We start from the raw sequence: 144,179 nt of genomic DNA, 5'->3' as shown, positions 1-144,179 counted from the left end.
TAGCCTGAGGACAGAAACAAATCAAGGTTGTGACAATCACAGATTTCTTTAAAACTTGTGATTGGATTCATGTACCCTCCAATAATTCCTTTCACTTGAATAAGGCTGAGGAAAGTGACAAAGGACTTGGTCCCAGGGAGGGCTGATAAACATAAAGTCCTTATAACTAAGTCTAGTGAGGGAGACACGGCTTAAAAGGAATTTTGACATGGTTATAACTCTGGAATAAAAACATAAGTTAGCAAAAATTCTGAAAGAGTTATATTACTAATGGTACTGCCAGCCTGGATATAAAAGGTATATGACTATAATAAACAGAAACTGACATTTGGCCTGCCAATTCTGCGGGGAGGGAGCTGGCTGAGAGAGCAGCTTAGCCCCCAAATCTCATAAACCCCAATAGCCTCTTAAGACAGGAGCAAGGAAATAATGAGGGAAAAGATCTTCCCAAATGGTGGTTACAGAACCCATGGAGGAAATGGATCGGGGAGCTATTCTCAGGGAGCCAAACTGGGCCTAATCCTCTACCCCCAAGAACAGGGAGATCTTGCAACATTTGGCCAGCTGGGTTTCCGAATTGCTATGGACCAGTGATTGCTTTGCATCTCTATTTTGCCTTTTCAGATGGTGATGTTGGTTGTGGTTAACTTGCTTTGTCCTGCAACTGTGCACTGTGTGTGTGTGTGTGTGTGTGTGTGTACAGATAAGTTATCTTTTTATTTCATAGATCTCAAAATCAAGAAGAGCCACATTTAGACCTTTGTTTAATTTATTTTTTAATTTTTTATTATGTTCAGTTAGCCAACATATAATACATCATTAGTTTTTGAGGTATTGTTCAGTGATTCACTACTTGTGTATAACACCCAGTGCTCATCACAACATATGCCCTCCTTAATACCCATCACCCAGCTACACCATTCCCCCACCCCTCTCCCTTCTGCAACCCTCAGTTTGTTACCTTGAGTTCATAGTCTCTCATGGTTCTTGTCCCTCTCTGATTTCTCCCCCTTTGGTTTTCCTCCCTTCCCCTATGGTCCTCCTTGTTATTGTTTATGTTCCACATATGAGTGAAATCATATGATAATCATCTTTTTCTGTTTGACTTATTTCACTTGGCATATATCCCTTCTGTTCCATTCATGTCGATGCCACAGCAACTTCTTTCAAGACACGTCTCCAAAGGCAAGGGAAACAAAAGCAAAAATGAACTTTTGGGACTTAATCAAGGCACATTTAGACCTTCTTTAAGTACTACCGTGACATGTTGGATTTGGACCCTGGTGCCATGATTAGAGGCCACTTTTGGATATCTCCCTTTCCTGCAATGGAGGTGGGTACATTTGGTGTGCAAAGAAACAAGTGGACGTGACCAAGAGGACAGACGGAGGTAGATTATATTACTGGTCATCAAATATTCACTCTCCACTTGAGAAGAATGTATTTCCCCATCCTGCTGACCATGGGACTTCCTTTGGCTAACAGAATGTGGAAGTCACCTAGCAACAGATCTGAGATGAAATTTTATGGAGTATTTGAATTCTCATCAGCTCTCTTATGCCCTTACCCTTCACCACACAAGGATCCCAGCCAGGTGGGGGTGTTCCATAGCTGGGCCCTAGGATAATAAGAGATGCAAGGAGCACACCTGGACCTGATCCACAGTCCTGGAGCAGATCCACCTGCATGTAATGTGGAGAAGTAAATATTTGTTGTTAAAAACTACTGGGATTTTTTTTTTTTAAACTACTGGGATTTTGAGGAGGTTTCTTATTCAGGTAATCCTCGTGAAATCTAATACCATGATTTCCAAAATTATTGTTTCCTAGTGTCAGAGCCAGAAGAGAACCTAACTGTCTAATGTTTGGACCAATACTTTAGGCAAACCGCATGTTTGGTAGCCCTAAAGGGTAAATAAAATATATTTGCAGAACCAAGTATTAGAAACTATCGACTAGAGGGCCTAGAAGAAAATCTTAATAAATAAAGAAAATCTTAATAAATAAAACTTCCTCATGCATATTAAGACCGGTTGTATTATTATTTAGTCATATTCACTCTTCCCTCCAACAATTGGCTGAGAGGAGACGAACTGGAAAAGAGATACTTGAGCATGATGCTTAGCTTCCATCTTTTAGACCAGAGGATTTTTATGGTCAGTGGAATCATTTTCACAGAGAAAAGGAACTGAACCAGTATTTTTCTCCAATTTTATATACGTGCTTTTTTTTTCTGAATGACATTAAAAGCGGGGGGGGGAGTCTTTTCCAATTATTATTGAAACCTATACCAATTAATTAGGGACAATCTTTAGAGTTTCTTTGTAAAAATTATGTCTCTTGGACATTCTAACGATCTGCCTCGAAGCTGGAGTCTCTGAAGCAGAGGTGACTGAGTACGTGATTAATGTACTCAGAAGTAGCTAAAATACATGACTTAACTACTCCTTATTTAAATATTATTCCGTCTTTCTCGTCATAGAAAAATGAAACCCGTATTGTTAGGTTGAAGAAGGGAAAGAACATCTCCTGGGCAGCAGAGGAGGCTTTGATGCCTGTGAAACCTCAGTCTGGCCTGGGGGTTATTCATATTTGCTGTTATCGAGTTCATGAAACAGGGCTAAGCGGCAGAGGTAACGATTTGGGATGCTTCCGTCTGGCACTCACATTTCATTTGGGCTTGTTGTAAGACTAGCAGGGTGACAGATCCAAAAACTTTTCGAATCAATGATCTTCCCAACATGATGCTTGCAGCTGTCATACCAACTTCTTGAATAGTTTTGATTAGTTTCTGTTATTTGTCCTTAAGAGCTGCCTGAGATTCTCCTTAGGAGCTTGGGATCAAGGTAAATAGTTTTGCCATCTGATAGTTAAATAGTAAGCAAAGTTTAAAGAGAGATATAGTCGTGGTAGAGGCTAAAAGATTTAGCCCTGGGACAAATGTGTCAGGTTGACTATATTAACATAACTGAAGAAAAGACAGGTCCGGTCAAAGGAGAATTAGTCCTATAAGGTAGTATAAATGGTCAGAAGCAAGTGATGACTGTGCCTGGCTAAACATGGTCCAGGGCCCCCCATGTTCACACTGGAGCTCTGTGTTCTACCACAAAGGCTCAAGGGGAGCAGAGCAATACTCAGCATCCACCTGTTGGATGCTACACAGATACTAGGTACTTCATAGTTGGAATACTAGAGAGTACTACATTCCATTCAGTGAGGTCATATCCTTGAAAAGATGGGTGTTCAGCAGCTTCTGTGATTAGAAGCAAGTACCACATGAAAATCAACATGGAATAGGAAATAAGGGTGTTGTCCAATCTGATTTCAAGGTTTGAAAAGTTTTGTAGTGTCCAACAGGGGCATATGTATCAATAATTGTGGTTATTTAAGAATTAGATATAAATATGTGTTTTTTCAACTCATTTGACTATTTTTAATAAGTGGTTTTAAGTTATTAACAAATGAGTACTTATTAAAATGATTGACCTTGGCTACTTTACAAAAGGAATTGTTTGGTATTTCCTTTGTCCCACAGGTACTGTGGAAAACATTGTGAGGCACTAAGGGTTCTGTGAACTGAGAAAATTTGGAACCCTTTGGTCTGGACTGTATGGAGAGTGGTGGTTCCCTTTGAATATAGAATATACCTGACAGATAGAAGTCTTATTGTGTAGATAAGACCATTCTTTCTTATTTATTTATTTATTTATTATTTTTAGGTAAGTTCTATCCCCAGCATGGGGCTTATATTCATGACCCTGAGATCAAGAGTCACATGCTCTACCAACTGAGCCAGTCAGGCTCTCCCATTCTATTCTCTTTAATGTCGGCACACAACAGATTCATATAACTAACTTCAAGTTCAAGTTCCTTATCACCAAGCACCTTTCAGGTTCACTATCCATTTCCTTTGGAGGAATATTGCTCAGGCTACTTAGTAACTGTACCATTGATTATAAATTAATAAGCAAGTACCTTTGCTATAGTTATATTTCCTTCACAGCTTTTCTAAACAAAGAGAATTAACTTTCTGGGGATATAAGAGCCATACAAATTCTCACTATAAATTTGTACATTCTGATTATACATCAGTCTCAATTTACTCCTGAAAGTCCATGGCTGCTTGGATGATAGATATTTCTGAGCTTAGAAGGCTAAGAATCAGATTCTGGTCCATAGAATTTCAGTATGGTAATAATGCAGTTCTCTTAGGCTTTTTGGAATGTAAGAGACTGGCTTACTTCAGGTACTATCCTTGGATTCTTTTTTTTTTTTTTTTTTTTTTTTTTTTTTCATTTTAACAAAATCTGGAGGCAATCTTCCTGGATTCAAATCTTTTCTCTGCCACTACCAACTTGCGTGACCTGGGGCCAATTACTTAATCTCTATTTCAGTTTTCTCATCTATAAAATGAGGATAATAATAATTATTTTATAATGCAGTTGAGGAGTAAATAAAATAATACATTTTAAGTACTTAGAACATGCCTGGCATATTCTAAACCCTAACTAATATTTCTTCTTATTTTTGTTGTTGTTCTTCTGAATATTATTATTGCTATTTTTGGTCATGTTTGCCTTTTTCTTTCATTTTTCAAGCTTCTACATTTTCATCAAATTTTTCTATGTCCACACCTAACATTCAAATGCAAGTTGGATGTCCCATGAAAGTCCTGACCACAGTCCAAGCCTGTGAGTGTGGAAAGTCAGCAATACCAAACATAACTTTATTTGCTCATCTTTAGTTGCATGGTCCTCTCAATTAGGGAGAGCCATGTGGCCAGTTTTTGTCAATAACATGTGAGTGAGAGTGAAAAGGGGTTTTAAAAGTGATTTTTCATTCTTCTCCCTACTTCAGCAAACAGAAAGAACTTGTGTCTTAAAAAATGCAGAAGTGAGATAGCGGTGCCTCCATTAACCCAGATCCCTTCATAACTCAGTGGAGTAGTATCACCAGGCTATGTACTACCATCAGGAAATAAACATTTTATGTGTTAAGCCACTGAGATTTCCCAGGTTAGCTGTTCTACATCATATCTAAACTCATACAGTGGGTGTAAATGACTTCATAATAATCTACTTCATAATAGTAAGCTAATATCCGGGGAATGTGTTATATTTTAAATACTTGCTGAAAAACCTGTAAGCATAGTATATAGTTCTTTTGACTTGGAGTCTCTAGAACAATCACTGACAGTTTCCAGCTGGGGCTCTGCTCACCTGTATGGTCTACTGATCTGGATGTCCAAGATGGCTCATTCACAAGGCTGGTAGTTGATAATGGCTTTCACTTGGGAGCTGATTTGGGGCTTTTGACCAGAGCACCACACTCTGTGTGGCCTCAGCCTCTCACTTTATGTCTGCTGGGTTCTCAGAGAGACTAAGCTCCCAAGAATGAGCATTTTAAGGGAGCCAGGGATGAAATCACAGTCAGTGTATGATCTAGACTTGGGTATCCCAGAATGTTCCTTCCAGTACATTCTATTAATCAGACAAATAAATCACTGAGGGTAGCCCCATTCAGTTAGAATTTACTTCTCAAAGAGAAGAGTGAGAAAGAATTTGCTTTTGCAGTCATCTTTAATCTATCACACCCCCTCCTCTAAAATGCATATTTCCACTCACCCACGTTAAATTAACACCACATTAAAATTCACTCACACATTAAAATTCTTGCAAGCAGAGCAGTCATGCTTTATCATAATTGAATATCTGTACTAGCTCTTTACTGCTGAGATTTTGCCCATTTTTTTTTTGTTCAGTAGTAATTTAACTGCTGAGTAAATTCACTAATGGCACAGAAAACCTTTGAATTTTTCCCAAAGTCTTCGACAGTGCCTAGATTTTAGATATTTAATAAATCCATTTTGAATAAATGAAGGAGACATATGTATTCTGTATAGAAAGTCAAAGTTAAAAGCTTATCAAATTAACATGTAAAATGTAAATGCATAGCCTATTTTTCTTCCTGTGTGGGTGAAAACTTTTTATTAAGACAGTAAAACAAACAGTTGGAAGCTTCAGGGGTTATTTTCAGTTTTCATATAAAGAGTGATAAATATACTGTGAGTTTGGCCAAAATACATACCGACTTGAGTGAATAGTGTTTCTGACAAAAGGTAGGAAGAACCAAACATTTCAATGTTTAAGAAAAATGCCCTAAGGTAAAAGTCATCTACAGATATATATATATATATATATATATATATATATATATATATATATATATATTTATTTATATATTTATTTATTTTTTCAATAGTGCGGCCAGAAGAAAAGAAAAAGAAGATCTCCTAAGAATTCTTAAGAAAAGCATTACAATTATTGTTATTGAGAGTTTAGGACATTTCCCCCCCACGTTTACTTGGTTTATGAGTATACGGTTTATTCTGAGTTTGCATCAGTTTCAAACTCAGAGGATGTGAAATAGAATTGCCAATATTATGTCTACAAATTCATGGAAACCAAATGAAGCTTGAGTCATATAATTTGTAACAGGACTAAAGGAGAATTGAACTTGCTTCTCCGTCTTTTGTCCCTGCCACCATGATAGAAGCGGCCCGAGAATGAGCAGAAAGAATGTGTACCTTCTAAACTGAAGTCTTGAGCCATTTAGAAATTCTTTCCCTTTGTATTAATTGCATATTTTAGTTTGATGTTACGTTCTAAGTATAGTCTCCTACATGAACCCAAAGACACTCCAAAATAGTCTTTAGAATTCTCTCCAGAAGAGAAAAAAATCTGTTAGAAATGAGCATATAATGAAACATAGAAAAAATTGTTTTAAATTTAAAATGGGAAAAAAAGTAATTCTGTTTGTAAGACCAGAGGCTTACAGTGTGTCTTTTCAACACCTAAGTCAATATCCCTTCCATTGTTATTCGTGAATATCATTATAAAATTCCTTGGCTTCATACTTCACTAGTTTTACTAGTTTTTTTTCCTAGACCTGTGTGAAAAATTAAGTATTTCTCTATTATTTTACTGATTGTTATTTATTTATTATTTATTTTTAAATGTTTTATTTATTTATTTGACAGACAGAGATCACAAGCAGGCAGAGAGGCAGGCAGAGAGAGGAGGAACCAGGCTCCCTGCTGAGTAGAGAGCCCGATGCGGGGCTTGATCCCAGGACCCTGAGATCATGACCTGAGCCAAGGCAGAGGCTTTAACTCACTGAGCCACCCAAGCACCCTGATTGTTATTTATTATTAGAGTTTTCTCCCCTCTTGTGCATTTGTTGAAATAATTCTACTTAAATTTAAATTATAATGATATAAATCAAAATCTACTCAATGTACAAGAAAATTAACTGTTTACTTATAAAATAGTTAAGATACTTACATTTTTTAGAATTCAAAGGAGCTTAACATTTTTTTGAACTACTCAGTGAAAATAGACTTTCAAAATTCAAGAGCAATATTAATTGAAATTCTTATAATAGAAAGAGGGAGAATTTTTAGTACAAATTAAGACTTTTCTGCAGTAGTTTAAATAATTAATGAATTAAAGATATTTTCCTCTGGAAACTAGTCAAGTATAAAACCACATCTAACTTTATAAAGTATCAGTTGATTTCTAAAACTGTAAATATATATAATATTTTAATGTATCACAAAAGGCCTGATTGTAAAGCTGGCAATTGTCTTCAAATGTTGTTAATTTGAAAAACAGAAAATTACATTTATCAACTAATTAATATATAATGAAAATAATAAGACAAGTTTTTATCACCATGCCTAGAAACGGTAATGACAAGGAGGCACAAGGAGGGAGGGTTACATAAGACCACAGAAGACATCCTTTGTGCCCTGTGGTACATGGGTATATGTGAGCGGAAGAACCTGGTATGGGAAGGAGGTAGACAGGAATAATTCTCTGCTATTTTTCAGAAGCCCTATAGGCAGTCTTCTTGTGTCTAATGCATTTGTATTTTTTAAGTGCTTATTGCAGATAACACTCTTGTATATGTCTGAAATAAACCTTGTAGAGTGGTCAATGCAATGATTTAGGAAAGATTACCATAATGACTCTCTGTTTCTAAAATTCTAAAAGGAAAGCAGCATGAAGACAAATTACGCGATATCCAAAATAGTAAATAGATAAAATGTTGTATGTTCTTTAGGCTTATCTTCTTCAAAGTTTTGGGAAATTTATATTGTATAATTGGATATTAAAAGCAAGATCTAAGAATTGATCATTGATAAGGGAATTGCCCAATTACCAGTTTCTATCTATTTTTTTCCCCCAAGGGAAAAAAAATCTGGAGTTTGGATATAGTTAGCTGAATTTGAATAATAAATAGAAAACAAATAAATAAGACCATCTAGCCAAAAGATTAACTACATACAAAATCCAGGCATTTTTAATTATTAGAGTGTTTTTCTCCCTCTACATTACCTTCTTAAAGCCTCTAGTTCCATATCCATGGTGCCATCTTTAGAAACTGAATCTTGTAATAATATAATATCAGCCCTTTAAAAAACCATACTCATGAAAGAACTTTTTTTTTTTTAAGATTTTATTTATTTATTTGACAGACAGAGATCACAAGTAGGCAGAGAGAGAGAAGGAAGCAGGCTCCCTGCTGAGCAGAGAGCCCGATGTGGGGCTCGATCCCAGGACCCTGGGATCATGACCTGAGCCAAAGGCAGAGGCTTTAACCCTCTGAGGTTAACTGTATTGCCTTCAGGCATGATTTTCTATGTATTTGGTTGTTTCAACCAAGATTACTCATGTTTTGTCAACTCTACCACACACACACACACACACACACACACACACACACACTTCCTGACAAGGAGGAGAAAATGCCTTATTATCAGATGTCAATTTATTAAAATACATCATCTTTATATTTTTTCTAGTATTTTCCAAAGGACACAAGAAAAAACATCTTGACTAGAAAAGCATTATAAATGAAAAATATCACAACATTCATCAAACTTTCTTTTTTGTCATGTGCTGGGCATTGGACCTTGATAATGAAGATAAAAAGAGTACTACCAATGGTGAGGCCAAGAAGCAAACATTTTTCTCATAGGATCTGTATACTTATCAAAATTAAAGCAGGCTAATTATATACCCAATGTGATTTCTTTTATACATACAGACGTTAAAGAATAATTCCTGCTATCAGGGAGAGCAGCAGGTGTGCTGAAAATGAGTTGCATGCTTTCTACAACCAGGCTGGTCAACGTACAGTATTTGCAGAGTGGTCTGTGTACCATTTACAACTGAACCACCCAGGCACATCTCAGATCTACAAGTCAAAATCTTCAGGAAGTGGAGCCAGGAATTTTCATTTTTAATATTCATTCTCTGGGGATGCCTGCATGGCTCAGTCAGTTAAATGTCTGCCTTCGGCTCAGGTCATGATCCCAGGGTCTTGGGATCGAGTCCCGCATTGAGTCCCTCATTGGACTCTACATCAGGAGCCTGCTTCTCCCTCTGCCCTCTGCCGGCTACTGCCCCTGCTTGTGCTCTCTCTCTCACTCACTGACAAACAGAGAAATAAAAATCTTCAAAAAAAACCACAAACCATTAAAAAACATTCATGCTCTGGATGGATATAAGACATCATAGGGAAATTTTGAATATAAAGTGTAAATTTCTTCTCCAGCAAAACTTAACTCTTAAAATGAAACTAGAGAATTAATAATACCTTCAATGTTTTGCAGCATACTTAACACATTCAAAATGTCAGGTTGTAATTTTTACCTTTTTTAAATGCACCATTTCAAAGACTAAGTTTAGGATGACAACATTCTCCTCAACCAACCGAAAACTGTGGAAAATATACATTGTTTCCAATTCTTTCAAATAGAAAAAGCTCTAAGATTAGGAGTAGAATACAATGGTCTTAAAATTCTCATTGTGTACAGCATTGAATTCCTTGCTATTTTGATTCCTTAAGCTTCTTTTTTCCTGCAACACCACTATGTCAAGCTTTTGCAGTAAGACACAGAATTGGGGCAAGTATTAATAGACCTATTTAGGTCATAACCCCAGAGTGTCTCAACAATCTATTTAATTTGACTAGGACAACTAACCCAGCTATAATGTTTCAACAAAGTTGAAGAGTCACCAGAACACATTTTAGAGTATCTTGACTCTGGTGTAGGCTGGACTAAATACTCAAAAATGCACTTGGTTATGGCTGCTTTGGTAGATCGTGCATATATTATGTGTCATTCAGAACTTTCTAATAGGACTGTATTTATTGCACTATCTGTCCTGACTAGGGATCCAGGTTTTCTGGTGTTGAGTGCAACTGTCACTAGAATAGTGACACAGAATTGAGAAAAACCTGTGTCTTCAACCCACTACCTCACTACAGATCATAATCAGTATTAAAGTTACAGTCCAACCAGGTAGATTAATATAGAATTATATTAAACTTTTTTTTTTTTTTTTTTTTTTTTTTAGCTAGTGCTAGTTAGAGCTGTTGTATCCTTTGCATGCAGAATTACAGTGGCTAGTATAAATGAATTAGCTAAATAGGCATTAGAACACTGTGAAGATTCAATGGAATGGCTTTGGGCTTAAAGTCTTAGAGATTAGGGAAAATCTTTCACTCTGTTTTGGTGATATATTTACTGGGATCATGTCTAAATCTATCCTTGGAAGAGGTGATTGTAGTACCAGTTCTTAACCTGTGTTTTGTTTATTCAAAAGGTAGATAGGGGACATCCTTTAGAATAGTCATGCCATGCACTAATATCATTGAGCACATTCATTCTTTTGCTTATTTTTTCCAATGACAGTCTTTGATGTTGATCATTTTTGTTGGCTCATTAATTCAATTTTCCTTTGTTCAATAAAATCTCCAAATGCTGATGTTGAATTGCCAGGAATAAAGATACTGATGATAGAAATGGCACCAGAGAAATCATTGCTATTCTTGGCCACAGACATTTCCAGTCTGAACAATAGCTGTTTTCTTCATAGCTTTCATCAATGTCATATTTTAGGCAGGGATTTTGTGAGCTCAACAAATGAATGGAAAAGCCTGCAAAATACATTGCAGAAATATCTCACAGGTAAGCGGGAAATTTGGAATAGATTATCAGAACAGAAAAGTTATAAAGAGATGTCTAGGGCAAAAGACAAAGCAAAATTACTGAAGTGTGCTTTAAAATGTGGTGTTACTTGGTCAGCAGCTTAAGCACTGTTTTCCAAGCTAATTTTGAATCAATTGTTATATGGAGAATAAAAGGAGGGAGATCAGAAGATGAGACTATTTGAAGATTTAAAAACCATTAAGAATGTAAGTTTCACAAGAATAGAAGGATCTTAAGGTATTTCAAACTCAGTGTAATTAAGTTCATATCCTTTTTTAATGATAATTACCTAAATCAAAATTTTCAGATTGCAAATATCCAAAGAGAGCGTCACACCTAGAATTGATGGATATAATGATAATTAAGGAGAATAGAGATAACATGCTTATATTATAGATTTCTTCCTTTCCTGGCTTTTCCATCAAAGCATGAATGAGAGGTAACATATACAAAGGAACCTATATCTAATTGCAAAAAAATAAAATAAAATGCAGGGTAATAAGGAGTTTACTAACAATTACCTAGGACCAAGGGAAATTTCCTAAGTTTATTCAAATCCTTACCTTTTACCTCTCCAGAGACTCTCAAGAGTGATGGTTTCCCCTTCCACAGTCTCTTCCAATCTTTAAAACCTTCCTTTTGTGATACCGTTTCCTCTTGACTCCTTAGTCATCTCTATATAATTTGAATCAAGATAATCCTTCCTAGCGTCTTTCCTTTGGATCACCATTACTATTCCTAGCAATCAGAAGTACAATTAAAAATCATCATTATTGGATAATAATAGTGGTGGTTGGTGGGGGGGAAGTAGAAAGACAGACTGTACTTTCTTTTTTGTCTTAATATATAAATAAAAACTTCCTGACCTAACATCTTTAGTTCTCAAGGCTCTTAAAAAATAGACTGGATTAAAATATGTCCCTTGTTTTCTCACCCGCCTGAGGGACAAAATAATTAGTGTTCTTCCTCTTCAATTTATTATGACACATTTCCTTACACATCGTAAACATTAAACAAATATGCACTGAAATGAATTTCACACTAAGACAAAAATACTAAAGCTGGATATAAAATTTGTGTTTAAAATTTATCTCAATGAAATATCAATGGCATATATGGTATGGTATTCACTGATATGGTATATCAGTGAATTGTACACTTTTGAAATTATAAAATGTGATCTAAAACTCATGTGTTATTATGATTTTATACCTTTTTTCTTTGTGCTATGCAAACTAAATCTTCTACTTTGAATATATCTACTAATAGATTTGATGATACAGAGGATAGTTGGAGTCACTTTTCTACCGAAAACTTTTTGAGAACCAAAGATATAGAGAATGTAAATATGCTAAGATACATGATATATGACATAACTGCATATTTTTATATTGCTGGAATAAATAAAATGTTTCTAGTATAAAATATAAAAACCAATTTAATAAATGTATTGATCTGTGCAGCCTCTTCTCTGAATCTTATGTACAGCCTTTTCCTTGGGAAAAATAAAGTCACATAGATCCTACAGATCCTGCAGTGTAAATCTGTCCTCAATGCCTTGCCTCCTTGTCGTAGGCAGTCGTGTGCTGGAGCCCCCCTCTGGCCCCTGCCAAATGTTAAATAACGTTGGATACTCTGTGAGCCAGTTGTTAAGCATAGACATGAGCAAATATTAATTTATATAAGCTTACAGTTAAATAAATTACATTAAAATTAATGGCAATAAGTAATTAAAAGTCATCACTTTTTAATTATATTACCACTCGTCACAATTACTCTTTCACTCTTCTTTCGAGGTGATTTATGTCTGCTCTATCTGGTGGAAATACCATAGAATTTGGTGATATTGTACATCTCTTTCCAATTGCATAATTAAGGATGTCATCACATCAGACACAGACACAGAGTGGGAATATTTTATGGGACTCAGCTAATGTTATAAATCAGGGATTGTTTCTTCCCTTACAGAGCTGGTTGTTAAACATTTGCTAGCGCACCACTCACTCCAGGGCACCATTTCTGTCAGGTGTGTATAAGAACATGACAAAAGTGATCTGTGTAGAATAAATTGCATCCTCCCCAATCCAGAAATTATTCCTTAAGGCCACAGTTAGGAAAATATTATCATTCAACAGGCTATCTAATTATAATGAAAGAATGGAAATTTCAACATCCCCTATTGATGATGGCTGGGAGCTTTTTCTCCTTGCCGCAGCACGGTACTGACTTCAAATTCTAGTTCATTGCTATTTCACGTTGAGGTTTCTGCCACGTGAGAATCTTCTCACTGAGAAAGCTTGACCTTTCACTGTCAGAGCACGTGAACTTCCTAACAGAAATATACCAAGCCCAAGTCTTGGACAAGTCTCCTGAATATTTAGTATTGATCTTAAATCTTCTCAAATATATCTAAGTGTCAGTATCTTAGAACTGACTTTCAATTTGATCGTTAATGGATCTTGTCATATTTTTTAAATGTCCCCATTAATTGTATACCTTTCCTGTCCGTCTCAACTTTTTTGTTTTTTCGAAGGCAAAGTGAGAAATTCTCTGCTTATTTTATTAAAGAAATCAAGTCCCACTTAGAGAAAGTAGTACCCTAGAAGCATCACATTTATACTTTTTAACAGAGAGTGAAATTATATCATTTGGTAAGTGATCTGGGGTCCTGTTAAATTAATTGATTCAAATTCATGTACAGATTATAATGATATGTATTTTAGATGTGTTTCCCAATCTTTTCTACATATTGTCTCTCTAAAGAGAAAAATAAATAAATGTAAATTCTTCCTAAGAAAAGAAATGAAATACTAAGGAATAAGATTTGTCAGGGAAATTTGAACTTTGGGGGCCACTAACCATCGCCATACATAAATGCTATCTTTGCACCCCCATCCCCCCACCCCAGAACCAATTTTCATCCTGTCGGGGGCAATTCTCACCGGGGAGTGAGAATGCCCATGTACTTCATTCTGAGAGTATACTTCAAAATGCCCATTTGTTTCCAAGTTTAGAATATCTGCCTTTTATTAGAGAAGCTAATTACACAGAAACATCACATACGTGTTTGTCAGATTGGCTTCTTTCAGTTTTCAGACACCAAGTTAGACATCCAGGGATACTGTATGAACTCTAAGGCAATCTAGAGCAGCAGCATTCACTGAGAAAGTCATGGACATATGGGGCAACTTACAGTTAAATTAGCTAAAATAAAAAATTCAGTTTGACTTGTCACATTCTGGGTGCTTACTTGCCTGTTACGTCTTGTGTCTTTTATAACGGCAAGCACAGATGATAGAATATTTTCTTCATTGCAGAAAGTTGTATCGGTAACTCTCCTCTAGAGTTTCCTTCTCAAAGTGTGCTGCATGCACTGGGCACTGCTGTCTGGTTTATTAGAAATGCAGATTCTTGGGCTCCATCCCAGACCTATTGAATCACAATTTGCGTTTTTCACAAGATACCCAGGGTTTCATATGAGGACACACCAGTGCCTCCAAGAGGTCAGGTTTTTTGGTCTGCTTTTAAATTTTGAACTTCCTTGCAAATACATCATATTAAATTGTGCTTAATTTTTGAGATGTACACTATTTTTAAAAAATTCAACACCCAAACAACCATTAAGTCATTATAAATTTATTTTATAGATAAAGATAATTATGACATGTTTATAATTTTCCAAGTTGTATTGTTTAATTAAACAAGTTAATCACTTGTGATAGTTATTTGAATTCACATATCTTTTAAATTCAGAAACCTTCTTTATTTTATTGAGAACTTCTTTTTTTTAAAGATTTTATTTATTTATTTGACAGAGAAAGACACAGCGAGAGGGGGAACACAAGCAGAGGGAGTGGGAGAAGGAGAAGCAGGCTCCCCACCAAGCAAGGAGCCTGAGGTAGAGCTTGATCCCAGGACCCTGAGATCATGATCAGAGGCCAAGGCAGATGCTTAACGACTGAGCCACCCAGGCACCCCTATTGGGACTTTCTGGGAAAAAAAAAAAAAAAGGAATGCAACAAAAGAAAATCACAGGCTAAGTGCTGTTCATCATGATGTGTCTCTTTTTTGAATCACGAAAATACTTTGGTCAACATAAGAGGACCAAACCCTAATAAAGGCAGCTCTCCAGGAGTGGAACTAGATATCCACACATTGTAACTGCAGATTGTGATGGGGTTAATCCAATTTAAAAAATAAAGATAAAAATTAATCTAGCCATTACTGTATATGCCAACCCAAAGATATTTAATATTATTATAAAATTTAAAAAAATAGTTTAGTTCTCAAAGTTTCAGAACCACTCACTGTGGCCTCCTATGAAACTGAGAAAAATCTCACTTCATACATATTGTGTATTTCATCACCTTTTACATTAATAGTAAATTGTTTTATGACAGTGAAATGTATTAACATGTCAAATATAAGAATTATCACTGTGAGTCTTAGGTAGATCATTTGAATATAATTATGTTCTACATATTTGTTCTTGAAGATGAGTATTCATTTCTTTACAAAATGCCAAGATTCTAAGATAAACAGTTCTTGTAAAGATGTATAGGGCTTGGTTCAGGCTCTGAAGATAATTAGAAAGTTTCACAAATGGGCTGGTCCTGAATTCCAACTCTTGAGATAAACCAGGGATCCAAATAAAATAAGCTAATCTGGCTCAAGTCTTATAAAATCATGCCAAAATTCCATCTTTAACTGGTTAAAAATACAATATACTTTGTGGTGGCCAAATAAAAAATAATCACATTATTTTGTGATGAAGACTACGGTCCATGTCTTTCTTTGAAGTGAGATTAAATTTATTTTTCTTCTGGCTCAGCTTCCTCGGTTCCAAGATTGCAATTTGTATACCTGAATTATTAAAGAAATCATTTAAAGTGAAATAAAAATTTTAAACTTTTAAGCTTGTAGACCTTCAAGGAGACCTTTCCTCTCACTCACTTACTCTCACAGAGATCTTTTCCCTCTTGCTATATTTGATACCACTTTCTAAAGCTGAAAGACAGAATATTAAAAAGCATATGTATATGTGATAAGAACTAAATCACCCCTTCCCCACACTGGTTCCCAGTTGGCAAGCTGCATTAACTAAAATTTCACCATTAGAAACCTATGGCTTTATCCTAAATCATATCATCTCCAAACATCAGTTTTTGTGTTGCGAAGTCCTGGGGTAGTTTTCATTTCCATTCTACCGTATGAATTCTTTTATCAGATGGCTTACCTCCAGCTGTGACAGGTTACTTGAGTTTTAAGGACTGTGACTGGGAATATATGGGACAGAAGGATCATACTAGAGCCTAGAGCACTACCTATGGATGACAGGCTTGGCCAGGGTACTAAGGGGACAATCTGAGCTGCCTGGTACTCTGGGATGACTTGGATGAAGAACAATGTATTAGACAGAGAAGGTGAGGAAACAGGTTCAAATTTTATTTATGTCCCATTTTACCCAGAACTATATATGAAGAGACTATTAGCTGAACTAGAGCTTCCTAATTCAGTCAGGAACCCTGCATCTAAAGTCTGTTGCTTGGGAAGCCTAGGTAGCTCAGTCAGTTACGCATCCAAACCTTAGTTTCATCTCAGGTCATGATCTCAGGGTTGTAAGATCGAGCCTTTTGGGATCCCACCTCAGCACAGAATCTGCTTGATATTCTCTGACTCTCCCTCCCTCTCTGTCCCTCTCCCAACTCATGTGCGTGTGCATGCTCTCTCTCTCTCAAATAAAGAAAGAAAAATCTTTAATAAAGAATAAATGAAGTCTGAAGCTTGGTGAATTTTAAAGACTAAGCTTATTAATTAAGCAGATGGAGTTTCAATTCAAAGATTATGCCAAGCAAAGTATACAAGGCAGCAAAGACTTTTCAAATACCAGTAGAGATGATTCAAATAAACACTTTTTTAAAAAAATTTTTGATATTTGTGAGAAAATATTTTTTGGTCTGAACAATCTGCTGGTAATTCTCTCAAATATCCACTTCACTGTCACACAGCTCATGGTCCAAGACAGTAGCTGTATTATAATTCACATACTTCTGTAACATAATAGAATAGTCAATGCTGTCTTACCAGTGAAAGGATCGTAGTAAAACACTTGAATAAAAAAAAATAAATAAAAGAAAAGAATACATTTTAGTAATTGAAAATTATAAATTTATACTATTATAATTTTCCAGCTTGTTTTATACAATTAAACAAGTTAGTCATTTGCCATAATTGTTTATGCTGTAAGGGAAAATGGTTTTTCTAAAATTGTATAAAATAAAATGCATAAATAAATGCACAGAGAATAATATAATCAAATAAACGTATGGAGAGCAGAATTGACAGTGATATAAATTCTAAGAGAACATAAAATTGCCTATAAAAATTATCAACAAAACTACATTTCCAGGAATCACAAAAACTCACCTGGATAAAAATGAACTATATTAAAAAACTAATCATTATACTTAAGATTATATAAAAAGATTCCTACCTGTAAAAACTTGTATTTAAAAAATCTAATACTCTTTGTATATCTTTATGATACTATGCATCAATACAATGAGAACCACCTTTAGCAAAAAGTTAAAAACAACAGTTTTGAAAACACGAAGATTTTTTATAAGTATTTCCGGAGTAATATTATATTCTGTTTATAAATTAACAAAAAATTATAAACACTTATTTTATTCATTCTAGTTACTAAGTCTTCCTAGGAGTTCTTAAAAAATACATGTGCTGCAGGAAGTATATTAAATCATTTTTAATTAGCAGAAGTACTTCTATGCTTATATAAGCATTTTTAAATAGTCATATTTATAGACAACTAAAACTTGGCTAGCTAACTTACACTTCTTGAATTCTAAAACTATATGCTAGGACACATACCAACATTTTAATTTTACATCCCCTCACAATTCCACAAATATCTGACTTAGTTGCACTGCTTAAACATAAACTATAAATATTAACAGTAAATTTTTAAAAACAAAAGTAGTCATTTATATTTTCCATTGAGTACTTATAAAAATATACTGTGCATTTTACACACATTTTGTATAAATATTTTAAAGGTAGTACTTTACACAGAACTACGTGTGATATACTCATGAACAATTAGGGATTTTCAAGGATCTGATTGAACCATATTTCTGTTTTGCACATTGGCTTTAAAGTCTAATTCTGGCATAAGATCTGTTACTTTCCATTATTAGTTATTTAGGTGACGTTTATTTCTTCTAAGGAAGGTAGACATTTAGACATTAAGTCTTCCAATTTTCTCTGTCTCTTTCTAACTCTGATAAAATGATAGAGAATTCTGAATTTAAAAGTACAAAATTCCCAATAACCCTGATAAACAGATGTCAAGCCTTCTCGATGTGGATAACCTTATGTGTCAGGCGTCAGAAGTTTTCAAACAGGAGGATTTAATACGGAGATTTTGCCACTCACGTGTAGTGGCCTATTTAGGAGCAAAGGGAACCAACAAGGACTTAGAGCAGAAAGTAGCTACCACCTTGGGGTTGGGGTGTAAAGGGAAGGGCCGCGAAACTGGAAGCTGGAGGCAGACCCTTGGGCAGCACGTGCTTCCTGACTGCCGCTGAGGCCTCGAAGCCTGAAGAGGGAAGCAGAAGAGGCTGAATGTTGAAACCACCTGCCACTTGCTGGCATGATGGTGACAGGCACTGAAAACAGTAATGAAGAAATCCCTCCTCCCTTCTCCCATCTTCCAACCTCCCTCTAGTTCTTCCTTTTTGGCAAAAACGAATGGAAAGTTGCTGGTGAAGAAGTCTGTGAAGTGTAACCTGTAGAGTTCCAGCTATAACTTTAGAGCCCCTTATAGAAGATGAATTTGGAACTGAGATGCAAAGGATCAAAACCCCACAACTATGAAAGCAATGATCAGCAATGTTTAGTTATTACATTCTTTGGATATCCTATCAAAGTACATTTAGTTCTAAATAGAAATAATGTTTACATCAAATTAACCAATACTGATAAAGTCTTTTTTTTTAATTTATTTATTTGACAGATAGAGATCACAAGTAAGGAGAGAGGCAGGCAGAGAGAGAGGAAGGGGAGCAGGCTCCCTGCTGAGCAGAGAGATCATGAGATCATGACCTGAGCTGAAGACAGAGGCTTTAACTCACTGAGCCACCCAGGTGCCCCCTGATAAAGTCTTTTTTCTGCTACAAAGCTACAACTTTTACACTCTTTGATACTTAAGTTCTTCCTGTATTCATAGACTTACAACATCTACATATTAGTCATATTTAACTCTACATTTCATTCAAAGCTATTGAAATGGCAAATTCAGAATATGGTGGTATGGAGAAGAAAGAACCTTAGATTTTACATCAGAAAAGCTGTTTTTTAATCCAGTTTCAATCATTAATTAATTTTGGACAAATCTCTTAAACTCATATTCCTCATTGTGGGGTTTATTTAATAATATTGAATGTTATTTCAAGATTCATGGATTAGAAAGTATTTGATTCAATGAATTATAGAAGAGCAATGCAATAAATTTTGTTGTTTTCAGAACTGTGTGGTAATATGTTACAGAAGTGACCTCACATAAATTAATGGGGTTATAAAACTATGAAGAAATTATTTGATCCACTTATTTGCTTTCCAATACATAGATGCCTTGGCATATAAAATGAAAAGAAAATATTCTCTTTAGTTATAGCACTTTGTTGAAAGAAGTATAATAGAAATGGGTCTTTGTTTTGTATAAAATTGTTGCATCATTGTTAAAGTTGGAGAAAATACAATCAGATATGCCCAGAATCAGAAAGACATTGTTAGTCATTTTCTAAATTTTGCTTTTCTTCATAAATGTTATGATACTGGGAGGAGTACAAAGTAGTTACTTTGAAAGTCAATAAATAGAAATTCCTAAATAATCAATCTAGCATACATAAAGGAGTTGAGATGTGGAATAACTTAGCATTTAGAAATCTTGCCATTTTGCTGAAATGTCAAAATAAGAATCAAAGTGACATTAGCAAAAATATTGGTTTCTAAAGCACAATAAAATTCAGTAGAAATAAAAAAAAAATGGAAAGGACCGACCAGACAAAAATATAAAAGAAAATCCTGGAGTCTTGATGGTGAACCCAAGCTATTATGATTCTGGAATTTATTAAAAGGAATAATTCATGGGACATTTGGAAGTAATCTTTCTGCTATATTATGTATTCATGAGCTCTTTATTAGGATATTGTGGCTACTTTTTGGTCACTGCACTTTTTAAAAGACATGGACAAACTGGAACAGATCAGTGAAGAATGAGGAAAATGAATAAAGGGATAGAAAATAGTAACCTGAGGAAAGGTTTAAAGGATTATGTCGTTTATAATAGAGAAGAAAAGCCCCCAGGGCAGTCTGATTATTGTAATTAGATACATGAGGTATTTTCACAAGATTATAACTAATTATTATTTTTTTCTTCATGTGAATGTTAGCTAGAACAAAAGAAAGGTATGTAATCAAAGAGCATTTTATTGTATACATATATCCCCCAAATTAAACTTATATTTGTTTGTTTTTCCATTCCTTTGATCTAGTGAGAGAAGTACAAGAAAGTTCCCTTGGTAATCCTTAAGAAGACAAATTTCCTTTGAGATCTGAAAATAGATCCCTCTTTCTTTCTAAGCAAACAGAGTAGCCTCCTTTGTCTAGGAAATGGGCTACCTAGGCATCTTGTGTTTTAGGTGGTGTTGGCTCAGGACATTTAGTCTAGCAATTCTTAAGAAAGCAGGTAGATAAACTGAGAAGAAAAGGCATCTGGGGTCCTTTGAGTTTTGAGAAGTTTAAAGGCAAGGCTCTAGGGATGTTCAAAACTGCAGAAAAATTTCCTGAAAAAATTTTGAAACAGCACTCCCACAGTCTGGGTAATGGCTGAGTATGGCTGAGAAAGATAAGCACAAGCGCCTTGACTATATCAATCAAAACCATGTAGATTCTTGTTCCATAAAATTCTCAGAGAACAGAGTAGAATCCTTTGGAGATTTATGGACTTCATCACCTAGCTGATTGTGGAGGACCAGTTGTCAACGGAGACACCATGTGGCAGGGAGAAGCAACGGCAGTAAGAGAATAATGAGAAACTCAACTTTCCCAGTCAAGTGGGAGGCATTGAATCTCAATGAAGAGAACTGAATTTTCCTCCTAATATGGGTATTTCAGACTGTAATAGAAATATGATTGTGTTTACAGCCTATCCTGGAGAAGGAGCTATGTAGAAAAGCAGCTGTGTTAAGAGAATATTTTTAAAGAAAAAAGAAATAAATAAAAGATATAAAGATAAGTTGAAAACATTGAATTATTTCAAATATTGTTTCCTCAAGAAAATCTTTTTTAATCTGCCTGGATGATATTTCCCATTACCAACTCTCATGGCACCATGAACCTCTACTTAGAAGTCATTAAAATTGAAATCCTGTGTTTATTACTGTATTATAGACAAAATTCGATCTCCCTCTTTAGAATGTATATATTCTACAAGAGCATATCTCACCTTAGTATCTTCAGCACAGGCTCACTTTAGGCTCACAGGATCCCCACTGTATTGTGAACCTCCGTCACAATGGTGCAGAACACATTCTATACATAATCTGACAGATAACATACATTCGATAAACAGGGACTGAATATCATTCTTTAAAAGTCTAGAAGTTAAAATTGGATACATTATTAAAAGAAAAATTCTCCTCACAGTAGAAATCCCAGACCCAGAAAATTTCACTGGTATACCCTTCCAAACATTTATAGAAGTAATGAAAATAATAATTAATACCAGTCAGACATAAATTCTTCCAGGAACTGGAAAAAAAAAAAGACAGGAGAAGAGGGGAGGAATAATTCCTTATACAAATAGCATCCAACCTTTGATTCAAAACCCTGGCAAAGAAATTACAAGAAAGGAGCATTACAGACCAATTGTAAATGTGCATGCAAAAATCTTTAACAAGGGGCACCTGGGTGGATGAGTGGGCTGAGCCTCTGCCTTTGGCTCGGGTCATGATCTCCGGGTCCTGGGATCAAGCCCCACATCAGGTTCTCTGCTCAGCGGGGACTTGCTTCCCACCTCTCTCTGCCTGCCTCCCTGTCTACTTGTGATCTCTCTCTGTCAAATAAATAAATAAAATCTTAAAAAAAATCTTTAACAAAATATTAGCAATTAGAATTTAGTACAGTTGACCCTTGAACAACACAGGTTTGAGCGACACAGATTCACTTATATGCAGATTTTTTTTTCAATTACTACAGTATAGTTTACTTTATTGTAAGAGTAGAGTATATAATACGTATACAAAATATGTGTTAATCAACTATTTATGTTATCTCTAAAGCTCCCCATCAACAGTAGACTATTAGTAGTTAAGTTTTCAGGGAGTCAAAAGTTGTATGTAGATTTCTGACTGTGAAGGCAGGAGATAGGGAGTTGGAGGAAGGGGTTGGTTGGTGGTGGTGCTGCTTGGCTAACCACTACATTATTCATGGGTCATCTGCATATATATATATATATATATATACACACACACACATATATATATCTCCCCCAATACCAAGTGGGTTTTGTCTATTTATAAATTTAGTTTAACATTTTTTAAAGATTTATTTATTTATTTATTTGACAGACAGAGATCACAAGTAGGCAGAGAGGCAGGCAGAGAGGGAGAGGAGGAAGCAGGCTCCCTGCCGAGCAGAGAACCTTGATGCGGGGCTCCATCCCAGGACCCCGAGATCATGACCTGAGCCGAAGGCAGAGGCTTTAACCCACTGAGCCACCCAGGCGCCCCTAGTTTAACATTTCATCAATCTTCTTAATTTACCACACTTAAAAAAAATAGACAGGGAAAGGCAGAAAAATCACATGATTATTTTGATGGAGTTATAAAAATCATTTGACAGAATTTAACACTCATAATAGAAATTCTGAGAATACTAGGAATAGTAGGGGAATACCTTAATCTGTAAGTTATCTATAAGAATAAGTGCAATCATCTTATCCAATGCTGAAATATTGAAAAGATTTCCCTTGAAATTAAGAATGAGACAAGGATGTTCACTATCACTATTTCACTCACTGTTGCACTGGAAGTTCAGTCAGTAAATAGGGCAAAGAAAAGGGGATATAATAACCTGAAAAGACGAAATGAAACGATCACTATCCATAGACATAATAATTGTGTACATAGGAAATACAAAAAGCCTACAATTAGAATTAATGACTGAATTGAGCAAGGGTATCAGATATGTGTCCAATCTATAAAAATTGTGTAGATTCTAGCTACAAGACTACAAGAAAATGAAACAGAAAAAAAAATGTGCCATTATAATAGCATCCACAAGCATCAAATGTCTAGGAATAAATGTATCAAAAGATATTCAAAGCCTCTACACTAGAAACTAAAATTCTTGGGTTAAAGAAGGAGGAGGGGTAGTTTATGTTTATTGGAAGTCACAGTATTGTAAAGATATCAATTTTCCCCCAAGTATGTATCAATTCTATGCAATCACAACCAAAATCCCAGCAGGTTTTTTTTTTTTTTTAAAGATTTTATTTATTTATTTGACAGAGAGATCACAAGTAGGCAGAGAGACAGGCAGAGAAAGAGGGGGAAGCAGGCTCCCCGCTGAGCAGAGAGCCCGATGCGGGGCTCGATCCCAGGACCCTGAGACCATGTCCTGAGCCGAAGGCAGAGGCTTAACCCACTTAGCCACCCAGGTGTCCCGGTTTTTTTTTTTTTTAAATCAAAAGTGATAAGCTTATTTTAAAATGTATATGAAAAGTACTAACAATAACAATATCAAAGGAAAAAAAAAGATGCTAGGTGTTACCAACTACCAAGACCTATTTTAAAGTTACTGTTATTATTAAAACATGACATTTGTGCAAGGACGGAAAAGTTGAATAAAGGAATTGAATAGAAAGCATGGGAACAGTCCCTATATACTGTCCTCTTATGGTGGTAGGTGCTCTGATGTGCAGCTGATATTTTCTTTTTCTTTTTTTTTTTTTTAAATTTTTTTTTTTTAATTTATTTGACAGACAGAGATCACAAGTAGGCAGAGAGGCAGGCAGAGAGAGGGGGGGAAGCAGGCTCCCTGCCGAGCAGAGAGCCTGATGTGGGGCTCGATCCCAGGACCCCGGGATCATGACCTGAGCCGAAGGCAGAGGCTTTAACCCACTGAGCCACCCAGGCACCCCTGATATTTTCTTTAATGAATGAAGGACTTCTTATTTCAGCACCTGATAAGTTTGCTGAAAGATTGTTCTCAACTCTCAGCCCTTTATGGGGATTGTCTTGGCTAAAGGAAACTGTCTCATTGGAGGTTGCATTTATGTCAAGGGTTAGCCAGCTTCCAGTGCCTGACCAGCACAGACACACAAAGACACCCTTTTCCTATATCAAGACAACTCTGAGAGACCATTCTAGCTCCAGAACTTTCCATGGAATCCAGAGGCTCTTGTTGGGACAGCATTATGGAACAACTTCTCTTTCTGTCCAGTCTTCTCTCCTTTCTATCTCATTTACATTTCTGGGTTCCCAAGAGCACTCCTTAATACATGTCTGGCAAGCTAATCTTTATCTCAGAGACTGTTTAACAGAGGAGCCAAATTGCAGCAGTTAGTGCCAGGAATGTTAAAAAAAAAAAAAAAAAGCAGATCCTGATATGCGATTTCAGAGCTGGATCATCTGTTGCCTGACTGGAGGGTGACTGGACTGACACAAAGTCAACCAGGTAGGAGCCCAAATTGTAGCTGCTGGGCCAGATGTGGTTGTCTCTCTAGAGCGGAATAAGAGGAGCATGACTTAATGAATGTGTTCTTTTCCATTCTTACCAGAAAAGAGGATTATAAACAGTATTTACTTGGAATAGAGGAAACATTTATAGACATTTGGAGTTTTGTACCAGGGGTATGTTAACTCTCTTACACTATACCATGATATAGTCCAAGTGGATCTGTACCTATGAACATCCCACAGAACATCACTGGTCTACTGTATCGATGCTGTTATGCTGATTGGACAGAATGAGCCACAAGTGGCTAGTGGATTGAAGGCCTCAAGAAGACCCATGTGGGAAAAATGAAGAAAGGCAAAACCATAGAGGGAGACAAACCATAAGAGACTTTTAATCTCAGGAAACAAACTGAAAGTTGCTGGAGGGGAGGGGGAAGGGGGGTTGGAGTGGCTGGGTGATAGACATTGGGGAGGGTATGTGTTGTGGTAAGTAGTGTGTATTGTGTAAGACTGATGAATCACAGATCTGTATCCCTGAAACAAATAATACATTATATGTTAATAATAAAAATTATACATATATATATATATATATCCATGTGTGTGTATGTATATATGTATATCCATGTGTATGTGTGTATATGTGTATGTGCGTGTGTGTGTATGTGTATATATATATATACACACATATCCATGTGTTCCAAAGGGTGGGAAATAAAACCTGCAAAGATGATTCAGGGACCCATTGCATCAGTAAAAATTCTAGGGGTCCAGTGATCTTTTACTCTCCAAGGTAAAGGGTAGATTACTGTGTTTTGTATCACTAAATAAAAAGGACTGTGGTATGCAGGCTCATTTGTGTTATGGAGGCACCATGTGGCATATCTAGGAATTTTCTCTGATTTCTGTGTCAAGTAACACAAGAGTTGGTCACCTTTGAGTAGGGGACTGAGCAGAAAAGGGCTTCAGAGTCTGGTCTCTAGATAAATTCTAGGGTATTAAAACCGACAGACCCTACGGTATTTAATGTATCAGTAGTAAAAGATGCTCTGAGAAATTTTTGGAAAGTCTCAATGAAAAAATTATAACAGACCCTTAGGGTTTCTAGCAATACCATGTTCTTTTCATTGGATAATTACATGCTTTTTGAAAAGAAGCCTCCTGGTTGAAATCACTGAATTAAAGTTTAAAAGATTAATGAAACAGCATAGAGAGTCCAGAAACAGTTTCATAGATCCAAATTAGCATGGAAAAGATGGACTAAACTTTGAATAATCCACTAAATGTTCAGGTAAAAAAAAAAAAAAATTAAGTAAGAATACTTTTTTCACACCAGCATCAAAGTTAAGTCCATATGGATTAAGACCTAACTGTTACGATAATAACCTTTGGGCTTCTAAACTTCTTGAGGATTTCAGTGACTTTACAGATTAACTTGGAAAGTGTCATCATCTTTATAGTATTGAATAATTCCCATTTAGGAGTATGGTCTGATAATTCATTTATTTTGGTCTTTCTTTACATTCTTCAGTAGAGTTTTAAAGTTTTCTTGATATACATGTTACTTATTTGTTTTTTTGGGTTTTATTCCTAAGTTTTTTGTTTTTCTTATTACTCTTATAAATTAAATCTTTTTAAAATTACATTTTTCTCATTTCTTTTTAAAGATTTTACTTATTTATTTGACAGAGAGAGAGAGAGAGAGATCACAAGCAGGCAGAGAGAGAAGGGGAATCAGGCTCCCTGCTGAGCAGAGAGCCTGATACGGGGCTCGATGATCAGGACCTGAGCCGAAGGCAGAGGCTTAACCCACTGAGCCACCCAGGCACCTCTACATTTTTCTCATTTTATATGTACTGAAAACGTTCTGTCTTTTAGAATACTTTTGTATGTTGTATTTACAATATCTATTATTTGTCACTACAGGTTTTTAAAAAAACCTTGTTGGTATCTTGAGGTTCTCTCCCCAAATGTCACCATTCTTCTTTCCCCAGGTTCTACATAAATAAAAAACTAAATGGATGGGAAATGGAGGCCAAAACGAAAATGTTTAAGCTAGAGAATGTAACTTGATGGGAGAGCCAAATAGGCTTACCGACTGACTCCCACAATTTGGCAAATGTAACCCACCTAGTTACAAGCCCTGATAAACTGTCTGCAATTGATTCTGAACAATAATGGCTTACTCCTACCCTTCCCCTGTTTATATCGCATGTGAGTTTCTGTTGTTTGTTGTTTCTGTTGTTTGTGGACTCTAACCCATGCCAGAAGTAGATTTTGGAAAATATAATCCAGGCTACTCCTCTGAAATATAGAGGGGACCTGAAGAAAGAGTAGCAATGATTTGAGTTGACATTAGACAGGGGACCTAGGGGCAATTCCATCCTGCCACATGCTTTTTTCAAGCACAGCCACTCACAGGAATTTTCTATAACTACTTTCATGCTGCAATGGCAGAGTTGAGTATTTGCAACAGAGAGTCTTGCTGGCAAAGTCTCAAACATTAGTTATCTGGCCCTGTGGAGGAAAAAGTTGGTCAACCTTTGCAATAGAAAATCCGGTATGCTTTTCAGTATATTCTGTGGGTATTGGTCTTTGTGTTTTCTATGTCTTCTTGAGTCAATTTTGGTTACATATCTCCTTGAATACCAGCTATGGCATCTAAATTTATCCTGTATCTTTTTAATTTCTCATAGTAATATGTAATATGTTTCTAATATCTTTTGTTTTGGGACAAAATAAGACTTTGCCAGAAGTTATTTCACTTAGTTGATATAATCTGTTATTTATTTTAATGAATTTTTGCTTTTGTTTTTATATTTTCTTTTATATTTAAAGGAAATAAGCTTGTTCTTTTTATATGACTTCTTGGATCGAATGTCTAATTCATTTTTTTCAAGTGTTCTTGTGTTCTAATAAATACACTTACAAATTTTTGTCTTGGTACTGCTTTGGTCTAAATCCATTACTTCTGAAATACAGAGATTCATGATTAATTTTGAAAGATTATATTTTTAGTTTTGATTTTCTCTTTTACTCAAGTTGTGTATTGAAATGTGTTTTTAATTTTGGAAATTAAGGGCTTTATGTATGTGTGTACGTTTCTAGTCATTTGTAGTTAATTTCTAGTTTATGGCGTTATAGCTTGAAAATGAAGGCTGTGTAGATTTTTTTCCCCTATGAAATTAGTTATTTACTATGGCCTTATAAAGAGTCATTATCTACTACTGTAGATACAAAGAATTTGGGTTTGCATAAGATTAGATGTAAATTTAAAAACTGTAAATTTTTTCTTTATTAGTTATAAAATTCTCTCTAATTAAATCAGTCCTGTTAATTGTGCCATTCAAATTTTATCTTCACATCATGTGGTCCTAAACCAGACAGAGATGGGAAAGGGGAAGGGGAGGGAAGGGAAAGTTGACAGCAGGAAGACAAAATTTAGGGTGGTTTCAGTTACTCTATATTTCAGTCACCACAGACCAATTCAGGTGCAAATAGGATCGTGTATCTTATAAATAAAAGAAACAGAAGAAACAAAAAACTGAACAAACTCTATATCTTTCAGGTTTTTTGGTCCATATGATCTGACAATGTTTGAAAGAGGTATGTCAAAAATCTTCCACCATGATTGTAGAATTGTGTACTTCTCCTTTTATTAGAAAATTTATTATTATTACTATTATAAAGTGTTTATTTGGGGTCTTAGAATTACAATTTGAGATCACAGATTTAGGAAACAACCCAAATTGTGTTCTAGTAGGGAATAAAATTTAAGGGTTTTTAAAGACAAAAGGGAATGCCGCATATGTTGTTTACAAATAATTGTGATTGATATTGGTGGCAGAAATCTATTCTTGGCTAAACAGAATTGGTTGCTAAGGCTGTCACTGAGTAAAAGTCCATTACTGCAGCAAGTTGCAGGTGTTCCTGCAGAGCCCCGGGAATATTTGTGGTTTGGCCTTGTTCAGAAGGTTGTGGTCCACCTTAAAGACTTAACCAAAAAACTACTAGAACTGATAAGTGAATTCAGAAAGGGCTCAGGATACAAAATCAATATACAGAAATCCGTTGCGTTTCTATACACTAATAATGAGCCAGCAGAAAGAAAAAATAAGAAAAACAGTCCCATTTATAATTGCACCAAAAAAAATAAAATACCTAGGAATAAACAAAGAAGTGAAAGACCTGTACTCTGAAAACTGTAAAACACTGATGAAAGGAATTCAAAACAATGCAAAAAAATGAAAAAAAAGGTATTTCCATGTTTATGGGTTAGAAGAACAAATAGTGTTGAAATGTGTATACTACCCAAAGCAATCTACAGATTTAATGCAATCTCTATTAAAATGCAAGCAGTATTTTTCACAGAACTAGAACAAAGAATCCTAAAATTTGTATGGAAGCACAAATGACCTCAAATTGCCAAAGCAATCCTGACAAAGAAAAACAAACCTGGAGGTATCACAATTCCAGGCTTCAAGCTCTATTACAAAGCAGTAGTGACCAAAACAGTATGGTACTGGCACAAAAATAGACACAGACTTCAGTGGAACAGAGCAGAAACCCGACAAATAAACCCGCAATTATATGGTCAATTAGCCTTCTCTCTCTCTCTCTCTCTTTTTTTTTTTTTTTATTTTGACAGAGAGAGAGATAGAATCACAAGTAGGCAGAGCAGCAGGCAGAGAGAGAGAGAGGGAGAAGCAGGCTCCCCGCTGAGCAGAGAGCCCGATGTGGGGCTCGATCCCAGGACCCTGAGATCATGACCTGAGCCAAAGGCAGAGGCTTAACCCACTGAGCCACCCAGGTGCCCCCTCTCTCTCTTTTTTTTACTAGCAGAAATTTTTGTTATAAATGTCTTAACTATAGAATGTGATGAAGGAAAGTTTATGATTGTTCTCATTCTTTAGGTAAGTTGTGTCTAGTCTTCTAATGAGGTTATCAGAAGTGCTCCTCATTTCTGATATTCTTATCTTTTTTTACTTTGTTTCAATTTTTTTATTTTTTATTGTAGTGTAGTTAATACACGATGTTACATTGGTTTTCGGGGAAACAGCATACTAATTTGAGAAGTCGGCTTCTTATGCTATCATCGCCACACGAGTGGCTACCATCTGTCACCATACAATGCTACTGCAAGACCACTGACTGTATTGCCTACATAGTACCTTTCACCCCTGTGACTTATTCCCTGACTGGAAGCCTGTACCTCCCACGCTCCTTCACCCATTTTGCCCATCCCCTCAGAGAGAATTTTCACCTGTCTGTCTGCATTACCCCTCTATTCTTACATGTTGCTGCTTTTCCCATTAGAGCCCTTACCATATCCATCATAGCTATTTTAAATTCCCTGTTGGATAATTCCAACACCTGTATCCTATCTGAGTCTGGTTTCTGATGCTTACTTTGTCTCTTTTGATCGTTTTGTTCTTGTTTTATATTGTGCTTTGTGGTTTTTTCATGAAGGCTGTACACGTTTTATTTGGTAATAGCAACTGAGGTAAATGGTCTTTAGTGTGAAGTTTCATGTTAATCTGGTTAACAGTTGGGCTTTGCTTACTGTTGACTTAGTTATAGATGCCAAAAACTTCCAAAATTTTTCCTGTGTTCCTATTGTTGTCTCCTTTCCTGACCTTGGGCTTTTAAAAGTACTTTTCAGGGAAAGTCTGTTTCTCTCAGCTTTAACACACCATTATTATCCAGGAGACATTAAAGCGTGACAGGAATGGATGAGGGAGGGCATTTTATAATCTCCCAATTAAATCTCAGTATTTCACTGGGGCCTGTGTATCTGGCCCATGACCTTCACAGGTGTTTCTTCTTGTACAGCTTCCCCCATAGGTGGACAGGAAGGCTGCAGGGAGCAGAACAGCTTCTCCCACTGCTCTAGGACAAGGCTCTGATCAAGCCTTTGTCCCTGGAGAGGAGATCTTTGTTACAGAGAAGGCTCTGGGTGTACATCACTAGCGTTACTCCTCCTTCCCCACTCTCTCCAGTCTTCACTGTGACAACCTGTTGGGGACTCTTCAAGGTAAAATCCATGAAATGTGGAACTCTTCAGGATATCCGCCCCCAGGAGTATCTCACTCTCATGTTAGTCCACACTCAGCCTCCAGTAATTTCTCAAAATTACCATTAAAGCTTTCTCCCAGCATATGTCTCCAGGAGTTTCTGTTCCCGGGAGCAGATTTCCTGTGAGAATCTGGATTTTCCTGTTTCTCCAAACTGCAGGGTGGAGGTTAGCAGTACAAACTTAGTTCTCTGAAAGGCCTAAGAAAAATCATTGATTTCCAGTGTATCCAGTTTCCTCTTGTAAGGATAGGAATGGCAACTTCCAAGTTCTTTACATCTGAAATTGGAAATCCTTAATCTAGTCTTTATCGTTATAAATATGCTTGTTTGGGGCCTCATTTAATGCTTTTAGCTTTATATCTTACTCTATCTGATTTTTAAAAGTATCATTTGTTTAGGACATTCTTAGTCATGTCATTAATGTTAACCTTTCTATGTAATTTTATTTTGTGCCTCATAAAAAGCACATAGTTGGATTCGTTTCTTAATCTAACCTGACATTTATCTTTTAATAAGGCAATTCAACCCATTACTCTTGTACTGTCATTGCTTTGTGCTGTGAGGATTCTGACATTTGATTTTCCAAATTGATGATTTGTTTTTAGCAGTCTATTTTTAAATTTCCTTTATTAACTTTTTTAATACAAAAAAATCATGTTATTGTTTTTAACATTGTAAAGCCTCTTTTTTCTTCTCTTCTAATTTCCTTGATATGCTTTCTTATATTATCTTAAGGATTCATTTTTATTTCCTTATGCTTTTCTGGGGGATGTCTTAGCCACGTGCTAAGAATTTAAAAATGAATTCGGTCACAAGTTGGCTAAGAACCCAGGGACTGGCAAGCTGTCCTACCCAGGTTGAGAGCTCTGTTTGGAAGACTCTAGGTTGCTAAGCTCTTATGGAGTGAGAAGTAAGATGCATTTTTCTCATGGCTTCCCATTTCCCTGGCACAGTCCTTTCCTTCAGTGGGATACAATAGGCAAGTGCATTACACTTTTCCCTGTGCAGTCATCACCATGCAGAGAAGAACAGTTCCTCTGTGAAAGCCAGGGCATGGGATGGCGTCACTCCAATTTCCTCATGCAGGTTCTCCTTTCAGACTACATGGTCTCGCATGATAGAAATTGCTCCTTACAGAGTCTCCTTATAAAAGAAAACTGTTTTGAGATTGATTCCCATGTTGGGGCACCTGGGTGGTTCGGTCGGTTATGCATCTGCCTTCAGTTCAAGTCATGATCCTTGAATCCTGGGTGGAGTTCTGCATGGGGGGGGGTCCCTGCTCAGTGGGGAGCCTGCTTTTCCCTCTGCCCTCCCCCCTCCGCCTGTGCTTGCTTTCTCTCTCATGCTCCCCCCCCTCAAATAAATAAAGTCTTAAAAAAAAATACTGATCCCCATGTGAGGTGAATGGGGAGAGGGTGTAACTGTGTGATGGGCATTAAAGAGGGCACTTGATATAATGAGCATTGGGTGTTGTATGCAACTGATGAATCACTAAATTCTATCCCTGAAACTAATAATACACTTTATGTTAACTAAATTGAATTTAAATTAAAAAAAAAAAAGAGAGAGAGATTGATCCCTATGCTTCTCCCTTAGGTATATCCCTTGGCCCAATCCCCCAACACAATTTCTCAATATACACACACACTCACACACTATTACCAAAGAGGTAATTTTTAAAAGAAATTATTTATTAGTACCCTAAGAAGTCCTATTTATAGGATCTCATTAGTTATTATTAACTCTTTCCATCTTCTTGAATAATAATATTAGATAAAGTACCTTTCATATTGGAGACTGTTTAAATACAACAATGTATGGTTGAGGAAGACTGGGGAGTTTTTATATTTTGTTCTTTGTAAGGAAAAGAGAGCCTTACATGTGAACTAGCCAGAGTAAAGAAATATATCTGTATCTATGCAGTTAGAAAAATGCTTCAATTATTATATGTATCTAGCCAAGCTAAAACCCTCACATCAGTCATGCCCTACTTACTCTCAAAATACTACCCTGATAAATTGTGAAAATGAAGAGACCTATTTCTTGAAATGTATTTATGTCTACTTGTCAATGTGGAGATAATAAAGCACATCACTTCAAAAACAATGGAAAAATATTAAATTTACCAAGCTTTATTCACATGTTAACATTCCAGTTTCTTTTGACCTTCTTAAATTTTGGCATACTTCTTCCTTCTCTGCTTTTCTCATCTTCTTCCAGATCAATTCCATTTGGAGCTACAAATTTGTTAAAAGCAACATTTAAGTGTTCATAATGAAATCAGTGAAATTGCACTAAATGCCATCTATTGTAAATTTTAAAATATATTCTTTCACTAACCTAATAAAATCTCTATTGCTTTTAGCTATTCCATCAGTAACACTGAACCTGATTTGGCATCTGTTTGAGATAATTTTGTCTTGGTTTTCAAAAGGAAGGAATTAACTCAGTCAATTGTTCATAGTTTCCCTAGGAATTACACTAACTAAAATAGAATGGCAATATATGAAGAATTATTTTATATGTTCCTATATTTCTTCTCATACACACTAAAACACAAACAAGAACAACAACAAAATCCCCAAAATTTTCTAAGAGGCACAGACACAGGTCTCAATTATCATATTTACCTCTTTTATATTTGTTTTCTTAAATATATCTCCTTTTGTTCTATGTTAGACAAAATTTGATAAACATTTTATCCTTAGGAAAGTCAATTTTGTGATTCATCTGGGAATTTTCCATGATCCATGGACAGATATTATGTTAAATAACTAAGAATTCTGAACTTATTTTTTTATAGATTTCTTAAAAAATTAGGCAGATGAAATCTTGGCCTCAAATCTAATGGAAAAGATTTCCTAGGGATGCTCCAAATCCCAAGTCTCAGAATGAATGACTCTCTTCCTCTTCTTTACATATTCCCTGTAAATGTCTATTGCATGCAAATATGTAACCTTCCTTTTGTGCATCTGCCTTTTGTTTTGGCCTCAGCTTTTAGTGGCTCAGAGATTCCACGGGTTACTAGCACAGCAGTCAAGGTGGACGTTCCTTGAATAACACTGATCTCTGTTAGAGTGGCTGTTCTTGCCAGTTAAATTTTTATTTTTAATTTTTAGATACGAAATTGTTTTGTAAATGGCATTGGGATAGAGCCAGTTATCAACGAAGAATACAGGTTGACTGATTGACACTGAAGTTTTGTACATAATTCACTAGTGGAGACATTTACATTTTTAAAAAATTCCATAAATAACCCCATAAATTAGCTTTACAGCTCTTTAACAAAAATTCCAAAAAGGAATTAATATGCCACAAAATTGAAACAACAATGATATGCTATTTTGAAATCACAATGTTACATCAAAAGCGGTTTTCTTTCAGTGCAAATTCACCATATCGTTTGCTTAAACTATTTTATTGAAACCCTTTAATATTTGGAAACAATTCAAAATCAACACATTCTTTTTTGAATCATACTTCTTCAATGTAAATCTGCTCATATTTCATCTCCTACTTCAGATTTTTAACTCGTTAGCATGGTGCTCAATGTTTTTCATTTCCTGATCTGACTTAACCTCTCTAGTTTTATCTCCTTCCACTTTCCTATCTGTTTCAACCATCCTGTAGTTCTGAGTACCTGTTGGGCTCACACTCCGTTCAAATGTCCATATACATCCTGCTCTGTATGTTTAGAAAAAAATCTCTGCACCAGAAGGTCTTTCATCCAGCAAACTTCTAATTATTTTACAAGGTTCATTGCAAAATCACTTCTTTTGGGAAACCTTCAGGATTCCTCCCATATGAGCTATGTGCTGCCAGCATGCTCTGTATTTACCTGTGTGACAACTCTTAACCACACTGTTTGACAAATATCTGTTTCCCCACTTTGGATCACTTACAGGTACCTATCATTTCTTACCAGTTTTTTTTTTTAAGTTGCCTATAGATGTTTGGCATATGGTAAATATCCCAAACATGTTTTTATTCAAATAAAAATGAATTAAAATGAGCTATATAATATTCCTTCAGCGAATATTAGTAATTTTCTTACTTAGAAAGTACTGTGTAGAGTGCCTGGGTGAGTCAGTCAGTTAAGTATCTGCTTCAGGTTGAGGTCATGATTTCAGGGTCCTGGGTTTGAGCCTGAGTCAGGCTCCCTGCTCAGCGGGGACTCTGCTTCTCCCTTTCCTTTTACCCCTCCCCCTGCTCATGCTTTCTCTCTCTCACACTCCCTCTCTCAAATAAAAATCTTTAAAAAAAATACCGTCTAGTGATGTTGTTCTAGCCCTCCAGCATTTCTATCTTTATAAACTTTTAATAATCAGGTCACTCCTAGGTTTGATTAATTTACAAAGAAAGTGTGGGAAACTGAGTTGAAGTAAATGGAATTAATAAAATAAATTGAACGCAAGAATAAGAAATAAAAATCAAAAGTGCATTAACTATTTTGTCTTGGAATAAAAAGTTTTTACTTTGAATATCAATTTTGACTAATGACAAAGTCCATAAAAGCTTATAGAATTCTCTTCCTATTGGCACTTAATGACATAAATATGATGTTGAAAAATGTCAGACTTTGCGCTCTGCTAATATTTTTGGAGACCATCTCTCTATCCATTTATTTATTTTTACCAATTCTATTTTCCCTTCAGTACTGTGTTTTGGTTTTCCATATATTGTCTTCAAAGTTCTATATAGATAATTTATTATAACTCATTTATACAAAGCAGAATATGAAAATGAAAAGATCTAGGTTTCAGTTCTGGCTCTAGTACATAGAAAAAAATGAGAAAAGATATCTACCTCCAGAGTTAGAAATACTGTACATAAAGCTTCTGGTGAAAGGTAAATGATTTATGCTTGTTTTGGGTCTTTTATCTCATTCCCACATCTTTTTCCAATTAACCTCATTTCAGTTATTGAAGATGACAGACTACAACAAACTATAGACAGACTACAACCTTTCACTATGTTAATTATTGTTTTCTTTTTCAAAGTCTCTCCTCTCTGTACCTACGTTAATTTTATTTCCTTATCTATTTTAATAATTTTTCCATCTTTCCTTTAAGTGGAAGACTCTCTATCAATATACCCGGTCTCCTTCCTCTCCATTTTCCCTCAGTGTGTCAGTTGGTATTGTGCCTTATATTACATTGTCATCCTTGACTTTCTCCTAAGCATAGGTTTTCCATTTCTTACAGCCTGCCAGACATCACTATTTGGTGCCTCAATCTCAGTGCATCTGAAATAGAACATTTCATATTTCTTTCCACAATTGCATTTCTTCTTCTGTTCCATACTTCTAAAATATCCCATGAACTACCTACTTGACCAAGTTCAAAAACCATGAGCTCTACCTGAGTGTTTTTCACTACCTTCACATGGAATCTCATTATAAATAACATGGATCCTTCCTTTGAAATCTCTCTTACATATATTCTCTTCTCTACTTCAGCTTTTTCAAAGTCCTATCACACATCTATCTCTAGGTATTATGTCCAAAGTCCAAAACAGTAGGTCTGAAACTTTTCCCTCTACCTTAACAATAAGAAAATACATTAATAAACAATATCTAAGTAGTCAATAAAGTTGTGAGAGTCTTCACTGTGCTCCTGTTTTATATCTGTGTATAGTGTCACGGGCTAAATTATGCTCCTTCCCAAATGTCTGCATTGAAGTCCCAAGCCCTCATACCTGAGAATGTAACAATATTTGGAGATAAGATCTTTAAAGAGGTGATTAAATTAAAAGGAGATGGTTAGGAAGAAGCTGTAATCCAATAAGACTAGTGTTCTTACAGGAAGAGGGAGGGGGAAAAAAGGCAGGAGTGGGGGGTTGCCTGGCAGATCAGTTGGTAGAGCATGTGACTCTTGATCTCTGGGCTGTGGGTTTGAGCCCCATGTTTGGTATAGAGATTACTTAAAAATCAAAATCGAAGAAGAAGAAGAAGAAGAAGAGGAAGAAGAAGAAGAAGAAGCAGCAGCAGCAGGAGGAGGAGGAGGAGGAGGAGGAGGAGGAGGAGGAGGAGAAGGAAGAAGGAGGAGAGGAGGAGGAAGGGGAGGAAGAGAAGGAAGGAGGAGGAGGAGGAGGAGGAGGAGAGGAGGAGGAAGGGGAGGAAGAGAAGGAAGAGGGAGGGGGCGGAGGAAGAGGAGGAGAGAAGGGACACCAGGGACATGTGTGCATACATTGGGATGACCATATGAAGAGGCAGCAAGTGGGCCAACAAAAGAGACTTTAAAGGAAACCAACTCTGCTGGCACCTTGATCTTGGACTTCCAGCCCCCAGAACTGTGAGAAGATTAATTTCTGTTGTTATTTTGTTATGATGGTCCTAGCAAAGTAATATGATTTTGAACTTGGGTCAAATACTTTCCAATCAATAGGGATTCTAATGTTCTTCCTCTACATAGTAAAGTTGATCATGGAAAGGGAGAGAAAGAAAGTTCTAGCCAAAGAAGAAAGCAAAACTGTAGATGCAGAGCTTCAGAGTCAGAATGCTTTTTATGCACTGCTTTATTTTTATTTGATATTGAAGTTTATTGTGGATTACTTAGCCTTTCTGAAGAAGGTTTCTGTTTTTAAATATCTGAAGGCCTTGGTATGTTTAACAATCGAGTTAGTAGAGAAAGGGAAGGTGAAAGTAAAGAGAGAAGAGAATCGATGTGTTATACTTCCTGCGTATCACACAGGTGATAAAATTCAAAGAACAGGTGAGGGAATTGATCTTGGAGAGGACAAGAAGCATAGAAGAAGAAATGTTTTATCTAACTGAATGGAAGGGAAAAGAAAAGTTCTTATCATAAGCAGGTTTGTTGAATAAACCTTGAGGAATATCCATTCTCATGGCTTCCAATTTCTCGTGAGTTGAGAATAGGGAGGAAGTGGGATGCATGGAGGTTTGAGGAGAATGGAGAATGTATGAAATAACTATGGAAAACAAGATCAAACATAGTAATATTGTTGTACTTTTAAAGGGCCAATCTAGTATAAATGTCCTTTAAGCTACTGTTAATTAATTATTCTGTTCATTCAGTTTTGGAAAATTCAGGTTCTTGGGTTTACCCAGGATTGGAATTTTATCAAAGGGATATAGCAGAAGAAGAAAGGAGCAGTGTAGCTCAGGATATTAATTAAAACGTTATTCCTTGAAACTGACTAACCATAATTTATATTCCTGTTTCGGCCACTGAACTGAAATAAAACAAGCAAAATACACAAAATAACTACATCATTATTCTTATGTTTTTGGTCAACCACATGCTTGGTTCTGCCATCTTCAACCTGTCATGTTCCATTATGCATTCCTCAACATCTAATCATCACCCATCCTGGGAATTTTGCTTCATAGATATCTCTTATAATTTCTGGCTTCTTTTATTTTCCAAGACTTTCTTCATGTTTGGACCCATATTATCTTGTATACTTTTACAACCTCCTCTGTGGTCTTCTTGTTCCTTGTTTTGTCTCTTATCATTGTCTCTAAATGGCTTCAAGTAATCATTTTACAAGACAAATCTGATCCTGTAATTCCCTTTTCTTAAGCCACTTTGCTGCTAATTAAGGAGGGCACATGATGTGATAAGCACTGGGTGTTATATGCAACTGATAAATTATTGAGCACTACATCTGAAACTAATGATGTACTACATGTTGGCTAATTGAATTTAAATGATAAAAATAGGGGCACCTGGGTGGCTCAGTGGGTTAAAGCCTCTGCCTTCGGCTCAGGCCATGATCCCAGGGTCCTGGGATCAAGCCCCACATCGGGCTCTCTGCTCAGCGGGGAGCCTGCTTCCTCCTCTCTCTCTGCCTGCCTCTCTGCCTACTTGTGATCTCTGTCAAATAAATAAATAAAATCTTAAAAAAAATAAAAATAAATGTAAATATAGCCTAGGAAATGAACATCGTTGTATATTTGGCCCTCCATAATCTGGCCCATCCTAATTTCTCTAGCTTTGTTTTCCGTCCCCTGTCTTTTCCTCATGTCATTAACTCTTTATATTCCAGCAAAATAAAACTATAGAAATATGGATATATCATGTAATCTACATCTATGTCTCGCACATGTTTTTCTACTTGTTTTGAATTCCCTTTTCCCTTTGGTCAGTCTGGCATATTGATTTTATAAAACCGAACTCAGGCATCATTTTCATGAAAAATGGCAATCCTTCCTTCATAGCCTTGAGCCAGTTAATAACTCACTCTCAGGAGGCCATGAATGCCTGGTACATGAATTTTTTTGTTGTAATGATAATACTCTTAAGTTACATTCTTGGGAAGCGGTGCATTTAAAAGAGGGAGTAATATTGTGTTTGACTCATTTATATTGATTGATGGACATGATATTCTTTGGTGTGACCACTGTGGACCTGCACCCCATCTTGGTCATTTTTAGTGAAGCTAGAACTTTCTTTTTCTAAGGCTAAAGTCTTGGAATCATTGTGGAACTTTTCCTTCCCTTCTATTGTTACTAAGTTCTCATTTTTCTCTTTGCTAGCCATGCTGCCCTCTATTCTTGCTCTTGGCAAAGACCCTACACCTGAGTGAAGATTTTTTGCTCATTATTATTGACTATCCACTTCATTTACTATTAGCACCCTCAAGATTTAATGCTAGATGTTGAACTCTCTCATGTTGCTTGTAGTTTTTCAAATCTATATTTGCTATGGCTCTCACAGAGGGATAGCCCGTTAAGGAAATTACCATGTTTTATACTTTCTAGAACTATTTGTATAAACTATTGCATAAACTTTCTGAATTAAGAGTTCTCCATTGTCTCTCCAGAATATCTACAAGATTTCATCATTTCTGTTTACTTTCATGTACTTCATTTCATCTAGTCCTTCACCTGAGGCCATGATTACTCTAAAATCCTTTTAGGCACTGTGCCACTAGTCTCTTATTTTAGCTAATAGTCTATTCTTATATAAACACAAAAACCATTGTTTTCACCATCCCTATACTCTATCAGGAGCTTATTCTTATACTGCTTGTTTTGTATTGTTTGTTTTTGTTTTTTTGTTTTTTTTTTTAAAGATTTTATTTATTCATTTGTCAGAGAGTGAGCACAGGCAGACAGAGAGGCAGGCAGAGGCAGAGGGAGAAGCAGACTTCCCGCCGAGCAAGAAGCCCGATGTGGGACTCGATCCCAAGACCCTGGGATCATGACCCGAGCCGAAGGCAGCCGCTTAACCAACTGAGCCACCCAGGCGTCCCTTGTTTTTGTTTTTTATAGAGCAGCCTTTTCTGAATACTATTTCTTGGAACTCTAGGTCTATAGAAATTTAAACTTGTGGCATTAAAAAAAAGAAAAAAAAAAACCTTGGACAAACATGTTACAGAGATATTATGACATTAATGTGTTTCTTTATGACGTAGCAAAACATGGAATATGTTAAAAGACTATAAATCTGAGTAGGTACAATAGACAAAAATTTCCAAGTTTGTTTATTCATTGACTATTTCTATTTTCTCATGAAGCATACTGAAGCCTAATGTTGCACAGAATATACTTTAGGAAATGCCAATTGAGAGATTTTACCCATTTTATTATTACTATTTTTTTAAGATTTCATGTATTCTTTATTTGATAGACAGAGATCACAAGTAGGCAGAGAGAGGAAGGGAAACAGGCTCCCTGCAGAGCAGAGAGCCCAATGTGGGGCTCGATTCCAGGGCCCTGGGATCATGACCTGAGCCCAAGGCAGAGGCTTTAACCCACTGAGCCACCCAGGCGCCCCATATCTATTTTATTCTGATCCCATTTTCCCCTAAGTCAACCCAATGCTTTATTGACTATCCTTTTGGCTTCTCTCTCCCAACCAAGCCAGTCTCAGAACTGGGTCTTTATCTGTCACCCCTCATCCCTTCTGTTGACCCTGCTGCCTTAGAACAAATGTTTTTCTCCTACACCAGTGCTATATATAAATTCTATTGATAAAACAAGTTTTAAAACTTGGGTTTAAACCTTACAATCCACAGCAAACTTAAGTGTGAATAATGACGTGAACTTAATTTCCTTGGTGAGCCTGATTTTAATATTTTACTTTAAACCATAATAATTTGATAAATACCATGGTTTTCTTTATATAACTTACCTTTAGTATTCGTAGGATCATTATGCATTTACTTGCTTATTCTTAAAAGAAACCTGCTAAAATAGAATGTTGGTTCTTATGCATCATCTCTTATGCCATATACATAAATTATAAATGGGGTTTACTGGTGTGGTAAATATGAAACATTTGCCACAAAGGCATAGATTTAGAATCTATGATTTGCATGCTTTGAACTTTCAGTTGCTCTAACTTGATATTAGAAAACCTGGAGGAATAAATTTTTAATAATGATCATACACAGTACTTCCATATTAATTGTTCAACTATGTCTTTAAAAAAAGAGAGACAATAACAAAAAGTCAAACCTGACATTGTTTCAGGTTTTGAAAAAAGAGATTCTTGGATTGCTTTTTAAACTGATGTGACATATTTGCTTTGGATACTGGAGAAGAGGGTCAGTTGTCATAAACATTTAAGAGTTGAATTCCTGGCTGCTGGAGGAAAGCGTGACCTCTCAGATCTGCAGCAATTCTGATAGGCTGATTCAAAGCTTGTCAAAAGAGGCAACTCTAACTTTTCTCAGACTTGGTTAAAACTGCAGGTACTTTTAAAAGAGATCCCATCTGACCGGAAGATCTGTGGGTCTCTTAGTAGTACATTCTTCTGCTGTAATAATTGTTACTATTGCTCCAGAAGAAGGTATGACTTTGAGCAGTCCTGAATGAGCCAACCTATCATGTGCTAACTATAAAATAACTTTGGATGACAGTTATTCTGTAATATCTACCTGGATGCAAAGAGCTTTGGCTAAAATCAATAATTTAGATATAATTGCTATTGGACTAGCCTTGATGACACTAAATAATAGGCTTATTTGTTTTTCCCTAAAGCACATTCTTAAAGTACAGTAACAGTATCATGTTATTTCCATAGAGGTCAGTAATTTTTTGTCTTTTTTCCCCTAAGCATAGGGGTCATATATCTGATTTATCTAAAAACTATATCATATCATGTAGGCATTTTTGCAGTAAATATTCTGACAGAACATTAAAATCTTGATCTATTTTTAGTCCCAGCACATCCATTCGCAGATTGTTTTTCTCCATGGGAGTAAGGGCTGATGATGGATTGATAGATGGTACAGGAGACCTTTAATTGTTCGGAACTGTTCCTCAATTAGATGAAACGGTACAATGCTCAAATTCATAAACAGGAAGATCTTACTCAGAGTTCTTATTTTATCTTCTCAAAATTACATTACAATTAATGTGGTGTTTTGGTTGCATATAAATGTTATTCTAGGTGTCATGGGATATGATTGAATATATAATTTGCAGTCACACACCCACACAAATATTTTAAGGGCCAGTTTCCAGAATTAGACATTCTTAAGCGTATAGTTCTCGCAATCATTTATTAGCAAAGTTATTAGCAAAATCTGTAAGAGCTGTATGATGCCTCTGAATCTCCATCTATAAATTGTAACAAAAATAGTACTGACCGCATAAAGTTGTTGAGGAGATAATGAAGGTAACATGCTTTGCATATATCTGAGAAATAGCACACCTCAATCAATAATGATAATTAGTATTATTGCCATTATGTGAAACAAACAAAAAAAAAATAAGGGAAAAGTGATTCTCACGTTAGTTCATATGTAGGCCTAACCTGGACTTGGAAGTAAGAGCCTGAATCTATACTACAACAGTCTCTTTGACTCCAGCTTCCTAGTCTATAGTCTGTATAAGCCATGTGTATGTCTGAAAACCAAGCTGCTTTAAGTCACCTATATGCAACCAGAATCAAAGTCTTTTTGTTTGCTTGTTTTTTTGGTTTGTTTTTGTTTTAAAGATTTTATTTATTTATTTGACAGAGAGAGTCAGCGAGAGAGGAAACACAAGCAGGGGGAGTGGGAAAGGGAGAAGGAGGCTTCCTGCAGAGCAGGGAGCCCGATGTGGGGCTGGATCGGAGAACCCTGGGATCATGGCCTGAGCCAAAGGCAGAAGCTTAAAGACTGAGCCACCCAGGTGCCCCTCAGAATCAGACTCTTAATGTTTTACAGGATGTTAAAGATGGGACAATCCCATCTCCTCACCTTCCAACTCTATTATACTATATGAGTGAATTTATCTTTGAAGCCTTTGGTTTCTCATCAAAAATACAAGTATGACAATAACTTGCCAAGATATCTTGAAGTTTTTAAAGCATAATTCAATGACATTTCTTGCAATTAATCAATAAAAAGTGGCTATCATTTAAAAGTTAGTTTTAAAATAATTAGGAGATTGGAGAACATTTTAAGGATAATAGACTATTTGAAAAAACATGGAAGTGATCTTGGGCTGTCAAGTATTGTTTTTGTTATTCCAGTACGTTAAAATTGACTGCTCATTGAAATTTCCTAATACAAATTTTGTTCTCTTCTGAAATCGTGAATAGTACTTAAGAGATTCTGAATAACTGACACATTATCCAATTATTCTCTGTTGTAATCTTCCCTTTATATTTTAGTCCCATTATCAATTTTTGAATCATTTTTAAAGATGATGAATTGGGGAAAAACACATCTAAAGTAGCTGGACATGGGGTTACCTGGCTAGCTCAGCGGGTAGAGCCTGCTACTCTTGACCTCAGAGTTGTGAGTTCAAGCCCCACATTGGGTGTGGAGCCTACTTAAAATAAATTGATTAACAAACAAATAAAATAGCTGGACATAGTGGAAGAACTGGATAAAAGCGCCAAAGGGTACAAACTTTCAGTTTTAAGGTAAGTAAGTTCTGGGGATGGAAAGCACAACACGATGTCTATAGTTAACATAGTATATTGTATATTTGAAAGTTAAAAGTTCTCCTCACAAGGAAAAAAAATGTGTGAAGTCTGTGTGGTGATGGATATAGTAATAATCACTTTATATATACAGATATCAAATTATTATGTTATACACCTGAAACTTATACAATATTGTAGGTCAATTGTATCTCAATAAAATGGGGAAAAATAAAGGAGCTGGACATGCTTTTCTTAAAAATCTGTGGTGGTAATAATAGAATTTGGACTGAAGTTATGATGAAAAATCTCATTATGACTTACAATTTGGACTAATGTTAATAAATCAGCATGACCTGCATAGAGAAAAAATAAAAAGGGAATAAATGTACATATTCCAGACTAATGTTTTAAAGCTACTTAAGGCCATAGCAAGAGTGTTAAGTGCTTATGTCATATAAACAAATAATATGGCAAGAAACTTGTCTTTTCTTTTAATGTTTGGCTACTCAATCTAACACAAGATATTTGGGACAGCATTTACATTTGATTTTCAAGTAAAATAGATATTATAAGCCACATAAAGCTGGGTACATAAGAAATAGGGTTCTTATTGGATATGTTGAGCTAGGTTTCCTAAAATGATTCCAGGTAGATGTAAGTAAAGGAACAAACAAGCAGAAAGAAATGTACAACAGGATCTTATTAATAAAAAAAATGTATCATTCCATTAAGCAAATAAAATTCTGTTTAGTTCTTAGAACAATCTGCAACTTATGTACTGTTCTTTTCATTTTACTGATAAGAAAACACAACATTTAAAGAGATTAAGCAACTAGGCCAAGATTCACTCAGTCAACCTTGTTTTAGGTGCTTGGGCAATATCAATTGACAAAAACAGACACAAACCTCTCCCTTCATTAAGCTTACATTTTAGTGTGGAAAGAGAAGCAACACATACATTAATAAGTCATGTAATGTACGAAAAGGCAATAAGTACTATGAAAAAGAAAAAGAAAAGCAGGAAAAACGGGATCAGAAATCCTTGGAGAGGGGACAGTTTTCACTTTAAAAAAATATTAGATAAATGTCCTTGAGAGGGTTACATCTCAGAAACAACTGAAGAAATTAGGGAACTAGACATGATTGTCTGGAGGAAGAGCATTTTAAGCAAAAGAGAACAGCTGTAGCCAACAACCTAAGGTGGGCTCCGTGTGGCATTGACAAGTTGGAGAAGCAGCAAGATCAGTATGCTGGGTTCTGGGTTGAGGAATGACATCATCTGACATATGACTTGTTTTAAACATTTCTGGCTGCTGTGCTGAGAATATTAGAGGATAGGGGAGACCAATGGTGGAGGCAAGGAGAGCAGACAGGAAGCTATTACAATAATCCAACTTAGAGATGAAGGTGACTCAGTCCATGTTTGTTATAGTAAAAATAGTGAGAAACAGTTTCCTCATAGTTTGGATGTGAGAAGGGAGACTAAGAGAGGAATCAAGAACAACTTTAAAGAATTTTTGGCCTAAGCAACTGGAAGGAAGTGGTTGTCATCAATTAAGAAGAAGACTGAGTTGGAGCAGATTTGGGGGAGAAGAACATTAGCTCCATTTTGGATGTGTTGAGTACAAAGTGTTTATTAAATGTGCAAGTTGAGACATTGAGAAGGCAATTGGATATTTGAGTCTAGAGTTCTGGAAAGAAGTCCAGTTTGGAGAAATAAATTTGGGAGTAATCAACAATGATACTGAAAGCTATATACCTGGGTGAAATTACTAAAACAGTGAAGGAAGATTTAAAGAAAAATAGAGAAAGTAGACCAACTCTTGATAGGATTGGGGAAAAACAGATTATTTCATGACATTATTGGGAAGGTTTCCCTTCAACAACATAATACAAAAAAAAAAAAAGCTATGTAAATACAGGTGACTTGATCATCTTCATAGAAAATATTCAAAATTCTGAACTTCATAGCTTCACAAGCCTGGAAGAGGTCTTTCTAGGTCACCAACTGTACTTTCTAAACTTTGGGCAAAAGAAAATGAACCCAAACATATCTAAACAGTTGGACATGCTTTTCTTATAAATAACTAATTCTCCAATAATACATCCATAAATGGCATAATTACAAAATAATACTAGGGGAGGTAAACCAGTCCGTTTTAGGTATTTACACACATAAACTCTTCTAAATGTGTTCCTAAGATTTTTGTAAGCAAAAGGTGGGTATATTTCATTACAGGAATCTGAATATCCTATTATTCCAAACTTTTAGTGATACCTTGATTATGAGAAAACAAAGTTAATGGTTTTCTTTGACTTCTGAACTCCCTTGGTTGCATGAAACTTTTCTTTTATCCTTCTGTAGGGGATGAAAAAAAATTTCCCTTTACCCTTCTGGGTTCTTGGCTAAGAACCACCTCCCCTGTCCTCTCCCTTAATAAAAGATTAACAGGAGAAAAACAAACAAAAGTTTAATAACATGTATACTTCTTATATACTTGGGAGGCATCCAGGAAAACTGAGTAACTCTCTAAAATGGCCCAAGCCATGGTCTTAAATACCATTTACTACTAAAGACAAAAGAAGATATTGGGGGGCAAGAGGTTGTCAGGAAGGCCAGTTATGGAGGTTACCAGGAATAACACAGTAAATAAGGGTATGCTGCTATATAGATTTAAGTCAGTAACTTCTCCATCAACAAGACTTTCTAGAAATTTAGTCACCCTCCTTTTCTCCCTGGTATAGAGAGAGAGGGAGAAAGACAGAGAGAGAGAGAGACAGAGACAGAAACAGAGAAAGAGAAACACCCTTGCAAATGGAGACTTCCCTTATAAATGTGAACTTTTTTTTTACAAAAAGGTAACTTTTTAACCCAGTTTTCAGAGCTTATGTCTGCTGTTTTGTAAAAATAATCAGCTCAAAGTAATCCTTATTCCAAAGACATATATCTTGTGGTAGCAAATTCTGTTCCCGTTCACTTTCTTACATGACTTGTTCGCCAAAACTTATATCTTATTAAACTTATATGATCAATGAAATTCTCCTTTGTATACTTGTAAAATCCAAGATCCTATCCTGATCCAATTTGGAGACTCCAATAGGATAACTATTTATTTATTTTTTTAAGATTTTACTTATTTATTTGACAGACAGAGATCACAAGCAGGCAGAGAGGCAGGCAGAGAGAGACGGAGAATCAGGCTCCCTGCTGAGCAGAGAGCCCAATGCGGGACTTGATCCCAGGACCCTGGGATCATGACCTGAGCTGAAGGCAGAGGCTTTAATCCACTGAGCCACCCAGGCGCCCAAGATAGCTCTTTCAATAATATAATGATCAAATGCTAACCTTAGGCAGCAGAACACTTTGTGAGCTTATAGAACATGGTTATACATAGGAAATATTCCCTTCCTGGCATAGATATGGGTTGAAGTATTTATTAGTGAATACATGTGTAGGTTAAAATGTACAATGCAAAGTGGTGCTCACCTGAGACAATGTTTTTTTTTTTTTTTTTTTTTTTTAAGATTTATTTATTTGAGAGACAGAGAGCACCCACAAAGGGGGAGTAGCAGAGGGGAAGAGTGAGGAGAGAGAATTTCAAGCAGACTCCCTGCTGAGCCCAAAGCCCAACATAGGACTCCATCCCACCAGCATGAGATCATGACCTGAGCCAAAATCGAGTCCCACAATTAACTGACTGAGCCACTCAAGTGCCCCTGAGACAATGCTTTCTTAATAAAAAAAAGTCAATTAGCTCTACCATCAAGAGGTAATGGGAAAGGTTTGCCACCCAAAGGTGCTTTGTCAAATGAAAGGCTTCTTAGAAAACGACCACAACCAACACTTGGCTACCAGAAGGCCAAGGTCATACCTGACTCAAAACTGTAAACATCAGACTGAGTCTCTGGTAAATTCCATTCAAAATATGTAACACTAAATAAATCCCTTAATGTATTTGAACTTCACTTTCTTCATCTGCAAAACGGGAATGACGACATAAAACTTGCCCAGGAATAAACCTTGTGAGGGCCAAAGGAGACAATGCAGGGCAAGGGTTTTGAAACTGTCAAGTGCAGGATTACAGGATTTCAGTGATTTTGACTAATTTACGTTTGCTTAGAAAGGTCAGGCTTTTAGAAATTGTTGGTAAGACTCGGAGATTACGTTAGATGTCAGGAGTCCGATGATTAAATTACAGAAACTGTGTGCTGTGCTGTCCGCCCTGGTCCAAGAAGGTCATCTGCTATTCTGTTTCTGTTACTAGTGATCCAAAGTTGACCCTAAACGAATTCCAGCCTCTTGAAAAGCACCCCCCCCCGTTTCTGTATCAAAACGGTCCTCATCCCCCCCATTCCCCGCGCCCGTCTGTTCTAGTCCCTTGCAGGGGGACTACATTTCACAGAAACCCCTCTAGTGCCCGGAGGGGAAGGTGCTGTGACGTCCTTCCACGCGCGGTCGGAACACCTTTTCCCTCCCCCGGCCCGCCGTCGCGCCAGTCCGCCGTCCCGCCAGCCCTCCGTCCCTGGCTCCCGGCAGCGCGGCCCGCGGACCCGCAGCAGCCGGGAGCGCGGCTGCGGACGCCCGGCGGCGGGGCGCCACGGCGCAGGCTCCGCGGCCCGAGCAGGCGCGTCAGCCGAGCTCGGCGGTGGCGCGGGCGGCGGGGACGCAGCTGCCCCCGCTCTGCGCCCGCCGCACCCCCAGAAGCCACCGCCGTCTGGGCCCCGAGCCGCCGCGTCCTCGCCTGGCGGCTACGGGCGGGGGCGCCTCAGGTAAGTGTCGGGGGCTCTTGGCTGGGGTGGGGGAGGAGGGCAGGAGAGGACCCGCAGTGGGAGGCGGCGGTGGTCTGGGGATGGAAATAAACGCTCTGCGGAAGGACCGGGTCAAGCCTGGGGTGGTGGAGGCGCGCAGAGCACTGCGGCGTGCAGGGGGAGGAGGCGAGTGCTGCCCTGCGTGGGTAAAGGGGCGCGGGGCGCCCGGCAGCCGAGTCAGGGATGCACCGATCAGGTGGCGTCCGCGGATACACTCCGGATGGAAGGATGCTGAGAGCTGGGGGGAACTGGGAGAACACAGGATTTGCGGGGAGGGCTCTTTGCGTTGTTTTGTGAAGCTCCTTCAGTCATTGCAGCTGTCCCCTTTGAAAGGTTGGAGGTGAAGACAGGGAGCATAGGGTTGGATTTCTCTGGACCCTTCAAACCGTTTGGACGGCCCTCCTGTTTTCCTGGGGAAGAATGTGGAGGTGGGAGAAGTACCTGCTGCTGTGGGCAGAGGCGTGTGGAAGCCGATGCCACCGTAGGATGGGGGAAGGGAACGTCCAGTGCTGGAAGTTGACAGAGGAGAACCTTCTGTTGTTGCTCTGGGCATGATAAGCCCCCTCTGTTGTCCTTGGAGAGGGGGCCTGGGAAGAAGCCCTTCTGGCTTGCCATAGGTGCTGTAAAGGATAAATGGAAGAAAATAAGAATTCCTGAAAGAAAGGGAGGTGCAAAATATGACACAGGAGAGGCAAAATTATAAGGGTGAGATAGGAATTAAGTGAATGGTGAGGAGTCTGATAGATCTCTTAGTCTGCAGAAAACAATGATGGAGAAACAATTTATGGTTTGGAAATGAAGGACTGCATAAATATTCCAGTGTTACTAGATGCTTAAAGTTCTCCTAATTCTTCTTTTTTTTTTTCACCTTCATGCATCAGACCAGCAAGAATATAATTATAATTTGAGCATAGAAAGTGTTATTAAAATAGGTCTAAGAAGATTATTTTAAAGAGTCTGACCATACTTGCTAGTTTTTTTTTTCATATTATGTTACCTAGAATGTAGAGTCAAAAATCATCTTTGATGAATCTTAATATCATGAAAGTGGGAAAGCCAACAAAATACCTTAAATCAATATGCACCCTTTTTGGGTGCAAATTTAATGTGTATAAATAAAAACAACGAATTTAAAGTGTGAAATTTTGATGCCAATATTTTTCTTTAATCTCTGTCAATTCTTTAATCTTTGTCATTAGAATAGTTTTATTATATTTGAAAAAATATACATGCAAAATTCAAATATATAGAAATTGAAAAAGGAAATAAAAAATCCAAATGTACAAGAAGGAGGAAACCATTTTAACACTGTGTTAAACATCCTTGCAGGTAGTTTTCTAAACATATATTGAATATTGTGCAATTCAATGTCAATTTACGATCTTCTCTAACTATAAAATCAGAAATTTTGCATACTTATCTTTTATACCTCCTTGGGGTTGTATTTTCTAAGAACCGTTACTCCATTTAACCTTTACTCACAAATGTATAATGAAGGCCAACCACATAGGTTTGAGCAATGAGAATTTCATGTACAAATGTACTTGTCCTTTGGGTAGTAATGGTCATACTCCTTAGAGTCGTATTGTTATCACGTTATGTAAACCTTTTCTTGTTCTTTCTTGTAGATTGATATCCTGAAACTTAACTTTCAAGATGAAGTTTTTATTGGCGATTGCCTTTTTTATTTTAATTTCCTTGTGGGTTGAAGAAGCTTATTCTAAAGAGAAGTCTTCAAAGAAAGGGAAGGGGAAAAAGAAGCAATATCTATGCCCATCGTACGTCCTTCATGTCTTATATTATTATATGGAGAAATGTTATTGCATTTTTTATCAGAGTAAGGTGGTTTGTTGAAGCTTATCAGCAGAACTTTTCATATCAGAATGTGTACCCATTGGTTTCACAAGAGTGGTTTAGAATGTGATAGCTAGTTCCTAGTGCTTAAGATAAAGTTTAATAAAGTTTTGTTCATGCTCTAGGATTACATAATTTATGTACATATTTTATAAAATTAGGAAAAAAATTACTATTTCCTTCTTACCCTAAATATGGAGCTATAATTGGATACTGAAATTCCATGTTTTGAGCAACAGCAGTTCAAAAAGATGGTTTTAAAAATTCCTAAAAATGAATATCAGTTTAAAAATTAGCTAAAGTATGATTTTTAAGGTATATTTCATTTATGTTGATGCATGGAAGAAGAAAATTCACATGGTAGATCAGTTTTCTATATCAATATTTTTCTGCAAAGGGCTTAGATTGGAAATTTTTTTTTTCAAAATAGGATATTTTTCAAAAAAGGATACTTTTCCTTTTCAAAAAAGGAGCATTTCTTCAAATATTTCAAATATTTTTCAAAAAAGGATATTTTTCAAAAAATATGTCACTAAATTTGAAGTTATTTGTAAAAACAAAATCTAAATCTGAAACACCAACTCCTCCTTTTGTGGTTTGGACTTTTTTTTTTTTTAATAAGAATGGTTAATATTACTCGTGAATAACAGTATATTTTTTATAATACCTAATGGTTAGAGCAGTTGAAGAGTTTGTAAGTAAATACTTTCATAAATATAAGGGATCTTTAGGTAATAAGATCACATATGCAGTGATCTGGAATAAAAATTAATTTGTTGTTACAGGTCATTTTTTAATTAAGATGTTTTTTAAATGTCATATTGATCATGGGTGACATCTCAGAATCAACATTATTTAAAGATAGACCATGATAGTTTTGTAGATATTCCGTATGAGATAGGAAGTTTATTTTGTTAAGATAGGAAGTTTATTTTGTTAAGAAAGGATATTAGAATTGGTTTTTCAGTATGGATATCTGTCTGACCATGTGAGACTGGAAGTCTAGAGACAGTATCATGATGTACATATAGGTTAGCATTAAATAAAGTTCCCGATTTAGAAGTATCTCTTGGTTTTCAAGTTTATTAGTCCTACTTATTTCAGTGCTGCAGAGTCTGATGTCAGAGCCAGATTTCTGTGTGTATTACGGGATGGCCCTGAGTTACATTCATGTGTCCCTCCTTAGCTGTCTGCCCTGTTGGATATGAAGTATCTGGTGGGGCAGGTTTAGGAATAATCACCATCTGCAATTATTACTATTCTTCAGTGTTCAGAGTTTTTGTGTCACAACCAGGAGATAAGCCTGTTAGAAAAATGGTTGTTGTCAGGCCTTACTCCTCCCAAGTGAAAGGATACATTCTCATATTTTAGCTCTTTTTGTATTTTTTATTGATGAATGTTGGCATATTGATACAGACTGTTGCATACATGTTACAGTCATGGTGACTCTGTGTGTGGGTCACGCCAGCTTCAATCAGTCAGGTTTCTCTATATGTGGAAGCTGATAGAACTCTCTTCCACTACCTCTTGCCTGCCCCCCACCCCAACCCTCAATCAAATGTCATGAATCAAAGAGTTCGGAAGATGGCAACAGCAAGTCTTAAAACTACCGTGTATCTTTTTTTTTTTTTTTTAAGATTTTAAAGACTTTAAGATTTTATTTATTTATTTGACAGAGAGAGAGGGATCACAAGTAGGCAGAGAGGCAGGCGGAGAGAGAGGGGGAAGCAGGATCCCTGCTCAGCAGAGAGCCTGATGCGGGGCTCGATCCCAGGACCCTGAGATCATGACCTGAGCCGAAGGCAGATGCTTAACCCACTGAGCCACCCAGATGCCCCCCCCTTTTTTTAAGATTTATTTTATTTATTTGGGAGGTGCAGAGAGAGCAAATCTTCAGGCAGACTACCCCCTGATTGTGGGGCCCAACATGGGGCTCAGTCTCACGACCCATGAGATTACAACCTGAACAGAAACCAAGAGTCCGCTGCTTAACCAACAGAGGCACCCAGATACCCCTCACTACCATGTAGCTTACAACAGTCCTTTAGAAGGCATTCTGTCCCTTTTCAGAATTATGCTATTAAATTGTCTTATATATAAACTGGCTATATGTTTACAATGTCAATAGTTATTTAAGACAGATTTTTAAAGTTAAATCTAGTAGGTTAAGAATGAAACAATAAGGTTCTCTTGCTGAACATTTAAAATGACAAATAGAAGGACCAACATACACTTGGTAAGCCCATATCATGGTGTTTTAAATACATTGTGTAATTAATTGAAATTTTATTTTTGAAATTTTCTACCATGGAATTTAAACTTTTTATTTTATTTATTTTATTTTATTATAATTAGGAGACTAGATAAAACTTTATTAACAGTTGCCATGGTGATGCTGCCAAAAATCTGACTTATTAAAAAACAGGCGTGCCTTGGAGAATAAGATTTATGTATTTTTTTTTGTTTGAGCATTTTATAAGAATTTTGATTTATTGACACTAAATTATGAACTTCAGAAGACAATAGCGTTTTCTCTGGCTGTGTTTGGATCCATTATACATAATTCCTTGGAATATCCAGATTAAGAATCTCAGCTATGATAATGTACTGTGAAAGAATATGCAGATCCTTTGTACCTTGGAGAATGATCCAGTTAGCCCATATAAGTTGATAGAGTATAAAAACATTTTGACTAAGAGGAATATTTGAGATTATGAAAGTTAGGTACAGACCACCATAATGCTTTTCAATATGGTGAGATCTCGCTCCGTGGTATTTTTATTTATTTACATTTTTTTTTTTTTCTTTTTGAATAGAGTTGAGGAAGCAATGAGGTTGTATACACACATGCAGTTAATGTGTGAGTATTGCAAACATGAGCAAAAATTTCCCATTTTACTATTGTAACAATATTCTGTCCCCCAACCAAAACTAAAAAGGTTTTAAAATGAAGAAATAGAAGACTTGGGGTCCTTAAAATTCTAGGGTTTAATTTTGATGTTGAGCTTGAATTGTATCATAAACTTTTACTGGCTCTTTTACTATATTTTTTTAACTCATTTTGTTTTGAGATGCTGTAACATAAATTTATGCTATTATTTTTGATGGTTATAAATGAAGCAGTAGTACCACACTGACAAGATTTCTGATAAATTTCCTTTCAAAAACTTTAGAAATTTAAAACACATTGATATAAGAAATAAACTATAAATGAGAAAAAAATTGATTAAGTCCTTGGATACAGTAAGCTTTTTATTTATAGCTTGAATTTGATGTTAACCTTCATTTATTGGTCTCTCCTCTTTTTATACAGTCGGCCTGAGTGATTCCATCCCAATCTATGGCTGTAACTACCATGTTAGCTCTTAAGGCTAACTACTGTTAGCTCTTAAGGCGCTATGTCCATCTCAGACTTCTTGGAAGAATGCCATATCCATACATTCAATATTTCCTACCTAGCCAGGTAGAAATCCTATCCTATTTTGACCTCAAACTCAACTTCAAATGATAACACCTGAGTTCAGAAATCCTCCCCATCACTCCTGATACAGGAGTGATGCATTCCTTATCTAGGAAATGCATTATCTAGGAAATGACACCACTACCTCTTTTACCAACCAAAATGCTTAGACCTTCTCTTTCTACTGAAGCGTCTCAAATTCAGAAGTGTCCAAGACTTCTCAATTCCATCTTTCTCACCTCCAGAGTATGTCCTTCATTTTCACTTCCCTGTGGGCACTGCGTTAATTACTTCTCTCCACCCATTTTCATGAACTCTTTATTAGTCTTCCTTCTTGTCTCCCTCCATCAATTCATATTGGACACTGACCCTAGAGGATGTGTTCTAAATCTTCAATCTAGGCAAGTAAATCTAACGCTTAGAACCCTTCAAGAGCCTCCATAGCTTTCTGTGGCTCCATAGAAGAAGCTCTTGCTGAACTGGCCTCTGGCTCATTTCTTGGCTGCACATTTCTTGGCTCCACACACACAGCTCTTGCTTATGACCTCTGACACCTCCATCTGTGTCTTTTTATCCAGCCCCCCTCCCACCCCAACATATATGAGTCAGGTCTCATATACACTTGATCTTTCACACCTCTTGGAAGTATGCTTTCCTTTACCTGAAATGCCAACGCTTTCCTTTTATCTTTAGTTAATGCCCCAGTGGTCTTGTCCAAATCTGTGGCTATAAGTATCATCTTTCATGTTGACTCTTCTTAGAAAACAATATTCAGCTGAGTAAACTGGAAGATCTAGTTGGCTTTATTAAGAAATTCAAGAATTGGGCAGTATTCCATCTAGTAAGTAGAGAGATGCTCTGAAGAGTTATCCAAAATGGAAGGTTTTTATGGGAAGGACAATGTGGTAAGAAGTTATTAGCAAAAGAAAGGATTGCTTCAGGCAAGGCTACCTTCCCTTAAGGGGAAGGGCAAGGGATTTTGTTGGGTGGATTACCTCATCTTTTGGGGGATGTAGAGGGCACATGTGACAGATTACTCATTGATGCTGATCAGGAAATTCCTGACTGACCAGTTAACACTATATTTTTAGGGTAGGTTGAAATGTAGTCAGGTAAGGTATTAGGTCCATATTTGGTGACTTGACTGAAGTGACACCATTTTGAGCCAGTGGTTTTCTTTTTAAGACACCTAAGTCTGTGTGCCTGGCCTAGACCTCTCTCTGAAGAGCACCACACCCATATAACCAGATTTTAATCTGACTGACCCACAGTGACCTCAAACTCAAACCTTCCTATCTCCTTTGGGAAATCTTTCCTAATCTGATAATTTGATTTAGATAATTATACTCTATACTTCCATATTTCCCTAATTGTCTATCATGTTTATAATACTATGGCAATCATCAATTATAATTTTTGCTTTCCCCACTAGATTGTAAGCTTCTTGGGAGTAGCATCTAATTGACTCAGTCACCAGAGATGATATCAATTTAGTGCGTGGCACAAAGTATACATACAATAAAAAATTGTTTAAAGAGTGAATAAAAACCCAAAGATTTTTGGCTCTTATAAATCTTATATTTAGATTTTGTTAAGGAATTTGAATATAACTTATATAGTCCCTATGGACCATATTTACAAGTATAGTCTCAGTATAGGGACAACTAGATAAGTTAACAACTGGATAATTAATGAAACATTTCCAACCTGGATGATGTTTCCTGATGAAATTTTGGCCTTATCGTGTTTAACATTTTATCAATGACTAAAATAAGACTGTATGGAGGAGGTACTTATCCAAACTGAGAATTGTGTGACTTGGGGACATATAATGAATATCTGAGACAGAATTAGTATCCACTATGATCTTGAAGGGTCAAAGTAATGGACTGAAACTAAAAAAGATAGATGGACGTATAAATTGCACTTTTGCCCAGAAATCATCTGTGCAAGTATAGGATGGGGGAAACACAGTCTGGTAGAGAACATTTGAGGGAAAAAAATAGATAATACAGTAATGATTTATATACATATATATGTATTACATGTAAACAATATACATGATACAAATGAGTATATATACTTACTTAAATTAATATTTTTATTTTACCAATTTTATGTTTATTACTTCACTTAATAGAATGATATTTAAAGCAAGACTTACAGAGATTTCTGCATTGTGCTAGTCATATTTTCAGGGGAGATAAATAAGAACAATTGAGATCATTAAAATCATTATCATATTAGGGAGACTGAAAAAAACTGAGATATTTGAAGTTGTTTTCAAATCATTGAAAAACTATGATGTAGATGAGAAAGTAGACTTGGCAGTTGGCACCAATAATGAAAACCAGGACTAATGAGCTGAAGCTATGGGTAGGATATTTTTAGCTCTCAGGAACAACTTTCTGATAAGAGTTCTGCCTAAATGTAATTGACTGGGAAGGGAAGTAGTAGAGTTCTATATGACTGGTGTCACTTGGCATTGAGGGGTAATTATTTCGCAGACATTTTATAGAAAGTTTGAACATTGGTTGGTGGTTAGAACAGATGGTGATACTTAAAGGTCATTTCAATTTGTCAGATTTTTAAGATTCTTTGATTCTAATATATTGTATTTGATTATGGCCTTGCTATTGTCCAATAGAATGAGATAGAATAATTTGAAAATTTTATCTCAATACATATTTAGACAGATCTTTCTTTATTTTTGGTGCATTGCCTTGGGATGCTCTACCATATAAAATAAATATTATTTTGGTCCTGTATTAATAATAAGGATTTAAAAACCTTCAGTAGTAGAATTTCATCTCGGAATTTCATGAATAATCATATTTTAAAAGTATCTCTTTCAAACCCAGAAAATACTTCTCTTTTCTGATCCAAACCATTAGACAGAAATGTGTCTTACATAGTGATTGGGGGATGGCAGACATAAGTGATCCAATTAATGCTTACCGTAATTTATAAGAAGGTGTAGGTTTACAAACTGATATTTATATGTGTATTATATATGAAACCAGAATATGTTAAAATATACTTTCAGTGTTGCCTGGGTGGCTCAGTCAGTTAAGCATCTATTTTCGGCTCCTGGGATGGAGCCCCACATCGGGCTCCCTGCTCAGTGGGGAGTCTGCTTCTCCTTCTGCTGCTCTCTCTCTGTCAAATAAATAAATAAAACCTTTCAAAAAATAAAATAAAATACATTTGCAGAATTTTTGCTTGGATAAACAAAAATAAAACAAGACAGAATTATCTCAGTAAAAACATTACTTGTCATTTCTATTTGTGTTCCCAGCAGATATAATAACACTTCTAAATACTGAATTTAGGGGCACCTGGGACACTCTGTTGGTGAACCATTCACTCGTGATTTTGGCTCAGGTCGTGATCTCAAGATTGTGAGATCCAGCCCCATATTGGGCTCTGTGCTCTGCTGGAAGTCTGCTTGAGATTCTCCCTCTCCTTCTACCCTCCCCCTACTCACATGTGCTCTCTCTCATGCTCTTTTCTCAAGTAAATAAATAAATCTTTAAAATTCATACATACATACATACTGAATTTGACCAGGCTGTAACCTCTTGGCACGTGCTGCCATAGTTTACTATCATTGAGCTTTAGGGAACCTTCCACCATTTGTTGAGGACTATTTGAATTTCAAGTGTCTGATAGCTTATAGTAAGTGCACTAATATGTTTACAAGTTAAATTTAAAATCTCTTTTCTCCTACTTGGCCCAAACTTGTATCTTAGGTATGGAGAAGCTTAATAATAAGCCCTAAATTAATACTAGGTAAGGGCTGCTATTACTTACATTAGTGTGTGGTCATGTTAGCATGAATTTATCCTGTCTTCTTCATGATCTTTCCTCCAGACCATTGGTACTCTACCTTTAAAATCACAAGGAAATTTTTACTGTGATTCTGTGTGCAATAATGGAAAAATTGTGATTTCTTTATATTAGTTTGTTTATATACTAAAAAAAAAATTTGGGTTAAAGTGTTGCTCTCTGTTACAAGAAATTTTTTTGTCTGCTTTAGAGAGATACTGTACCACTTGATAATAACATTTGTATGCATCAGTTTTATGTGGTAGAAGGGTAGGAATACTGAATAATCAAAAAGCTACTATGTGTTGTGTAAGTATACTATTAGCCATTTTCTTCCTATTCTAATTTACTTCCCTACTATTGATTTATAGAATAGGTTGATTTTAGTTTAGTTCTAGTTTCTTCCTAGTGGAAATGTTGAAGATAACTGCATTGGCCAAAAGATGAAAGGCAATTGCAAAAGGGTATGGGTAATCTCGGTAATGAATACAGTTGAAAATTGCCTACATTATTCTTACTATAACATATTTAGGTTGAATATTTCACTGATGTTTAGTTATATATTTTCTTACTACCTATTGAACAGTCCCAGCTGAGTGGCATGCTTTTCTTTTGCCATCAGCTGAATTAATGATCTTCTCTTTCCAAATAATTTCCCAGGTTTTAAAACTGGCATCCTCATTACTCTAGCAACTCAGGCATGAAATTTAAATGGAACCTGTCTTTCTTTCTCTTAGAATGATTTCCTATATCTGTCATGTTCATTGCATCTCCACTTACCATCATTTTAAACAGTTTTCATCAATATTTTTCTAATTATTTACCCTATTTTTTCTGTTCATTATCATTCATTTTGCATATGGTTTCCATTTTCATCTTGTTAATATTATATTCAAGACCCACAGTGTCTTCTTATTGCCTGATGGGTCCCAGTGCAGACTCTTTACTTTGACTTTCAAGGGCCTCTCTAATTTGCATCCCAAACTTTATGTGAAACTACTCTATTTTATTTTATTTTTCCTTTGGTAGATTTTTTCTCATCTGTTTTTTTGTTGTTGTTTTTTAAAATTTAATTTAAGTTTTTTCAGTGTTCCAAAATTCATTATGTACTGCACCCAGTGCTCCATGCAATACGTGCCCTCCTTAATACCCACCATCAGGCTTACCCAACCCCCTATCCCCCTATCCCCGTCCGCTCCAAAACCTTCAGCTTGTTTCTCAGAGTCCACAGTCTCTCATGGTTTCTCTCCCTCTCCAATTTCTCCCAACTCACTTATTTTAGAAAGGCTGATCTGTCCTCGCTCCTAAACTTCTTTTGCCATTGCTTATGCTTAGACTTGTTTATGTGTAGAATGGCAACTTCCTGAATAGTCCTTCAGGACTCATCTCAAGTAGTACCTTGTCTTATGAAAGTTTTAAAATAATTAGAAGTTTCAGTTGAGAATAAGGTTAATATAAATTGATAGCATGCGATGGCTATTTAATACTTTGGTCTTGGACACTGATAGAAATACTATGTTTAGAAAGGAAAAAAAAGTTAATATGGTGGGTATAAATTCTGGTTGCCATCATGTGTGGTGGTTAGAATTACATCAGAGTTTGTTCAGGGAATCATGATCAGGGTTTGAAGGAACATGAAAATTTGTTGTTTGATCAATTGCACTGTGGGTTGTTTTTCTTGAAAAATAGAAGAATAATTACTTGCTGCTTGAGGAATTATCACATGAGGTAAGCTCGACTTCTTTTGTATGATGTCAAGTTATAGAACCAAGACCAAAGAGAAACATTGAGGAAGACAAGTTCAGTTTTAAAGGATATGATAGAACTATCCAAAAATAAAATGAATTTCTTTGAGTGGTTCTTTGTTGCTACAGTGATTAAACATAGTTTGGGTAGGAATATTACCCAAGTCAAGCATCACTGGAAAGTTACAGAATGTGAAAGTTCTTTTTGTCCCCAAAATTTCATGAGTCTATAATTAGAATGTATGTTCACTCTCCTTTTTTTTTTATTTTTTAAAAATTTTTTAAAAAAATTTTATTTATTTATTTGACAGACAGAGATCACAAGTAGTCAGAGAGGCAGGCAGGGAGAGAGAGGAGGAAGTAGCAGAAAGCCCGACGCGGGGCTCGATCCCAGGACCCTGGGATCACGACCTGAGCCAAAGGCAGAGGCTTTAACCCACTGAGCCCCCCAGGTGCCTCTTCACTCCCTCTTCTTGATCTTTTTTATTCCCTTTTGTCCATACTGTATTTTTTTTAAAGATTTTATTTATTTATTTGACAGAGAGAGACACAGTGAGAGAGGGAACACAAGCAGGGGGATTGGGAGAGGGAGAAGCAGGCTTCTAGCCAAGCAGATATCCCGATGTGGGGCTCGATCCCATGACCCTGGGATCATGACCTGAGCTGAAGGCAGACACTTAATGACTGAGCCACCCAGGCTACCCATACTGTATGTTTTGACATTTGATTTTATTTAATACAAATACTCTTTATATGATATCTTTTATTTTCTAGTTGAACAGTATTATGTATGTATTAACTCTAATACATGTATATATACACATCTTATCTAATATATATATGTGTATATATACACATACATCCATCTCATCTCAAATATTTACAATTTATTTAGATTGTTAACACAGTGTATTAACTCTAGCCATATATAACAAGTGTGTTCATACACACTTATTATATAGCATACATAAATGAGACTCTTATGCAAAGAATCTTGAAGTGGGCAAAATATAAAAGTGCGTGTGTGTGTGTGTGTATATATATTCACGCATGTATATTTAAACTATATGTGAAAGTGTGTGTGTATATGTATACACAGACACATACACAGTTTTATATTCTGCTTACTTCAAAATTCTTTCCTTAAGAGCCTCACTTATGGGGCGCCTGGGTGGCTCAGTGGGTTAGAGCCTCTGCCTTCGGCTCGGGTCACGATCCCAGGGTCCTGGGATCGAGCCCCGCATCGGGCTCTCTGCTCAGCAGGGAGCCTGCTTCCTCCTCTTCTCTCTCTGCCTGCCTCTCTGCCTGCTTGTAATCTCTGTCTGTCAAATAAATAAATAAATAAATAAATCTTTAAAAAAAAAAAGCCTCACTTATGCTTGCTAAATCAGGCGGAATAAAATGGGTCACTGAGGGGCGCCTGGGTGGCTCAGTGGGTTAAAGCCTCTGCCTTCGGCTCAGGTCATGATCCCAGGGTCCTGGGATTGAGCCCCACATCGGGCTTTCTGCTCAGCAGAGAGCCTGCTTCCTCCTCTCTCTCTGCCTGCCTCTCTGCCTACTTGTAATCTCTGTCAAATAAATTAAAAAAAAAAAAATGGATCACTGACTCTACAGAAAAAACAAGTCTTTTGATTGGTCAGTGGCTCACTGAAACTGTTATTAAAGGTAGCACTTCTAAACCTGTATTGTTTAAAGTTCCCTTTGTATGTCTGCTAACTCATTAACTCATGATGGCATGAGTATAGGAGAAAGAACACTGCTGTATCTCAATTAGAACTGTTGTTGAGTGGCTTTATGACTTTGGGTAATTCACTAATTTTAGGGGGCATCTCATTTGTATAGGGAGGTTTGATCCCAGTGGTCTCCTAATTTCACTCATTCATTCATTTATGACAGCTGTATCTTGTAAGACTTTATCAAGTTTTATTCATGATTCTTTTGGTACCTTTATATCCTGTGTTAACTATTTTTGTTTTTGTCACTGTTTTGCTTTCAGATTCAAAACCAGTTAAGCCAAACCAACAGAAAAATACACAAAACTCTGTTTCTTGATCAAGTTAATTACAAAGAGATCTAAATTTCAAACTTGGTTTATCAAAATGTAAGCATTTAACTGAATCCCAAAGTAGAATAATGTATGCAGAAGGTGATCTGTTTGCTTTCTTAGCTTATCAATTTTTCACAAATTAAGGAGTTTAACTTATAAAAATGTACCTTTTTTCTCCCTTTTGGAGATGAATAATACAATAATACAGTAAAGTCTTTTCAGAATATATTTGCAGAAGTCTTCTCTATTCTCTTTGTGCTACTACCTAAAAGAGGCACATCGCTTCTGTGTTCCAGAAAGCAGAGAACCTTTTTAAATGAGTTCCTTTACCATAGATATTTCATGGAAATTTACACTTAGAATTCATGAAGCAAATTATTCAAATTTATGTACATACAAATAGCTCCTCTAAGAGATGATGTAAATACAAAATAATATTTCTAGAGCTCTGATTGGAATAACAGCAAAACACTGATTAAATCACTAATAGAATATGTTGGGTAACTTGAAACATCTGACCTTTATTAGTCCTCTTGTGAGAGAACAATAGTATGAATTTGTGATATTCAGGGAAGGTTACTATTCTGATTCCTGAGAATAACCTAATAAAAAGGCCAACTTATTAATGACTGGATGTGTAGTGAGTGTTCTTCTCCACGGATAGTTAGCTTTCCGTTATACCATGGGGATGGCTGACAAAACGATCCAGGGGTCTAACTGTAACACTCTTTAATATCATCCAGAAGTTTCATACTCATTTGATTATAATATTTTTGGCTTAATTCTACAGATGTAGATGTTTTCAGTTATTATGAATCTGTATTGATTTATTTTGTGTGGTGATCTAGTCTTGGCTGGGTCCTCACTGTGTTTCCAATAATCCTTGTACTTGGCCCTTAGTGCTCTATTTTTCTCTCTGTCTCTCTAATAATTGTTTCATCCTTTATCCTGAGTCTTAGCATGCACTCTTAGCTTTTGCTTCAAAAAAAAAAAAAAAAAAAAAAAGAAGCCATTGGGCAGGAACTCCCCCAGTGTCTCCCTGATTCACACTAATGCTACCTATAACATTATCCTTTTTTTTCTCCTTTGCTTCTGACTTAACAGGAAGAGACTTCTTTTGTTCAGTCCCTGTCCCATCTCTTCCACCCTTTTCTGACACTTATCTCTATTATCTTACCTTTGCTGTCCCAACTTTTCAATATGCTTTTCTTCTTTGGCTCTTCCCCCCCACCCCCGAGGGCTTACAAAATTACAGAAGGGTCTCTCAGTTGAGAAAAAAAGAAAGTTTTTATATTCCTGTTTCATTAACCTTGTTTTGTTTTCCCTGTGTTCACTGCCATATGTCTTAAACTAATTGACTACAATGGTCTATACTTTCTCAGGGATATTCATTATTTATTTTTCCCTTCCCTTCCCTTCCCTTCCCTTCACCTTCCCTTCCCTTTCCTTTCCTTTCTTTGAATTTCTTTAAATTACGAAAGCCATGCACTATTGGGGTAACACATGAGACGATATGTACCACTTAGATTCTGAATACTCACTCTCCTGTTGACGTTAACTCCTGCTCCATTGTACTTTTTGGTAAAGATACTTTATTCCTTTTAACCAAATCTACTGACTTTCCTTTGAGTCCTTCTATTACTTGGTAAGAACTAATGATTGTCTGCTACATCCTGACACAGTCTCCTGCCTGACCCACCCAGCTTTTGGCTACTAGTGCTTGACCCACTCCTGGAGCCGTTTTTCTACCTCTCTGACTACAGCTGATTAGCCATCTTCACTTGCTGTTCCTTTTTTGTCTGTCCTGAAATACTGGCTTTTACCAGATATTCATTCTTGGTCATTTTAGTTTCTTACTCATCAATTTTCCCCCGAGTAATTTCTGCTTTATCTGTAGCTCTTTCCACATCTTTACCTCTAGGTAAAGATGTGGAAATATAACCTACTCCTGTGAGTTCCCCATAATTATTTTCAGTATCCTACTGGACCCCAGAGTTAATGTTTGGAACCAGCCCTTCCATCTGCATTTCCCAGCTTTGTATTCAGCCATTCGTGAGAAATCGCTGAAGCAACTTTCTTCCATGAGATGTCTCCCTGATTATCTCATCAGTTACTTATCCTGTTGATTCTTGTTTAGAAATGACTCTTGCATCTGGCTGTTTTTCCCCATCCCCACTAGTATGGTCTTCGCCAGGCTCTCATCATTTCACCTGGAATCTCTTATTGCAATTACTTACCTGGAAGCCTGAATTCTGTCCTATCTTCTCCACTTTAGTTCATATTGCATGGCAGTGGCTCTCGAATTGTTGGTCTGGGCACCCCTTTATAATCTGAAACATTGTTAAGGACACAAAGAGCTTTAGTTTATGTGAGTTATAGCTACTAATACAGCCTTATTATAAATTGAGACAAATTTTTAAAAAAATTTATTACATCACGTAAAATAAGTCTACTCATTACACGTTAACATAAATAACTTAATTCTTATGAAAATAACTATATTTTCAAAAATAAAAATAGTAGGGAGAGTAACCATTGTTTAACATTGTTGCATATCTCTGGCTTAAGGGAAGACAGCCAGATTCTCATATTGGCCTTGTGATATATTGCTTTGATTGAAATAGGTAAAGAAAAATATGACCTCAGACATGTAATTAGAAAAGGGAAGAGTATTTTAATAGCCTTTTCATAACTGAATATTCTTCTTTAATGCTATGTCAAAATTTAACAAGTGATAGTTGCAGTGTAAATTCTGAAATCAGATTAGTGAATACTCTATTTTCTGTTGCAATAAAATCCACTCGTTTTACACTTTTTCTTAGAGTTTCTTGGTTTTATTACTGTTCACTTTTTTTGGTGTCTTAATTATTTTTGAACAATTTAATTTCCACTTTTTTCCTAGTTTTATTGAGATGTACTTGACCTATAATATAACATTGTATTCGTCTAAGGTGTACAACATAGTGATTTGATATATGTAAATATAGTGAATGGATTATAATTAAGTTTAGTTAATATCCATTAAACCTCACAAAGTTACACATTTTTTTTTCTTGTGATGAGAACTTTTAAGATTCACTCTCTCAGCAATTTTCAAATATATAGTATAGTCTTATTAACTGTAGTTACAGTGAATGGCTATTCTGCCCAAACCTGATTTTATAACACCCTGCATTGGTCATTAGGAAAATATAGGTGTGCTGGGCTTTGCAAATGTTGACACATTTCCTTATAGAATATCAAAAATTCACATCCATTTAATGTCACTTCTGATCTCATTGGAAAGTCTATTAAGTATTGAAAAGCTGTCAGGATCATGGTGATGAATATTAAGTTTCCCCAAATTCCACATTTTGTGTGAAAATTTACATTATTTTATTGGCAACAAATGCTATGCCCTTTTTAGTTTTTGTTGAAGTTGTAAGCTGTCTTGATTCACTGTTGAAAAGTTATTTGTTAAATATCTTAAGACTAAATTACCATAGCTTTTCTGTGGTGTTCCATGAAAATGGTGTTCCATAAAAATACCTAGTTTAGCTAGAATATCAGTCACCCGAGTGCTTTTCATAGGAACAGTTAACATAGTTTGGTATGCAGCAGAAGTCTGTATGGATACTTCCCATTTTTTTTCACACAGAATATTAAGACAATGTGGACTTAAATTTTAAAATTCGATAAACTTAGAATTTTTTTATTGCTCTTTCAAGAACATCACTTATGAACACTATTTTTAAATTATTTATTTAATTACTGCTAGCATGCAGTAGTAAAGAATACAATGACTATTAGTGCATATTAATATTATTTTCTTGATTTGTGCAGCGGCAGTTTTATCCACTATTGCTTTTGCACCATCAGTGCAAATGTCAGTATTGTGAAACAAAGTAAATAGTTTTTTAAAATTATTATTATTATTATGAAAATAGTTTTGACTCTGTGGACCACTAGAAAAGGTCTTGGGTACCTTCAGATCCTTGTGGACTACACTTTGAGAAGTACTGTTTTATAGTGTCAACAGATTTGTGATGCTCAATGTATATCCAAGCATTTATTTCTCTCTCTTTTTTGAAAGATGTATTTATTTGATTAAGAGTGTTGGGGGGAGGGGCGCCTGGGTGGCTCAGTGGGTTAAAGCCTCTGCCTTTTAGCTCAGGTCATGATCTCAGGGTCCTGGGATCAAGCCCCGCATTGGGCTTTCTGCTCAGCAGGGAGCCTGCTTCCTCCTCTCTCTCTCTCTGCCTGCCTCTCTGCCTATTTGTGATCTCTGTCTGTCAAATAAATAAATAAAATCTTTAAAAAAAAAAAAGAGTGTTGGGGGGAGGTTCAGAGAGAGGGAGAAAGAGAATCTTCAGCAGACTGCCTGCTAAGTGAGGAGCCCCATGGGGGGCGCTTGACCCCAGGACCCTGAGATTATGACCTGAGCCAAAATCAAGAGTCAGATGCTTAACTGACTGAGCCACCCAGGCGCCCCTTTCTCTTCCCACTTCTGCTTCCCACTGCTGTCATGCCTTCTGGTTGCTGAACTTCTCAGTGATCCAGATCCTTCCCTGAGTCTGTACTGTTGTTCATACTGTCATCACCTCCTCAAATTTGCCCTCATCCTCTCTTTCCCTTTTACCTGTTACATGCTTCCTTATCCCTTCAGCCCCAGCTCAAAAGTCACTGACTCTAAGAAAGCTGAACTCTATACACAATTAAATGATTAAGAGATACAATGAATAATGACAAATTCAAAGTGAAATTAGTTGAATTAAAGAGGAAGAAGAATTGGATTGAGGTTCCAGAGAGGAATTGGATTCACTTTGTTACTAACTTATGGTATGTCCTTCAAGATAAGTCATCTTGGATCTTAAAAATTCTGATCTGTAAAATGAAGGAATAGCAATATGATTTATGAATTTCTCACAGTAATTGGGAGAAAAGAGTATTTGGAATTTTGACATGCGGAAGCAATGTTGTCCTAAGTCAGAAGACCTTAGTTCTATTCTAGAACACATTAATACATTTGTGACCTTGAAAGAACAATTGTTTTTCCTCACCAGTCCTCAATTTTCTCATCTGTAAATTGGAAATAATAATCTCTACCTATTTCATAGAGCTTCTCTGAAGGTATAATTTGAAATTTATATGAAAGTATTTTCTGAACTGTAAAAGTTTTACAAAGTGGACTACCTATGGTAGTGTATTATGGAACCCTTTTAAGGGGTTCAAAGGAATTTTGCATATTTTATATTGTTCCCGATCTCATTTTTCTATTATTAGGCTAATTTTTATAGCCAGAAAAACTAATCAGGGAGGAAATATCTGGGTAGCTTGATTAGACATAGGTTTTTCATAGATTCAGTACTAGGACTTGGTTGAATACAACGTTTGTGGCACACTCTTTCAATGTAAGGGTGGGTATCATATGCTTGACATATGGCCCCATTTGATACAATGAATCTAGCAGGCAACATCATTGACCTTTATATATGAAAAGTTTGTATTGTGGAGCACATTTATGTAGCTTTTTTAAGGTCATAAGGTTAACAGTATTCTAGATATCTAATCCAGGTGGGTATTTTAGACTAATTTTTTCCTCATATAGCACATCATAGCCCATCCCGTTTATTTGGAAGGTAATAAAACCAAGGTCAAATGGCTTTCTTAAGGCATACCACTGGCTAGGAGCTGGGAGTAAAACTTAGGTCTTCTGATTCTCAGTCCGAGTTTTTTTTTTATTAGCTTTCTTTCCAGTTTGTATTTATTTAGTTGTTACTTTCACCAATAAGAACTCATTTTTCTTTATCTTGATTTCACATATCCTTTTTATATTTTTATAATTTTCAAATAACATAACAGGTTTACTTGCGGTATTTTACTGAGATTGAAAACTCGTTGAAGTTCTATCTAAATAACAGAATGTCAGTTTCTGAGTGCACAGTCTTACAGTCTTCCTGTTCATTGATGTGTGTTCCACCACATAAAAACTAGTCATTAGTTTGATTAATGGTATTCAATTTGAATGTTAGTTACCAATAGAGTTGTGTAAGTCATTCTGAGCTACTATTGTCAGGAAACAGTATATGATGCATTCTTTCTTCAAACTGCATATATTTATACTGTAAGATCTACAAAGGCATAACTACAAAGGAAATTAAGTATAAAACACACAGTTCTCTTTGGCTATGTTTTTAAGAGATAAAAAGCAATAGTCCAATTCTTCAGAGATAAGAAAGGGAATTATCATTTAGTGACCGTAATAAATTTGGACACATGCATTTACTCCCTTTCATATAGAATATTACAGAATTTTAGTTTTGACCAGTAATTCTAGTATCATCTTTTAGTTGCTCTGTACAGTCAATCTGTCTCTATTTTTGTGTGTATATATGCAGGTGTTTGTGTCTGTCCATGTAGGTGTACACACACATACAGTTAAACACAAAAGTTGTTTTGTGTATATTGTTTTAAACATTCTGAAGCCTAATATGCATACAGAAAAATGCACTAATCATAAGTATACAGCTTAAGTTCACATTTAACCATATGTAACCAGCACTTGAGACCTAGAGATAGCACATTACTCAAAAGCTTAGAAGCCACTTCATGTCCTCTTCCAATTACTCATTGCCTTCTTGAAGATTACCATACAGTATATTAAAGTTGCCTTTCAACTACATATAAATGGAATAATCCAGTAAATATCTTTAATGAGTACCTTATTTTGTTCATTTTATCTATGAGATTCATCTGCAATGTTCAGTAGCTCATTACTGCATAGTATTCTATGAACACTACACTTTATTTTTCTAGTCTACTTTGGAGACTTTGGGTTGTTTCCAAATACATGGACATACACAAAAATAAAGACTTTTATTAAGGACATATAAAAAACTAGAGATTATTGAGAAAAAGGCAGGCAACCTAATTGAAAATGACTAAAAGTCTATAGACAAAAGGCCATAAGCATCTTCACTAGTGATTAAGGAAATGTGAATTAAAATCACAATGGGATAATATTACACATCCACCAGAATGGCTAAAATTAAAAAAAAAAAAAGTGGGGGGAATACCAAGTGTTAGTCAGAATGTGAACTACAGCTCTCAAACACTGCTGATGAAAGTTCAGATTGGCATAACACTAGGTAAATTGACAGCATCTAAAAAACCCCTGTAAATTCATATTCCCTATCATTCAGCCATTCTATGTATTTATACTCAGTGGCAATGTGTACATATTTACTCAAAGATATGTACAAGAATGTTCTTAGAAACACTATATGTAATTACCAAAAATATGATTCATTTTTTTAAAGTTTGGATGTGTTTTTTTTTGATTCAAAAAATACAAATTTTTAGACTAAAATAGTATTTGGCATTGCATCAAGAATTAGAACTTTGGTAGTACTAATATAGATTAAGTTGTCTAGAATGAGAATTATATGAAAAAGGTGAAATAGCCATTTGGAGCTGTGGTTAAAATATTCAAGATAAAGATAGACTCCTGTAAGTTATTTCTGGAAGTGTGCATCTTCTTGCTTATCAAAATTAGGTAGGTATAGTCAATGCTGGCTTATCATTGGAATGGAAGAGAGTAGTCCTATAGGTAGCTTTAAATAAAAGGCTCAAGGGCCCCTGGGTGGCACAGTCAGTTAAGCAACTGACTCTTGGTTTCGGCTCAGCTGCTGACTTCAGGTTGTGAGATCAAGCCCTGTGCCATGCTTGGCCGGGAGTCTGCTTGGGATTCTCTCTACTTGTGCTTTCTCTCTCTCTCAAGTGAATCTTTAAAAACAAACAAACAAACAAACAAACAAATGGCAAAATCATTACTCTTTTGAATGCATTCATATTATTTCACAATTCTTAATGCAAATTTTTAACTTAGAATAAACAATCTCTTTCTGACCCTTAATGAACATACTGTCTACTTCTCATTTCATGTCTTAAAAATTAATCACTTATTCTTTATTAAGCATTTAGTTTGTGCCAGGCCCTGACCCAAGTGCTTGGGATATAGCTGAGACCAAAACAAAGTTCTTTGCCCTCAGGAGGTTTGATTCTAGTAAGAGACAGAACATGAACATGTAAACATGAATTTTTTTAAAACTAAATTTATTTTTTTTTCAGTGTTCTAAAATTCATTGTTTCTGCACCATACCCAGTACTCCATGCAATACATACCCGCCACAATACCAGCGATCAATGCTGTGGGGAAAAATAGAGCAGGATAAGGAGAATTGAGGGTGTAAGGGAGTTGCTATTTTATGCATGTTAGTTAAAAATATCTTTCTGATAAGGTAAGATTTGAATAGAGAGCTGAAAGAAGTAAAGAAGAAAGCCATGGTGATCTCTAGAGGAACATTGATTAAGGGAAAGAGACACCCAATACCAAAGTCCTGAAGCAGGCTTTATGTGTTCAAACAACAGTCTGGAGTCCAAGAAGAGAGTGATGATGGAAGAGTCAGAAAGCTTGTAGGTCCTTGTAAGGGTGATTCCCATGCTTTGTGTCTGAACAACAGAAAGCATGAAGTTTTTTTATTCACTGAGAGGTCTATCAAATTTTGCATTAAGAGTAGATAGATAGGAAGTGAGGGAAAAATCAGGAGTTTGGTCTTGGTCCTATCATTTGGGGGTCTCTATTAGACTTTAAAGAGGAAATGTCTCATAAGCTGTTGAATATAGATCAGAAATTCCAGGGAATGGTGCAGTCTGGAGGTATAATTTGCAAGTTATAAATTAATGAGGTGGATGAGGTCATGTAGAAAGTGTCTTAGGAAAGTAAAAACATCTGAGAAATGACTGGAGATCACGTTGAAGAAATGAACAGCAGGCAAAGGTGAATGGGAAGGAGCAGCTAGTGAAAGAAAGACTGGAATTAAAGGGCGTGTCTTACTTGAACACAAGTTAAATTAAGAAAATCTTTTAAGACAGTGGGTAGGGGATAACAATGTCAAATACTGCTGTTAGCTGGAGAGAGGTGAACATTGAGAATAGGTCATTACATTTGACAACATCATTGACCTTGATAAGACTTTTTTCTATAAATGGTTATAAAATCTCGCTGTATTGGATTTAATAGACATTAGTGAAGAAATGGGGGCTGAAAGTATTAAAATTCTTCTGAGGAATTTTGATGTAAAAGGAAGCAGAGTACTAATGAGCTATAGTCAGAAAGAACTTAGGGTCAAGAGGAAAGTTTTTACAGATGGAGAATCATAAAGGATATTTACAAGGTGGTGAAAAGGTTCTGGTAAAGAGAGAAAGCTCGTGATGCAGGAGAGCAGGGACAGTTGCTGGAGTGATTCCACAATGACAGAAACTCACAAAGAAGTAGAAAATGTAACCTTCAGTAGCATTTTTATCTTTTTTTTTTCCAGCTTGTCTATGAGGTTCACAATGATAGAAGAAAAGTAGACAAACAATTGTTTTGTTTAAGAGTCCTATTACATGGGAAACATAAAAAGGGACTTCATCTGGTAACGGTATATTGCACTTACTATCCTTGCCACTTATTCTGGGCTAGAACACAGATGTCAAAACAAAATCTTCTGATACACACCAGGGCATCAACTATATTTCTCTTTAGTCTCCATTACATAACCATGCAGGATCTGTACAACCCCCACAGATTTTAATTGACTGATACTTCTATACCATGCAGTAGATAACTGGTTATGGTTCATTGGTCTGTCTCTGTGGGCTCCAGAAGATTGGTTTACAGAGCTGCAGATTGTTATTTTTTCCGTATACTTGTTTGTCTTTGGAGTCCCGTTTCTAAGCCATATTGCACAAATTGCCTTTCTACAGTGTGTAAAATTTTAGGAAAAAACCCGCTTGAACAGGAATATTAATTAAGACTTTCTTTTTTTCCCCCAATTCTTTTATTTTCTTTTATTTCTTTCAGTGTTCAGAATTCATTGTTTATGCACCACAGCCAGTGCTCCATGCAATATATGCCCTCCATACTATCCACCACCAGGCTCAGCCAACTCCCCACCCTCTCCCCTCCAAAACCCTCAGTTTGTTTCTCAGAGTCCACGGTCTCTCATGGTTTGTCTCCTTCTCTGATTTCCCCCACCTCACTTCCCCTCTCCATCTCCCAATGTCCTCCGTGTTATTCCTTATGCTCCACAAATAAGTGAAACCATATGATAATTGTCTCTCTCTGCTTGACTTATTTCACGCAGTGTAATCTCTTCCAGTCCCGTCCATGTTGATACAAAAGTTGGGTATTCATCCTTTCTGATGGAAGCATAATATTCCATTGTATATATGGACCATATCTTCTTTATCCATTCGTCTGTTGAAGGGCATCTTGGTTCTTTCCACAGTTTGGTAACTGTGGCCATTGCTGTTATGAAGATTGGGGTACAGATGGCCCTTCTTTTCACTACATCAGTATTTTTGGGGTAAATACCCAGTAGTGCAATTGCAGGGTCATAGGGAAGCTCTATTTTTATTTTTTTTTTAATTTTTAATTTATTATTATTATTTTTTATAAACATATAATGTATTTTTATCCCCATGGGTACAGGTCTGTGAATCACCAGGTTTACACACTTCACAGCACTCACCATAGCACATACCCTCCCCAATGTCCATAACCCCACCCCCCTCTCCCGACCCCCCTCCCCCCAGCAGCCCTAAGTTTGTTTTGTGAGATTAAGAGTCACTTATGGTTTGTCTCCCTCCCAATCCCATCTTGTTTCATTTATTCTTCTCCTACCCCCTTGGCCCCCCATGTTGCATCTCCACTTCCTCATATCAGGGAGATCATATGATAGTTGTCTTTCTCTGATTGACCTATTTCACTAAGCTTGATACCCTCTAGTTCCATCCACATCGTCGCAAATGGCAAGATTTCATTTCTTTTGATGGCTGCATAGTATTCCATTGTGTATATATACCACTTCTTCTTTATCCATTCATCTGTTGATGGTCATCTAGGTTCTTTCCATAGTTTGGCTATTGTAGACATTGCTGCTATAAACATTTGGGTGCATGTGCCCCTTCGGATCACTACGTTTGTATCTTCAGGGTAAATACCCAGTAGTGCAATTGCTGGGTCATAGGGTAGCTCTATTTTCAACTTTTTGAGGAACCTCCATGCTGTTTTCCAGAGTGGTTGCACCAGCTTGCATTCCCACCAGCAGTGTAGGAGGGTTCCCCTCTCTCCGCATCCTCACCAGCATCTGTCATTTCTTGACTTGTTAATCTTAGCCATTCTGACTGGTGTGAGGTGGTATCTCATTGTGGTTTTGATTTGTATTTCCCTGATGCCGAGTGATGTGGAGCACTTTTTCATGTGTCTGTTGGCCATCTGGATGTCTGTCTGTTCATGTCCTCTGCCCATTTCTTGATTGGATTATTTGTTCTTTGGGTGTTGAGTTTGCTAAGCTCTTTATAGATTTTGGATACTAGCCCTTTATCTGATATGTCGTTTGCAAATATCTATTTTTAATTTTTAAAGGAATCTCCACACCGTTTTCCAAAGTGGCTGCACCAACTTGCATTCCCACCAACAGTGTAAGAGGGTTCCCCTTTCTCCACATCCTCTCCAACACATGTTTGTTGACTGTCTTGTTAATTTTGGCCATTCTAACTGGTATAAGGTGGTATCTCAATGTGGTTTTGATTTGAATCTCTCTGATTGCTAGTGATGAACATTTTTTCATGTGTCTGTTAGCCATTTGTATGTCTTTGGAGAATTGTCTGTTCATGTCTTCTGCCCATTTTTTGACTTGATTATCTATTTTGTGTATGTTGAGTTTGAGGAGTTCTTTATAGATCTTGGATATCAGCCCTTTGTCTATAGTGTCATTTGCGAATATCTTCTCCCATTCTGTGGGTTGCCTATTTGTTTTGTTGACTATTTCCTTTGCTGTGAGAAACTTTTGAACTTGATGAAGTCCCAAAAGTTCATTTTCACTTTTGTTTCCTTTGCCTTTGGAGACATATCTTGAAAGAAGTTGCTATGGCTGATGTCAAAGAGGTTACTGCCTTTATTCTCCTCTGGAATTTATAATTAAGACTTTCTTTGGATAGCAGTGACCTTGTAGAGGAAGAAATAGAATTTATAAGACATGAACTGCTCTTATTTTTACATATTAATCTAATCTCTTCATATTAAAATAAAGTAGAGGTGGTATTTTTGAAATAGAGGTTTTTTTGAGCTCTTCCTGTAGAAATGACCGATTGTTTATTCATCTATTAATTAGGACAAAGCACTTTTATTTAAATAGAGAGGCAAGCTATTAAAATTCTAATTTGTAATTTCATAATTCTTAAATCTTAGCTCATGAAAATCTTAAATCTCTACTTCAGTAAGTCTGACTGTTTCAATTCATAATCACCTTCTGTATTTGAAAGTCTTTTATGCCTATCTGATGTCCTGCCAGAATCCAAATTATAGAAATCATAATTGATTATTTGATATTAAGGAGCATCTTGCTACTTTAAACTTCAAAAATGTAATTACCTGTATTTAATTTTAAGTAAATATTAACATTTACTTTATTAATTAAATAAATAGTGTATAATTACTTACCTTTTCTGTTAAAAAGGACCACTAAGAGCAGTTAAAATTTAACTTAGTTTATCAGGATGTTGAAGTAGGATTTTTTCTGACTCAGTCTTGGCTGAAGCGCCAAAGGCCACAAACAAAATGATAGGTGCCTTGATGGCCTTACTGGGTTAAGACCGAAGAGACCAAGTAGGAGAAGTTCTTTGGAGAAAGTTGCCGGAGCCTAATGGCATTTTCCATACCCTTTGCCACTGGAGATGGGATGGAAATGTATTTCCTCATTCTCAAATCCTAGTGAGAGGCACAACCATGTCTGTACCTTGTATTTTGGGGGGCTCATAGTAGACTGGTTTCTGACTCACATCAGAGAAGTCAAAGGCATGGCTGTGACCATTGGTTAGAGGAGATACAGCAGAGAGAAGAGGGCTACCACAACATGGAGATTCACTTTCTGTTTGTCAGGAAAAAGGATACTTGAGTAGTCACTTGACTCTATGATAGAGACCAAGAGAACTAGATGGTGACAGCAAGAGCAAAGTGAGCAAGAACGTGCCCGCTTGATGTTTAAAACCAAGGAACTTTGCTCCAAAGGGCCTAGGAGTGTGTTGGAACCTAGTAGTGTGCCTGTGAGGTGTGGACTGCAGAATACCTGGGGTGAAGGTTGGAATCAGGAGCTGTCGGCTGAAGAAAAGCCATGGCTATTTCACGGTCATTGAAATGAGAGGTTCTCAAAGAGATTTTGAGAAACCCACAAAGATGCTGTAAACTAGTAAGGCAAGAGAACAGAACAAAAGCTAGTCTGGCCCACAGCACCTTTCTGAGGAAGACTTGTCTAGGGGAGGGAAGGCATATCATTTTTGAATCAATTTAGGATTGTTATTATTACCAGGGACTGGGCAACTGAATTATAAAAGTGACAATTCTAGAGAGACTTAAAGTGCCATGGAGACCTTTTATTATCTGAGAGTGACTGTAAATATTATGAGATCTGCTGGAGATTTCATGCAGGTACTAGCTCACAGAGTGAATTTGGATGGGTGTAGAGGGAAAAGCAGAATATGTTTGTGTATATATATATATATAGAGAGAGAGAGTGTGTTTTCTAGAGTCTAGCTCATTCAATAAAAAGTTACATTGGTTTCCAAACAGTGGCTGATAAGAACAACAACAACAAAAGGCTTATCTTTCATTATCCAGATGCCACCATGTACTGTAAGGAAGCAGTTCATCTCTCTGAATGACATTCATACTTGTTGCCTTTGTATCTTTTAGTGGGATGTTTGTCTGAGACACTTATCATTGTTCAGACATGTATGCCTGTGGATGTTTTAATGAAGATATCATTCAAAAGAGAGAGTTTTCTGATCTCTATCTCACGAATTATCTTATACCTTAGAAATGCTGCAAAGAGAAGCTACAAAGAGCAGTTACAGCAGAAACAGGGTCAATAGTGACAGCTTTTCCCCGGCTCACTCAGCTCACTCCTGAGCAGCAGAAGCCCCTTTAACCAAAAGCTCGGCAGTATCTCTTGGAGCTCTTTACTCTAAAGGGCTGTGAGGCTTAAATTATTTCTTTCAGTTCCCAATTTCTGCTCTGGCCTCTCAATAGCTTGTTTTTAAGTTTTGGTTTGTAGAAAGCAGTAGAACTAGAGTATTGCTTTGGAAAATGAACTCACAGTATGTATATATGTAAGAAATGAGAATATTTTACATATTTGCTTAACCAAACCACATAATTGATAAATTTCAACTGGTTTAGATTCCACTCCCCCCACCCCCCGACTGGTTTATCTTATTTTGTAACTGATTTCTCTTCCTTTGCCTATGACACAAAATAGGTTACTGTGAAGTGTTATGTAACACAAAAAATAGAAATAGACCTTGTTCAAAGGTCTTTATTTAAATTGTCTAACCCCGAAAACAGGTCTTTTTTTTTAATTTTAATAAACATATAATGTATTTTTATCCCCAGGAGTACAGGTCTGTGAATCGCCAGGTTTACACATTTCACAGCACTCATCATAGCACATACCCTCCCCAATGTCCATATCCCCACCACCCTCTCCCGCCCCCCCTCCCCCTAGCAACCCTCAGTCTTTTTTTTGAGATTGAGTCTTTTATGGTTTATGGTTTTTTTAATGGTTTGTCTCCCTCCCGATCCCATCTTTTCATTTATTCTTTTCCTACCTCTCCCCAACCCCTGAAAACAGGTCTTTTATGAAGAAATGGTTTTCCAGGATTATTAGCTTCTGTGCATCAGTTAGCTCATCTGTAAACAGGGCTAATGACCTTGGAAAATCACTTAACTCAACATCATCATATTTGTAAGATTTCATCCATGTTGTGGGTATAGCAGTAGTACTTTCCTCCTCATTGCTGTGTTGTATTTAATTGTCTTGAATATACTATTTTTGTATATTTGTCCACTTTACTGTCAAATGAAAAATACACCTGAACATAGGTAGAGGTTCGATTTGAAAGGATTATTGCAATAGACTGAATGCTCTGACTTTAAGTTCTGTAAGCATCTCAAAGGTCAGGCAGAAGGGGCTTCTCTTTTATAGGAGTAATTGAGGCTAGAAGGAACCAGGTGTTGGGGAGTGCAGTGAGCAGGTGGCAAAGTTGGACAATTTTTCTTTGCCACAAGCCAGTTCTTGGGGAAGTCCATTAAGGAGGAGGATTTGTTCTGCTCTCCAAGTCTCTGCTTAATCTCAGGGGCATGAGAAAATTGAGGATCCTGTGGGGAGAAGAGAAGCCTAACCCAAGTTTGTTCAAGTGAAGTGGCCAGGCATCTAGTTCAGGTTGGTTAGTGGGGACAAACAGTTCAGGTACTCATTTATGAGACAAAAAAGGGAGTTTAGGAGATTTCTGGTCTTGTCATAGGCAAGCAAGGGGTTAACCACGAGTCTTACCAGGTCATCTGGGGACAGGATTTTTGCAGTAAGGTGCTTCCCAGTATGCTAAAGGGCAAGGATATTTCTTAATGTCCCAGTGTTCCGGGAATTCAAGTGAAGTTTGAATATTACTGTTATTACTCTTGATGAATATTCATAATGCTTCCAGTTTGGGGTCATTATTATTTGGGTTTATTAAAGGTGTTATAAACATTTTTATATACGTGTTTTGGTGGACATAAGCATATACCTAAGAGTGAAATTTCTGTATCAGAGGCTATGTGTATACTGAACTTTGGAAGATATGGACAGTTTTCCAATTAGACTTCATCATTAATATATGAGAGTTCCAGCTGCTCCATGCTCATGTGCAAAGTTGATATTATTAGCATTAACTGCAGTATGATTTTAATTTGTATTTCTCCAATGATTACTATTGTTTGAGCATCTTTTCATGCATATATTGGATTTTTAGCTGTCCTCTTTTGCAAAGTGCTGTTTCAAGTGTTAGCTCACTTAAGTGTTTTTTTTTTTTTCCCCTGGTTGGTGTGTGGAAATTTTTCATACATCCTAGACAGGATTCCTTGTCACAAGCATGTACTGCAAATCTTTTCTCCATCCTTTGATTCAACTTCTTAATGGTAACTTTTGATGAGTTGAAGTACCTATTTTGAATGAGTTCTGATTTATTAGTTATTGTTAATGCTTTTGTGTTTTTTTACATCTTTCTTTGTTCCAAGGTCATGTAGATAGTTTGTTTCTTTTTTTTTTCCCCTGAGAGTCTTATTGTTTTATATTTCACATTTAGTTGTGTAATCTACTTCATTTCATTTCTCATATATGATGTGGGGTAGGTCAAGACTCATTTCTAAAATAAGCATATTGATTAACACAGCACATTTATTGAAGAGGCTACCCTTTCCCCGATTTCCAAGTAATAGCTGTACAAATAGTTCAAGAATCAGCCATTTGATTCAGTTAAAAAAAAAAGTGAACTTATTTTTGACTTTTTTCTTACACTCAATTGAGCAATAACTCATTCAAAACTTATTATATGTATACATACAGTATAGATTTTCTTTTGGGGGGTTGTCACTCGAAATTGTGTTTTTAAATTTTTTCATCTTATTGTGGTAAGAACACTTAAATAACATGTAGCCCTCTTAACAGATTTTTGTGTGTAATATGGTATTATTAGGTATAGACAGTGTTAAACAGCAGACCTCTAGAGCTTTCTCATTTTGCATAACTGAATTTTACCTTTTGATTAGCCACTGCTCTTTTCTTCTCACTGCCAATCATTATTTTCTTCTTTGCTTCTCTGAGTGTGACTACTCTAGATACTTCATATGAGTGGAATTGATCATGCGGTATTTATGCTTCTGTGACTGGCTTATTTCACTTCGCGTAATGACCTTAAGATTCATCCCTGTTGCATGTTGCAGGAGGTCCTTCTCTTTAAAGGCTGGGTACGGGAATGCCTGGGTGGCTCAGTGGGTTAAGCGTCTGCATTTGGTCAGGTCATTATCTGAGAACGAGTCCCTGCATTGGGCTCCTTGCTCTGCATTTTCCCTCTGCCTGCGGCTTTCCCTGCTTGTACTCTCTATCTCTCTCTCTGACAAATAAATAAATAAAATCTTTAAAAAATGAAGACTGGATAGTAGTTGATTGTATGTATATGCAGGACTTTTTATCCATTCCTCTGTCAGTGGACATTTAGCTTGTTTCTGTACTGTGGCTACTGTGGTGCCCTGACTCCGGTGGTGCAGACACAGGGAAGAGCTGTGTTTCTAGCCCATTCACTGTGCAGCAAGGTGGTGAGGGTGGAGCTGCGGTGAGTGCTGTTTGTTGGCACAGCTGCTCTGTTCTCTGTCGTCCCCAGGGACTAGCATTTGTGCTGGGTCCCCTCAGTGCCCCAGATGAGATAGGAGCTGGTCCCTAGGGTAGCACCTGGCAAAGCTGGTATATTAGATATGAGGTCTGAGTCTTTCCCTCTTCAGGGAGAAGCTGCAAGCTGAGGACACGTTTGGATGGGATTACACTATGCTGTGCTATGCTAGGGTGGGGATTATGGCAAGAGGATGTCTCCACTTTTCCTACTAATTTCCTTGCACCTGCTTGGGTATAGAAGCCTGTCAACTAGCTTTTGGATTTCTGACAAGAGAATTCATCTGTGTGGTGCTGTTGAGTTGGTATGCCCATAAGGGGAAGGAGTGTCGATTTCCTTCCCTGCCCCTCAGTACTATGCCCACCCCAGTATGGCTCCTGTCTCTCACCTGAGAAACAGCTCTGCTTTTGCTAAATCCCATGGGTGAGATTTCATTCTTCACCTTAACCTCTCAGTGGCATTTGGTCCCATTAACCAACCCTTTCATAAAATATTCTTTCTCCTTAATTCTGTTACCACCACATGCCTCTGGATTTCATCTTCTCTTGCAGTTTATTCTTTGTCTTAATTGTTGGCTTATCATCCTCCATCTGCTCATTAAATGTTGGACTTCTCAGTTTTTAATTCCATATTCTTTCACTGTAAACTCTCTTTTCTAACAAGTGGTTCATTAGACCGTTAGAATCATCTGAGGAGCTTCTAAAATCCTGATGCTTGGACTTCATCCCAAACTAATTAAATCTGGGGTGGGACTAGGCATTAGTTCTTTGCAGAGCTTCTCAGGTGAATTTAGTGCACAGCAAAGCTGAGAATCACTAGACAAATCATTCTGAACTCACAATCTTTAAATACTACTTTTTCATCAGAATAACCAACACTCGTGTTTGAATCTTAAATACATGGTATCATGCATGGCGTATAGAAAATGCTCAAAAACTTTGTTAAATGAATTCAAGGAATTACTAAAGCCAGGGAAATATTTGGTGTATAGATAATTGAGTGATAGTTACATTTTTGTTGTTCGTTAAGGAATTGTATTATTTAGTTGATGTTGTGGGTTGAGTTGTCTCTAAGATGGGCTCTAAGATAAAGATTTCCACGCAGAAAGAGCTTGCTTTTGGAACAACACTTCTTGGGAATGAGGAAGCAGGTTCAAACATGGGAACAGTGCAGTTGCACCTGCGGCATGGGTTTGATGCTACAGGGAGTGCTGAAGCTGGGATGGTCCTTCAAAGTTATCTCAGTCAGTAAGAAGAGACTTGAACGCTTTTGTGTCCCCATGTTGAGGCCTTTGGGTTTGAGTTGCCTCCAGAGCAGACACCTTCCTTCAGCTGAAGGCTATTCCAGAAGGGACCCAGCTCAGAGCCTTAAGCATCCAGCATTCCTGGCTGAAGCCTCAGATCCGAAAGGGTGATGGGGAGGATCCGGCACCACGGTATCTGCTACAAGTAGAACCAGATTAGCAACCAAATGGGATCTTACCGATCATCTTATTTAGACCTTTGATTTAAAGGTGAGTTTACTGAGGCTCAGAGAGGGATTTGCCCCATATTATGTAGTAACCTTAGGGTCTGTCGGGGTCTAGAATGCTGGTCTCCTTACTCTTAGACAAGTGTTTCTTCAGTTATACCCACTGTGTGTAAGTGAGTGTGGGATTTATTTTATCACCATTTCTGTTAGGCCAGAAGGGAAACATTTTATATTGATCTCTGCAGGGAAATAGAAAATTGAGAAAAGATAATTACAGTTGTAGCAGCAGTTAGAAGCAGAGTTAGAGGTATTACTCTGCATTCGCCTTTGCTTGGTGAGGATGTAGTACTCTTTCTGCAAGAGCATGGAATGTAATTGCTGAGTGAATGTTTTGAGGTTTATGTTTGCGTCCTTTGGTTATGAGGTTTATATCAAATTAGTAAACCAATAAGAAGTAGCGAGAATGTATAATGTTTTACAGTGAGAAACATACCCTGTCAGTAGGCGACCCTTGCAGTATTCATATGATGAGGAATCTCACATGTGATTGGAAGTTAAAAGAGACCACAGCCTCTGATGAGACTGGGAAGTTGCTGGTCTCCAGAATCCAGCATCTCTGCAAAGAGATGTTTCTACTCTGTGAAAAATGTTTTTCTTTGAGCAATGGATGATGTAACTGCATAACTGAAGGTAGACAAGATCTGGAAATATTTCCACAGGACCCAACAGTTCCTGAAGCCCAGTTGAGGGATAAACAGAAGGATTGCTGTGAAACACTGTTCTTAATTATGATTCTTGGCCTGTAATAACACAGTAGACTTTGCCACACACAGGCACACATATCCATAAACACATTCTTTTCAAGTAAATATAAACTAATTAAACTAAACCAATCATGTAAAAGGTATCACTCACTGTATTCATAAACCTTCTGTTCATAGTTTAATCTGGAAACAGAACAGAAAATAAATATAGAAGCTGTCAAGAAAGGTAATAATAAGTTTTACTGTAATTAGGAAAATACAAAACAAACAAAACTCCTCTATAATAACCTTGCAGTTCCCTGGATTCATACATAACTACCGACTCAATTTATTACCTGAATATATAAGGTGTTTCTCTTTGTATGTCTGTCTGTCTGGTTATCTAGAAGAGTATTTTCACTGCTCTAAAAATCCTCTATGCTCTGCCTACCGATCCCCCACTCACCCCAGTCCCTCGCAACCCTTTTTACTCTCTCCAGAGTTTTGCCTTTTTCCACAATGTCATATAATTGGAATCATCACATAGTAGCCTTTACATATTGTAATATGTATTTCTGGATGCTCTATGTCTTTTCATGGCTTAACAGATCATTTGTTTTTAGTGCTAAATAATATTCCATTGTCTGGATGTACCACAATTTACTTATCCATTCATGTACTAAAAACCATCTTGGTTGCTTCCAGGTTTAGCAATTATGAATAAAGCTGCTATAAATATTTGTGTGCAGATTTGTTCATGTAGACCTTAGGTTTTTATATCCTTTGGGTAAATACCAAGGAGTGAGATTGCTGGATCGTCTGGTAACAGTTATGTTTAGTTTTGTAAGAAATTGTCACCCTGTCTTTCAAAGTGGCTGCACCATTTTGCATTTCCATCAGAAATGTATCAGAGTTCCCATTGTTCCATATCTTCATTTGCATTTGGTGGTATCAGTGTTGTAGATTCTGATCATTGTAATAGGTGTATAATGGTGTCTCATTGTTGTTTTAATTTGCATTTCCCTGATGCCATATGATGTGGAGCCTCTTTCCATAGACTTATTTGCCATCTGTATGTCTTCTTTGGTGAGGTATCTATTAAGATCTTTGGCACTCTGCTCTTTTTTCCCCCTCAAATAAATTTTATTTTAGAACAACTTTAGATTTACAGAAAATTTGCCAAATACAGAGTTCACAAATACTCTGCTCCTTGTTTCTCCTATTATTAGCCTTTTGCATTTGTATGATACATTTTTTTATAATTAAAGAACCACTGTTGCCACACTATTATTAAATAAAGTCCATTCTTTACTCAAGTTTCCTTAGTTTTTACCCAATGTCTTTTTTCTGTTCCAGAATCCCATTCAGTACATTACATCTAGTATTCATGTTTCCTTAGGCTCCTGTTGGCTGTGAAAGTTTCTCAGACCTTCCTTTTTTTACATGACCATGATTGTTTTGCGGAGTACTAGTCTGGTATTTTGTAAAATGTCACTCTACTGGGATTGGTCTGTGTTTTTCTCAGGATTAGACTGGAGGTATGTATTTTTAAGAGGAAGGTCACAGGATACAATGCCGTTCTCATTACATTTTATTAAGGGTACGTAAAATCAACATGACTTAACACTATTGAGGTTAACCTTGATCATCTGGCTAAGGTAGTATGTGTCAGGTTTCTTTGCTGTAAAGTCACTTTTTTCCCCTTCCCATTTTATATTCTTTGAAAGAAAGTCACTATGCACAGCACATGCTCAGGAGTTATGCCCCACCAGTGGAGAATAGAGGATATATTTGAAATTCCAGTTATTTGGAATTCTGCTTGCGAAGATTGACTATCCTCCTTCGTTTATTTATTTAATCTTTTATTTGTATCTATATGGACTCATGGATTTTTACTTTATACTTTGGAATATAACCCAATATGACTTTATTTAATTACTCAAATCATTTAGATTTGAGCATTTGGGAAATCTTTTCATTGGCTTCTGTGTCCCTTTGACATACTCTCATTATCTTTTCTTTGTTTCTTTTTTTTTGAGTTTACTTTCAGTTGCTATGTGATATCTGATCTTTTCTTTCTTTTTTTTTTTTTTTTTAATGTTTCTCTTTTCCTCTCATTTTAGATGAGGATACCAGCATTTGTTTCCACAAAAGAAAGTTTCTACAACCTTAGGTGTTCAGGCCCAGGATCCCTCAGCATTATAAATTTTGTGTGAATTTTTCAGGGAAGAACATAGATTTTGCCAGATTCTTAGTGTTGTCCATAACCTAAAAAGAGGTAAAGAATCACTACTCCAGTGTAAAGAGGAGAAATAACACAACCTACACATTTTACATACCTTGCTCTTTCCTAACTGCTTTGTGCTTGCCTCAGTTCATGTCCAGCTGGAAGCTTTACAGCTCCCACACCCAGATTCCTCCTCCAGCATATGCCAGACTGCTTTCAGGTCCAAAAAGAACTTTGACCGTTGTTGTTACAGTTATAACTCTGTAAAAACACAAGCATCCCTTTGGACTCAGACTCTTGACTGGAGGGAATATATTCAGTTAATATGTTCATACACACCAGTTTTGATATTGAATTGTGCAGTATGGTCACTAAAGGGTCATGTAAAAATAAGAGTGTTCTACAGTTGATGGAAAACTGAGTTTCCCCTTTGGAAAGAAATTTCTGGATTTGTCCTTTAGTTCTGGAAAACATTACATCATCCAACTATACAGCCTGATACATTCCTTGCATAACTTCACATATTAGTAATGACATTGGTTTAAGTTTAGGCAAGTGAACAAAAGAAGACTGGTTGTAAAAAGGCTTTTGATATAAAACATTATTTTCTCTAGTCATTTGATCACTTTGCCTGAGTAAAATAAGTTATTTTCTTAAATTAATATCATATTTCTGTGGAATAAATCCTGTTTTGTCATAATAACAGAATTATTGATAGATTTCTTGAAATAAGACAAAATGGCATAGTCAAAATGGATAAAATATTGGACTGAGTTGCAGAATATAATGACTAACAATGAAACATGTAGTGTGTGACCTAATTAAATACATTTAACTCTTCTTATTCTTGCTTGTTTTGTGTAAATAGTAGTAGTCACTTTCCCAAATTACAGGGTTTATATACTAAAGTGCAGAGAAAAATTGCATATTATTTCAGCTCTTTGGCAAAAAGTGCTATAGCTTCTAGACTCCTAAAATGTATCTTAACATGTAGAGATGACTTTAATGTTGTTTTAGTATTGAGTGAGCTAAATAAAAGATTTCTATTGTTTTCAGGTAGGAAAAACCCCTGAATTCATGCATGTGAATATGAACTACATGGGATTCACTTAAATTTAAAATATCTTTGATTTTCTAGTATAAGGAAAGGTGAACTATCAACTGAATATTCATATAAGATGAACTACAACAGACATGAGAGTATATATTTATACAAATAAGAATAAAAGAAAGGGGCTATAATGTATTTGATATATTCCTTTTTTGTTAATTTGAAGAGATTTTTCTTAGCCGACATTGATTTTTTTTATTGTTGTTAATAAACAAGAATTTTTGTTGTTTTGTTTTTTGTTTTTGTTTGTTTTTAGCTGTGGAAAGAAAGAAAAACATTTGGGCATGTCTGGATGGAAGAGTGACTCTGATAAATTATAGAAAGAGCAGATTCAGATTTTCCAGGACTAATGATAAGTAAGGCTAATAGAAACTAAGAATTTATCTCTCTCTCTCTCTCTCTCTCTCACACACACACACACACACACACACACACACACATCTATACATACACATTTATATAATATACCCTAAAGCAATATATGGGTGGATGGTGATAAGATAAATACTATTCCACTCCCATTATGGCAGGTTTATTGTGAAATGACAAGTAGGAATCAGGATTACCAGATTTCTTAACTCTCCCACCTTAGCATACCCTCTTAGCCTTGCTGTCTTAGTTCTTGTGAGTACATCCTCTGTTGGTCCATTAACTCACCTAGTGTGTACTCTTTTACTGGTCAGGGTTTTTCTCTTTCACTGAAGAACAGCTCTCTGGGTGGTTAATAATCTCTCCTGTTTCATCAAGGGAATGTTTGTGATTATCAAGTGAAATAATGAAATAGACATGATAGTTGATTTCTCAGTGTTTCATTCTGGACTATTGCTCTGAGCCAATCATGGTCGTTTTTTTCTCCTTGACAGTGATTGGTTCAGCAATGGCCAATGCTGGAAAACTTCCAAAGAAAACAAAGGAACAAAAGTAACCCTTATTCTGAGAAGACACCTCAGGAGGAAATGCTCTTTACCTGCATGTGATGTGTGGAAATGCCCTTGCTTTAGTGCACGCAGGCTTCCTGAGGATGCGGTCATCTTAGAAGACTGGCAGACAGGAGATGCCTGGGTGGCTCAGGGGGCTGAGCATTTGACTCTTGATTTTTTGACTCAGGTCAAGGTTTCAGGGTGGTGAGATAGAGCCCTGCTGTTGGGCTTAGTGCTGGGGATGGAGCCTGCTTGTGATGCTCTCTCCCTCTCTCTGTGCAACTCCCCACCCCTGCTCTCTCTCTCTCTCAAATAGATAAATCTTAAAAAAAAAAAGAGAGATGGCAGATGGAAAATGCTTGAGAGAGTGTGTATTTCATACTATACAGGAAGTATATGGAATTATAAAAGTATAGAAGCCATGATTCCCTCAAGAATCATACCGCCTGGATTCAGTCTAGTTGGTAATAAATACACAGATATGAAAAAAAAAAGCTATAATATAATTGCCAAACAGTCTGTTTATGTTTGTGTTTGTTAGAGTAAGATGGGATGATTGAAACAAGATTTTAAGAGAGCAGTCTTAAAGGACAGGTTGGGGTTAGAGTAGTACAATGAGAAGTGAAAGTTACAATATTCCAGGAAGGGAGATTTATGCTGAACCAGTGGAGGGAGGAAGGACAAAATTTGGTAGTGAGTTCCAAGGACCAGAAAGTGAGTTTGATTGATACAACTTACAGTGGTAAGGGAGGAAAGATTTTTTTCCTTCTATCCTCAACAGCTAGGTCTATGAAATAAATGACAACAGGCATATTAACAGGAGAAAAGGTATACAAATTATTAATTGTTAATATCACATTCATGAGGGCATCAGAAGTAAAAAAAAAATAGTGAATACCCACAGAGTGGTGAGATTTGAGAGCTTATATTATGTCTTCATAGAGAAAGGGGAGGAGGATATGTTCCTCTCAGGGGAAAATATCAGATTTTTAGGAAAGATGAATGAGCCTTTAGAAGAATAGTTGGGAGGTATGATCGAATATGACAAGGTTTGTTTCGGTGTCCTGTCCTGTGATAAGAGTCAATCTTATTTAGTTGATGAAACTCCGAGGGAGGGGATTTATGATGGTAAATTCTTTGGGGGGAATCTGTCTGTAGGCAGATAGGAGTTCAGAGAAAGCCTCCCCTGCATTTGCTCTTTTTCAAGGGCTTTAGCTCAAATAATCCATATGCCAAAGAGACATCTTCCACAGTTGGAAGAAAAAAATCAGGCTGGAAAGTTCTCATTAAAAAATCAGTGTTAATTTTTTTTATGTTGTCTGGTCATTTCATTGGTTAAAAGGGATGTACTTGTAAAGGATTTTAGGTCAAGAGATGCAATAATGCAGTCCTTAATTGATCCAATACAAGTATGTTTTGTAATCAATCAATTCTGTTTTTCTCCCCTGAAACCCACCTTGTAGATGGGTTTGAACACTAATATCCAGTTTTCCCACATACCTTCATTCTCTTCAGAGTTTTCAGTCTTTTGATAAGGGATGACAATTGGCTCTAGGGAGGTTACAATTTCACCTGCAATGAAATGGGAAATCTCATTACTAACCCCCAAGTCCCTGCAGCTACAGTATTGGCACTGATAAGGCCATGAGAAGCAATTTAAAAAATCTACATCATCTCCTGAACCTTTAGGAGGTTTAACTAACTGATTAGCATGTTTTTCTTTATTATTTTGGACTCTGATATCTACTTGAAGAGATTGTCTGTATCAGTTTATAGTGTTTTTTGAATTTTATAAACTTCTTAGTATCAGTCCCATCCCACCTCTAGGGGTTATATCTTATCAGCAGACTGTATGTAATTAACTCAGAACAGAATTGCCTGATACATGAGAGGTTGGATTTCAAAACAAAACCATGCCCCTTACTTCTAAGTTTGCTTTGTATAAATTAATATCATTTTTCGAAATTGAAACTTACACCATATCGGTACAGAATAGACTAGATAGGGGTAGATACTCCAAGTATAATTTTAAAACTTCCTTGTGATTGTCATGGATTTTTTCCTGTTTTGTATTGAGACAATGATTATATAAGACTTTATGTGTAAAGATATGTATTGTTTTACTTTATGTTAAACAAACCAACAAACAGTAAACAACAAAGCATTTTTCATTGGATTCCAAGAAAGTGGATTTTTTGTTTGCGTGGGTTTTTTTAAAGATTTTATTTATTTATTTGACAGACAGAGATCATAAGTAGGCAGAGAAGCAGGCAGAGAGAGAGGAGGAGGCAGGCTCCCTGCTGAGCAGAGAGCCTGATGTGGGACTTGATCCCAGGATCCTGGGATCATGACCTGAGCTGAAGGCAGAGATTTTAACCCAACTGAGCCACCCAGGTGCCCCTGTTTGTGTTTTAAAGTGCTTTCAAATGATACCAATTTGGTCAAAATTCATTGTTCAAAGTTAATTAAAATAGAAAAGTGTGCCAGTTTTTTTCTCATTTTGATAGCTGACAAGCAAACATATGTAGAAAAGAGATAGCTGTAACTTGTAGCTCTGTATTTTCCTTGTTTAATTGATCCGGTAATTAGAGAAACTTTTACCACTTCCCCACATCCCCCACCATTTTCCCCAACATATTGAACTCAGTGAGGACATTCATTGGTTATTTCTTGGGCAATACCATTTTATAAATGTCAGCATGATAGTTGTCTGATTAGACTGTCTCTCTGGCCATATCCTCTTAGGGTATTCACATACTCCTTTGCTTAGGCAGAAGGTTAATATACATTATTAAAAAACTATTTTTTGCTGTTTTCTTTTTCCCTTTTATCTCATTGTCTGTACTCCCTTTGTGCATCTCTAGATTTTGATTGCAGATTGCTTCTGAACTAGTAATGTATCTACTTAATTTTATTTAAAAGAAAACAATATTGAGTACTTGGGGCAGTGTTGCATGAATTTAGAAAATTAAGTGCTGAAATACTTTCTTCATCTTTTATTTCTCATGACAACTATCTTTTGGGCATTTGACAATGCCTATTATTTTTGTTTACTTCTATTTGGAAAAGCCATGCTGTAGTTGTGAATGTGTCTCAAAAAGTGTCTCTTCTCCATGGAGAATTACACATTTCTATTCTGGCTATGTCTAAATGCTTACCAGAGTTTTGTTTTCTTTTCTTTTCCTATAGCCAGCAGTCAGCCGAGGACCTTGCCCGAGTACCTGCCAACTCCACTAGCAATATCTTGAATAGGCTGTTGGTCAGTTATGATCCCAGGATAAGACCAAATTTTAAAGGTTTGTTTCTTATCCCCTCCAAAACCTTCAATCTGTGTATAAAACAAGGTTTCAAATTGGCATGTTACTGTCCTGTGATGTTGCTTAGGTTTCGAGCAATTTAGTGACGAAAATATTCAAAGACAGGCAGAATACTAGTTCTGATAGTTTCATATGGTTCCCAGTTAAAAGAACAAAATAAGTATATTGTAGATTAGACTAACCTCCATCATGGGTTTGCTAAGCACTTAGTATTCCAAAGCTTAGTGATTTAAGTTTCAAGCTCTGGACACAGATCTGGCTTTCATTCACAGACACCAAAGTTATAATTTGTAGAATAGCGTACACTTGTTAGGGATAGACAATAGTTCTGATATGTTTTTAGATTCTTTTAAAATTTTTGCTAGCATTTCACATTGATAAAAATATCCCTCTATTCTTCTGCTGAAAAAGAAAAAAGATGGCCATATGGTTTTTAAAAACATGCTAACTTTGTGAATAAAAGCAACTGTGTTTTCTACAACAGACTGTTTCTACTCCAACAGAATATTACTATTTATCACACCTTTCAAGAACTAAAACCATACTTGCAATAAAAGTCATGAGAAGATTATGTAGTTGTGCAAACTTTCTTTCTTTCTTTTCTTATTTTCTTTTTTTGTCCTCTTGACGAGCTGGGAAAAACTATCTGAAAAAAAATATCCTCTGGAAAACTATAATCCTTATTGCTGGCTAAGGACAGGTATTAATGTAGATCAGATTAACATTATAAGGCTTGATATTTTTTTCTTCTTCCTTTACAGAAAAAAAAAAAATGTCTGCAGCTGTTTCTAGTCAACTGAAGTTATACAACTATGTTGTAAAAACAGGGTTTTTTGTTCATTACCAGAACCTATTCAGTTACTTTCAACAACAGCCTTGGTCTGGGTTGTCACATGTCTACCATATATTGATTCACCACCTGTTTTCCATCAGTCAGTGGTTATGTGGCTAAAAGGCTAAATTCACATTTTCCCTTTGTTAACCCAACCAGCAGCCCAAAATGAATAAAAAGGAAAAAGAAAAAAACAAAAAAGCAAGCAAGCAAGAAATTTGCAACATTATACCTTAATTCTCACTCCATGATCTTTCAAATTATTTTCCAACAGGTCAGGCAAAAATCTTTATAATGATTCTGTTATATGTCTGATTAACTTTGTATATTTATGAGTTAAAAATCAAAATGTAGTCATTATAAATAATATGTATTGAACACTGCTTTACTAATGAAAGTAAGACTTGAAATGATTATAAAAATGCAAAAAACTAAAACATTAAAAATGGTTTTTTTTAAAGAATGTTTTACGTTTTCTCAAGGTAAGTGCAGTAGCTCAATTAAAAACTTCTTTAAAGGTTAACATATTTACTCAGTCTTAACAATTTAAGAAATAAGTATTTCTGAATAATAACGTGAGTTAATACAACTTAACTCATTTTTTTATTTTTATTATGATGCCTTACTTAGAAAAATAAGTTAATAGCAATTGTGAACATGGAATACTGAGACCATAGTTTTTAAAGTTTTGTATCTCAAGTGGATTGGAAAAAATATAAAATCAAGTACATAAACCATAAAAATATGATAATCTAACCAAATTCTTACAGTTACTGAGTATGTTCTTAATTTTTATTTGTAGGCATTCCTGTTGATGTAGTAGTCAACATTTTTATCAACAGTTTTGGATCCATTCAAGAGACAACAATGGTAAGATTACAGGCAATTTAATATTTTTAATTATCAAAATTTTAACTAGAGGATAGTGAAAGATACAGCAAAACTGAAAATAAGGAGTAACTCTATGGAAAAATGCATTCTTTCTTCTAGTATGAAATATCCAAATTCCAGGGTGTGTTACATCAGTGATTTCAGTGCCTATATAATTTAGCAATTCAAATGTAGCCTTAATCCTAATTAAAACTTACAGACTTAGAAGAATTAATTTCCTCACTCTGAACAACTAATTGGATATCACCTGGGAAAAGCATTTATGAATATTCTGGAGCAATGTTTATTTCCTAGTATACATGTATGTATGAACATTAAAAAATACTTAAGTGTTCATTTATTTTTCTTTCTTTTTTTAAATTTATTTTAATTTTTGTAATCGTTTGTTTTTCTCCTAGTTTCCTGAGGAGAATCTTTGTTTCCTCTGTTGTGCTAATATTGTGGTGCTTGGATCAGAGAATTGTAAAAAGCAGAGAGGAAAATTAATTTTTATAAGATAAGGCAACAGAGCTCCCTGAAAAAATTATGTAATAAGAGGAAAGATCAAGGAAGGGCAAAAGAGGAGCAAGAAAGAGATGACGGGCAGGTTCCTGTCTTGAAAGGAATGGACAAGAAGGGTTTGAAGGAGCGGCTGCTATCCATGATGAGTTGGACTACAGGGACAAAGGCTTCTATAAAGTAGTAGTTTTGTTAGTAGGTTACTACTTAGTAGATTACATTAGCAGATTTTCTGAATGATGTGTGATATAATTACCCCTGCTTCTTAAAAGGCATTCAATAAAGTCTACTTGCTCTTTGATGTTTTAGAATATTAGGTTTTCTGCCTTTTTGAAAAATGACGTGCTGAAATGATACTTCAAGTGGGAGAAGGAAGGCCCATGTTTTTTGTATTTTTTTGAGATACTTATATTTTATTAATAATACACACTGTGGATCAAAAGGCCAGTAATGGATAGGGCACAGTACAATTTTTCAGGGACTATCTCAGGCTAGAGAAAGAATGATTTAAAATATTTATTCCTTTATTCCTCATGGCAGCATTTGTGTTATCAAAACAACTATATGTTGCATTTAATTTATGACACCCATTTTTGTATCTAATTGCAATAAGAATGTTATTTATTTTTTGTAGAAGCATGTATTTAGCCCCTGAATAATTGGTTATTTTCTTAGTGTGTAAATATTTTTAGAGAATTATTCAAAAGTAGATTTTGGAATCAAATTCATTTATTTCTGGTGACTTTTTAGTTTACCTAAATGACAGAAACAGAGTACAGATCACCCGAAGACAGCTACAGAATAAGATACAGACTGCTGTATAGCACTCAGGAGGCAAGTGTAGCACTGTTAACCGAAAATGTGGTTAGTCTAGCTAAGCACTTCACTTTGTAAGAATAAGAAATGTCCTTTTTTCAAGGTGAAACTTTAAAGGAATCCATTTTGTCTGGATACTCTTCTCTGTGCCCTCTTGCATTTCTTGGCATCACTACACTAATCCTAAATCATCCCTGAAAGATGTTCTGGCCTGTTGGAAACACTCCTACTCTGTCTTGCATTTTGGGACAGTTAATGCAAGGATATTTTTTCTCATTTGCATAAAAGCCACACATGTGTTCAGCTCAGTAGGTATCATTAATGTACCTCTACTTTAGTCATCATTGAATGCCTTCCAAATGTTAGACACTTCAACTTCTCCAGGCCCCGTCTGTAGTTACTTGATGATATCCGGCTGAAAACACCTGGAAGGGTAGGCTAGAAAAGGGAGAGGAACTTTCCTACAGATTATTTGAGGATTATAATAAAATATTGCATATTTATAACATATTCTCATATTGTCCTCCTCCAGGGATTCAATATAGTAGCTAGCCCAGGATACTTATTGCTGGGACCAGATTCAGCCTATTCTCATCAGAGTCTTTGTCTCTGCTGTTTATCCCTGATTTCCATCTCTTCTAATTAGAGGCTTTTCTGGCTGCTCTGACTCACTTTGTGCCTTCTTTTCAATCCAGGTCTTTCATCTCTATCACTTGTTACTTAAATCTGATAGCTATATTTTTATCTCTCTCTCTCTCTCTCTTTCTTATTTATTTATTTTGCTAATAGCCTGAGAGCATATTTTTTTAAGAACAAAGCAAACAAAAAAGTCCCCCATAACAAGAGGTTGGGAAAACAGAGAGTATTAGATTTGTGTAAATAAAGGATATATGTTCAGGGAAACAATATGGTGGCCAGTGTGTAAGTTGCAATATTAGACTGGCTTGTGCTTGAATCTGTTGTGTAAATTACAAAAATAAAGCAACAGTAGCTTTCAGTGATGGTGACTCTTGGGTTGTTACGCATTCTCAAATTCATTTAGTATTTCACAATAGAATTTCAATCCAAAGAAAATGCTAAAGAAAATGAACTATTTATAAGTTTGTTAGTAGCACTCTTATACAGTTGGGGTTTTGTTTATTAATAGCCCACTAGAAATTTCCCCTACAAAGTTCTGCTAAAATAAAGGAACTCATAAAATCTGGGAAGCTTTGATATTGCCCCAAACTTTCTCTCCCATTCAGACCTTTCTATCTCAACTGGAAGTTGCTTATTCCAGAAGGCATAATGCAGGTCACAGAGCTTGGGGGTGACTGTGACTTCAGTAACTGCAAGTCAGGTGGTGAACAGATGTAGGGCAGCTTCTGAAAGGGAAGGGCGACCATTCCATTTTTCCAACAGATAATGTTGATTATCAAAGAAGCAATCAAGTTTATAGGCATTCACATTGTTGTTAGGAAATTTGAACCAATTCTATTTGGAAACCATTTCTTTGTGCTTGTTTTTTTTTTTTTTAATTCAGATGCTAACTATTGGTGACTAAATTAAAGTAATCTCACACTTATTCAGAAGCCATAATTGTGTAGTGAAGGAAAAATTATAGCCGTATTAGTATTCCTTAAGATCTTCTACACTTCCATGGTTATATGCCCCTTCAGCTTGTTTTATTATCTCATTTTATAGCATTATAATTCCTTTTTCTCATATCTCTGTTTATTTGTATTCCACTAACTTATATTTTTGTAAGGTATCATTATAAATACTATACTTGGTATTTACTGACATTAATAGTAACGTCACCAAAATTATCTAATAAATATAATCATCCTAATTTCAAGTTCTAATTTTATCAGTTTGTATGCTACTGCCTGTGGCAATTGAAACGGGTATTCAGAACAGTGAGAAGAATGTTTTTTTAGAGGCTAGGGGGCATCTGCTCTGTGGTTATGATTGTAATATATGTTGATTTTTCCATTTGGCTCTTACCTTTGGCTTAAATCACTGGGATTTTCATAAATAAAAATGTGAACTATTGCACTTGTGAGAAAAAAATTAGGTAGTATGGTCTATTATAATAATCAACGCACCGACGTCATCAGAAACACATAAGAGCTATTTCATGGAAATAGGAGCCTGTTTGTATAATCCATGTTCTTTCTTTGGTTGAGGCATGCTTCATGATTATACTGAATTATGATTACATTACAATTCATGGTCCCATCAGACTTTCAAAGCCTTTCTGCTGCATGACTTATTATTTGTCTCAGTAGACTTCGACTGTTTTTGAGCAATCTAGTGTGCCTGTCAGGGAAAAAAAAAAAAAAAGAAGTCACATTTGGGAACCGTTAAAAGAGCTGAATTATGGTTCTTGGCAATTATTTATCTTTGTTGTTTTAGAAACAATTTTATGTATTTCCCTTTATATAAACTTATGTTTCTTTCCTTAAAACTTGTCTTAGCTTACTATTCTTTTTATCTTGTTGCTTTTATTATTAACTTTCCAGTATTATTTCACTGTAGAATAATATTAGACATATTTTTCCCCATTTTTCTCTATTTTACATCTTAGGTACACAAAGTTTCAAAAGGTTTTTATATTTATTTTTTCTCATATGATCAATATTCAGGTCTGTACCCTGTGGTAGTCTAAATAATATTCCCTCAAACTGTCCATGTCCTAATCTCAGAACCTGTGAATAAGGTATTTTACATGATAAAAGAGACCGTGTGTTTATAATTAAAGTAAGGATCTTGAGTTGGGGAGATTATTCTGGTTATCCAAGTGGGCCCACTATCATCACAGGGTCCTTCTAAGCAGGAGGCAGGAAGATCAGAGTCAGTAGTGGTAGATGTGATCAAGACAGTGTGAACGTGGAGGGATGCAAGGAAGTGATGTATCAGTCAAGGAACGTAGGCGGCCTCTAGACGCTGAAAATGCAAGAAAATGGAGTCTCTATTCAGCTCCTCAAGAAGGAGTCAGCCTTACAGATACTGTGACTTTAGTCCCATGAAACTAATTGTGATGTTTCGAATTCCAGAACTGTAAGTAATAATTTATGATGTTTTAAATCACTAAATTTTGATAATTTTGTTACAGCAGCAATGGGAAACTCATACATGTGCTGATGAACACTTTGTTAATGCAATTTTTCCTCCCAAATTCTATTGGAAGATTATCTAATTGCATATAACTTCATCCTAAATGCTACTGGAGAGTTATCTGATTATGTATATAACTTTTTCATATATGGATATGGGAAAATAATCAATGGTTTTGAATTCAGTGATTACTAAATACTCTCACTTGTTAATTGTAATGAGGACATAATTTGAAAGAGAATATATTTTTAGTTGTTAAAAATGTATTTCATTCTCTTTTTTTGTCAAAGTTACTTTTTTAGTATCTGCCTTAAAATGAAGAATAGTATGATTTGTCATGGATACTTTCCTCTTCCCTTTTTTCTCCTAGCTGTATTATTTAGAAGTATTGGTGATTAAACATCATATTAGGCAATAAGGAAGGATGAGAAATGCTCAAGTTTTATTTTCTTCTTCTAGTAATTTGTCATTGTTATCAATTGATATAGGAGAAATTAAATTAATGGTATTAATAATACTAGACAAATATCCTAACCTGTCAAAATGTGACAGTAATATGTATTAAATAGAATCATGTTGGGTACTTTCTATTCAGCCCAACAGACTGCCACTCTTATGGAGTTCTTAGTTCAGGGAGGCACCACTGTACCACCTAGCAGGCACTCCTAATACACATGGAATATTGGAATAGGTCTAGAATTTTTAAATATTCATAAGGTGTTACTAAACAGTATTTAACTAATTTTTTTCTTTTTTTTTTTTTTTTTACAAAATGACATATTGGGAATAATTGCTAAAATATAACCTAAAAAATTTTAGTGGCATTTTGTTAACTCGTAATTCTTACATGAAATATCTAACCTCACTAATGACTAAATTTAAATCTTTTCAAACCAGGCTTATAACAGCTCTTTGACAGAACTTTAATTATAATGCTGCCAGATGCTATGAGAGCTGATCTCCTTCATTGCCTTGAATGCTAATATTTTTATTATAATGTAAAGACTACAGATGAGTTAGAGATTCCCTGTGTGAGAGGCAGGTAAAAATTATAACTAACCAGAATAGCTATCCTAACAACAATACAAAGTATAAACATTTTTTTAAATATTAAAATATCAATAATACAACTTAAGTTGTATTATTTTTAATGTCTTGTTGTGAAATGTTTTATTGCCTTGAAGAAATATCTGAATTTGGGTCTTAATTGGGACTGAAAATTTTGGAGAACATCCATTTTCCAGATAATGACTAATAGTGTGCTCTTTGGAATGAACAATGAGTGGTATTTGTCACCAAGTTCTTTAAAAACAATTAAGTAATTTCCCACTGATAAAAGAAGTCTGTTTCTGATGGGAATTTGTTCATTGCAAAATAAATGATAAAGCTATAATTACTGTGATTGACTAATTGAAAATGAAAATAAATAGGTTTCAAAGATAGTTATCTTAATATAGAACATTTGAAATGCCAATAACTAGTAATTATTTAGAAATGCTCATAAAACATTAACCAAAGCAACTAATGAGCTTTTATCTTTTAATGAATGTTAAACTCAAACTATTAATTTAAACTGTAAAATTTTAAAACACTCTTAAAAGATATATAAACTTGCTACAACTTGGATTGAATTATAATGATATGTGACTACACAGCTAATAGAAAAGCATCTTTGAAGTACTTTTATAAGGAAATAATAAGATATAATGGCCAATACTGATACAATGAAATAAGCAATTTCCAGATTTTTGGTGATGCTCATTATAATACAACTCTGGAGTCCTACTAAAAAATTAAGAACAGGAATACAGTGGAGACTTGAAGTTATGTGGTGTGTTAAGCTTACAGTGGAGCAGTTGAAAGCACAAAGAATAATTCAGGAGATGCTCAGAAGCAGGTTTTAGCACTTTGTCAAGGTTTGTGACTTTGAAGTAGATTACTGTTAAGAATAATTGTTGGTTGGGGGCACTGGGTGCCTCAGTTGGTTAAGTATGTACCTTCAGCTCAGGTCATGATCTCGGGGTCCTGGGATCAAGCCCTGCATTGGGCTCCCTGCTTAGCAGGGAGCCTGCTTCTCCTTCTCCCTCTGCCCTTCCCACTCATGCTTTCTTTCTTTCTCTCAAATAAATAATAAAATCTTTAAGATAAACAAACAAAAAAATTGTTGATTGATCCACACAGTACAGAACAAACTAAATGAATTACACTAGATGCAGGATTTTTTTTAAGCAAAAAAAAAACACCACAATTTATTAATCTGTGTTACTAACATTATAGAAGGATAACAGCAGCATAAAGGGTATATCCTAGTAAGGCAGTATGCTTGTCTAGCCTTTAATATGGCCAAGTGCAGTTCATATACTTTGTATACTATCTCACTTAATGTCTATAAAAACCCTATCTTTGTGGGTAAGTTATTACTATCCCCATATTATGGATAGGAATTTTGTCCTTTGTTCACTTCTTAATCCTCCATAATCTTGCTTTTAATATGCCACTCTACCAAAAATGCTTTTGCTAAAATTTTCAGTGGCTTTCTCCTTTGCTAAGAGTATTCAGTATGACTGTACTTGACACTGTATGACACCTGCTGCTGGTGACCTTCTCAAAGCTTTGGACTATTTGGTTTGGTGAAATCACATTTTCAGGGTTTTCTTTTTTCCTCAGTCTTCTAGCCTGCCCTTTGAATGCATGTCCTTCCCAGGGTTATTTATTTATCTATTTTTTTGTTTTGGATTCCTACTCTAACTAATACTTATGGACAAACTCTTCATTAATCTTTTTCTTTTTTTTTTCCTTTGGTTATGTTTTCAAGATTCATTTATGTCATAACAGGTATCAGAATTTCCTTCTTTATACAGCCAAATAATATTCCTAAGGGTGTATGCATATACAGGCATACCTTGTTTTATTGTGCTTTGTAGATACTGTGTTTTTTTACAGATTGGAGATTTGTGGCATCCTGCAATGAGCAAGTTTATTGGTGTCATTTTTCCAACAGCATTTGCTTACTTGCTGTCTCCTTGTCACATTTGGTAATTCACACAATATTTCAAAGCCTATTATTAATATTATATTTGTTATGATGATCTGTGATCTGTGATCTTTGATGTTAGTCTTATGATTGTTTTAGGGCATCAGGAACCAAGGTCATGTAAGATGGCAAACTTAATTGATAAATGTTGTGTGTGTTCTGACTATTCTACCAACCAGCCATTTTCTGTCTCTTTCCCTGTCCATGGGCCTCCCTCCCCTCAGATACACAATACTGAAATTAGGCCAGTTAATAACAAGACAATGGCCTCTTAAGTGTTCCAGTGAAAGGAAGAATCATGTACCTCACTTTAAATCAAAGGTAGAAATGATCAAGCTTAGTGAGGAAGGCATGTCAAAAGCCAAGATAGGCCAAAGGCTAGGTCTCTTGCACCAAACAGCCGCATTGTGGGTGCAAAGGAAAAATTCTGGAAGAAAATTAAAAATGCTACGCCAGTGAACACATGAATGATAAGAAAGCAAAGCAGCCTTGTTTAGTGGTCTGGGTAGAAGGTCAAACCAGCTACAACATTGCCTTAAGCCAGAGCCTAATCCAGAGCAAGGCTCTAAGTCTTTTCAGTTTTATGAAGGCTAAGAGAGGTGAGGAAGCTGAAGAAAAGTTTCAAGCTAACAAAGGTTGGTTCATGAAGCTTAAGGAAAGAAGCCGTCTCCCTAACATCGATGTGCAAAGTGAAGCAGCACATGCCGATAGAGAAGCTGCAGCAAATTCTCCAGAAGATCCACCTGAGGGCATTCAGTGGATTTTCTCTGTACACAAAACAGCCTTCTATTGGAAGAAGATACCATCAAGGACTTTCATAGCCCGAGAGGAGAAGCCAGTGCCTGGTTTCAAAGCTTCAAAAGACAGACTGACTCTCTTGTTGGGGACTAGTGCAGCTGACAACTTGAAATGGAAGCCAGTGTTCATTTACCATTCTGAAAACCCCAGGCCCTTAAGAAGTATGCTAAATCTATTCTGTGCTCTGTCAGTGTCACAGCAAAGTCGGCATCACAGCCCTCTGTTTACAGCATGGTTTACTGAATATTTTAGGCCCACTGCTGAGACCTAGTGCTGTAAAAAAAAGATTCCTTTCAAAGTATGACTGCTTCTTCACAATACTTTTGGCCATCCAACCGTTTTGATGGAGATGGGCAACAATATTAATGTTGTCTTCATGCCTGCTAAAACAGCATCCATTCTGCAGCCCAGAGATTAAGAAGTAATTTTGACCTTCAAGTCTTATTATTTAAGAAAAGCATTCTGCAAGGCTATTGCTGTCATAGATAGTTATTCCTCTGATGGATCTGGGCAAACTAAATTGAAAACTTTTGGAAGGGATACAGCATTTTAGATACTATTAAGAACATTTGTGATTTGTGGGAAGTAGTCAAAATACCAACATGAACAGGAGTTTGGAAGCTGATTCCAAACCTCATGGATGACTTTGAGGGGTTCAAGACCTACATTAGAGGACGTTGCTGAAGATACAGTGGAAATAGTGAGAGAACTAGAGTTAGATGTGGAGCCTGAGGATGTGACTGAACTGCTGCAAGTTCATGATCAAACGTGAATGGATAAGGAGTTGTTTCTTTTCAATAAGCAAAGAAAGTGTTTTCTTGAGACGCAGTCCACTCCATGAAGACGTTGTGTAGATTGTTGGAATGACAACAAAGGATTCAGAACATGACATAAACTTGGTTAATAAAGCAGCAGCAGGGTTTGAGAGGACAGACTCCAGTTTTGAAAGAAGTTTTGCTGTGGGTAAAATGCTATCAAACAGCATCACACGCTACAGAGAAATTGTTCATGAAAGGAAGAATCAATGGGTGTGGCAAACTTCATTGTTGTTTTCTTGTAAGAAATTGCCAACCACTTTGACCTTCAGCAGCCACCAGCCTGGTCAGTCAGCAGCCATAAACATTGAGGCCAGGCCCTCCACCAGTAAAAAAATACTATGACTCATTGAAAGATTAGGTGAGTGTTAGTATTTTTTAATAATAAAGTATTTTTTAATTAAGGTATGTACATTTTTTAGACATAGTGCTAACACACATTAATAGGTTATATATAGTACAATGTAAATATAACTTTTATATGCACTAGAAAATCAGACAATTCGTTTGATTTGCTTCATTGCAATATTCACTTTATTGCAGCGATCTGGAACTGAACCCACAGTTTCTCCAAGGTATGCCTGTATACCCCATTTCATTTATCCATTTACCTCTTGATGGATGCTTGGGTTGTTTCCACCTTTTGGCTCTTGTGACCAATGCTGCAATGAGCATGGTGTGTAAGTATTTGTTGGAGTCTCTGATTTCAGTTCTTTTGGATTTATACCTAGGAGTAGAATTGCTGAATCATATGGTATTTCTATCGAGTTTTTGAGGACAAAGTATAATTACTTAAAAGTGAAAAATGTACATTTACTGAGGAAGTATGGACATGTTAGTGATTTATTTAACTCATTAGTGAGGGACCCAGCGGGATAGTAAAGCTGCTTCAGTGGAAAATTCAGGAGCTTGAAGTGAAAGAATGAATGCTGAAATTAGATTGCTAAATTAGACACAGGCTTGTTAATGTCTCACAGGGCAATAAAGGTGTAATCTTTGGGGATATCTTTTCTCCCTGACATAGAACATTTGCATCTGTACCAGGCAGATACCATTTGCAATTTATGAATCTTCTGTATCTTATCTGCTTTTGCAGAATCTAGGCCCTAACTAATAGAAGATGGCAAGTCAGACAAAGATACACTTTCCTAGAGAACCCCACAACCCTTAGGTGGGCTTGTTATGAATTGTTTCAGCAGGATATTGAAAGGATGAATAATAATCTTTTTTTCCTTATTTTCAAATTTTGATTTTTCTTACCTTCATGTCTATTCCCTTTCGTTTTGTTTATACTACATTTTGCATCCACCCTTTGTAACTTTTGTACATATCTTTCTTAGAATGTATTACTTTGTTGAAACTTATTTACTTTTCTTTAAATTTTGATGCATATTGCCAAATAACTGTCCAGGTTAGCTTATACTCCAGGAAAGTTTATGCATTTATGCTGCTATTGGTGGTGTATGAATGTGCCAACTCTCTATGTCTTACCAGTGATAAGTAGGATTACTCGTCATCATTTCTAACTTCATGGGCAAAGGGAAAAAATAAAATCTCGTTTTTCATTGTTTTTCTTTTGTAGTAGGGAAAAACATATCTTCATGTTTATTGGTTCTTCATAGCAAATTTTGCTATAGAGTTTTCCATGAGAGTACTTTCTCAGAAGAAACTTGCAGTACCCCTGTTTTTGAAAGAACTATCAGATTGTTTTATATAAATCATGTTCATATTTTTAATGTTAACTATCATTCTTTCATATGAAAATAACACATTTTACTAATCTGTCCTCCCTGATGGATTTTAGATTGTTTCTGTTTTTTTTTTTGTTTTTTGTTTTTTGTTTGTTTTGTTTTGGTTTTTGGCTATTACATAGTTGTATGCAGTAGACATCTTTGAAATGTATTTATGTACCAAGTACCTTACTTTTAAAACTGTACTTTTTTTTAGAGCAGTTTTATCTTCACAGCAAAATGGAGCAGAAAATACAGACACTTCTCATATATCCCCTATGCCCCCTACCCATGACCTCCCCCACTATCATCCTCTGCATCAAAGGGGTGCATTTGTTGCAATCAGTGAACCTACAATAGCACATCATCAACCAAAGTCTGTAGATTACATTAGGGTTTGCTCTTGTTGTTCATTTTATGGGTTTTGACAAATGTTTGAACATATTTACCCAGTTATAATTTCATATAGAAGAATTTCACTATGCTAAACGTCCTCTGTGTTCTACCTGTTCATCTCTCCCTCCCCTATAATCCTTGGCAACCACTGATTGATTGATTGATTGATTGAATGATTTTTACTGTATCCAAGTTTTGCCTTTTCCAGAATGTCATATAGTTGAAATCATGCAGGATATAGCCTTTTCAGATTGGCTTCTTTTACTTACTGGCATGTATTTAAGGTTCCTGCGTGTATTTTTATGGCTTGACAGCTCATTTCTTTTTCTTGCTGACTCATATTCTTTTGTCTGGATGTACCACAGTTTCTCCATTCACCCACTGAAGGACATCTTGGTTGCTTCCAAGTTTAAGCAATTATGAATACAGTTGCTACAAACATGGATGTGCAGGTTTTTGTGTAAGGTTTTAGTCCCTTTGGGTAAAAAAACAAGGAGTGCAGTGTTGTAACAATATATTTAGTTTTGTAAGAAACTTCCAAACTGTCTTCCAAAGTGGATGTACCATTTTCATTTCCACCATCAGTGAATGAGAGTGCCTTTTGCCCCATATTCTCATTTGCATTTGGTGTTGTCAGTGTGATGGGTTTGGCCCTTTCTGATCATTGTGTAATTGGTATCTCATTGTTTTAATTGTTTAATTTGCATCTCTCTAATGACATATGAAGTGGAATGTCTTTTCATAGGTTTATTTGCCATCAGTATATCTTCTTTGGTGAAGTGTCTGTTAAGATCTTTGGCCCATTTTTTTAATGGGGTTGTTTGTATTCTTATTGTTACATTTTAGGAGTCCTTTGTGTATTTCTTCTTGGTCTTGACTTTAACTAGTGTCTTTCTCCTGGCCACTCCCAAACCTCTGTCTCATGCTCTGGACTCCTTTTAGTACTGATCTTGATTATTTCTGCTACTTTATGTTTCTTGGTATTCAGTGATTCTTTTGTATTGCTGATGAAACACTTGAGAAACAGTGATTTTTGCCTGCTACTTTAGTCCTGCCCTTCCCTAATATCACCACCTGTCAAAATTCTGCCAACTCTTAGAGAACTCCTCAGACTCACTTTCTGCAGGATTTCCTGAACTGTGTCTGTAGTGATCATTTATTCTCTCAGTAAGTGCTGTCACCCCTAGGATCCTTACCATTTATTCCCTTACTTGTTTAATCATCACTTCCTGTTTGACTTATCATATGGTTTCACTTATTTGTGGAACATAAAGAATAGCATGGAGGACACTAGGAGGAAGGAAAAACGAAGGGGGAGAAATTGGAGTGGGAGATGAACCATGAGAGACTATGAACTCCGGGAAACAAACGGAGAATTTTAGAAGGGAGGGTGGGTAGGAGGATGAGTGAGCCTGGTGATAGGTATTAAGGAGGGCATGGATTTCATGGAACCCTGGGTGTTATACACAAACAATGAATCATGGAGCACCACATCAAAAACTAATGATGTGGGGCGCCTGGGTGGCTCAGTGAGTTAAAGCCTCTGCCTTCGGCTCAGGTCATGATCCCAGCGTCCTGGGATCGAGCCCTGCATCGGGCTCTCTGCTCAGCAGGGAGCTTGCTTCCCCCTCTCTCTCTCTGCCTGCCTCTCTGCCTACTTGTGATCTGTCTGTCAAATAAATAAAATAAAATCTTAAAAAAAAAACCAAAAAAAAAAAAAAAAAACTAATGATGTACTGTGTGGTGACTAACATAACACAATTTAAAAAAAAATCACTTCCTGAGGGTATGGCCCTCAAATTTTTATCTCTCTCAGACTGGTAGCTCAGACCTTCAAACATAGAAAGCGCTTAATGAATTACTATTTAATGAATGAAAAAATGAAGGAAGAAATGAATGTTTAACCTAGCGAAGTAAAAAGGTTAACTGAGTCTCTTTTGTAATCACTGAATTTAGTCTTGAACAGAAAAACCAATAGATGTTTTATTTTGTTAGTCAATAAAACAAACTTGCAATTGTTAGTCGATGTATCTTAAGTCTTTGAAATCTGAATATTAGATTGATCAGATATTAATAATTCATATTAATAATCAGAAATTGCCTTGTTTTCTAGTACTATATTATATTCATCTTTTTATAACCAGCTACTGACATAGTCTTCACATCTGTTACCCAAAAAACATTTTTAAAAATCTTTTAAAGAATAGAATTAAAATCAGTTTTGATGTTCAGTAACCAGTTGAAACTTTCAGGTAGAATCTTTGTAACTATAGAAAAGGAATGCTGTCAGTGATAGTTGTGAACCTTTTCAAAGTGGTGATAATAACTATAATGGTAATAAAGTTAATAATACATATAATTAATTAGTTAACTTTTCAGTACTCTCTTTGTTCCAGGTTTCATGCTTTAGGTACAACCTTTCATTTGATTCTTGTGAATAATTGAGGATTAATTTTATTGATGAATTTAAAGCTCAGAGAAGTTAAGTGACTAGCCTTAGGGCACATAATAGGACATAATTCAGACCCACATTTGTCTAATTGTCCTGTCTTCAAGTCTCAGTGTAGTTGTCAGTTCACTTTGTTACTTTTAACTAATCCTGAGTCTACATGCCCCATAGCAATCTATTTCCATTTTCAGAGTCTTTTTCAAATTGTTTTATATTTGACTGATTGTCAATGTAACTAACAATTATTTCTTTGAAGTCTGAGAGTACTCACAGTGTGTCCTTAGTATCTAGAGCATGGAAAGGAATATATGGTTAGTAAATAATTTTTGAATTGAATGAGTGAGCCAACCCATCACCTAGAGATTTAGGAGGAATTTAAATAAACATTTTTGGGAAGTAAAAAATCTAGCTACTCTGTAGCTAGATTCTTAAAGATGTTTAATGGAAAGGAAACTGACATTTATATAGCGGGTACTATATTAATCTTTTATATTGAGCATTTTATTGAATTATCACATTAGGAATTAAGATTCTTATTTTTTTATGTTAAAAATTGAGCTCAGACAGTTTAAGAAACTTGCTCAGAGTCAAAGCTATAAGATTCAGAGCTGAAACTTGAGTGAGAAACTTTGTATTTCCAAGTCCATGTTGACTCCATTTTATTAGACTCTATAATTTGATTAGTATAACTATAAAAAATTACTTATGATGATAGGTAGAATTTTAAAAAGGGATGGCATTAAAACATTCTTATATAATTTGTAATTTTGTAATTTTTCCCACAGATAGGTTTTGTTTTGTCAAAGCCTTTGATACTATGTAGAGCCACGCTGGGCTTTAACCAGCTTTTGGCTGGTTAAAATGTTTCGAACTTAATAACTGATATAAAGATAGAAGCGTTATAAAAATATTTTTGGATTGATGGAAACACTGATTAGACTTCAAGAAGGATTTAGAAGAATGAACTTCACATGGGGAAGCACCATTCGAATTACTTTAAAATTTTAAAAGATTAATAACTTTGCTGTATAATTTTAGATGAGTTACCCATACAATTTTTGGAGATAGAATTGTGGAATATAGAATAATGTTCCCCAAAGAATGTGTGTATGTATGGAGATTTTAAGGAGAATTCAGTAGTAATTCTGGGGTAATTTCTAAATTTCTACCCCAGACATAACAAGGTGGCTTATTTTTAATTATGCAAAACATGCCCAAGTTAAAGCTTAGAATGGCTTTAACTCCTGTCAGATATTTTGAGTATTGTTATAAAATATCGATATGTCATTGGAAATTAATTACTACAATGTAAACTGGCATACATTCCAAATTTCATCTAAAGAATACCAATAGGTCTTAATATCTGTATCTCTAAACATAGAGCTAACATTCTATTAAAATATGAAAACCTAATTTTAGACTAAAATAAAGCATCCTGATTCTAAAAGCCACATTGGCAAAGTTTCTGGGAAGTGGCATCCAAACAATGCTGACACATTCTTGTCAAGAATATGACAATCCAGGGTGCCTGGGTGGCTCCGTCGATTAAGGGTCTGTCTTCGGCTCGGGTCATGATCCCACGGTCCTGTGATAGAGTCCTGCATCAGGCTCCTTGCTTGGTGTGGAGCCTGCTTCTTCCTCTCCCTCTCCCTGCTACTCCATCTGCTTGTGCGCTCTCTCTCTCTTTCTCTCTGTGTCAAATAAATAAATATTCTTTAAAAAAAAATGACAATCCCTCAACTGTTATTTTACTTTTGACTCATCTGCATTTCTGTCAAGCGTTTTAGGTGTATCATAATAACAAAAAATGCAAGGTAATAATTGAAATAGGACTAAATGTGCAAGAGCCATGCAGTGATAGTCATACAAGGATATGAGAGAGAAATTATTAATTCAACTGGCTATAGAATTTAGTCTTCAGTGTCGTAGTTGCCAGGCTAAAAGAAAAACATGATACGATAGTTCAGTCTTGCTTTCCTGTAATACGAAGCATATAAGAGAATCAGGAAAGTATTTTTAGTATAAACTCTGAGGAATAGATTTATTTTTGCAAAGCCTTAGACTAAATATTCCTAGCACATAGTAAATACCTAAATAGTTGTATTATAGTTATATATGTATAAACAAATGAAAAATTACATAAAGAAGAACTTACCTTGTGTATTTTCATGTGATGGTCATTGACCAAAATAAGGAGTCATGGCTTTAATACTGTGTTTACAGATACATAGCAACATCATCTGGTTATTTTTCATACTAATCCTTGCAAACAAGTTAAGGATGTATATTTTATCATGACATTGTGAATGCACATTTTAAATATGGAAGTTTAAAGATGTAGTTTTTGATGATATACCTTTTGATACGACAGTACATAGAGAAGGTAATAAAATAGCTTTAGTGTACCTAATTTTAGAATGCTGATAATTTAAGCAGGTCATTCCAAAGAAGCTTTTTAGCAAATAATTTAAAGTTGAATACTGTTAAGTGTTCAAAGTAGTGTCAAGTGTATGTCAACTATGTGCTTTAGCTAAGGTAATGTAATTGGTGTCTTATTAGAAAATTAAACCCCAGGGCACCTGGGTGGCCCAGTGGGTTCAGCGTTGGAGGTTTGGTTTTGGCTCCGGTCATGATCTCAGGGTCGTGGGATGGAGCCCCACGTCGGACTCTATGCTCAGCAGGGAGTCTACTTGAGATTCTCTCTCTTCTTCCCCCTGCCCCTCCTTGTGTGCTCTCTCTCTGTCTCTCAAATAAATCTTTTTTCGAAAAAAGAAAGTAATTGAACCTAATATGTATTCTTTTTAAAGGGGAGGGCCATGCATGTTTGCCTGGAATGGAAAAATCTTGCATCAGGAAGCAAGATGAGGTCTTCTGGAAGTCTCACCATGTGATGTAGATAAGCCTTTGTCTTGGACGCGTCTGAGTTAGTTCTTTTTGTCATAATCACTGTCAGATGTGAAGCAATTAAGTCCCATAATGAGTTTTAAGATAGTTGTATATTTTGACAGTTCATGTAGTTGTACAATGCAGCTCTTTATTTTCCAGAGTTCTAGGCCTCCTTTATTCCCTCCTTAATTCCATGTTCATTTGATTAGAAAGATGTTATCTTTTTTTATCAGTGCTGCAGATACGTTCAGTGCCAGCTTATATAATCTTTAATTTATTTGACTTTGGTCCTCTAGTATCATCTGCATATGATTTTTAAGAATCGATTTGTATTATACATGTTGAAATTTTTTTTATAAATCTTAAGTTTAGAGTACCTATGAGATGTAGGTAGTTTAAATTTTATTTCACTATCTGTACTTCAGTATGTGGATGTCATTACTATGTACCTTTCCCTTCTACAATTATTACACAGAGTCTGAAGATCATGTGAGAAAGTAAATTTTCCAAGCTTTTTTACTGGGACAGTTACTGCTCCTTGATTATGTTTTACTTTATATGTTATACATATATAAAACATGTACACTTAGGTTTCATAGAAATCTATTCTTATTACTTAATAAAAGTTGATCTATAACCTCTTCCTAGTTACTTATTTAGATTTTGATTTGAAGTTTAAGATTTTAATTCATTTTCATCATGTTGGAAGGCTATGGATAGACAGTATTTTGTGAATTTTGAATGACTGAAAGCAAGGAAGCTGAAGCCCAAAACAGTTTTTACCTTGAGCACTTCTGTGCATGTTCTGAGTACAGTATGTAAAATTAAAATCAAAAGGCCTGAGCACCATGCTCAGTGCTAAGTATGTATATGCTAACAATCTGATTTGTGGCAGAACCCCATTTCACTGGTGATATAAAATGTATTAAGCTACTAAACATGTTTCTAGGTTCACATATTCTTAAGATCTATGTCTTGACATAATTCAATTTTTACAAAGTTTTAAAATGAGTATTTTTGAAGATAGACAAAAAACTGAAGTAAAATGGCCAGCTATTTAGTGGATTTCAAAACATTTTCCTTCTTATTTAAATAAACATAACTCAGGGGCGCCTGGGTGGCTCAGTGGGTTAAAGCCTCTGTCTTCGGCTCAGGTTGTGATCCCAGGGTCCTGGGATCGAGCCCCGCATCGGGCTCTCTGCTCAGCAGGGAGCCTGCTTCCCTCTCTCTCTGCCTGCCTCTCTGCCTGCTTGTGATCTCTGTCAAATAAATAAATAAAATCTTAAAAAAAATAAATAAATGTAACTCAAATTTTGATATACTTAATCTGTTTTGCATGATGCAAGTCTCATTTGACTATCTCACATTCTCTCTACAATCATATACACATATGAGTAGTCAAGAATAGTTTATCTTTTCCTTCTTACATATATGTGGATAAGTATGTGTGTTATAGACATATATACATGTTATATATTGTTTTTATAGCTTGCTACTTAGTAAAAGGCAAGTAGAAATATTTTCCCTTGGCTTCTTATCTATTTTTAATTAAATTTTATTCTACTTTTTTGGGGGAAGAATGACAATATTTAGTAATCTCATGTTTTTATGATAATACCACTTAACCAACTGGCATAACTGGTATTAGTAAAAAGGTGAAGCAATTATTAGTAAAGTTATATTTTGATATTAGAGCTAGCAAGTGCTAAGGAAATTTCTGTAAAGTTATTAAATAGACACAATGGTGTCTTTATATTTAGTGACCAAGCTGTTTTGATCTTGTTTGATGGGGGGAGAATAAAAATATCTGTGCTGCTTATCACTGAAGCTCTTTTTATTCTGGTGCTGAATATATTCTTTCAAATAGCAGTAAACACACACATGCACACAATTTTTTTTCAGGACTATAGAGTTAACATCTTCTTGAGACAGAAATGGAATGATCCCAGGCTGAAGCTCCCTAGTGATTTTCGGGGCTCGGACGCACTGACGGTGGATCCCACAATGTACAAATGTCTATGGAAACCTGACTTATTTTTTGCAAATGAAAAAAGTGCCAATTTTCATGATGTGACCCAGGAAAATATCCTTCTTTTTATTTTTCGTGATGGAGATGTTCTTGTCAGCATGAGGTACTCTTTAATATTTGTACAGCCAAATATATATATATATAAATTTATATATTTATATATTTTTATATATATTTATATATATATTTATATCTATATATATTTATATATATCTATATATATTTATATATAGATATATTTATATTTATATATATTTATATCTACATATAAATATATATATATAAAAATTCAGATTATCACAGACAAACACATTAAGTGACTTCTAAGACCTCTGTTTCTACTTTCAGGTTATCTATTACTCTTTCATGCCCTTTGGACTTGACCTTGTTTCCCATGGATACACAACGTTGCAAGATGCAACTGGAGAGCTGTATGTAAATGAGACCCTAAGTGACTATAGGAATACAAATTCTTAAAATCTCTAATCAATACATTCTACTAATCTCTTAGATAACAATGGTCAAACTAATGCTTTTTATTATAAATAGTCAGTAGAATAATTTATTTGGGAAAATTGTTATTTTTTTACTGGAATAGTTACTAAGATAGACACATCTTTTGGGTGCAAGGTTTTGCTTTCAGTTTATGTAGGTGTACACTTCTAAATTGTTCCAACTGCCATCATCATTTGGATTGATAATATAAATAAAGTAAAGGAGAAAACCATATCTTAATAACTGTTCTATTGTTAAAGCCACGTGTTCAGTTCAGAAAATTTGAAAATATTAAACAGCACCTAAATCCTACCAAATAGTCATTTTCTGTGGATTGTCTAAAAAGTTTTTTTTTTTTGCAAAATTGGGATTTTTGTGTTTCTATGATCATATTTTTTTTACTTCATGAAAGATATACCACATTAAGGTATAAGGTATATTAACTGAAATAATTATTGAATAATTATCTTTAAAATATATCAATTAATTTGCTAATCATGCTTATCTTTTGAAAATAAAAGTAGGACATAAAACTTGAAAAACTAACACTAAAATAAGGAAGCCTTAGCCTGAAGACCTATATTCAGCAAAAAAATAAAGAATAGCTTTCAGCAAAAAAATAAAGAATAGCCTTGTAAAATATCTTATATATATACTTGCTAGATGATATGCTTTAAAGTTACTTTGTGGTTATCTGCTGTTTAAAAAAAAATTTACTGAAGCTGGAACCTAAATTTGAACAATCTCTACTGCTTTCTAAGTATAAATTGAGATTTTGCAGATGTAAATGTATGTATGTATGTATGTTTTTGTGTGTTGTATCTATTTATGCTGTGTTAATATGTATTTGTGTAAAAAATTCCAACTGGGTATTTATATTCAGATCTATTGTCAGATTTACTGAAGTATTGCTTTGAAAAATCCAAATACTTATAGTTGAATGTTAGGCTATGATATGCTGTAAAACCCCATAGGATCCTTGAGTTGTAGCCGTATTACCTAAACCCAAAATATGTGCTTTCGCATTTAATAATAATGTCCATTCGAGAGACTGTTTTCCTGCTTTCCTGTGCAATGTAACTCCCTTAGGGAAGTTTGTAATTATTTCTTCAAAAATATAAGTGATTTGTGCTTAAGGTTTTTTTTTTTAAATTTTCAGATAGCATATTGTATAATTGTGAAATGAGTCTATTCTGAATATGTTCAGAAAACTAGTATGACTTATTTATTACTTTTTATTGATGACAGCTCTGAATTCTGACATAGCAAAGTATGCTACTATATAGGAGGCAGTGAGATTGTAACTATTTACCATATGCTCATTGTTTTAGCTTGTTCTGCTTTTAAGCCAATTATCTGTAAATTTGTGCTACTGTTTTCATTGATAGCCATAGATTTTATCTCTGCATTTTTAACAGGAGTTTCATAGAAGAATGGCCTGTTAGTTTACCATTTATGTGTGTAATAATTGGATTATTAAAATATTAAGAAAGTATTAATTACATTTCAAACTAATATTTTTATTTATTTGCTTTTGTTTACAGTTGGCTACACAACTGATGATTTACGATTTATCTGGCAGTCAGGGGATCCTGTTCAGTTAGAAAAAATCGCCTTGCCTCAGTTTGATATTAAAAAGGAAGATATCGAATATGGCAACTGTACAAAATACTATAAAGGCACTGGTAAGTAATATTCTTCGGATTAAACAAAACTAAGTCCTGTTTCAAAGGTTTGTTTCAATTTTAACATATGCCAGGAACAGAATAGAAGAAAATTAGTTAAAAAGTGAGTTCAGTATTTACAAGTAGTTTATCTTTACCTTCATATATTTAAATCTTTCATAAAATGACATTCACTAAAGTTCTTAAAAATGTTTATTACTACATAGTTTTGCTTTTATGTAACTCTACATAACAAGAGGTTTTCAATTTTTTATTTTAGTATTATGAACTCTCCCAGGCAATAGTTTTCTTAGGTGTTGCCAAGAAACTATTTTTCTGGCAAGTTTCAGTTTGGGACCAAACATCATGGATTTGATGAATGTAGTCTATACACATTTGTCTCCTGTCTTTTAGGTAGGTTTAGATGTTGTTTGACCCATATTCTTAGTTATTGAAAGCACCTATCTTTATGCGGCGCAGGAAGCGGTAAGTGTGGAGAATAACTGGACATCAGTAAATATTCTCTGTATAATATTGTTGGCCTAGGTTATGGAACAGCTAATTGTGAAAAGCACAACAAATTAACCTCATTCATTACATTACCTCAAGCTTTGCAGAAATGAAAATATACCCACTAATCAATACTTTAATAATATGATTCATACTCAACATTTGAGTCACAACTGACAGTTATAGTTATTGAGGGTTTTAAGTTATTAAATATAATGGTTTTTCCTATAGTAATATACATAAAAGGCTGATTGAATTTTGCTCATTTTCAAACTAATCATTTCAATTTTGAATTATGCAATTCTAATTTTCTACGAGGAAGTAAACAAAGATATGACAAAGGTGTTCAGAAATAGATATAATTAGGAGCATCTGGGTGGTTCAGTTGGTTAAGCGCCTAACACTTGATTTTGGTTAGGATCCTGAGATCAAGGTGTTGTAGAACTCTGTACTCAGGAGGGAGTCGGCTTGAGACTCTCTCTGTCCACCCCACACAACGCAAGGCTGCTCTTTCACTCTCCCTCTCTAAAATAAATAAATAAATCTTAAAATATATGAGAGAGAAATAGATATAGTTTAATGTATTGCAACATTTATGTTGACTTGCAAAAATAAAAATGTACAGTGTAATTGTGTAGAATTCGGAGAGATCAGATGTTTGAGTTTATAATGCTGCCATCATGGCATCATTAAAGACAAAATATAATACGAAAAAAGGCAGAGTGAACTTTGGCACATTTACAGTGCTACAGTAAATGCAACACCTAGGCAACTTGGGGATAAAGTTGGTTTAAGTATCTGTTGTCATTGACATTCACATAATTTAATGGATTATGTAGCATTTATCTATAAATAACTCCTTCTGTTATAGAGTTTATAGTATATTAGAACAAGAGAGATAAAAAACACATACACTGCTAAAAGAAATTATAAAAGTTTTTAAAAAGGAAAACCTGAGAACTCTTAAAAAATTTAACCATCAAAACACTCATGCATCGTATATACATGGGCTTTTAGTGATCTTATTGACAGTTCTGAACCAGTTCCTTTATTTAACACAGAAAATAACTGAGGAGCAGAGTGATTGAGGGACTTATTGAATGTTGCAGGCAAATTAATGTCAGCTGCTGCACAAAGAACTGTACTCCTTTTCTCTGTACTCACTCAAATTAAGGAAATGGACTACAGTGTTTAGAAACTTTGACAGGTCACCTAGTAATGAAAAAAAAAATAGCTTGAAAGCCAAGGACAATCCTTTTGGGATTGTTGTGTAGAAACACATATTTAGTAGATAGCTTTTGGATTTCTTGCTGTATGTTAGGCATTATTTTAAGTGCTCTGCAGAAACTCTATTTTAATTCTCACAACCACCCTACGGACTCAGTACTTTTATCTTCCCTTTTTTACATGTTAGGGTAATAGACCAAAGACACTTACCCAAGTCATACTGTTACTTAGTGATGACTGGAATAGTGAGTCTGACTTTGCTATGCTACCTGTGAAGTCAGTCCTCCTACACTTTGCAAGTAGTTATCCACATCTAGATTATATGGTTAACATTTCAAAATGAATACGCTCGAAATTGTTTTGAGAAATTTGAAATGACCCTATTGAAGCTTTAAACTTTGTCTAAAGATGAAAATAAAGCTAGTAATTTTATTTCTGATTTTATGTAATAGCATAAAATTATGAGATAACATTGAAAATCCTGGGGGTGCTTATTTTTTTACCTTTAAGCTCTACATCTAAAAACCTTCATTTGGGGATGCAACACGGAATAAAGGAGACATCTCTGCCTTTTTATAGATCTGTATTCTAATATGGTACACACATAAAATAGGATTCATTTTTATGCCTGAGGGGTTGCTCAAGATTATAAACACGAAAGGTTTTTGTGGTCCTTTTTGAGCTATTTTAAGTGAGTTGCTGATCTCTCATTAGCTACAGAAAATAACGATAAAAGAACTTATGTCTAACATAATGATAATTGTCACTTACTGTGTTTCAGTAAGCATGTGTTATCAGTGTTTACATGAATCATCATATGAATATAAGTAAAACATTTTAATATTTGGATAATATTTAGATATGAATTTATAAATATGGAAACTTCTAAATATATGAATGCCTAATATGTAAAATAGTGAAAAAGATATAGGCAGCAACATTTATAAAATGATGGACAGTATTTTCTTTAACTAGTATAGAAATAATCAGAAATGATGATTTGGCTTTAACTTTATTAAAAATTACAGATTTTATAATTATGGATGTTACAAAGGTGGAGAAATGGGATAGGAAAACAAGTATACAGAAATACTTAAATTGAAAGCCTCAGTGAATAATAGTGAAATAAAACCTCACAGGAAATAGAAAGTAAATTGAATTTGCCAATGAACATTTATATCAATTAGCTGCCCACCTGCCTCTCATAAATGTAACAGTACTAGAAAAAGATCAAAAAAGATCAAGAAATGTTTCTCATAAAAGTTTATGGAGCAAATCACTATTATATACAAGCATATATTTTATTGTCAAATTTATCCCAGTCCTGGGAAGCTCCCCTAGTGGGTGCCTTCATAAAAGGAGGGGGTGGAAACTGGCTTCAGACTATAGGAGTCCTGTTATTTAGGCTGTCATTTAAATATGGTGGGATGGAATGCAAAATTCATTTTAAAGTGAACAACCCTATAGTAAGTTGTTGTAATATTTGTGACAATTTAGGCTACCTAAAAATATGCAGTAAACGCATACTTGTTCTCTCTCTCACAGGCACTAAGTACACATAAAATGAACTTGAGTAAGTGATGCTATTGCAAAGCCAGGTACTTCAGAACCACTTTTAGGAGGTTCCGTGAGTCTCTTAGTTGCGGAAAATTGGAATTATAAAAGATTCTATTTTGGAAATTTTGCACATGATTTTTAGTTAGAAACATGTTCTTGTTATGCAGGCAGGAAGTTAAGATGAGTGGTGGGAAGACACAAGGGAGGGAGTTTTCATTGTTTGACCTCTTGTATCTTTTAAAAACCTGTGAATAATTTAAATTGATTTTCTACTTTTAATGTACTTAAAAGAAAAAGACAAACATGCTGTGTTTTGTTTGTTTGTTTTGTTTTGTTTTGTTTTATATAATTTGGAAACATTTGGCATAATTAGAACTTACTTCAGTTCCGTCAGTTCTTTATTTTTGTTACACGTTAACCCCAATATTCTTCTAATCTCTCAGAGTTAGCAATGATTATAATTCACACGGGGAAAAGGATAGATTTCTGGTCTAAGCTACTCAATAAGAGGATGTGAATAGCTGTTCTTTTATTTAACATTTTTTAAGACCCTATTGTGTGCCAGGACCACCATAGGTATCATTAATGAATGAATTTGAAGATTGTTCTAGTGCTAGAAGTGTGTATATTCTTCCTAACTAGGAAAACTAAGTAAATGTTACTTTTAAAATATAAAATAGCAAAAAAAAAATATTTTCCTTTCCCCATAATTATTTATTTATTCATTTATTTATTTTAGTATTTTGAAATACTGATGTTTAAACTAAACACAATTGGAGACATATTAGCTTTCTGTTATTTGCACATAGCCTTGCTTTTTTCTAAATGGTAAATGAGATTTTTATCAAAATTAAGCACTTCAAGCATTAAATATTGTATTTAAGTTGTTAACTGGAAGGACTAAAGCATTTTTTTAAAGAAGTCTCAAACATCTAGAAGTCTCTCTTCTATTACAGTGCTAGAAGAATATCTTGTCACTTATTTTGTTTCTCAAGTCAGCAAAGGCTCTGATGAGGCTGCCCATAATTTGTGATTAATTTGGGGAACTTGTTGGTGTCATGGCATCCCTAGAATTATGTTGTAAGGCAATTTCTGCATTTGTATCAGCTTCTGACAATGAAGTCCTTTCCCTCATAAAGCATGTTTGTGCACCTGGAGTGGCGGATAGGACAGAATTGAGAGGAATATCAGATAACCACCCTGTATAATATTGTATCTCTGTAGCCTGGAAACATGTATTTCTTTTCCTTGCTAAGATTTACTTCCAATATGCTTAATTTTTTAAGGTTTAAGTATGCATGGGAGTTACTGTAGACTGCTATGCTTCCTAGATAAGAAGTGGTACATGTAGCCGAAAAATTATACTGACAATACATCGTCGTGGAATGTTTCTCTTTAGACTTGTTCCACTTTGATTTACTGCTCCCTATATGACTCCTTCAGATCAGTTGCTCTGACAGTGCCCATGGGTAATGAAAAGTTTAAGTTCATTGCCAATTCCCTGAACAAAGACTTAAAAGCTGTGACCCTGACATAGTGGAGCAGCATGTGGTATCTATTTCTCAACATCATAATAAGGTTGTGAAAGGTCAGGTGAGACGGGTCCCATCATGTCAACCTTTACACCAAATATATTATATATTTATAAGAGAAAACTCTCTTTGTGGAATTTATTTTTTGAAACTGTCTCAAATAAAAGTGACTTATAATTTACAGGTACATTATGGTTTTTGCTATTGTATGTAGGTGGGCCCCTCCTATTTCTAACATGAAGTTTGTTTCCGAAAGGGTACTACACCTGTGTGGAAGTCATCTTCACCCTGAGGAGACAGGTCGGCTTTTACATGATGGGTGTTTATGCCCCAACCCTGCTGATAGTGGTTCTCTCCTGGCTTTCCTTCTGGATCAACCCGGATGCAAGTGCTGCCAGAGTGCCCCTGGGTAAATTATTCTGTGCTTTTCTCTCATGTCAGGAACATGTTATGTCCTTGCATAACTCACTATATACTCAACACTTTTAAAATAGACTTTTAGAATTGAAGGCAACCTTATTCTCATCTGTTTTTAGACTTCCCTCAGAACTTGACCTTGAGGGTGCCTGGCTGGCTCAGTGCGTTAAGCCTCTGCCTTCGGCTCAGGTCATGGTCTCAGGGTCCTGGGATCAAGTCCCACATCGGGTTCTCTGCTCAGCAGTGAGCCTGTTTCCCCCTCTCTCTCTACCTGCCTCTCTGCCTACTTGTGATCTCTCTCTCTGTCAAATAAATAGATAAAATCTTTAAAAAAAAAAAACAAACTTGACCTTGAACTAGATTTTCTCAATGTTTATGAACTCCATAATTAAACTAAGTTTTTTTTTTCTTTTCATATATTTGGATAGTTTAAACAGTTAATCTATCCTACTTTGACTTTCATGCAGTAATTACTATTAAGTAATTTTCACAGATAACTCAAATCTAAACTCCCCAAGAGTACCAAACTAAACATAAAACTATTTTGATGGGACTCTTTCTAAATTATATTGTGTTCCATCTCATATTCTTCAACTGGGAATATGTGGTACAGTGTATCTTTTTAAACATGACTTCATGTCATTTTCTTAAACATCAGTTATTGTGTGCTCTATCATCAGGAGTGGCTAGGGAGAAGAAGAGCTGGTTATTCATGCTCCCCCATTTGTTATTTTTAATGCTCTGCCACATAGAAACAGCATCAGCCAGTCTTGAAAACTGTGTCTATATAGGAGTGAAAAAGTCTTTGCTTCATGAAATAATCAAGAGCTCTTCTAATGGATGAAGTGATTAAACTTAAAAATAAGGACATTGTAATGACAAATTTTGATTATTTAGAGTGTTTTAAGATGTTTCATTACCTTGTGTGTGTTTGTGTGTGTGTGTGTGTGTATGTGTGTGTTTTCTGAATATCACCTGGAACTTATATAGGTAAGGCTGTGGTATATCTGGCTTCTTAGGGACTGGTTGCAGCATTTTTTTTTTTTTTCCATTGAAAGACCTTGTGCAAATCTCCCTCCTGACATAGTAGGGGAATTAAACAAAGTACAGATTTTAAAGAGTAGGCAACCAGGAAAGAAGCAATAAAGTGACAGTTTTACCTGGATAAGAAATGTGATGGTTTGTATTTAATAAGAGCCACAGAGACCAAATCTATGTCTTAATAGCCAGAAATGTGGGAAATTTCATCCTACTGGTTATGTATCTGGAATGAAGACAGTGACAACCCAGATTAACTCCTTTAGGGGATGAGAATGCACTATGTAGTATACTGTACTGAGAATAAAACGCCTAAAAAACTAGATTTGTATCCTTAGACTTGTCAAAAATATCATGCATTTCTCCCCAATAGTTAATTTTTTGCTTATTAGGAATGTCATGCAGTGATATAAATTGAAATGTCAGGCTTCTAGGAGTACTCTGGAGACATTTCAATCCCTGACATATTCTTGAAGGATTTTTCTCTGCAAATCCCCATCTACTACGGGACTTCTGTCATGAAGTCCCTTAACTGTCCACTTAACATCCGGTAGAACTGTTGTATGAAGTAAACACATTTAATGGTTGAAAGTCAGTCTCTTCAGTTAAATCTGGATTTGAATTCCTGCTCTCTGCTTACTAGCTGTGAACAGTTTAGACAACAAGCGGATCTAATCTCTTTAAGCTTACTCTGTTAAAATGTCAGTAGGGATGAAAAAATACTCAAAGGGTTAATTGGAAGAGTGAAAATATGAGTGGAATGTGCTTATTACCCATTCAGGAGTTAATAATATGTCTCATTTATACATTACAGTTTGTAAAGCACTTTTACACATTTGATTCATTTAGCAAGTGTTTATTGTGCACCAACTATGTCCTAAGCAATGTTCAAGAAGATGGGCATATAGTTAAAGTAAATAGAAAATAGATAAAATAGATAAAACAAAAGAAAAACACTAAGCCTCAATGAGTGTACTTTTTCTTGGAAAGAAAGAGACACCAAATAAACACAATATGTAATCTCTAAGACGATGACATATAACTTCCAGGTATAGAACAAATAAGTCCTAGAGATGAGAAGTACAGCATAGGGAATATAGTCCATAATACTGTAATAACAAGGTATGATGGCAGAATACATTTAATCATGGTGAGCATTGAACACTCTATAGAATTGTCAAATCACTGTGTTGTACACCTAAAACTAATATAGCATTGTATGTCAACTCTACTTCAATTTAATAATCCTAATGCCCAGGGAGTGGTAGAAGGATGATGTAGGGACAGAGAGTTCAGGGACAGCAGCCTGCTTGTCAGGAATTGCTCAGAAGGAAGTGATATTGGATAAAAATGTGACAGAGGTGAAGAAATGAATCACTGTGTGTATCTAGGAAAGAATGAGCTGGGATAGTGATCATCAAGTCCAGCATTCCTGAGGCAGGAACATGCTTGGAATATTTTGGGAATGCCAAGGCCAATGTGGCTGGAGCAGAATGAGTGAAAGTCTGATTAGTAGATGAGGTCAGAAAGACAGCAGTGTTCAGGAGACCATGTAACATCTCCTAAGGTATTCCAATGATTTTGGCTGAAATGGGAAGACCTTGAGGGCTTTTACATGTGATTTGCTTTAAATTTTAATAGATTCTCTTTGTCTGCTTTGTGTAGAACCCATTAAAAGGGGGCTTGGATGGGAGCAGGGAAGGCAGTTATTAGGAAGCTCTAGTAATCCAGGTGAAACAATTACAATATTGCCAGGGGGTAGAGGTGCTCATAAATAGATGATGGTTATGGTAGACATAATGAGATTTGCAGATGTGTTGTATGTCGGATTTAAGAAAACAGATTCAAGGCTGACTTCAAGGGTTTTTCTGGCTGAAGCCAGGAAGATGAAGCTGCCACTAAATTAGATGGGAAAAGCTGTGGGCAAAGTACGTTTGAGAAGATGGGCAGACCGGGAGCTTCTTTTTGGACATGTTAAGTCCGAGATATCTTTTAGGTAGAGTTATCAGGTATTCAATTGGATATACAAGTCTGGGGTTTCTAGGAAAGAATAAGGCTGGTGGTAAGAACTCCAGATTTATCAGAATATAGATGATTTTTAAAGTGAGGCTGGAGTATGGTAGAGAAGACATCTCAGAACTCAACCCCTGAGACTGAGATGAGTGACAACCAACATGGTGTAGCTTCCTGGGAGACAAATGGAGAAAGCATTTCTAGGTGAAGGGAGTGATCAGTTAAGCTGCTTTTAAATCAAGAAAGTTCGGGGCTAAATATTGTCATTGGATTCAGCAGCCTGGGGAAGTCACTGGTGTCCATGATAAGGACAATTTCCGTAGACTGACAAGAGAAAAGCTTGGTTGGAGTGACTTCAAGAGAGAATAGGAGGGGAGGAACTATTGGCATCCAGTATAAACAACCCATTGGAGATTGTTAACTGTGAAAAGAAAAAGAGAATAGGGAAATAGCTGGGGTGGGAATAGGAGTTGACAGGTTTCTGGGTTTTATTTTTAAGGTGGACAGAATCACATTATGTTTATTTTTGGCGGAAAACAAGCATTAACAAAGGAAAAAAATGAGAGCTGGAAGAAGTGCAGGAGCAGAATCCTTGAGAAGTGAGAGGGGATGAGATCTGGTGGACAGACTGGACTTTGCTAGGACAAAGGGATTTGTCCCAGGGATCAGCAAACTCCTGTAAAAGGCCTGATAGTAAATATTCCATGTTTTAGTTTCAGGTGTACAATTTAGTGATTCAACCGTTCTATATATTACTCAGTGCTCATCGTAAGTGTACTCTTAATCTCCTTCACCCTATTTCACCCATCCCCCCATCCTTGTCGCCTCTGGTAACCATCACTTTGTTCTCTATAGTTAAGAGTCCTTTTTTTTGATTTGTCTCTCTCTGTTGTCTTTTTTTTTTTTTAAATTTTGCTCATTTGTTTTGTTTCTTAAATTTCACATATGAATAGTATATATATATGTATAGCATTTGTCCTTCTCTGACTTATTTTGCTTAACATTAGAATTTCTAGCTCCATCCATGTTGTTGTAAATGGCAATTTCATAATTTTTATGTCTGAATAATATTCCATGGTATGTTTACATGTGTGTATGTATAGGTATATATGTGGTATATGCACACACATGCATACCACATTTTCTTTATTCATCTACAGATGGATACTTGGGATGCTTCCATAATTTGGCTATCTCAAATAATGCTGTAATAAACATGGGGGGCATATATCCCTTTGAAATAGTGTTTCTGTATTTTTATGGTAAATACATGGTACTACAATTACTGGATCATAGGGTAGTTCTATTTTTAATTTTTTGAGGAACCTCCTTACTGTTTTCCACAGTGGTTGCACCATTTTGCATTCCCCAACAGTGTACAAGAGTTCTTTTTTCTCCACATCCTCACCGCAACATCACTTGTTTCTTGTGTTTTTGATTTTAGCCATTCTGATAGGTATGAGATGATATCAAAATATGTTTTACTTTTATAAAATACTACTATAGAGTTTATCAAAAAGATGGTACCATTTGCTTCACATACTCCCTAACATTTACCAGTTATTTCACATACTCCCTACCATTTAATTTTCTCACCTTATTGTAGACCTCTAGTGTAATGTTGAATAGAATTGTTGAGACAGGGGTTATTCCTGATTCTAGGTAGAAATAAATGAGCCACTCATTATTGGGTGTGGTAGTAGCTGTACATTTTTTGTAGCTGTCTTAATTGGGTTGCATAGATTCCATTTTCTCTCTAGTTGGCTCAGAGTTTTTTATAATCATGTATGATAAAATTTGATTGAATTTGGATTGAGTTTAAATTTGCTTGAATTTTGCCAAATACTTTTTCTGCATGTATTTAAATATTTAGATGGGTTTTCATATTTATTTTGGTGAATTATATTGATTGATTTCTAGATGTTACTTGAGTTGCAAAAATTATTAGCACAAAAATATGTTGATAATATTTCTTTATCCCTTTACTGTAGTGGTATTCCAAATTTTGTTCCTGATATTGGTAAATTGGGAATTCTCTTTATTCTTAATCATTCTAGCTAAAGGCTTGCCCATTTCTTGACATTTTCAAAATCTCAGATTTCATTTCGCTTATCTCTTCTATTTTCTTTTTTGTTGATTTTTAGCTCTTTATTAAATTCTTTTTAATTAGTTTGAATTTAATCGGATCTTTTTGATGCTTAAACTGGAAACTCAGATCATTGATTTTAGATCTTTTTTTTTCCTAATATGAGCATTTAAAGTTATAAATATCCCTATAAGCACTACTTTAGCTACTATTCACAAAATTTTGATATATTGTATTTTTATCTTCTTTCAGTTAAAAATATTTTCTGATTTCTTTTGTGATTTCTTCTTTGGCCCATGGATTTTGTTTGATTTCCAAATATTTATAGTTTTAGTAAGTACCTGAACTTGATTTTAATTTTGTTTTAATGCTTTCTGATTTTGTCAGAATATGATTTCAAACTTTTGTTTATTGGAACTGTTTTTTATGGCCCAGACCAGTATATGTCTCCTAGTAACTATACCATGTTCACTTGCAAAGTATATTTGTCATGGTTGGGTGTAGTGTTCTGTAAATATCAATGGAGTCAAGTTGGTTAATAGTACTGTTGAAGTCTTTTATGTCTTTTGTCTAGTTATTTTTATAGCTATTGATGAGACAGTTATTAAATATCTTACACTATAAAAAATTATGCTTCATGTATTTGGAAGCTCTGTTATTAAACCATTACATATTTATAATTTTATCTAAAAAGGAAATCTTATTACTTTAATGTATGATTTAATGTATCATGTTACTTTAATAAAAAGATATTCCATTCAAATGGAAACAAAACTGGAGTAGCTATACTTATATTAACAAAATAGACTTTTAAATACAGACTGTAGGGGCACCTGGGTGGCTCAGTCAGTTAGGTGTCTGCCTTTGGCTCAGGTATGATTCCAGAGTCCTAGGATCAAGCACTGCATCAGGCCCCCTGTTCAGTGGGGAGTCTGCTTCTTCCTCTGCCTCTCATACCACTCATGCTCTCTCTCACTATCTCTCCAATAAATAAATTCTTTTTTTTAAAAAAGGAAACTATAATGAGAAAAAGAAGGGCATTACATAATGACAAAGAGGCCAATCCAACAAGAGAACATAACATTTGTAAATATTTATGCACCCAACATAGGAGCACATAAATATATAAAGCAAATATTCACAGACCTAAAGGGAGAAATAGCAATACGTAATAGAAGGAGACTCTAATACCCCATTTATACCAATGGATAGACCATCCATTGGTCAGACAGAAGATCAATAAACATCAGCCTTAAGCAACGTGTTAGAACATAGGGACTTAACAGATACAGAATATTGCATCTAAGAGCAGCAGAATACATATTCTCAAGTGTACATAGAGAATTTTCCAAGATATATCATATGTTAGGCTGAAAAACAAGTTTTAATAAATTTAAGAGGATTGAAGTCACATCAGGCAGTTTTTCAAACCACAATGGTATTAAACCAGAAATCATAAAGATTTCTTTATTTGAAAGAGAGAGTGCATGTGCATGTGAGTGGGGGAAAGGGGCAAAGGGAGAGGGGAGAGAGAATCTCAAGCAGACTCCCTACTGAGCACAGAGCCTGACACAGGGCTCAGTCCCATGACTCTGGTCATGACCTGAGCCCAAACCAAGTGTTGGAAGCTTAACCAACTGAGCCCCCCAGGTGTCCCTGAAATTAGAAATTAATTACACAAAGAAAACTTCAAAATTGACACATTTCTGGAGATTAAACAGCATGCAACTGAACAACCAATGGGTCAAAAAATCAAAAGAGAAATTAAAAATACCTTGAGACAAATGAAAATGTAACATACCAAAATTTATAGATGTAACAAAGGTAGTTTTAAGAGGGAAGTTCACAGTGATAAATGCTTACCTCAAGAAACAAGACAAATCACATATAAACAACCTAACTTTGTACCTGTAGGAACTGTAAAAAGAAGAACAAATGAAGTCAGAAGTAAGTAGATGGAAGGAAATAAAGATGATAGGAGAAATAAGTGGAGATTAAAAGGACAAGAGAAAAAATCAATGAAACTAAAAGCTGACTCTTTGAAAACAAACAAATTTAGCTAGATTCATGTAGGAAGAAAGAGAAAGTGCTCAGATCACTAAAATCAGGAAAAAAGGGATGTTACAACTGATATCAACAAAAATGAAGCGTCACAAGAGACTATTAGGAACAATTATACACCAATAAACAGATAGCCTAGAGGAAAAGGATAAATATACAACCTACCAAGCCCAAATCATAATAAAATAGCAAATTCAAACAGATGGATTACCAACAAGGAGATTGAATCAGTAATCATAAACCTCCCAAAAAGCTAAAGTCCTAGACTAGACAGCATCACTGGTGAATTATATCAAACATTTAAAGAATTAATACCAATTTTTCTCAAACTCTTCCAAAAAAATAGAAGACAGGAGAACTCTTCCAAACATTTTACAAGGTAAGCATTACTTTGGTACCAAAAACATACAAAAATGCCACACACTAAAAAGATCACAGGCCAATATTCCTGGTGAATATACATGCAAAAATCCTCAACAAAATACTAGCAAATCTAATTTAAGAGTACATTAAAACGATCATACACCATGATCAAGTGAAATTTTTTCCAGAGATGAAAGAATGATTCAACATCTGTACATTGGTCAGTGTGATACACCACATTAACAAAATGAATGATAAAACCCCTATGATCACCTCAGTAGATACAGAAAAAGTATTTGATACATTTAGCATCCATTTTTGATTAAAAAATATACTCTCAAGAAAGTAGATATAGAGAGACTGTACCTCAACATAATAAAACCCATATGTAACAAGCCCACAGTCAACATATTATACTCAACAATGAAAAGCTGAAAGCTTTTTATCTAAGATCAGGAATAAGACAAGGATATCCACTCTTGCTATTTTTATTTAACATAGTATTGGAAGTCCTAGCCAGAGCAATTAGGCAAGAAAAAGAAATAAAAAACATCTAAATTGGAAAGAAAGAATTAAACTGTCACTATTTGCAGATGACGTATTATATACAGAAAACCCTGAACACTCCATCAAAAACCGGCTAGAATTAATAAGTGAATTCAGTAAAGTTGCAAGGTACAAAATCAACACATAAAAATCTATTGTGTTTCTTTATACTAATTATGAACTATAAGAGAGATTTAGAAAATCCTATTTGTAATTGCATTAAAAAGTATAAAATATTTAGGAATAAATTTAACCAGGGATATAAATGAGCTGTATATTGAAAGCTACATGTCATTAAATAAATTGAAGACAATAAAAATAAATGGAAAGATATTCCATACCCATGGATTAGAAGATTAATATTGTTAAAATGTCTATATTACTCCAAGCAGTATACAAATTCAGTGGAATCTCTATCAAAATTCCAATAACATTTTTCTCAGAAATAGAATAATCCCAAAATTTGTATGTAGTTACAAAAAATCCTGAATAGCCAGAGCAGTCTTGACAAAGAAAAGCAAAAATGGAGGTATCCACTCCCTGATTTCAAACTGTACTATAAAGCTATAGCAGTTAAAACAGTATGGTATTGACATGAGAAATAGACACACAGATTAATGAAACAAAATAGAGAGCCTAGAAATAAACCCATGCATATATGGTCAATTAATTTACGATGGCGGAGCCAAGAATATACAGTTGGGGAAGGACAGTCTCTTCAGTAGTGCCGGGAAAATTGGACAATCACCTGCAAAAGAATGAAACTGGACCACTATCTTGTACCATGTGCAAAAATTAATGCCAAATGGATTAAAGACTAAGTATTAGACTTGAAACTATAAATCTCCTAACAGAAAACAGGTGGTAAGCTCCCTGACATAGGTCTTGGTGATGATTTTTTGAGTCTGACATCAAAAGCAAAACTATCAAAAGCAAAAATAAAAAAACGGGACTGTATCAAACTAAAAAGCTTCTGCACAGCAAAGGAAACCATCAATTAAAATTAAAAAATAACCTACCGAATTGGAGAAAATAATTGCAAATCATACATCTGATATGTTATCATATGATATGATATGTTATCATATGATATATGCTAACATCCAAAATATACAAAGACTTATACAACTCAATAGCAAAAAAACAAAAACAAAAACAAAAAAACAGAATAAAAGTCCAGTCAAAAAGTGGGCAGAAGACTTGAATAGATGTTTTTCCAAGAGATTTACAGAGGGCCAATAAACACATGATATTCTCCCAATCTCATTTTGATTTACCTTTTCCATTGTTAACAAACATGAAAGCTCCCTCTATGAATTTTAGGTGAAGATTTTTGTCCTTAGTTACTTCTGTAAGTATGGAAATAACTATGCAAACAACTATGGAACTAACTGTTATAAATTATACAGGACATTCCCTTTCTCTGGTACATAAAACACTCGAACTGCTGCTAAAAAGGATTTTTTTTGACAAATAACTTCCAGTCAAAAAGATTTGATAATTTAGGTTACAACTCAGACCTCTAGCAGACCACGCATACATACATTTCTCTCTTATACTCTTTTCGTCTGGAGCAGGACTTCTTTCAGAAATGTCAAAAAGTCTTTTTGGATTCCCACATGATATTAATAATGGTTTTCCTTTAGTATCCTTTGATTAAGGCATTATGAAATGATAACATCCTAATATAATTCAGTAGTACTTCTAAATGAATTTTCAATTTATTAATCACAATTCCACATCTATGAATTTGATAAATATTTTCTCACTTAATGGTATAAAACTTATTTGGAGTTTAGATAGATATGTGAACACTTGAAGTTACTCCTTGACCAGTTCATGGCATTTGTTATTACATTAGCATTCTATTCTACTCTCTGGTTCCATCCTTATTGCTGCAAATGGCAAGATCTCATTTTTTTATGGCTGAGTAATATTACACTGTGTACACACACACACACACACACACACACGTGTATACATATACATAAATATATACATAAACACACACACACACACACCCCACATCTTCTTTATCCATTCATCTATCATTGGGCACTTGGTTGCTTTCATATCTTGCTATTGTAAATAATCCTGCAGTAAACTTAAGGGTACATATATCTTTTCAAATTAGAGTTTTCATTTGCTTTGAGTAGATACCCAGCAGTGGGATTTCTTTTGATTGGCTTATGATTTATTAAAATGCAGATAAAAATTCACTATGCATTATTTAATAATGAAGTAATTTTATTTGAAGAATGTATTAAGATAATGTCACAATGTTTGTCTAAAGGAATATTATCTGCTCAGATTTCCTTTTTAAAAAAGATTTTATTTATTTGTTGAGAGAGAGAGAGTACATGAGTGGTGGTTGGGATGGAGGGAGAGAGAGAGAAAAAAAAATCTGAAGCAGACTCTGTGCTGAGGGCAGAGCCTGAGGCAGGGCTCAATTTCACACCCCAAGATCATGACCTGAGCTGAAATCAGGAGTTGACCACTTTATTGATTGAGCCACTCAGGTGTCCCATGATTTCCTATTTTAGGATTAAAAAAAAACAAAAAGGATATTTCCTCTTTTAATATGATTTCCTAAAGAGAAGGCGTACAATGATATTCACATTCTCCTCCTCCAGAACTCATCTCCATTTCTATTCTTTTGTTTTTGAAATGATAAAAATCCTAATAGAATTGACTATCATGGTTTCTAACTTAATACCTGGAATTATAAATACCTCCTTTCTCCCCCACTCCCACCCCACATCTATTAATGTCATATCATTCATTTTAAAAGATAGTCCCTTCTCTCTTTCTTTGGTTTCCTTTCTCTGACACTCCGACATCTTTTCCTCACAAAGCTTTCTGCATTTTCAGCATGACCTCCATCTTCATATTGGCTAATCTTTCTTTCCTTTTACAAAACTCTCACGTGCTTTGTGCTCTGTCATGGTCATCAGTTTCTTGGCCTTTACTTAACCTAACTCAGTATTTTCATTACCAAAGTCATTATCTTTTCTAAGTCTCTTCTTCCCATCTTTCATGGGTACTTTCCTAGTTATTCTGTTTTTCAGAAAATTGTCTCAATCTTTTCCTTCTTCCTTCAATCAATAACCAAGTCTTTTAAAATGTTCTCTTCAAAATCCTTTTTATATTAGTCCTATCCTTCTTTTCTCATGCTTTCTTTCTGAAACTATTTTTTCCTTTCTTAGTCTGTTTTGTATATCCTTACCAGAGTAATGTTATTTGACATTCTTTTGATAATGTCATTTCTCTTCCCTCAGCTTACAATTTCTTAATATTTTCTACCAAATATGGTAAATTCATTATAGGGCTTTTAAAACCCTCTATAATCTGACATTATTCTCCATTTTCTCATGAAGTTTCTAATATATCAAAAAAAATCAGGTATACTACTAAGTTTGATATATTCTCTGTTATTGATGAACGTGAAGTGCTATGGAAACATGGAGAATGGTGGTCAATATATTCTATCTCAAGGAATTAAGTAAGGCTTATTTTTGATTGATAGGTTGACAGATAACATTTGATTAAGAATAGAAAAATTGACTTGGAAGTATCATTTGCCAAATTAATGCCCATAGGTATAACTCACTGTAGTTTCAAGAAATAAGTGATAGGACCTTGGATTTTTATGTTATTTTCCACTTCAGGTTAGAAACATTAAGACCTATATTAGCTTTTAAAATATAGTCCTATTAATTAGTTCTTAGTTTTCCTCAGGACTAAGGATAATTAGTTTAATAGCATATGAGATGTTTATCAAGTCTTTATATTCTAAGTAATATTGTTTCCATCTGCTAGAAACCTTTCTTTCTAGTAGAGACTCTTTAAACTCTTACATACTTACAAAAAAAAACAAACCAACAAACTCTGTAACTTTCAAGACCCTCAGAATTCAATTGATGGAATATATTTTTCAATGTTTTAACTGATTATTAATACTAATATAGTACTTAGCATATTTCCAAGGCAAGAGAAAGGAGAGCCAAGTACATCTTTATTAGGATAACATATCATTAACCCTCAGGGGTGGTCAAATCTAAGAATTAAAAAGTGTACTTTGCCCCGTAAGTGAAATGAACTCACAGAGTCAAGGCAAACCTATTTCCTACATGGCTGAAAGTGAGTCTCCCTTAACATCATATAAGATTTTTTCTGATCCAGTGTATTATTGGTAGTTAGTGCCAGAGGGTCATATTTGCCCATCCCCTCTTCTGAAAATATGAAGGAAGGGAGACAAAGACTAAAGGGAAAGGCTGGGAGTACGGCAAGTGGAAAGAAAAGGAGGGATATAAATTAATGCAATTTTCCTTTGGGATCTTACAATTATTTGACTTAAATTGATATATAACTAGTTAGCTTTCCATAAGTGGTTAATTTTACATGTAGCAGAATATTATTATTTCCTGGAAAAGCTGAAATCATTTGTTTCCCTGAAATAATCAGGAATACTCTATCTTTATCTTTTCTATTAGATTTTATTTTTTAATTGTGGATCTTATCAGAAAATTGCTTTATATGTTCTATTCTTGCTCAGGTTTAGTTCTTCATTGGGTAAAATTCAGTTCTATAACTATCTAAAAATAAAGCAGAAAAATGAAATAACTAATTAGAGAGCTTTGTGGCTTTCTCTGAGATACTACAAAATAGTTTTTAGACATCTATAGTATTTAAACCTGGTCTAAATTGTGTTTTTACACCTTGGTTTAAATTTTTGTTTACTTTTAAATATTAAATATTTATAAACATCTCCAACTACATTCACAAATCCTAAGATAAAAAGTATTGTATTATATTAGTATTAGTATTAGTATTGTTTTTTTCTACTCTTTGAGCTTGAAAGAGACCTGAGGAACATTGCAACTTACTGGAGAGGGATATTGTCCAAAAGTAATGTTTGCAGAACATTTCACAGGGGTAAAAAACAACTTTAACTCCCATTTCTATTTCTGTAGGTATCTTCTCGGTACTCAGCTTGGCCTCTGAGTGTACAACCCTTGCTGCTGAACTTCCCAAAGTATCCTACGTGAAAGCTCTTGATGTATGGCTCATTGCTTGTCTTCTCTTTGGGTTTGCTTCCCTGGTGGAGTATGCTGTCGTCCAGGTGATGTTGAATAACCCCAAAAGAGTTGAAGCAGAAAAAGCCAGAATTGCTAAGGCTGAGCAAGCAGATGGGAAAGGTGGAAATGCTCCTAAAAAGAATACTGTCAATGGTACAGGCACTCCCGTTCACATTAGCACTTTGCAGGTAAGACTGAAACTACCCAGGGAAATTCTTTCCCCCATCCTCTCTGAAGTATCAGGAGAAAGATGCTTTTCTGTGGATGTGAAGGTTTAATAGAATTGGTGTTCACTCATTTTTCTCTCACAGAAAAAAAGGAACTGTACACAGCATACTTTTTGGAAAAAAAACAAACACACACTTAGGTTAAATACTAATTAAGAAAAAGGAATCCACACCGTATCAAATTTCTAGAAGACTTTCCATGGAGTTTCATGGTACATTTCTGCTTTGATGGCTACCTTTGAATGTGGAGATCTTACCAAAGTATAGACCTTCCGACTGTTTCTCACTATACCCATAGTTTGGGATCTGTCCAGCTTAGTGGGGAGTGCTTACAGAATTGGACATTGCCTTATCACTTGATCATAGATTTAAGAATAATAGGCAATGCCTTTAGATTCTGATAAATTCTGGAGCAGTAGGCTATTTCATGGATTAAATATAGCTATCCACTTACCCCAGTGTACCTGATTGATGTCTTCTGTATGGGAAGAGTAGTAAACCAGGAGACTATGTCCATTGAGCTTTGCATGATAAATTCCACAAGAGACTAATAGGTTCATACTGTCCTACAACCTTGAAAACCTTACCTCTTCTACCTATATTATAGCCCCATTAACATGGGCCATTAGTCTTTTAGTTTGTTAATTTCAGCCATATCCCTTACCTAGAATGTTAGACAAGTATGCTACAGACTCTTTTTTAAGTACAAAAGGAGGAAAACTGTTTCTATGTGGTGCTGCCTGAAGCTAGATTTTTTAGAAAAATTAAAAAAAAATTTCTAGTTAAGTCATTAAACTCTCTTTATGAAGAATATGAAGCATAAGTATACTATTTTCATTACTGCAGAGCTGTCATGACCTTAGAGAGGTCATGTGTTTGACGTGTCTTTTCGAACCTTTTTCATCCAGCATGTCTGTATCACTGTATTTGAAGTAAGTTTCTTGCAGACAACATATATTGTTGATTTATGACTTTTAATCTGCTCCACCACTCTCATGTTTTGATTGGTATATTTAGATCATTTAAATTTAATGTAAGTATTGATATGTTAGGATTTCATTCTACTGTTTCATGTTTTCTTTTACATTTCATTTTTTTTTAATCTCCCTCTTTTCTGTTTCTTGTTTTCATGAAGGTTAATTTAACATTTTCTAGAATGACATTTTGAGTTTTCTCTATTGTTTTTAAGTATATTTCTTTGTCTATCTTGTTTAGTGGTTGTTCTAGATACTAATTACATGTACATAACTTGTTACGGTCTACTAGTATCATTATTTTGCCAGTTTGTGTGATGTTACATTCTTTAACATCCCTTTAACCTTCTGTTTATGATAGAATTGTAAATATTTCTTAGAACCTAATTAGAAAGTGTTAAAATTTTTGTTTCATTATCAAACATAGTTTAGAAAAACTGAGAGGGAGAAGAAAGTGTATTATATTTATATATCTTTTTGTTTACCATGTTCTTTTTTTCTGATGTCTTTCATTGTTTACTTTTAGAGAATTTCCTTTATCCATTATTTTGGATAATGCTGCTGGTAACAAATTGTTCTAGTTTTCCTCCATCTGAGGAAGTCTTGATTTCCACTTCATTTCTGAAGGATATTTTCACTAGTTATAGGATTCTGGGTTGACAGTTCTTTTAGCACATAAAAAATAATTGTGCTACCTCCTCTGACCTCGGTGGCTTCTGATGAGAACTCCACTTTATTTGTATTGTTTTTCCCCCTGAGGGTAAACTTTCGTTTTTCTCTGGCCACCTTTAAGACTGCTTTTGGTCTTTATTATTTGGAAGTTAAGTTCTATGATTTGGTGTGGATTTCTTTGCATTTGTTCAGCTCCTGCTGAGAAAGGAGGCTGATGTAGGACTTGATCCCATGACCCCGGGATTATGATTGGGCCAAAGTCAGATATTCAACCCACGGAGTCACCCATGCTCTCCTCAACTATTACTTTCTTGAGTATCTTTTCAGATCTGCTATCTTTTTCTCAACTTTCTGAGTCTCTGATGACACAACTGTTAGATCCTTTGTTATAGTCCCACAGATCCCTGAGGCTTTCCATTTTTTCTAGTTGACTTTCTCTGTTTTATTGGGATGGGATAATTTCTTTGGTTATATCTTCTAATCCACTGATTTTTTCCTCTGCCCCTTCCATTTTTCTGTTGAGCTCATCTGCTGAAATTTATATTTTGCTTAATATATTTTATAGTAATAAAATCTCCATTTGGTATTTCTTTCGTTCCTTCTTTGCTTTGATTTTGTATTTCTTTGCTCAGCCTCTCTATTTTTCAAAAGATTTCAAACAATTGTTCACCATACCTAATTGAAGCATTTTTATCATTCATGTTTTAAAACTTTTCTCAGATAATTCTAATACATTTTCCATCTTGGTGTTGGTATCTACTGATCATATTTTAAAAAAAAAATCAATTTGAGATCTTCTCTGGTTCTTCGTATGATGAGTGATTTCTCTTGAAACCTGAACATTTTCATATTGTTTTATGAGACTCTGAATCTTGTTTAAACTTGCCTTTCTTGTTTTAGTGGGCTTTCTCTTACTGTGTCCTTCCAGGAGAAGGAAGGGTGCTGCATCAGTACTTCCAGAAGTAGAAGTTCAGATCCTCACACTGTGTGGGTCTCTTCATTATTTCAGGGTGGGATTGGGAATTTTTAATACCCCATGTGGTCTCCACTGATACGACAGGGGGAATGCCCTTGTTACCACTCTGTGGTGATAGAAGTCCTGCCTCTCTGCTAGGCCTCCTATGATATCATCCTCAGTGTAAAATAGGGGAAGCAGTTTGTTTCTGCTGGGTGGGAGTGAAGGTCCTTGTTGCTTACACAGTCTCCACCGATGCAGTGGGAGAAGCAGACCCTTGTTAGTGGTCTATGGAGATGGAAGTCTAGAAGTCCCAGCTTCCTGTCTGGCCTTCTCCAATACCACTGCAGTGAGATTATTGGGTACCTTGTTACAGCCTCTTAAAGGTGGAAGGCTCAGTTCCCCACTCAGCCTTTGCTGCATGAGTGGAGATGGGGTTATACATTTTTGTGTGTGGTGTTTGGCTCAAGTAGAGAGATTATTAGCCAAAAGGGTTTTCGTCTTGCTAAACTGCTTTTTTCTTTGTTCTGTGACTAGAGGAAACAGGCTTTTATTGGGGCTATTTTTATCTGTGCCCATTGGCATATCAATTTCAGCTCCTTCAGCTTCAAATCTGGGATATATAAGGCAAAAAGGACACACAAGAACTCGCCACCAAGTGAAGGTGCCCAGCTCATCTCCATTTATATCTCCCAGTCTTTTATCAGTTTCTCCTTTTTCCAACCTACTAATCCCTCTACTCACTAACTTGAACCCTGGCTAGTGATCTCAAGACAGAAAGCAAAGAAGTTCTATAGAACAGGTGCTTATTTATTTTACAGATGGAGGAGATTTTCAGAGTACCGTAGAATATATCAAGATTTTTATGACAATAGATGTAGAGGATAAATAAGATCTAGAACATTAGACTGAATTATGTTATTTTCTATTGAAGAGTAATTACACACAATATTATATTAGTCTCAGGTGGAAAACATAGTTATTTGATATTTATATACATTAGGAAATAATCAGCACAGTAAGACAAGTCACAATCTGTCACCATACAAAATTGTTGTAAAATTATTGACTATATTCCCTATGCTGTAATTTACATCCTATATCTTTACTTATTTTATAAATGGAAGATTGTACCTTTTCATTCCTTTCATTTATTTTTATCCATCTCCTACCCTCCTCCCCTGAAACAACCATCAGTTTGTTCTCTGTATCTGTGAGTCTTGTTTGTTTTGTTTTTGATTCCACGTATAAGGCAAATAATACAGTATTTATCTTTCTCTGACTTTTCTCACTTAACATAATACTCTGTAGGTCTACCCCTCTTGTCACAAATGACAAGATTTCATTCTCTCTTGTGGTTGAGTAATATTCCATTATATGTATTTACCACATCTTCTTTATTCATTCATCTATCAGTGGATACTTAGGTTGCTTTTGTATCTTGGCTGTTGTAGATAATGCTTCAGCAAAAATTGGGATACCTGTGTCTTTTTGAATTAGTGTTTTCATTTTCGTCAGATAAATACACAGAAGCAGAATTGCTGGGTCAAATGGTAACTCTATTTTTAATTTTTTGAGGAACCTTCATTCTGTTTTCCAGAGTGGCTGTACCAGTTTACATTCCTGCCAACAGTGCACAACCGTTGCCTTCTGTCTACATCTTCACCAGCACTTGTTATTTCTTTTGATACTAGCCATTCTGATTGGTGTGATGCAATATCTCAGTGTGGTTTTGATTTGCATTTTCCTGACGGCTAGTGATGTGGAACATCTTTCCATATGCCTGTTGATCATCTGTATATATACTTTGGCAAAATGTCCTTTCGGGTCTTCTGCCCAGTTTTTTGTTTTGTTTTGTTTTGTTTTTAATATTTTATTTATTCATCTGAGAGAGAAAGACAGAGCACAGGCAAGGGGAGAGGCAGAGGGAGAGGGAGAAGCAGACTCCCTGCTGAGCGGGGAGCCTGACATGGGCCTGGATCCCAGGACCTGAGCTGAAGGCAGACACTTATTTAACCATTTGAGCCACCCAGGTGCCCTTTCTGCCCAGTTTTTAACTGGACTGTGTTTTTTGATATTGAGTGGTATGAGTTCTAATGTGAATATTAGTATACTTAATATTGTCCCGAAGTCCCTTACACTACCCAGTTTTAAAATTATTTTTCCCTTTGCTGTTTGGTTTGAGTTATTTTCACTGTCCTGACTTCCATATTGCTGATCCATTTTTCTGTACTATCTAATCTGCTATTTATTCCTTCTAGCTTATTTAACATTTTGTTATTGCATTCTTCAGCTCTGGTTGGTGCTTTCTTATATTTTCTATCTATTTGTTGAAATTCTCACTGTTTTCATCCATTCTTCTCCTGAGTTTGGTGAGCATTTTTATAACCTTTACTATGAACTCTTTTATCAGGTAGGTTGTTTACTCCATTTCATTTAGTTCTTTTACCAAGATTTTGTCTTGTTCATTCATTTAGAACATATTCCTCCGTCTCTTCATTTGCCTGACTCTCTGTGTGTGTTACTAAGTATTAACTAGTCCAGCTCTTTTTCCAGGTCTGGAAGGAGTGGCCTTATGTAGGTGTTGACATGTGGGGCCCAGAAGTGCAAATCTTCCTGGCCACAGGAGCCAGGTGTTCCAGGAGTATCCCCTGTGTAGGCTATGTGCACCCTCTTGTTGTGTTGGATACATGACTGTTGTGGGCATGTGATAGTTGGGAGTGGCCTCTGGCCCAGCTGGCTGGGATACCTGGCTGTGACTGCTACAGGGGCATGGTGGTTGGGGTTACTGTCTTGTCAGCTGCAAGGCCTGACCAAGGCGTAGGTTTGTTTGATGCCCCTTATGGAGCATGCCCTCTGACATTAGCAGTCTAGAGGAAGGATTCTAAGATGGTACTCACCAGTGCCAGGATCAGCGTGGAAGAACAAGGTAGCAAAACTGGCCGCCTCCACTGTCTAAGTTCCTGGGAGAAGAGAGGCTCAGCTGCCTCCTGTTCTTGCACTGGTTTCCATGTCAAGCGAGTCACACCTGAGCCTTTTAAGAGTGGGTTTTTCAATTACGATGGTTCTGTAGTTTTCCTGGACATATTCCTTATCAGTTTTCAGAGTTAGGTATTTTGAGGACTCATGTCTCCTGTGCAGAATCTAAGGGTGAAATTGCATGACCTGGAGCTCACGTCTTTCACTCCTCAGGGTAAAGCTGTGTAACTTTGAGATCCCTCTTAAACATGGAGTGCTGTGCCTGAGGGGTGTTTTTTGTTGTTGTTGTTGTTTTTTCCCCCTTAGTGAGACCGTATCTCTGCCTCTTCTGCACATTTTCTTGATGTCCCTTAGTACAGGGGCTCTGTTCATCCACTTTCTTGATCCCCTTCAGAGGGAATTTTTCCATATATGGTTGTAGATTGGTTAGGTCCATGGGAGGGATGAGATCAGGTTCTCCCTATGCCATCTTGAATTCTCCACAGAAGTTTGTTATTTTAAAATTTAGCTTTCAGGCATTAAAGTAATTACCCAATGAAGAAAAGTTGAACATATTTAAGAACATCTATATTTTAATTCTTTGTGTTTGAGCTTACTAATAGAAAAACATGTGTTTGGATTCTGAAATTATTACATTTTGCTACAAAAGTCATAGAGTGATACTGACGGAGTTTAAAAGTTGACCAGAAATTTTAGTCTCCAGAAATAAATATGAGTTATTTTTATTGCTTACAGGCCAAATGCAACTTCTAAAATGAACATTGTACCCATGTAATATTTGTATCCTGAGATAGACTTCAAAATGAGAATGCGTAAAAAAACTAACATCTTTAATATATATGTCAAACTTAGAGAAAATACGTAAGCTTGATAAATTCATAAGACTGTTACACGTTGACATAAAAGTATAAAAAAGAGAAATTAAAATTTGTTGTCTTTTTAATTTAGTGGTTTTGCAATGAAAAAAATATACTTTCTAGTTTCAAAATGCATTTGTTCCAGTATACTTTGCTTTCTAAACACAAACTTTTGCAAAGTAATTTCTATGAAATTGTTATTGAAACCCAAGTTTGGCTGCTTGCCACTCAAAAGGCAATACTCAAGAGACAAGTGTTGGTTGGAAAGAAAAGAGTGCTTTGCTTAGGAGGCCGGCAACCTGGGAAGATGGTGGATTGGTGTCCAAGGACCGTCTCTGAGGTTCCAGGTGAAGAAGTGGGGTTTTTAAAGGGGAAATTCAGGGTAGGAGATTACATACATATTGATGTAAAGGGCAGAGAAACTTATGACTATTCATGAGGAAAGATGGACCACACATATTGAGCAAACATATATGTAACATAAATCTCATTTCACTTTGGGGTAGGGACTTAACACCAGACAGAGGAAAAATTCAGCCCCTCACATCAGGAGGTTATATTAGGACAGGGAGAAGGGGCTGTGGGCATGCTCGGAAGCTGGTATAAACTGGAATGGGGTCTTAGTCTTGTTATCTCTGTGAAAGAATGCAGGGCCTTGCTTGTTCATAGGCTGGCACCATGTCAGTTGTCCTTGAGTTCAGTCTTCTACAGAAACAGCTAGTGGATTTGTTAGTAGGGTCTGAAAAGACACAATAGCTGATTAGGGAGAAACGATTCTCTGAAAAACAAGCTTTCAACGTTCTGCTAGTTTCAGCCTCATGAACCCGTGGTGCACAGTTTCAAAATGATATGTCATTTATTTTTAGACAGAATAACAATAGTTATTAATGAAAGCACAATGAAATTTGGATTATAGGGAATTTTTGATGCTGATTTTTAAAATAATACTGTGTTTGCTAAGGAAAGGAATAATTTTACAAAGTATAATAAGAAACAGCAATGATAATGTAATCTAGCTTTTAGCATGTTTTAAAATTTTGCCTGCGTACATAAATCTGTCATCATACATACATAATTATCTGGATTGTTTCCCCCTTAAATTTAGTTGAGGACCTACTGTTGTTAATATCATCCTGTCCCCAATGCCTGATGTGTACCGTGTGCTATTCATAAGAAAGATGTTGTGAATAAAAGACAAAATAGTTTCTTTGCCTTAGGATTTGAACAATCAAAAACATAAAACCTGTTTTTTTTTTTAAGATTTTTTATGTATTTATTTGACAGACAGAGATCACAAGTAGGCAGAGAGGCAGGCAGAGAGAGAAGAGGGGAAGCAGGCTTCCCGCTGAGCAGAGAGCCCGACACGGGGCTCGATCCCAGGATCCTGGGATCATGACCTGAGCCGAAAGCAGAGGCTTTAACCCACTGAGCCACCCAGGTGCCCCAAAACCTGTTGTTTAAGTATGAATGAGATAGTTGTTTCCTATAGTAATGGTGGGTTTTTAAAAATAAGGAATGACTTAGATTGGGTAAAATATATAGAAATTATTCCCTTTTGAACATATTTTTATTAACTGCAAAAGATACCGTTATCCCCATGAAATCATAGAGTAAGTTTTCTGGTCAAGAAATACTGCATATGGTGATTTCCTTTTAAATGTGTGACTCAAACTGAAAACCACACACACACACACACACACACACACACAATCTAAAGGTTGTAATTTGAAGCATTAGGAAGTTCTTATCTGTGTCATTTTTTATTCTTGACAGTTTCATTACCATACTAGCTCATTTTTGCTACCAGTAATTTTCAGGAATGACAAGTTTATACGATGAAAGTAAATGAGACACATATTTACATGAGGAAAAATTGAGAAATAATAAATTGGAGATTAATATAACCAAGATCACTTTTAAGAATGTATTATGTAGGACTACTCTCTTATTAATAAGGAATGCATCTAATCCCTCTTGATGTGATTATAATTGCTTTAAATAATATTACATTGTAAATATTTTTGTACTTTTAAGTACATATTTGATATGATAATTATGTGTGGAGAGTATTAACCAGAAAAGTTATGTTTGTGTAAAATCTCCAATGAATGCTAAAAGGTGAGGCCAGCCAACTAGTTAATGAATCATGGCCTATTTAAGGAAGCTGAGGACTTATTTCTTATTTAGTTGTGTCACATAATTAAAAGATATTTCTATAGTAGAGGTTCTCTCCTTCAGTACACACACACACACACACACACACACACACACACACCTCTTTTCAAATAAGAGAACCTTCAAATACATTTCTAGAAGAGGTTTTAATAAATTAAATGAGTGAAGATTTAGTATAACCAAACTGAAGCTCTTTGGAGTACTTTTCTATGTTATTACTTTAACATTGAAGAAATTATTCTTCTTTTACTGACATATATACTATATTTAAATAATCTCTCTGACTAAATATAACATCCTATGTCTACATTTTGAATAAACTGTGGATGAAATTCTAAAATTATTGAAATGGCTAGCAGAACCCAAGAATATGTTTTTTAAATAAATATGTTTTTTAAATAAAACAGATTAGAAAATTTCAAGTATTTATGTGTGACTTAGGTTATAATATCACATAAATTTGATTACTTATTTAGTTATTTATAGATACTAAAACTATACCTAGAGCTGTGTATAAAATATGATTTAAAGTAAATGCATTTCTGTAGTAAATATGCATGGCTTTCTTTGTGAAAAAGTAAAGTAAATGATAAGAATGATGCTTCTTAAGTCTATCGGCAGAAGCTAGAATATCCCTTTGTTTTGATAAATGAATTCTAAAGCACAGTTAGTAAATAAAACTTTTGGAGTAGAGAATTCTAAAGGGAGAAAGCAAGATGGGATATCCAGAGTCCCAGGTTTTGATGACTGCTCTGAGAGTCTCGGGATAATGCAAAGATATGATATGTAGAGACTGTTCTCAACCTCTGTTCCAAACAAGGTAGCAATTTTACTCTTCACAAAAGTTCGCTGATAATGCTAAGACTTACTCCTCAAATAGGACTGGAAAATTAGAGCTTTAAATGTGGTCTTCTTTCTGGTACACTTACAGGAAATGTGTAGGAGTGTGAATGTGAGTCTGTGTGTGCGTGTGTGTGGTGGTGGAGTTTAAATCACAGAATGCTTTCTGAAAATGGTCTTTTAAAATTTTAAATTGGGGAATTTAAATGGAAGGTGCAAGAGTAAGTTTTATATATATAAAATATATTTTCTATTATATAATCATAATTCACAATATTCACATATTTGTGTTTATATTCATATATTTATAATATATATATTCATAATTGTATATATGTGATTTCCCAAAGTCATATTTAAATAATTTCAATTTTAGTTGTTGCCTTTGTCCTCATTCCACTGACCAGTCCCTATTTATTGCCAGATATTTTCCTAGACACACTGCATAAGTTGATATGTACTAGACCCTGAACTTGTGGTTGCTCAAACAAAAATAGCCAATCAAGCCATACTCTTTTAAAGTCAGTTGAGTTCTCACAATTGGTAAATTATAACTACACATTAGGAAAGGGGAGGGAGACTCCTCTTAAGGTTTGCCTCTGTTAGCTAAAACAAAGTTCCATCAAAGCAGTATGGAACTATGTTTCCACTTGGGCTATTTTGCATCCAAACCTTCTCTAAATATGTTAATATATTGGTGTTTCACATTTTTTTTTCTTAGTATGAAACACTAAGAAGGGTAAAATTCCCCCCCAAAAAACATATAATAAATAGGTAAAATATCAGCTCCACAATTCCCGTTCCTACTTATCAGTAGCTTCTTGTGTATTTTTATATAGTTATATTTATATAAACATATTTTTAACAATTCTTACTCAGTAGGATTGTACACATATATATGTGGTATAAAGTATATACGAGTAAAGCCAACACTTATATACCAGTTTAAAAAATAACATTACCAGGACATGTTCATAATTGAAGAAAAAATGGAAGTAATCTACATGTATAATGATAGGAGATACACAAACACATCTTAACTTGTTTTGTTTTTGTTTTTTTTTCACCCACTATATCTTAATTTTATGTGCTGTCTTCCTCTAAACACTGCCATCTGGCTCTTGCCCAGAAGATATGACTCAGTGTTTGTCCAGATAAAGGATAGGGTCCTGCTACCTGAAGTACTGCTGGGAAATAATTTGTGTTAATTCTTATATTAAGCATGAGTTTTACCCAGCCATAATCTGGTAAAGATGAATGGAATCTATATAACTAGTCATTGTATTACGAAAAAGGCAAAAACTAGAGTAGCTATAGTGTACTAAGAGTATATAATGACAGGTTTCCTTTTTCAGTAAAAGCAGTAAATATCAATAATGGAGATTCCAAAGGCAAACTGTGGAACTCGGGATTAAGAACAGTAGGAAATTAAGCAGTAGAGTGAAGAGTTAACCCTTCTGTGGCCTTTTGTAATATCAGTGTTTTTTTAAGATGTTGGGGTTGGCATCTATATTTTTCTTTTTAAAAAAATATTTTATTTATTTATTTGACAGAGTGAGATCACAAGTAGTCAGAGAGGCAGTCAGAGAGAGAGGGGGAAGCAGGCTCTCCGCTGAGCAGAGGGCCCGATGCGGAACTTGATCCCAGGACCCTGAGACCATGACCTGAACCGAAGGCAGAGGCTTAACCCACTGAGCCACCCAGACACCCCAGCATCTATTTTTTCTGAGAGCATTTCTGATTACTAGAGAGAATTCAATGTGAAATAATTATTCTGTATATTATAGGGAATGTTATAAATTTAATAGTTTAGAGATTATTAACTGAATAACCACTGTGACATATGATCTGGCTGAAATGTACATAATTTCTTTGGATTCTCTGAGTGTGGTTGGCTAATTCACTTTAGTCACAAATTAGGAATGATTGCCTTTCACCAGTTCATCTTTGGTTCATGATCACTATGACCCTTTTTTAATTCCTAGTTGTGAATGCAGTTGAGAGAGAGTCTGTCTCATTGAAGAGATAAATGCCTCAGTCATTTAAAAACCACCATCTCCGGAAATAGAATCCATGGGGAAGTCAAAGTTTAGAAGTACCAGAAGATTTCTCTTATCCATGTATTGTAGTAATATGGTCTGTATAACGGTTAAATGTTGAATTGTAGTGTATTGGTATTGCAAATGAGAACTCTCACAAGCCTGGGAGTACCTAAAATAAATGGTGATTTGGGCTTTGAGTCCCTTGACATAAAATGACCTATCAAAAGTTTATTCCATGACATAAGCCTTGTCATATGAATATTTAGAACCCTAATATTCAGGTAGTCTGACAGCCTCATCAGTTACTATTGGATCTTTTTGTCAAAGCGAGATAATAGTCAACTGACTAAACCAGCGGATGTTTAAAATATCCCTTTGAAGAGTTGTTTTATGAATAGAACAATTCTAAATGTACTCTGTCCTCAACTTTTATTCTCAGGTAGGAGAGACGAGATGCAAAAAGGTGTGCACTTCCAAGTCTGACCTGAGGTCTAATGACTTCAGCATTGTTGGAAGCTTACCAAGAGATTTTGAATTATCCAATTATGACTGCTATGGAAAACCTATTGAAGTCAACAATGGGCTTGGGAAATCTCAGGCGAAGAACAACAAGAAACCGCCGCCTGCCAAACCTGTTATTCCAACAGCAGCAAAGCGAATTGATCTTTATGCAAGAGCATTGTTTCCTTTCTGCTTCTTGTTCTTCAATGTTATATATTGGTCTATATATTTATGATAAATCTTTTTGATTTGTGTAAAATAAAATGCCATTTCATTGTGACCGGCCTCACTCATAAATGCCAATCTGAGAAATTTTGCATTTTCATAGCAATATATTGCATTTTGGATGCCATTTGATTGTAATAAAAATGTGGCACCTTACTTTTGAATGGCAGCATGATCTTGTTACTTTTGTGCTCTACTAATGATGTATATATGTATAGCGAACACACTGCTTTAAGAATAAATGAAGGATAAGCATACTACATAAAATAAAATCCAAACAATTCTCTTCAGTTAGTGTAAATTGCGGATACTTCAGATAATTCTCATAATAAAATGATGTGCACGCTGGATCCTGTTATGATCATCATTCTAATGTATGTAGTATTTCAAATTTCCTTCCTTGTAACTTTCAGAGAAAACCATCTTAATCTTGTATAATTTTAGATGGTATTATCACAGATTAAGCAAAATTATATTACATATTGTTTAAACTTTGTAAGTAGAAACATATCAACTATAATTATGTGGGCTCTGTGGAGAAATAAAGTTCAAAAAATTACTAATTTGTAAAATCAGCTCATTTTAAAGTGTGCCTATGTTGTCAAAATGCCAGTTTATGAAACACAGAGGGCATTTTTGAAACAAAGGGAAATATAGATTTACGTAAATTCATACTGAATTCTGACTTCTGATAAAAATAAAGGATAGATACATTGATTAAATATTTCTGGCAAAAGAAAGTCTATTTAATCCACCTTAAAGCCTAAATATATTTTCATGGATTTCATTTTGTTGATACAGAATATACAAAATCATTGTGCCTTAAAGAATCATAAATATTTTAAATTGGAGTATAATAATGGACATGTGATTTCACATAATTTTTAAGAAACAAAGAGGAAAATACACTATTACTGGAAATAACTTGAGTTTGGGGGGGAAATCATGGGAGGATTTTAACTTCTTTATTAAAATGCTTACATATTTTTTAAGTAAAATTGACTTTTTTTTCTGAATTCATTTTTTATTTGAATACTTTTTGGATTTGCTATAAAACATTTAAAGATTAAGTATGTAATATCTTTGTTTAAGTTAGGTCTTACTGCTAGTTGTATTTTCTTTCTTGTCAGAAGTCTAGACTTTTTAGATTTATTTACATTGATCTTATTTGAACCTGAAAATAGGCACTTGATGATCTATAAGTCTCCCGTTTCCTAGTGATATCAATCCAATGTAACTTTTTTATTTCTCCATAGCTGAAATTGGAATTATCCATAATTCATATAACACAAGCATAAGACCAAGTAAGTATATTTACATTATTTGGAGAGTTTTGTTGGAGCTGAGAGTTTATATGGTCAGTTCAATGATAAAATGTGTTTAAATATTGTTTATGCAACTTGATATATGTAATTCAATGCTATTTCATTAAAGACTTTAATTTTTTAAAGATTTTCACTGATTACCAAATTTTTAAAAAATAAGATGTAATCTAATCCTCTGTAGTCCTTCAGCACCCCCTAGCTGCAAAACTTAGCCATCTGAGTAGTTATAAAATGCCACAAGTAAAGTAAGCCCACCAATGGACTTGAATATCCTGCGGGGATCCAGGGCAGTAACGTTTTAATGGAACTGTGATGGAAAAAAAAAAAATGCCTTGAGTAGGACTTAAACCATTTAAAATTTTTACTTATAAAAATTATATTTGCTTATAATACATTTTCTGTGTTGCTGCAAATTTCATTCATATTCAGGAGTTTGATTTAGATACAGAGTTTTAAGTGGGAAATGTACCAACTGGAAGACAGGTTTCATTATGCAAGAATTTATTGAAAAAAATATGAATGAATTCCTTTATGTAATATAATATTGTCGCCTCTTAAGATCAATTTTAATACCCAACTATAAATATGTCCTGCTCCAGGACTAAGTGTATTATGGAACATCAAATGGAACATTAGACCGTGATTATAACAAAGAAGTACAATCTGTGTCCATTTACAGTTGTTTTATAATTGTTACCTCAAAGATTTAGTCGCTTAACCCCAGGGTAGTTCTGGTCTGTGTCTCTAAATATTATGTCTTTCTGGGAGACTTGCAGTATATCTACCTGGATATCAGTATCTTAGATTCAGTGTCTTCAAAATAAAAATTATCTTCTCTTCACAAATCAGTAGGTTTCCTTATTTCCTGTTCTTGTTAAAGATGTCGCTATTGTAGTCAGCCATATTAAATCCTCCTTCCTTCTCTCGTTTTTTCACCCTTTCAAGAGGCATAGAGATTTTCCCTCTCACTCCTACCACTGCCTCCTCTCCATTCTCCAGCCTTA

At 35.5% G+C, this 144,179-nt stretch overlaps 1 protein-coding gene across 1 annotated transcript; it reads left to right on the top strand.

Annotated features, from left to right (window-relative positions):
- Positions 1–50,187: 50,187 nt before the first annotated feature.
- GLRB (glycine receptor beta) lies at positions 50,188–142,411 on the top strand. The gene is made up of 9 exons (XM_080796894.1): positions 50,188–50,313; positions 88,416–88,522; positions 90,178–90,245; positions 108,690–108,919; positions 109,165–109,247; positions 110,856–110,996; positions 116,058–116,210; positions 129,299–129,591; positions 141,564–142,411. Exons 1-9 carry the CDS (start codon positions 50,192–50,194, stop codon positions 141,858–141,860), a joined length of 1,494 nt encoding a protein of 497 aa, XP_080653020.1. The 5' UTR covers positions 50,188–50,191; the 3' UTR covers positions 141,861–142,411.
- The last annotated feature ends 1,768 nt before the right edge of the window (positions 142,412–144,179 follow it).

The sequence above is a fragment of the Martes martes genome (genome assembly GCF_963455335.1).
Source record: "Martes martes genome assembly, chromosome: 2".
Taxonomy (NCBI): Eukaryota; Metazoa; Chordata; class Mammalia; order Carnivora; family Mustelidae; genus Martes; species Martes martes.
This window is presented reverse-complemented; position numbering and strand designations above follow the sequence as displayed.

Excerpts from the sequence above, each read along its gene's own strand:
- GLRB (XM_080796894.1), top strand. The coding sequence starts at position 50,192 with ATGAAGTTTTTATTGGCGATTGCCTTTTTTATTTTAATTTCCTTGTGG. Across the intron at positions 88,523-90,177 it reads GATAAGACCAAATTTTAAAG|GCATTCCTGTTGATGTAGTA; the intron begins GTTTGTTTCTTA and ends TTTTATTTGTAG. Across the intron at positions 110,997-116,057 it reads AAAATACTATAAAGGCACTG|GGTACTACACCTGTGTGGAA; the intron begins GTAAGTAATATT and ends TGTTTCCGAAAG.